The sequence below is a fragment of the Zea mays genome, chromosome 2 (genome assembly GCF_902167145.1).
Source record: "Zea mays cultivar B73 chromosome 2, Zm-B73-REFERENCE-NAM-5.0, whole genome shotgun sequence".
NCBI lineage: Eukaryota > Viridiplantae > Streptophyta > Magnoliopsida > Poales > Poaceae > Zea > Zea mays.
In genome coordinates, this window is record NC_050097.1 from 183,782,464 (window position 1) to 183,925,478 (window position 143,015).

Sequence of the window (143,015 nt, forward strand, 5' to 3'; positions counted from 1 at the left end):
CCTTGATGCGCCTTGTCTTCTTCTTTCCGTCTTTGCGCTTGTGGCTCGAGCCCGAGTCGGTAGGCTTGTCATCCTTCGGCTCATTGAAGATAGACTCCTTCTCGTTGTTGTTGACCACCATCCCCTTTCCCTTAGGATCCATCTCTTCGGGCGATTAGTCCCTCTTGAAGAGAATGGCTCCGATACCAATTGAGAGCACCTAGAGGGGGGTGAATAGGTGATCCTGTAAAAACTTAAACTTAAAGCCACAAAAACTTGATTAACGTTAACACAATAATTGCCAAGTGGCTAGAGAGTAGTCTCAACAAAACACAATAACCACAAGATATCAATCACAGAGATGGCACAGTGGTTTATCCCGTGGTTCGGCCTAGACCAACGCTTGCCTACTCCACGTTGTGGCGTCCCAACGGACGAGGGTTGCAATCAACCCCTCTCAAGTGGTCCAAAGACCCACTTGAATACCACGGTGTTTTGCTTTGCTTTTCTTAATCCCGTTCGCGAGGAATCTCCACAACTTGGAGTCTCTCGCCCTTACAATGATGTTCACCAAGAAGCACGGAGTAAGAGAGGGATTAGCAACTCACACAAGACACAAAGATCACAGCAAATACGCACACACAAGACCCAGACTTAAGCTCAAGAGACTAGCACACTAGAACGGAGCTCAAATCACTAGAATGTCGAACAAGTGCGCAGGAATGGAGTGTGAGTGATCAAGAGTGCTCAAGGAATGCTTCGTATTATCCTCCATGCGCCTAGGGGTCCCTTTTATAGCCCCAAGGCAGCTAGGAGTCGTTGAGAGCAATCTGGGAAGGCAATTCTTGCCTTCTGTCGTCTGGCGCACCGGACAGTCTGGTGCACACCGGACACTGTCCGGTGCCTGATTTCTTTCCTTCTATGGCGAAGCCGACCGTTGGCAGTCTTGGAGCCGTTGGCGCACCGGACATGTCCAGTGCACACCGGACAGTCCGGTGCACACCGGACAGTCCGGTGCCTTCTTCTAGCCGTTGGCTCGGCCACGTGTCCCGCGCAGATCGCGCGGCCGACCGTTGGCCCGGCAGACCGTTGGCCCACCGGACAGTCCGGTGAATTATAGTCGTACGTCGCCGGTGAATTCCCGAGAGCGGCAAGTTCACTCGAGCCAGCTTGGCGCACCGGACACTGTCCGGTGCACCACCGGACAGTCCGGTGCTCCCAGACTGAGCAGAGTCTTGGCTGCTCGAGCCAAGACAATTCCAATTCGATTTTTCCTGTTTCCAGCACTTAGACACAATACATTAGTCTCTAAAACAATGTACTAAGTCTGAGAAACATACATTTATCCTCGATTTGTACTTTGTCCACCATTTTACACTTAGGCACTTGTGTTGGACACTATATGTCACACCCGGTTTTAGAAGGCAAACCGAATGCGAACCATGTACGTGCCAGGATCAGTTATTCACGTACACAGCAGTTACATAACATGGACATCATCACACAGTGCTCAAAATAGTATTAAGAAGGGAAATAGTCGATTACATCATACGTCTGAGACGTCCATATAGTTCTTACAATAAATCAAAGTGCGGAAAAGAAACGTAGATAACCGCGGCCTTCACAGGCAGCCGACTGGGGGTTGCTGCTAACCCACACCTAGAACTCGTCGTAGTCTTGGAACTCCTGGAAGTCTCCTTCCACAGCTTCATCTTCGCCTGAGCAGTGGTTGCAATGCTAACAACCTGGGGATGGGGGGGGGTTTGGTGTGTAGAGCAAGGGTGAGTACACATCAACATACTCAGCAAGTATCCTATTTGGCTGTAGTGGACTAGCTTTATGTGGGGATAAGTCAAGCAGTTGCTTTTAGTTGGTCAGATTATTACTTACTAGTAGAAAGCCAAGTTTTAGCATTAACCCAAGTTATTAACCCGATGTACCCTTTCCAAACGGAAAGAATACCACTTACCAGCACCATAGTCATAACCAGAATCATCGATCTCATAACCACCTGTACCAAAGTATCTCTGATCAAGTACCACTAATCACTGGAGCTCCCTTGGCCGCTCATAACCGCGAGCACGGCTGATATATCAGTTTTCAAACACTCTGCAGAGGTTGTGCACTTTACCCACGAGCCGTGATTCCCATTCTGCCCGGAGATCATGACTCTCCATTGATCACTACCAAGGTGACCCAGCAGGGCATCACTACGTAGCCTTTACAAAGATTCCCCGGGACTGTAGCCACCCGTTAGGTTTCCTAAATGCACCGCACTCCTCCCCAAGGGGCGAACCCAAACTTGGCAGAGCGAGCCGCATACACCGAGCCCCATTGACGGCACGACGGCTAAGTGAACTACACCCCGGATCCTCTAATTATTCAGCTAAGGGCACCCCATTCCACCCTCATGGTTGCACTGTTTTCCCGGGCGGTCATCCATAGAACAGGTCCTTACGGAGAGGCACTCGAGAAACCGCTCGAGCCCCCTTGATGACCACAAGCATAACATCATAATAAGAGAAGGGAAAACAGCGTATCATAGATATTCTCATCATGTTCATTGATTAGAGTTTGAGCAATAGCATAAAGCTAAACAGTAATAATCCAACCCAAATAGGTAAACAAGGACATGGATAACAAAAGCTAGTCAATCCTTAGGCATAAATGTGTAAAGCGGGAGGTGAATTAAATAATGAATAGGACATAGATAGGTCAAGGGACACTTGCCTCCACCAACCGACTGCTGCTCAGGGGCTTCTCCTGCGAGTTCCTCGGGCTCTTCAACTGGATCGTTCTCTATGCGAGCACAAACATACATACATCCACACATTTAATACAAAAGAACAGTACACCATACAATAGAATGCAATAAGTAAACAGACGTTCCACGCGGGCTCGCGAGTACGGTTAAGAGAGAAAGAGGAAAAGACAGTCGAGAAACGATCACGTTGCATGATTATAAATTAGCCACTAGCTTAATGGAAGGAAATTTAATGTAGACACTATGTTTAGCGTAAAGTAAAGTCATGTTTCATGTCTAATTATTATAAGCAGGTGGAGATAAATAAAAGGATGGTCGCGTGGCGAGACGCGCGACAAGGCTCTCTAAAACAAATTAAGAAGTTAACGACTCGTCGCGCGACTGAGCACGCAGCGAGACACTTTGCCTTAGTTAAGAGGAGACGTTAAGCGTCGCGCGACGAAGCGCACGATGGCATACGTCGACTAAACTGAGTCTAAAGTGGAACGTCGCGCGAATACACACGCGACGTTACACCTTAAACAACCTGAAACAAAATGGATCGTCGCGCGACGAAGCGCACGACGCAACACAGGATAGAATCTGAATTTTAGACAAATCACCGCGAGCGCGACGATCCGCGAGCGCACGACGCTAATTAACAAATAATCACCGCGAGCGCGGGCGAGCGGGGACACGGTCGGGCGAGGCCGGGACGGGGAACGGGCGGCCGAGCTGGGGCCAGGGCGGTTGAACCGGCCAGGGGGCGGTTGAAACGGCCAGGGGCGGCCGAGCCGGGGGCGGGGGGGGGGGGGGGGGCGGGCGAGCGGGGCTCGCCGCGCCGCGGGAGGGCGTCGAGCCACCATGGTCGGCCGGGCGAGCGCCGCCGGGGAGGGAGGCCGGGCGGGGCCGAGCGCCGCGCGGGGAGGCCGGGCGGGGGCCGCGCCGCCGCGCCGAGGGGGCCGGGCGGGGGCCGCGCCGCCGCGCCGCCGCGCCGAGGGGCCGAGCGAGGGCCGCGCCGCCACGCCGAGGAGGCCGGGCGGGGGCCGCGCCGCCGCGTCGAGGGGCCGAGCGGGGGCCGCGCCGCCGGGGCGGGGTCGGGGTCGGGGTCGGGGTCGGGGTCGGGGAGCCGAGCGCCGCCGCGGGAGGGAGGCCGGGCGGGCGAGCCGGGGGCGGGCGCCGAGCGCCGCCGCGGGGAGGGCGAGCGGGCGGGCAGGGGCGCCGCCGCGGGGAGGGCCGAGCGGGCGGGCAGGGGCGCCGCCGCGCCGGGCAGGGACGGGGTCGGGCGCGGGCAGGGGGAAGAGGGAGGGTGCGCGCGCGGGGGAGAAGAGGAGGGAGAGAGAGAGAGAGGAGAAGGGGAGGGGAGGGGAGCTCACCTCGGGGTCCAAAATCCGGTGATCGCCGTCTCCAAACCCTAGGGCACCACGGGGAGAGAGAGGTGGAAGAGGGAGAGGAGAGGTTGTTGCGCGGGAGATCCAAATGAGAGAGAGAGGAGGGGGGGCGCATGGGGGGGTTTTGGGCGCCAGGGACGCGCAGGCCGGGGCGGGCCGGGCCACTTCGCGGGTCGAAAACCCACGACGAGCGCGACCACTAAACGGAATTAAATCGCGAACCTAAATCCGGAACAGAACGAGACGAACATTCAACATCAGACAAAGAAATGTGCTTCGGCATGATGCAACACCCATGACACTTAGGTTTTGGTTTATACATGACACGGACACCTGCCGCTATACTGGTTTGAAATTGGAAAGAAGGAGCAAACGAGGAAAGAGAAAAGAGAGTAACGCCCGAATTTGGTGAAAGAAAAGAAGAAAAAATTCTACCCCCAAATTCAGGGCATTACAAACCTATCCCCCTTAAAAGAATCTCGCCCTCGAGATTCAGGGTTGGCTAGCAAAGAGCTCAGGGTATTTAGCCATCAGATCATCTTCACGCTCCCAGGTTGCTTCTTCCTCAGAGTGGTGATCCCATCTGACTTTGCACATTCTGATGGTCTTCCTTCGGGTGACTCTGTCTGCAACCTCAAGGATTTGCACTGGCTTCTCAACGTAGGTCAAGTCCTCCTGGACTTCAAGACCTTCCACTGGCAACTGCTCTTCTGGCACACGCAAGCACTTCTTCAACTGAGACACATGAAAGACATCATGCACAGCTGACAAATTCTCGGGCAAACTGAGCTGATAGGCCACTTCTCCATGTCTTGCAAGAATCTGATACGGACCGATGTAGCGGGGTGCTAGCTTGCCTTTCACTCCGAATCTTCTGACTCCTCTGATCGGTGACACTTTCAGATAGACAAAATCTCCGACTTTGAAACTCAGCTCTCTTCTTCTTGTGTCTGCATAGCTTCGCTGCCTCGATTGCGCTATCTTCAGATTCTCTCGGACCATCTTGATGTTCTCTTCGGCTTCAAGCAAAATGTCTGGCCCAAACACTTGCTTTTCTCCAGGCTGATCCCATTGCAACGGAGTTCTACAACTCCTTCCATAAAGCGCCTGAAATGGTGACATCTTCAAACTGGCCTGGTAACTGTTGTTATAGGAAAACTCTGCATAAGGCAATCTCTTATCCCATCCGGACTGATCATGCAACGCACAGGCTCTCAGCATGTCTTCAAGAATTTGATTGGTCCTTTCGGTCTGGCCATCTGTCTGCGGGTGATAAGCTGAACTGAAATTCAGATGCGTGCCCAAAGCTTCATGCAACTGCTGCCAGAAATGAGAGGTGAACTGCGTTCCTCTGTCTGACACTATCTTCTTTGGCACACCATGAAGACAAACGATCCGAGACATATACAATTCTGCCAATACTGCACTGCTGTAGTTGGTCTTGACAGGTATGAAGTGGGCTGACTTGGTCAAGCGGTCCACTACTACCCAAATGGAATCGTAGCCGGCTCGAGTGCGAGGCAATCCGACTATGAAATCCATACCAATTTCATCCCATTTCCACTGAGGGATCTGCAACGGTTGCAACAATCCGGCAGGTCTCTGGTGCTCTGCCTTAATTCTTCGACAACTATCACACATAGCCACATGCTCTGCGATTTCCCTCTTCATTCCGTACCACCAGAATTTCTTCTTCAGATCCTGATACATCTTCTCACTGCCAGGGTGAATCGAATAGGCTGTCTCATGAGCTTCCTTGAGAATCAACTCCCGAATAGACTGGACATTGGGAACACACAAGCGGTCTTTGAACCATATCACGCCTTCTGCATCTTCTCGAAAATCTTTGCCTTTGCCTTCTAGAATCAGTCGCCGGATCTCACTGATTTTCTCATCATTCTTCTGCGCTTCTTTGATTTCGCGCTCCAAGGTAGGTTCCAATTCAACTGTAACTCCTCGCGAATTGTTCAGAAATCCGAGACTCAACCTGTCGAACTCTTTGGCCAACTCATAAGGCATCGGACGAGCGACCATCAGATTGACTTGACTCTTTCTGCTCAAAGCATCTGCCACTACGTTTGCTTTGCCTGGATGGTAATGAATCTCCAACTCATAATCTTTGATCAACTCTAACCATCTTCGCTGCCTCATGTTCAACTCTGACTGAGTGAATATGTACTTCAGACTCTTGTGATCTGTGTAGACATCGCATTTCTGTCCATACAGATAGTGCCTCCATGACTTCAGTGCATGAACCACTGCTGCCAACTCTAGATCATGGATTGGGTAATTCTTCTCATGAACCTTCAGCTGTCGGGACGAGTAAGCCACAACTCTTCCCTCTTGCATCAACACACATCCCAAACCTGTGTAACAAGCATCACAATACACCGAGAAGGGCTTGTGCACATCAGGCAAGACTAGGACAGGCGCTGTAGTCAACTTCTCTTTCAGCGCTTCAAAGGCCTCTTGACATTTCTGGGTCCACTTGAACTCAACTTTGTTGCCTAGCAACGCTGTCATTGGTTTCGCAATCTTCGAAAACCCTTCAATGAATCGCCGATAATATCCGGCCATTCCAATGAAGCTCTTGATTCCTCTAGCATCTGTTGGCGCTTTCCAGTTCAAAATGTCTGCCACTTTCTTCGGATCCACAACCAATCTTTCTTTGTTGATTATGTGACCCAAGAACAGGACTTCACTGATCCAGAACTCACACTTGCTCAACTTTGCATACAACTGGTGCTCTCGCAATCTCTGCAATACCATCCTCAAATGATCTGCGTGCTCTTCTTCGCTTTGAGAATAAACCAGAATGTCATCAATGAATACCACCACAAACTTATCAAGGTAATCCATGAATACACTTCATCAAGTTCATGAAGAACGCTGGCGCATTGGTCAAACCAAAAGACATCACTGTGAACTCGTACAAACCATACTTGGAAATGAATGCCGTCTTCGGAATGTCCGAAGGTCGGATCCTGAGCTGATGATAACCTGACCTCAGATCAATCTTGGAGAACACACTGGCTCCTCTCAACTGGTCGAACAGATCTTCTATTCTGGGCAAAGGATACTTGTTCTTGATCGTGACCTCATTCAAAGCTCGATAATCGATACACATCCTCTTGGTGCCATCTTTCTTTTCCACACTTATATTCAAACAAATGCTATCGCCTCGAATTCTACCACCGGCTGAGTCAATTTGAATGGGGGTTGACATGGTAGTAATTGGAAGATTATGTGCTTCTACCCATGATGCAGCAATGAAAGAATGCGTTGCTCCAGTATCAAATAACACTTCTGCAATATGGGAGTCGACTGGGAACATACCTACTATCATGCCGGGGGTCTCCTGAACTGCTTCAGCCTCCAAGTGGTTCAGCCTTCCATGATTATAGCGCGGCTGAGAGCGATTGCCTACTCCGGGCTGAGGCACATTCTGCTTTGCCGGGGCATTGGGGCCTGACTGCTGCTGGGCTGCCTTCTTCGGACATTGCATCACCCAGTGGCCTTGCTCTCCACAGTGGAAACATGCCCTGTTTCCAACCTGAGCTGGTGCTGCCTGATTGTTCTGCTGGCTTGCTGGGGCAGGAAGACGAGGTGCCTGCTGATTCTGCCTTTGAAACTGACCTCCTGACTGATTGCTCTGACGGTTCTGGTACTGGTGCTGAGGATACTGCCTTTGAAACTGCTGATGCTGCTGAGGTGGACGCTGGTTCTGCCTGAACTGCTGAGGTTGATTGCTTGAGAAACGAGGACGACTGCTGTTTCCAGGCTGGGGTCCACTGATCTTGCGTTTACGATCTTCCATCTCCTTACGCTTTCTCTCTGTCATGATTGCTCTGTCAATCAGGTGCTGGAATGTCGGGAAGGTGTGATTCATCAGCTGATACTGAAGAGGGTCAACCAAGCCTCTCAGGAAACGGTACTGTCGCTTGGCGTCGGTGTTGACATCTTCAGGAGCATAGCGAGACAATTGCAGAAACTTGTCCCGGTACTCGCTGACAGACGATGGCCCTTGCTTGAGAGCCAGGAACTCCTCCTTCTTCACTGTCATCAGACCTGCAGGAACATGGTACTGACGAAAGCTACCTCTAAACTCTTCCCAGGTGATGGCGTCAGGGTGGGCATGGGTGGCGAGGTAAGACTCCCACCATGATTGGGCTGCTCCTCTCAACAGACGGGGGCCATACAAGACTTTCTCCCTGTCATCGCACTGAGCGGTATGCAACTCCCGCTCCACAGTGCGCAGCCAGTCTTCAGCATCCATGGGGTCAGAGGAATGAGTGAACGTTGGTGGATGACCTCTCATGAATTCAGCACGCTTGTCTCTGGGCATCTGAGGCATCTGAGGTTGAGGTGGGGCCTGCTGCTGTTGCTGCTGCTGCTGCTGAATGGCGGCCAAAGTCTGACCAATGGCTTGAACTGCCTGAGTCTGCATCAGAAACATCTGCTCGATGGACATCGGGGGCGGGGGCGGCAGGTGCTGCTGCTGGGGCACCTCCTCCTGTTGAGCGGCTCGCTCCTACTGAGCACGCCTTCCTCCTCTGCGCCTGTTCTCTGACATCTGCAGAATGCAACCACACATCAGAACTGATCTGGCAAACCTTGCAGCATAAGGAAAGAGGATAGAATTCTTCAACAGCACTGAACAGATGAGCATCTTCACTGATCTCCAACACAGACCACACAGCTTCTCAGATAAAGAGGAAAGTGGAATAAAAGGTTTCCCAACTATATAACTAACTCCATTAACATAATAGGTAAACCAAAATGCAGGGGATACCCACACTCTGGTGACAGTCATTACAAAGATCCAAACCAAACATAGTTCATCATGACAAACATAGATGCACAGGATATAGCAAACTACCCTGTCTAACTAAGACTAACTAAGACCGAGACTAACGCTAAGACTGAAGCTTCTACGTATATATTTCGTATTAATTACAAGATCCAACTCTAACGATTTATGGTTCTAGAGTTATCTTGGTCTTGCAGTCGGGATTGCCATAAGACTGGTGTCCACGCTGAGGTGAGCGGTACAGGTGCTGAGTCCCAACGGGAGCGGGGGAACCACCATCCAAGTGACGACGTTCCGCGCGCTCAGCCCGCAGCAGGGCGATCTCAGCACGAGCCCTACCCAGCTCATCTAATGCATGGTCCAGCTCCGTGTTTAGCACGGCGGCTAGGTTGACTGTGCTGCTCAACCTAGGATTGCCCTCACCGACAGGTGAGACAATCACGCCTCCTGTGCTGCCAGATGGACGGCGGGGGTAATACTTCAGGTCAAGACCGTCAGCTGCCCCACCGAAAACCGAGCAGTAGTGCGAAAGCGCACGCCGTGCAGCATCTTGCATGGCTGCCTCAGCTGAGTCCCGCTCAGAGATAGAATAGTGCTCTGAACAGGCCTCCGCACCCTGGAGACTGTTCTCCGGGCAGCGCACCAAGCAGGTTGCCTCCCAGCGGTCCGGGTAGACCCCGCGACTATGCTGGTAGACCACACAGCGATACTCGACGGACCAAGTATGCCGGTTAAATGCCCGACGTAGCAGGGTGTCGAGCGCATCGTGGAAGTGACACCCGCGAGCAGCGTCGCGAGTGATGGGTCGAGCAACCCATCCTTCCGGCTCAAGGTTAGCAGAGAAGTCGGTGTCGTGGCTCGAGCTGTCGTCGCCATCTCCGTCGTCTGGGTCTCCTCCAGCAGCTACTCCAGAAGCTGGGGCGCCCAGTGGTGATGCAGGGGGCGCCTCCAGAGGAAGCACAGGGGAGCAGCTCCTCACAGACTCTATCTCCTGGTGGAGCGAGAAAGAAGAGCCCTGCTGCTCCTGTCGTCGACGTTCCTGCTCCTCATGCAGGCGGTGGTGTAGTCTCTCCAAGTGGCTGGACTGTCCGGCCACGGGACGGCGAAGCGGACGCTCAGCAAGGCGGGAGGGTAAGAAGGGGATGACTGACTTTCGTGCAGTGTGTCTAAGTCGAGCCATCTACAAAAGACATCGCAAGCAAAAGGGTAAGAACAGAATTAATATGACCAGCAAATAATGAATCATAAGTAAATGAAGGATTAGAATAAAACATGATTTTCAGCAAGGTATAATATATAGTAGAACATAGGTTTGGTCGGTATGACCAACTTTTGAAGAGATATCAAAGTCAAGGCAGAGACAGAGGTCTATAGTCCTTAGAGCGACCATTCTACTCTAGGTTAGCGGTCCTACAGTCAGCACGGCTTTGATACCACTTATGTCACACCCGGTTTTAGAAGGCAAACCGAATGCGAACCATGTACGTGCCAGGATCAGTTATTCACGTACACAGCAGTTACATAACATGGACATCATCACACAGTGCTCAAAATAGTATTAAGAAGGGAAATAGTCGATTACATCATACGTCTGAGACGTCCATATAGTTCTTACAATAAATCAAAGTGCGGAAAAGAAACGTAGATAACCGCGGCCTTCACAGGCAGCCGACTGGGGGTTGCTGCTAACCCACACCTAGAACTCGTCGTAGTCTTGGAACTCCTGGAAGTCTCCTTCCACAGCTTCATCTTCGCCTGAGCAGTGGTTGCAACGCTGACAACCTGGGGATGGGGGGGTTTGGTGTGTAGAGCAAGGGTGAGTACACATCAACATACTCAGCAAGTATCCTGTTTGGCTGTAGTGGACTAGCTTTATGTGGGGATAAGTCAAACAGTTGCTTTTAGTTGGTCAGATTATTACTTACTAGTAGAAAGCCAAGTTTTAGCATTAACCCAAGTTATTAACCCGATGTACCCTTTCCAAACGGAAAGAATACCACTTACCAGCACCATAGTCATAACCAGAATCATCGATCTCATAACCACCTGTACCAAAGTATCTCTGATCAAGTACCACTAATCACTGGAGCTCCCTTGGCCGCTCATAACCGCGAGCACGGCTGATATATCAGTTTTCAAACACTCTGCAGAGGTTGTGCACTTTACCCACGAGCCGTGATTCCCATTCTGCCCGGAGATCATGACTCTCCATTGATCACTACCAAGGTGACCCAGCAGGGCATCACTACGTAGCCTTTACAAAGATTCCCCGGGACTGTAGCCACCCGTTAGGTTTCCTAAATGCACCACACTCCTCCCCAAGGGGCGAACCCAAACTTGGCAGAGCGAGCCGCATACACCGAGCCCCATTGACGGCACGACGGCTAAGTGAACTACACCCCGGATCCTCTAATTATTCAGCTAAGGGCACCCCATTCCACCCTCATGGTTGCACTGTTTTTCCCGGGCGGTCATCCATAGAACAGGTCCTTACGGAGAGGCACTCGAGAAACCGATCGAGCCCCCTTGATGACCACAAGCATAACATCATAATAAGAGAAGGGAAAACAGCGTATCATAGATATTCTCATCATGTTCATTGATTAGAGTTTGAGCAATAGCATAAAGCTAAACAGTAATAATCCAACCCAAATAGGTAAACAAGGACATGGATAACAAAAGCTAGTCAATCCTTGGGCATAAATGTGTAAAGCGGGAGGTGAATTAAATAATGAATAGGACATAGATAGGTCAAGGGACACTTGCCTCCACCAACCGACTGCTGCTCAGGGGCTTCTCCTGCGAGTTCCTCGGGCTCTTCAACTGGATCGTTCTCTATGCGAGCACAAACATACATACATCCACACATTTAATACAAAAGAACAGTACACCATACAATAGAATGCAATAAGTAAACAGACGTTCCACGCGGGCTCGCGAGTACGGTTAAGAGAGAAAGAGGAAAAGACAGTCGAGAAACGATCACGTTGCATGATTATAAATTAGCCACTAGCTTAATGGAAGGAAATTTAATGTAGACACTATGTTTAGCGTAAAGTAAGTCATGTTTCATGTCTAATTATTATAAGCAGGTGGAGATAAATAAAAGGATGGTCGCGCGGCGAGACGCGCGACAAGGCTCTCTAAAACAAATTAAGAAGTTAACGACTCGTCGCGCGACTGAGCACGCAGCGAGACACTTTGCCTTAGTTAAGAGGAGACGTTAAGCGTCGCGCGACGAAGCGCACGACGGCATACGTCGACTAAACTGAGTCTAAAGTGGAACGTCGCGCGAATACACACGCGACGTTACACCTTAAACAACCTGAAACAAAATGGATCGTCGCGCGACGAAGCGCACGACGCAACACAGGATAGAATCTGAATTTTAGACAAATCCGTCGCGCGGCGAAGCGCGCGACGCAACACGCTAATTAACAAATAATCACCGCGAGCGCGGGCGAGCGGGGACACGGTCGGGCGAGGCCGGGACGGGGAACGGGCGGCCGAGCTGGGGCCAGGGCGGTTGAACCGGCCAGGGGGCGGTTGAACCGGCCAGGGGCGGCCGAGCCGGGGGCGGGGGGGGCGCGCGGGCGAGCGGGGCTCGCCGCGCCGCGGGAGGGCGCCGAGCCACCATGGTCGGCCGGGCCGAGGGGCGGGGCGGGCGAGCGCCGCCGGGGAGGGCAGCCGGGCGGGGCCGAGCGCCGCCGCGGGCGGGAGGCCGGGCGGGGGAGCGCCGCGCGGGGAGGCCGGGCGGGGGCCGCGCCGCCGCGCCGAGGGGCCGAGCGGGGGCCGCGCCGCCACGCCGAGGAGGCCGGGCGGGGGCCGCGCCGCCGCGCCGAGGGGCCGAGCGGGGGCCGCGCCGCCGGGGCGGGGTCGGGGTCGGGGTCGGGGTCGGGGAGCCGAGCGCCGCCGCGGGAGGGAGGCCGGGCGGGCGAGCCGGGGGCGGGCGCCGAGCGTCGCCGCGGGGAGGGCGAGCGGGCGGGCAGGGGCGCCGCCGCGGGGAGGGCCGAGCGGGCGGGCAGGGGCGCCGCCGCGCCGGGCAGGGACGGGGTCGGGCGCGGGCAGGGGGAAGAGGGAGGGTGCGCGCGCGGGGGAGAAGAGGAGGGAGAGAGAGAGAGAGAGGAGAAGGGGAGGGGAGGGGAGCTCACCTCGGGGTCCAAAATCCGGTGATCGCCGTCTCCAAACCCTAGGGCACCACGGGGAGAGAGAGGTGGAAGAGGGAGAGGAGAGGTTGTTGCGCGGGAGATCCAAATGAGAGAGAGAGGAGGGGGGGCGCATGGGGGGGTTTTGGGCGCCAGGGGCGCGCAGGCCGGGGCGGGCCGGGCCACTTCGCGGGTCGAAAACCCACGACGAGCGCGACCACTAAACGGAATTAAATCGCGAACCGAAATCCGGAACAGAACGAGACGAACATTCAACATCAGACAAAGAAATGTGCTTCGGCATGATGCAACACCCATGACACTTAGGTTTTGGTTTATACATGACACGGACACCTGCCGCTATACTGGTTTGAAATTGGAAAGAAGGAGCAAACGAGGAAAGAGAAAAGAGAGTAACGCCCGAATTTGGTGAAAGAAAAGAAGAAAAAATTCTACCCCCAAATTCAGGGCGTTACACTAAATCACCAAAATACTTAGAAATGGCCCAAGGGCACATTTCCCTTTCAGCAACACGACAAGCCATGTCGAGCCCCAAGCTACAAAGGCCAGGGGTCAGCATAGCCTACATGATGGCACCTAGGCCCATGCAGCCCGTGTTGTCTGCCATAATAAATACGAGACAACCAGGCGGCCCCGAGACCCACGAGTACGTGTGGCTTTAGCCTAGGTAGAATGTTTGGTTTGACCCTTGCCTTGTGGCTCTGTCCTAGGGAAGCCAATGCTGGCTGACCCCTCTCCCAGCCTATATAAGGGAGGGGTTGGCTCCTAGGCAAGGGGTTGAGTTCTTTCATATATGCACCTAGAAAGATGGACCCAGATGAATCGACGAACAGGAGGAGGAGCACCAACGAGGACCTAGAGGCCAAAACTCTGCCGCCCAAGCCAATACTTAGATAGGACTCCACTCTATAGCCTTTAGCTCCACTTCCACCCTGATAAGAGACTTGGGAGCCTCTCCTCCCTCTCTCGTCCGCTTATAACCCCTACTACGAGTTTTGTGTGATACCCTAGCCCAAGTGGATGTTGATATCTTGGCCCAAGGCTTAATATAATTAATAGAGTACTCATACCAACAAGGTGCATCTTCTTTTTCGTAAGACTATCTCAAAAGAACTTTTGGGTTAAGTGTGCTTGGCTTAGAGCAATTTTGGGATGGGTGACCGACCGGGAAGTTTTCTCAGGTGTGCATGAGTGAGGACAAAGTGCACAAAAAAGACTTGTGTTGGTCTGTGGGGATGATATATGATCCTAGAGGGCTACCAGGAGTAAGTAACGTCGGAACGGGAGTGGACGAGGTGTTACAAATGGCATCAGAGCGGACCTCACGGTTTCACGGGCGTGTGTGGGCTAGGGGTTCGGGTACATGGTGCATGTGGGCCCAGAGTGGTCACATGGCATGGCATATGACGACACTAGATATACAAACATGGCCAAGAGGGGAGGTTCCTGGCTTGGGGATGACCGATGAGGACGTCGGTCTTCTAAGGGGGTGGATTGTGATATCCTGGCCCTAGTGGATGTTGTTATCTAGGCCCAAGGCTTAATAGAATTAATAGAGTACTCATATAAACAAGTTGCGTCTTCTTTTTTAGAAGACTGTCTCGAAAGAACCTCTAGGTTAAGCGTGCTTGGCCTAGAGCAATTTTGGGATGGGTGACCGATTGAGAAGTTTTCTCGGGTGCGCATGAGTGAGGACAAAGTGCGCATAAAAGACTTGTGTTGGTCTGTGGGATGATATATGATCCTAGAGGGCTATCAGGAGTAAGTACTATCAGTCCCGGGGTGGATGTGGTATTACATTTTTATCATCAATGGTGTCGGTAGCACAAGCCGTTGATTAATGGAAGTAGGGACGTTCTGCCCGAACCAGTATAAATCTTGTGCCCACCACGCACACCCTCTAGAGCCCGGAACGCGCACAATAATTTACTTGTCAGGCCGAGGTTCGAAACACCGACAAGGTTTGTCAGCTCGGTCCCCCTAGACGCGTTCTGCTTAAGGCATGGTAGTTCAGTTGTTGTAAGGTTATTTGTTTTTATGTTGCCTATTTCATAATAAAATTGGGGTCACCCTTTTAAATAAGTGTGTTGCAACGACACACAAACATATTTGATATCCATAAAAATAAATTTAATATCAAAGCGAACATATAGTGCACATATCAGATATTAAACTGATAAGAACAAATATACACCTTACCTTAGCCAAAATGCAAAGAAAGGTTTAAGTTGAAAAGGAGCCCGACCCTTTTTATAGCTTGCTCGGTTGCTCATCCTCTTTTAGCTAACGAGGTGGTACTATGTGTGAGCACTGTGTTGTATGGCTTCATGTTCTATTGGGCTTGAGTGGTTTCTCAAAATCCACCATTATTAGGCAAGAACCGGGGAAGAGGAACATACATACGCGGTTCGCACGTGACGCACGACACACGACGCACGAACCTAGTGCTTGAAAGGGGTAGAGATGGATACACACTAAGGCTCTCCCCAGCAGCTCTCCTATCAAATTCCCTATCTCATCTCTTATTTCAAACTCCACTCTGCAAACAGTACTATTTACAGTGCAAAAACAGTGTATTGCACGACCATATACACGATCTACTGGACACATGTAGGAAATGGTGGCTTCTAAGAGGTGGGTGCATTAGGACTGCTATTTTTCACACTAATCTAGGCCAATAATTAATCTCTTAAACAAAACATATACGAATAACCAAACAAGCTAGTGCAACTAACGTTTTGTTTAAGTTTTGCTATCTCTACCGCCAAACTAGTTTTGCAACCTAAGTTCCAATCCTTCCAAGTAGCCTATTAGCTAAGCTAAGAATGGTAAATCAACAACTTAAGTAAACCATAAATGCGGGACCTTAAAGAGAGGTAGAGATGCAAACTCTCACTGATGCGTCGATATTTTTATACACTAAGTGAATTAATATGTGTTTATGTTGAGATACACATGTGATTAATCCACATATACACTAGTATGAGAAACATGAGACATGGTGGATAAATAGCTTAGATTATTGTAATTCTCAACTAGTGTGTTGAAGGAGCTCATTGCATATGATACATGACATGGTGTTATGTGGCTAGGTGGAGAAGAATAAGATACATGGCTTGGCCATGATGGACCGATTTACAAGTGGGAAGGGAAATCTAGAGGCTTGGGGAGATGGAATTCATGGTGGTGAGGCACGAATAGAGAGCTTGGTGTTGATGGACAAAGCTAATGATGAAGAACAAGTGAAGTTGTGATCAATGAACCAATAAAGCCACATGATGACATTGAAAGGATCACAATGCTCAAGGAGGGGGATCAATTAGATTTCACTATACTTTTTGTAATAATTAAATCCCAAGAATAAGCCCAACTTCACCTAAGTACCTAATGTGTTCACAAAGAGTTTTGCATACTAAGTCCAACCTTATGATATCCTTTTAATTCTATAAATGTAATTACTCAAAGTAAATTGCTCAAATATAATATCAGAAAGTAAAGCAGGGGTTTAGAAGACTCCTTAAGTTTTCAATGAGGTATCGAAGAGTTGACACTCTCCACTTATCCTTATTAGACACCCGCGCAAGGGTATCACTCTCCTTAGTCCGTCCAAAAATTAAATGTTATCTATAAGCTGGAACCACTCACAACCATGGACAACTCCTAAGTCGAGTCATTGACAAACTCTCTGGGTGAACATCGTACTCTCAATTGCCACCAAGTCATTTAGGTTATAGCGATCACCAAGAGTAAATTCACTACCGAAATACCTTTATCTTTTGATCTCACGACCTACATAATAGATTCACTTGCAAAAAATCCTTGATAGTTGGCACGCTCTATAGGAGAAGTCACACTAATTACCATAGAGATGATGGTATCCATGGTTTTCGCACAGGAAAGAAGTCATCTTCGGCACCCTCAGATTCATCGTCGACCTACTTAGAAACTCGGGCTCATCCTAAATCTTTTGGCGATTCTAGCGCCCCATGCTCAAGTTTCTAAAGATCCAATATACACTTTGCTAAACTAGGGTTGATCTGGCCTTACGACATCGACACGGACTTGGACTCAACTTCGACTTGGAACCGAAATCGATCTATGACCCAATTCGGACTCGAGCTCATATAGTACATATGAAGATTGCTTCATATTCATGGGAGGTTCTAGAGCACTGAGTAAATGAGGCATGGTCATCTAATTTAAAAGTCCCTACTCAAACACTTAGATTACTGAGTCCACGAGACAATAATCAATCAGAGTTTTGAGTCCTAAAACTCGTGCATCAATGAAAGGTTTTCCTATAAGGACTTCGAGATTACTAAGTGCATGGAACTTAGTCATCTCTATGGATGTCGATTTGAAGTTAAAAATGGGCTTAACTCTGAAGCTAATACTCAACTCGAGTGCATTCAATACGACCATATGGAAATAATGATGAGTCCATATATATGAGTAAGTTATCTATGAATTTCGGAAGCGTTGAGTTTGAGTTCATGTAATTCGATCATGTATACATTTTAGGAATATCGAGTTTATGGAACCCGATCATCTACAATTTTCAGGCGTACCTCAAAGTTTGAGAATATTCGAACTGTTTTTCTCATCATTTGACTACTTTAGGTATGATGTCACTTAGTGGCATATCCAGGAAGGGATGGAAGGAGTGGCTGATTTTCTAGTGACTAGTGGTGAAAGCAGCATAAGCTAGTAGGAGACTTATTTTTACTCTATTCTTCCTCCTCCTTCCTTTCTCTCTGACATCTATATCTTTCTCCAATTGAATATGGGGGTCATTTTTCTTCTTTCTTCTATATTTTTCTCTACTTGCGACCTCTATACCCTATGAAGCTTCATGTCGTAAGGGGGCTGGAGCCCCCATTCAGATCGGTCCCTGATGTCATTTAAAATCCACATACTCAGATCTAATAAGAGGACTCGACTACATATCACCTAACTCATCCGAGCTTACCTATTATGCAAGTTTGATGTCATTTAAAATCCACAAACTCAGATCTAATAAGAGGACTCGACTACATATCAACTAACTCATCCGAGCTTACCTATTATGCAAGTTCGGGATAAATCATATCATAGTTATAAGAACAATAAATTTTTTTATAAGAATGGTAAATATAAATATGTGTACCTAATATGATTACGCTAATTCATTAACACTATCCACGTTCATGATTTATTATCTAAATAATTTTAGAATTAAAATGTACATGTACCACATAACTGCCTAATAATAGTCTAACACGGACCATTCCTACAAGATATTACGCGGACTGTATGACATTGCACTTGAAAAAAAAACTTGCGAATGGACCAAAGTGCCTTTCTGAAAAAAAAAGTTAAATGGTGTGGACAATCTCTACGAAACTCTGTGTGAACTGTGTGCAGCTGATACGTGTGAGCCATACATCAGATGCCTCATGGACCATGTACGCATCATCCATACGTCAGCACGGTGTTTCCACGCGAATGGGCCTCACAATTTTATTTTCGGCATTTCCTGCACATTCCTGAAGCACACCAACAATAAGAAAACATATAGCCACTGTTTAGTTCAGCTTCTGGGCTGCTTCTGGCCGCCAGAAGCAGAAGTGGCTCCTAAACGCCTAGCTTTTGGGGCAGCTTTTCGGCGCCGCGCTTCGCTCAGAAGCCGCCCGCCTACAGGAAACCAAAAGCCGCCCGCAGTTAGTGTCCGCTGGAAGCCGGGGTCATTTCGCTAAGGTTCGACCGCGCGGCGCCGCAGCTCTCTCCCCTCGCAACTCCCGCCGTCGCCGCCGCCGCAGCGGGACGCGGGCCTCGTCCGCAGTCCCTCTGCTTCATCCGCCGCCTTCCTCGTCGTCTTCGCAGGTACGAGGTTCCTATCCTCCATGCCGTTACGATTCCACTCGTCGTCCTCCGCCGCCTGGGTCGTTTGGATAAGGTCCGTGACCATTGAGTTCGCCAGGGTTTTGACCGCGCCGCCGCAACTCCGTCGCCACATTCTGCAGGCATCGTCAAGGTTGGACTCCTCCCCCATCGCATCGTCGTCTTCGCAGGTATATTCGTCACCTCCATTTCGACCATGTCTATCCTCCGCCGTGCTGTTACGGATCCGTTCCTCCCCCATGTACTGATTAGGGTTTAGGTTGCATCCACGTCCGTGGTTAATACTTCCCCCCTCTATTCACGACTATTTCAGAACGGGTTACTAACGATTAGCGTGTGACATGTGATGTTCAGATTTCGGCGACTAATCTGGTAGTTCCTGTTGCGTCCGAAGATCCAGTGGTACCAAGGTGATGTTAATATCAACTTCTTGGTTATTTTTACTGCTTTTCTTGGTGTGTATGTATTCGAAGATCCAGTGCCAAATTTGTTCTCGGTTTAGGGAAATCCATTCAAAGTGTGTTTGCACTTTTATTAGTACACACTTTCCTAGTTTTTTGGTACTTCAACCCTAGTTTAGTTTGTTAGCAGGCGAGGCAATTCATGTCAATACGTGTCCCCATGTCTAGTATACTAACGACCTAAATCCACATCAGATGGATTCAGTAGACTCCATAGCCGACAAGGCAATTGGAAGGATGCAAGAGATTGCGGACAAGATATTTTCCGTGGCGAGGGAAACAATCCGTCCTGGACGCGGGTTGCCCTCATTTGACGCTACCAAACTTCGTGTAGCATTGGAGGACATTGCTTGCATGCTGGAGCAAGACTCTCTGGTGTTACAAGAGTATTTGGACAAGGTCAACAATGTTAACAACCAACCTGACACCAACTACGAACCCTCAGACTTGTCCTCACCACCCCCTGGTGAAGAAGACCTAAGTGAAGACTGGGACTTTGCCGAGCACTTCGAAAAGTTTTGGGGTGTTGAATATGACTCAGATCAGATGCCTTCCTTTAGTGACAACGAGGTTTGAGGTAGTACGTGGTAAACATGTTAGGGTACAGGGTTTAGGGTTAGTTCAATAGGAACAGACTTTTGGTTAGTGCGCAGGTGTAATCTGTTCCATGTGTTTTGTGTCCATGAACAAGTGGATTAATTTGCAGTGTGGTATGTCTATGTAATAAGTCCAACCTGAATGTTACCACTTGTGCTACTAGAAATGGTATTATGGTACCATAATTGTGTTCTTTTTATTTGGTTCTTATTTCGCCTTCAATTCGTAGTTCTATAACTGTATACTTGTTTTGCATTAGATAGACAAGTCTGGCAAAGTTATTGCAAAGTGGGACACAAGAGCAACTAAAATTTACACAGAAATTTGTGTAGAAGAGGTTAATGCACGCAACAGGCCACAACACTTTCTAAATGCAGAAGGGTATGCTAACCTCATTAGGAAGTTTAAGGAACGCACTGGACACACATACACGAGGGATCAAATGAAGAATAGGTGGGACTCTTTAAAGAGAATGTACACACAATGGAAAACACTGAATGAAAGGGCTACAGGTCTTGGTCGAGACCCTCATACTGGTTCAATCAGTGCACCAGATGAGTGGTGGGCTAAGCAAAATGAAGTAAGTAGACTGTTTTTTAGATTAGGAATAATGATCGGCATCTGAAAGTAGCAAATTCCATTTAATGCAGGCAATGCCAGGGTGTATCCAATTTAAAATAGCCCTGCTTGAGAATGAGGACGATCTTAAGATTATGTTTGGCCCCATTGTGTGCACCAATGAGACAACCCTTGTTCCTGGAGTTGAGGATGCTAATTCATCTTCTGATGGTCACGAAGAAGAAATTGTAGGTGGCGGTGAAAACAGTACACCTGACCCCGGCTCAATTGAGAAAGGTAAGCGCAAGGTGTTCCATGATTCTCCTACACCTAAGAAGAAAAGGGATGTCAAGGACGAATACATGAAACGCCTTGTCGAAGCTTATGAGTCTAGGTCCTTGTGCTCTAACATGTCCATAACTTCTTATGAGAACGACCCCGTTCGTAAAGAGGTTGCTGCTCAATTGCAACAAGTGATTGAAGATGGTGCACCGGAAGGAAGCGACTTACATTTCTTTGCGACTCATTTGTTAATGGAAAAACGTTACAGAGATGTGTTTGCAACCCTAAAGACCAAAGAAGGAAGGATCGCTTGGCTGCGTCGTGCATACGAGAAGAATGACAAATCCAGTTAGGTGTTGAGAGCACCTAGAGGGGGGTGAATAGGTGATCCTGTAAAACTTGAAACTTAATGCCACAAAAACTGATTAGGAGTTAGCACAAGAATGCCAAGTGGCTAGAGAAGAGTCTTTGCAAGACACGATAATCACAAGAAGATCAATCACAGATAGACACAGTGGTTTATCCCGTGGTTCGGCCAAGTCCAACACTTGCCTAGTCCACGTTGTGGCGTCCCAACGGACGAGGGTTGCAATCAACCCCTCTCAAGCGGTCCAAAAGACCCACTTGAATACCACGGTGTTTTGCTTTGCTTTTCTATATCCTGTTTGCGAGGAATCTCCACAACTTGGAGCCTCTCGCCCTTACACTTTGATGATCACAAAGAAGCACGGAGTAAGGGAGGGATGAGTAACACACTCAAGACAAGAAATCACAGCAACACCACGCACACAAGTCGCAACAAGAGCTCACAACACAACTCAATGAGTTCACAACTCAACTAGAGCTCTAATTGCTATCGCAAGGAATCAAAAGCGCGGAATTGATGTCTTAGTGCTTAGGAATGCTTAGTGAATGCTTGGTGTACTCCTCCATGCGCCTAGGGGTCCCTTTTATAACCCCAAGGCAGCTAGGAGCCGTTGAGAGCAATCTGGGAAGGCAATTCTTGCCTTCTGTCGCCTGGCGCACCGGACAGTCGGTGCACCACCGGACACTGTCCGGTGCGGATCTTCTTCCTTATTTGTCGAAGCCGACCGTTGCAAACTCCTAGCCGTTGGCGCACCAGACACTGTCCGGTGCACACCGGACAGTCCGGTGCCCCTCTCGACCGTTGGCTCTTGCCACGTGTCGCACGCGGATTCCGCGGCCGACCGTTGGCCCTGCCGACTGTTGGCTCACCGGACAGTTCGGTGCACCACCGGACAGTCCGGTGAATTTTAGCCGTGCGCCACCGATGAAATCCCGAGAGCAGTGAGTTCGCCAGAGCCAGCCTGGCGCACCGGACAGTCCGGTGCACCCAGACTGAGCAGACTTTGGCTGAACAAAGCCATCTCTTTTCCAGTTTGGTTTCTCCTGTTTCCAGCACTTAGACACAATACATTAGTCCATAAAACAATGTACTAAGTCTAGAAACATACCTTTTGACTTGATTTGCACTTTGTCCACCACTTTGCATAGATTAACACTTAAGCCCTTGTGTTGGACACTAAATCACCAAAATACTTAGAAATGGCCCAAGGGCACATTTCCCTTTCAATCTCCCCCTTTTTGGTGATTTATGCCAACACAATAAAAAGCAACTAAAAGAAGTGCAACATCAATACAAATGAGAACTCAAGATTGTTTTGATTCAAATTTGGCATATTTGGATCATTCTTTGCCACCACTTGGTTTTGTTTTTGCAAATCAACCTCAAATTCCTATCTCTAAGTCAAACACACTTGTAGAGACATAAAGAGAGTTGTTCCAATAGAAATTGATCAAAGATTTCAAAAACTCCCCCTTTTTCCCATAATCAACCATTTTCCCCACTAGAGGCCAACTTTTGATAAAAGAGACAACAAGAGAGTTTTGACAAATCAAAAAGCTCTGTTCTACTATTTTCAAGATTTCTCAAGTGGTAGCTGATCCATTTATTGCTTTGGCCTTATTTTCTCCCCCTTTGGCATTAAGCACCAAAACGGGATCAATCTTGGCCCTTTAACCCCATTGCCTCACCAAAATCTTCAACTAAGAGGAAGAAGGCAATAAGAGTATAAGAGATGAACTTGGAATAAGTTACCCTCTCATCGGAGTGCAGTGGAAGTCTTGCATGGTCCAAGTCCACCTTTTCCCTTTCAATCCTCCTTCGAGACTAAATCAAGCAAACTCAAGCACATGGTTAGTCTCAAAGGGTCAAGTTGTAACACATCTCCCCCTAAATGTGTGTGTCACTTGCACAAGGACTTGTGAGGTCCGAGGAGTGCTTGTACAACTTGAGCACCATAAATAAGCAACAAAATGTAGAAGGAACATGATCAAAGGCACAAACACATGTATGCTGTAAATCAATCCAGGTTCCGCGAATCTAAGACATTTAGCTCACTACGCAACTTGCAAAAGGTCTGCTCATCTAAAGGTTTGGTAAAGATATCGGCTAGCTGGTTCTCGGAGCTAACATGAAACACTTCGATATCCCCCTTTTGCTGGTGGTCTCTCAAAAAGTGATGTCGGATGTCTATGTGCTTTGTGCGGCTGTGTTCAACAGGATTATCCACCATGCGGATAGCACTCTCATTATCACATAGGAGTGGGACTTTGCTCAGATTGTAGCCAAAGTCCCTGAGGGTTTGCCTCATCCAAAGTAGTTGCGCGCAACACTGTCCTGCGACAACGTACTCGGCCTCAGCGGTGGATAGGGAAACGAAAGTTTGTTTCTTAGAGCTCCATGACACCTGGGACCTTCCTAAGAATTGGCACGTCCCCGATGTACTCTTCCTATCGACCTTACATCCAGCATAGTCGGAGTCTGAATATCTAATCAAGTCAAAGGTAGACCCCTTTGGATACCAGATCCCGAAGCAAGGCGTAGCGACTAAATATCTAAGAATTCGCTTCACGGCCACTATGAAAAGGAATTAGGCTTACACCTAGTTCCTAAATAATTTTGGTGGTTGAATTGCCCAACACAAATAATTGGACTAACTAGTTTGCTCTAGTGTATAAGTTATACAGGTGCCAAAGGTCCACAACAAGCCAATTAAAAAGACCAATGTTGGGTTCAAAATAGAGAGCTAAAGGCATCCCGAAAGGCTCCCTGGTCTGGCGCACCGGACTGTCCGGTGGCGCACCGGACAGTGTCCGGTGCACCAGGGGACTTCGTGCTGAACTCCTCAGCCTCGGGAATTTTCAGAGCCAGCGCGCTATAATTCACCGGACTGTCCGGTGTACACCGGACAGTGTCCGGTGCTCCAAGAAGACGCGGCTCTAGAACTTGGCAGCCTCGGGAATTTACAACGGCTGCTCCGCTATAATTCACTGGACATGTCCGGTGTACACCGGACTGTCCGGTGTAACTGCGGGGCAACGGCTATTTCGGCGCCAACGGCTACCTGCAGTGCATTAAATGCGCACCAGCGCGCACAGAAGTCAGGCGCGCCCATACTGGCGCACCGGACACTCTACAGTACATGTCCGGTGCGCCACCAGACATCCAGGCGGGCCCAGAAGTCAGAGCTCCAACAGTCGAATCCCAACGGCTTTGGTGACGTGGCTGGCGCACCGGACATGTCCGGTGTACACCGGACTGTCCGGTGCACCATACGACAGTCAGCCCCACCAAACGGCTAGTTTGGTGGTTGGGGCTATAAATACCCCCAACCACCCACCATTCATTGCATCCAAGTTTTCCACTTCTCAACCACTTACAAGAGCTAGGCATTCAATTCTAGACACACCAAAGAGATCAAATCATCTCCAATTCCACACAAGACTTTAGTGATTAGCGAGAGAGATTTGCCGTGTTCTTTTGAGCTCTTGCGCTTGGATTGCTTCTTTTCTTTCTCACTTGTTCTTGTGATCAAAACTCCATTGTAATCAAGGCAAGAGGAACCAATTGTGTGGTGACCCTTGCGGGGAAGTTTTGTTCCCGGTTTTGATTTGAGAAGAGAAGCTCACTCGGTCGGAAGGACCGTTTGAGAGAGGGAAAGGGTTGAAAGAGACCTGGTCTTTGTGACCACCTCAACGGGGAGTAGGTTTGCAAGAACCGAACCTCGGTAAAACAAATCTGTGTGTCACACCTCTTATTTGCTTGTCATTTGTTTTGCACCCTCTCTCCCGGACTCGATTATATTACTAACGCTAACCCGGCTTGTAGTTGTGTTTATATTTGTAAATTTCAGTTTCGCCCTATTCACCCCCCCTCTAGGCGACTATCAATTGGTATCAAAGCCCGGTGCTTCATTAGAGCCTAACCGCTCGAAGTGATGTCGGGAGATCACGCCAAGAAGGAGATGGAGACTGGCGAAAAGCCCACTACAAGCCACGGGAGCACTTCATCGGAAGAGTCCCGCACCAAGAGGAAGGAGAAGAAGGACTCCTCCAAAAGGAAGGAGAAGAGATCTTCTTCACACCACAAAGAGAAGAAGGAGAAATCCTCTTCCCACAAGCCGCATCGGAGTGGGGACAAGTAGGGATGAAAACGGTCGAAAACGGTATTTATTCGGTAATCAGTTTTTGGTCGTTTTTCTTTGATTGCGAATAAATAGGGTATATAATGCACTATACAAATTTGTATTCTTGTTTATAACATTGAGCTTATAAAGATTCATAAAAGTTAATCTACAAATTCATCATATATTTTCTTAAATGATAGATATAAAATTCGGTATGGATTCGAAAACAAATTCGGTAATTTTTTCAACTTTTTTTGTTGTAGGGAGCAAATAATACATAAAACAATTTATGTAATATTTTATTCTTATTTGTAATAATGTGTTTGAGAACATAACATAAGATCACCATCAAATTCTATACATATCTATTTTAAAATATTAAATTTGTCCTAACAGTTCAGATTACCACTTTCATCCCTAGGGACAAGAAAAAGAGGATGAGGAAGGTGGTCTACTACGAGACCGATTCTTCATCGGCATCCACCTTCGGCTCCGACGCGGCGTCCGTCACTTCTAAGCGCCAAGAGCGTAAGAAGTATAGTAAGATTCCCCTACGCTACCCTCGCATTTCTAAACATACACCTTTACTTTTCGTCCCATTAGGCAAACCACCAACTTTTGATGGTGAAGATAACGCTAGGTGGAGTGATTTAATGCAATTTTATCTAACCTCACTCCACAAAAGTATATGGGATGTTGTTGAGTTTGGTGCACAGGTACCATCCGTAGGGGATGAAAACTATGATGAGGACGAAGTAGCCCAAATCGAGCACTTCAACTCCCAAGCCACAACCATACTCCTCGCCTCTCTAAGTAGAGAGGAATATAACAAGGTACAAGGGTTGAAAAATGCGAAGGAGATTTGGGATCTACTCAAGACCGCACACGAGGGTGATGAACTCACCAAGATCACCAAGCGGGAAACGATCGAGGGGGAGCTCGGTCGCTTTCGTCTTCGCCAAGGGGAGGAGCCACAAGATATGTACAACCGGCTCAAAACCTTGGTGAACCAAGTGTGCAACCTCGGGAGCAAGAAGTGGGATGACCACGAGGTGGTTAAGGTTATTCTTAGATCACTCATCTTCCTTAACCCCACTCAAGTTCAATTAATTCGTGGTAATCCTAGATACACACTAATGACTCCCGAGGAAGTTATCGGGAATTTTGTGAGCTTTGAATGTATGATCAAGGGCTCAAAGAAAATCAACGAGCTTGATGATCCCTCCACATCCGAAGCACAACCGGTGGCATTCAAGGCGACGGAGGAGAAGAAGGAGGAGTCTACACCAAGTAGACAACCAATCGACGCTTCAAAGCTCGACAACGAGGAGAAAAGAAGAGGTACCACAAGAAGAGGGGCGGCGATGCCCACGTGTGCCGCGAGTGGGACTCCGACGAGAGCTCCACCGACTCCTCCGACGACGAGGATAGTTGAATGTGTGTACCAAAACTTAAATGAAAACATAAAGTCGAGTTATAATTGAATGTTTATGAAACCTGTTGGATTTTATTATTGAATGTCACTAGAAATATAAGGTTGATATATTTATTTATATATCATATAAATAATTTTTAATATCTGAAATGATATGTATCATTTTTCTAGTATATTATTAATCTTAAAATCAATTTTAATTAGTAATTAGTGATAAAGTTAAGTTTTAAATGGTTTCATGAAACATATTTTTTCACGGATACGGATAGTATCGAATGTTTCATGGTTTTTTCGAATACGAATATGGAATCGGATAGAGAAAAGTACTATAAATCGAATTCAAATACATCCATTTGACATCTATATTGAAATCGAATACGGATACGGATATCCATATTAGCAGTTTTAGCGAATACGAATACGGATAATTCGAATCTCCAGACATCCATTTCCAGCCCTAGCCGTGAGGACCTGGACGCCGGCGTACTTGACGTCCCAGCTGAACTCGGTCATGGCCCACAACAGCTCGTCGCGGTAGCCGGTCACGGACGCGTAGTAGCTGCGCGCCTCCGCGATGCTGCTGTCGTACGTGCCGCGGTACCGGTCGCCGAATTCGAACAGCTGCCGCATGTACGTATTGATCAGACATACAGGAGAGGGTAGCTAGCTAGGGTGATGAGCTAGCTAGCTAGCGATGCAATGCAACGATGAGGTAGTGAGGTACCCACCCACCTGCTGCGCGTGGTGCAGGAGTAGTGCTGGGAATTTGGGCCGGGCTTTTCGGGCCAGCATGAGCACGGTCCGAAAATAAGAGTCAAAGCACGGTCCGACACGAAATAATATGGGCCGAGCGAGCACGGCCCGAAGTCGGGCCTGGGTCGGGCCTCAAATTCCGACCCGTCGGACCCCCAGCACGGCCCGCATAGATGGACCGGGCTTGGGCCGGCACGGCCCAATTGAGCACAATCTGTTTAATTTCTTTAATTTAGTAAAATATCGACTGTATATTGTTGTTATATTTGGAGTTTATGTGGTTAAATGATGTTATAATTGTTTAATATCTTTAATTTAGTAAGCTATGAACTTTATATGATTATAATATTTTGATTTTATGTGGTCAAATATACGGGCCGGGCTTGGACCGGCACGGCCCAACGAAGGCACGACGTGGTTTAGGGCCGGGCTGTGCCACTGTTTTTACACTTCGGGCTGGCACGGCACGGCCCAAAAATTGTTTGGACTTTTCTGGCCCGAACCCGTTTGGCACGAAGCACAATGGACTTGAGCCGGGCTGGTCCGGCCCGGCCCAATTCCCAGCACTAAGGAGGAGGTGGGAGTAGTGCGGGTCGGAGCGGCGGAAGACGATGGAGGCCGCAGCGAGGGCGGCCGCGGTCTCGCCGGCGAGGTTGGACCCCGGGTTGTCCTTGTCGATGCGGTACGCCTGCCGCGACGTCGTCATGTCCTCCGGCCGCTGCCAGCAGTAGTGGTCCGTGTCGCCGTCCCCCACCTGTCAGTCAGACACGCGCGGAGCTAGTATTCCACTATGGCCTGGGCCTGGCTGGATGATCCCGTCGGTCCTAGCAGCAGCAGTAGTAAAATTTCAGTACTACTGATTAATGTACTGCCACTGCGTATCCTCTCCATTGCAGGAGTCGTCGCATATGCGGCCGGCCGGGGCATGCACGCGGATGCGCAGAAGCTGACGGACGAACGAAAGGGGAAAAGCTAATGTACGCGCGTGTGTTTCTTTGGCTGTCACCGTCCGATTCTTCAGATTCACTGTTTGATTTTGGGATTCTCGCGCCTCTTCAGTGTCTCGTTTCCGTCGCTCTACTGCTCCGCCTCTTCACTTTCTCGCGCTGTCGTCGTCTCCCAGTGCGGTTGCCGCGCTCGCCCCAGCCTCCTGCCGCGCGCCCCAGCCTCCTGCCGCGCGCCGCGCTGAGCCTCCTGCCGCGCGGGCCTCCAGTGCGGCTGCCGCGTGTGCCCTCCAGTGTTGTTGCCGCGCACGCCATGAGTTGCCGCGGGCGAGGTGGATCCGACGAGATCCATGGCGGAGGCTGAGGAGCCCCCGACTGGATCTATGGCGGGGGACGAGGTAGCTCCAACGAGGTACATGGCGCGGGTGGAGGCAGCTGCGATTCCGACGAGGTCCACGTCGGAGGGCGAGGAGGCCGCGACTGGATCTATGGCGGGGGGCGAGTTGGCTGCAGCAGGATCCATGTTGGAGGAGGGGAAGGTCCGACGGGATCCATGGCCGGGGGTGGTGGAGCTGGCTGCGACGGTATCTACGACAGAGGGCGAGGGTGTCCCGACGGGATCCATTTTCGCTGTCCGGCGGCAGCAACATGTGGTGAAGCAGGCGGGTCTGGAGTTCCACTGCGTGAAGGTTGTGTCCCGCCATCTGGTGGCACTGTCGATCCGGTGAGGGTGCTCTTCGTTTTACTTCATATTTTCCTGTGCTCGAGTATATTTTCCTAGTTCTACTGTTTTTTGGGATGTTTAGTATGCAATGTGTGTTCTTCTGTTTCTATTAGCAAAGGAACAAATTATGCAATTCTTAGTTAAAATTTGTCCCAGTATATTTGAGGATAGCATAGGTATTGTTGAAATTTATATATAGTTAATGCATGCAATTTTGAAGTTGTAATTTAGCATTGAAATGTATGTGCGATGTCTGTGCCTTGACGGAGATGAATGAGTGTGAGATGTCTGTGCGAACTGTGATGTGGTTCTTTTAAAGGAAATCTAGGTTGCTGCCTGGATTCTCTCTTGGGTCCATCAGCCTGAGACTTACATATATATAATGCAACTATGTCTGGTACTATATAAATAGGCAAATGAAAAAAAAGATTATGTATAGCCGTATATATAGGAACAACACTGTAACTGAAGAACAGTGGCAAGTGTTGTGATCTTTTATTGTGAAGCAGCAGACAGCTCCTACTTTTTTTGTGGTGATGGTGCATACTAATGCAGAGAGGGACGGAGAGAACCAAGAGCTGATACAGATTGAAGAACTGAATTGGGTGTATCCTAGCTTGTTGTTTAGGGATTTGGAATAAAGGGAGCTTGATGGAGGAAGCTTGAACATTTTTTAGGCTCATCTGCTCCTGGAACTGGACAAGATGATGTCCTGGTCAATTATTAACTCCATTAACTTGCTGCTACTGTTGGGTTATTCCTGTCCTGGTTCATTAAATTGCCACTGTTGATTATACACTAGCTACTAGCTGCATCTTTCTGATTCATGCGAGCATTTTGAGGCCTGTCTTGTCTCTTGGTCTGCAAGCCAGGAGGCAAAGTGGCTTCAGAGCTACAAAAAATGATTTTATATGGGATGGAGCTGCAGAGTTTAATTATAGCCGTGGAGCAGCTCATTCTTGTTTTTTCAGTTTTTTGTTTGATTTTTTCCTTATGTTATCTCATGTTAATGTCCCTTAGGAGTTTTTTTGTTTGGAGTAGGTTCCATTATATCCAGGATTTGCATCATTGATAATCTGTTTTTGTGTTTATTATTTAGGTAAATAATCTAAGTTAGCTAAGTATAGTTGTGTGGAGTTATAAAATGTATTTTCTCAGTATATTTAGTTCTTAGAAATTGTTTATTTATATTTAGTTTTTATTTACATTTTTTTTGTTATTTTTGCAGGGCATCATTTCCTCTCCTATGGTTAAGTTGATTGAAACTTTTGCTGTTTTTTGCAAGTCTCAGGTAGTTTGTTCTTTTTTATCTTCTTTTTTCTGTACAAGTTCTCAATTGTATATTTTTTATATGCAGTTTTTTTCATGTGGTTTTTGTTTATTTTTTTGTTACTTAATTTTGTTTTTTATTTTTTTATCTCTAGAGAGCTGCTTATAGGGAGAAGGTGTTAATTGAAGCAGAGAAACAATTTCTGCATGATTTCACTTTTTTCAAGGAAAAGTTATTAGTTGATTTTGGCCAAATAGTGGATGTCGAATGCATTGATAGTACTTGCCAAGTTCTGTGTGACAAGGTCAGGGGTTGTTGTTCAATTTGCAAGTCAAGGTGTACTGAAGCTATCATCGATTCTCTAAAAAATTTGGCTGAAGCAATGACTATTAAGCATCAGAAGTTTTTGAATTCCAACAACCTTCTGGCGAAAGATATGGATATTAAGTCAGATGAGAAAGCTACCAAAATTGATACTAATGTGCAGCCAGTTGATGTTAAGTCGAATGAGAAAGGGGCTGGTGTGGGCATTGTTGAGGCTTCTCATGGAAAAGCTCATGTGGTTATTACAAATCCCCTGATAACAGTGCCCATACAGTTGGAGATACAAATCGTTAATAGGCTGGATGGAAATAATGGAACATCTTTGAATCCACCAGTGGGTTAGTGCTTTTTAAAATCTGTTTTTAATGTTTTTTTGTTTTCCTTTTTTTGCATTTTGTACTTCATTGTGTTTGCTCAATGCATTTTTTTATTCTATGTGCTACCTATGTGGGCATGTCTGGGGAAAGCGAAAATTGTAGGTGATGGAGGAGATGTCTATGTCAGAGTATGGAACTGTACTGTGTTCCATGCCTTATCATGTATATGTTCGTCGTTGTCTTGCCTCTCTCGGGGGCAAAAGCAACAGCCAGGATTGCACTTGGTGGGGAGAAAAGGAGGGTATAAATCATCATCTTTCATCAAGGGGGGCAGCGCTGTGACTTGCTTATTGTGCCTACACTAGGTGGTTTTTTGTTGTGTTTTGCATTGGCATTTTTTGTTTCGAAGCTCCTTCGCATGTGACATGTGCGAGTTGTTTGATTGATCTTGCGTTAAACTCAGTCTCAGGACCTTAGTCCACCTTTTTGCACCTTGGTTGGATAATACAATAACCTTTTTTGTTGCGACCCCTTGGCATGTGATTAATTATGTTAAATATGAAACTCTATTTATTTTTCAAGCAGTCACTGCCCTTGAACGCATACTTTTTTTTCTTGCGTGATTTTGGTAGGTGCCACTGAACTCCTTTTTTTGGTTTCTTGCTTTAGCATCATTTTTTAGGTTATTATTGCTCTATTTTTTTGGTCGTCGTGTAAACCTAATACGAATCTGATGTATGTCTATTTTTTCTTTATTTTTTATCGCAGAGTGTGCTCATCCTCTCAACAAGCGATTCCAATACTCAAAAACTGATAAGTTGGGTCTCTTTCCACGTACAAAGCTTTTCTCACCTGTGGGTCTTTTTGACCTTCAAATTACAGATGATGAAAGTGATCACAATGGAAGGGGCAGAAATACTGCAGCTGCTATATGTCCACACGAGCCAGCTGGTGTTCCAATTGGGCTAGGCCAACTTGCTCCTCCTATAGCCACCCATGTTGTTTATGGTATATTTCTCTCAATTGCGTACTATCATTAAGACCATTTACTTAAGTCACATGCAAATCCTAATAGAAGGCCTATTAATCCAGGTGCAACATCAGCAGCGGCAACAGGTTGTGTTAACAATGATGTATATAGTGGTGTTGCTTCTGTGGTGTTGTCTCAGAATCCAATGGTATAGTTTGCGGTTATTTTTGTTTGTTTATTATATTTGTTTAGTTTATAATTTAATATTTTTTTGTATATCTGTTTTTGTGTGTGTTTGCCTTATGTTAGGCACATGCTGCTGGTGCATTTTTAGCAGGGAATGATAATATATATGAGCCTACACTAGCATTGAATTATTCAAAGTTAAACTCAACTGAAAGACATAGGAACTCCGGAGGAATAAGTGGCAAAAAGGAAGAAGTTATTGTCATTGCTGATGATGTAGGGGCTGATCAGGAGGTGATTTTTTCGGTTTATTCTCTCATGTAGTCTGTTGTATATTTGTTATCTTTTTCAATCTTTTTTAATTTATCGTATAAACATACATTATGTTATATTTTTCTAGGTTCAAACTGCTGCTGTTAATATGGTTGGCGCTAATTTACATGGTAGTAGTAGATCCAAATCAGCAGCTGCAGTTGATCAGATGTACAATGATATGAACATATTCAACGTAGAGTCAGAAGCTGGGGGATTCTTTTTGGGAAATCAACTAGAAGTTGGAAATGTAGTCAGGAATGATGTTGGTGAAAATTGGTTACAAGTTCAAAATGCTCACACCCGTTTTCCATGTTCTAATGTGCTATTGCGATATTATAATATTCTTTGTGGCATGGGGCGGAGCCAATGGAAAGAGTAAGTGTAGCTTTTATTTTTATTTCAATTTTTTTCTTTATTATGTTTATTTTCTGTTCCTATACACCAATTTTCATAATAGTCTATTTTTTTTACTTTTTTTTGTTCAGTTTGGTCGCAGTTCGGTTTTCCAAAACCACCACTGTAAATTGGGAATCTTTTGGATTGTCAATAGAACCCAATGGTCACTGTGACAACTTTTTTATTGCTGGATTTTGCCGGAAACATTTTGAAGATATTCATCCTAGGTTGTCAAAGAAACATTTCTTTTATCCAAAAGTGGGGGTAATTATTCTTCAACTTTTTATTTGGTTTTGTTTTGCTTTTTTTGTAATTTTGTTTATTGTTTTTCATTTTTTTTTAAATTTATATTGTTATTACAGCATTCGATGATGGAATACAATAGCCAATATGAAGTTGAAGATCTAAGGAAATCGTTTCTAGGGGCTAATTCTGCTTTGAAGTTGCATCGCTCTAACAAGGTTTTTTGTTTGCTTAGTTTGTTGTAATTTTTTTTGGTCCAAGCAGCAGCCTTAATGTGCCATACATTTATGCCTTGTTCTTATTTTACCTCAATCTGTTTTTTCAGCTGTATTTTCCAGTGTGCCATGCGAACCATTGGTTTTTGTTCATTGTTGATTTGAAGAATAAGCGTTTTGTTTTTATGGATTCATATTTTGATGAGGAAGATCCTTTTCAATGCTTTGTTAGAGACAAGCTTGTAAGTGCCTTTTTTCTTCTTCATGTATTTTTTGTTTTCTTGTGTATATTATATATTTTATTGATATTTATCCTTTTTCATTTTTTTTATAATGTTGTGTGTTTTTTTCTAGATTCGGGTGTTTAAAGTCCTATGGTTATTATATTCTGATTCAAACATAGATGTATTATCATTCAAAATTTTATATCCCGCGGTACCAAAACAAGAAAATACGTAAGTTTTATTTCTATCCTTTTTTTTCTTTTTTTATTAGAATCCAAATTCAGTTGCTATCTTAAATTTTTTATATATTTTATATGGTTTAAAATCTCACTCAATATATTATTTATTTGTAGATATTTTGTAGTTGTTTTTACTATTAGTAGAATACAAATTCAGATACTATCATGTTTTAGTTGTTAATTGCCCATGTCTCTGATCTTCATTGGGTGTAGTGTTGTGCTGCTGTGATGTCAGTCTGAGGCTCTATTTTTTTGTATACTGTTATGGATGGTGGCAGATAAGACATAGTTGGTATATGTAGTCTTTTTTCCTAAGTTGTTTGTATTCTTATTCCCAGTGTGTTGCTCACTTCTACTGTCTTATAAATGCTCTTGCCTGATCTGTCCGAGATTTTCAGCAATTTTGTTGGTTTGTTTTCATTGCCTTTTTCATGTGTAGTGTATCATCATTTTTAGCCTAGTTTAGACCTTAGTTAGAGTTGCTCTTCCTAGTTTAGTTGGTCATGCTTATGTATCATCATTCAAAATTTTATATCCTGCAGTACCAAAGTAGGAAAATACGTAAGTTTCAACTCTATCATTTCTTTTTATTAGAATCCAAATTCAGTTGCTATCTTAATTTTTTCTACATATTTTATATGGTTTAAAAACACCCACAACAAATTATTTCTTGTAGTAATTTTCCCTTCTTTAATTATCATAGGCATGACTGCGGTATTTTCACACTTCAATACATGGAATATTGGGATATATCTGTTGATATGATGCTCAAGTTCCGCACTGAGGACATCCCTCAAATTCGAATCACCTTGGCCAACGATCTCTATTTTAGTGAGAAGAACGCTAAAGACAAGTCTCTAGTTCGCAACATGTTTCTTCAGGTTTTTTGTGATTCAATTTGTGTTGTTTTTTTGGGCGCTCTTATTATTTTGTTTTTCTAGTTTTTTCCTTTTTCGTGGGTGGTGCGTGCAGTGCTGATGGTGGTATGGAGTTTTTTTGTTTTTTGTGCATCATTTTTTTGGTCTGATTTGCTTTTTTTATACCAGAATATTGATCCTCGAATTGTCAACTAGCATATTTGAACCGTTGGGAAGTAGCTATTCGTGTTTTCTATGGATGTTGGAGCAGCAATGGCAGAGATTTCTGATTCATCATCGTCAAGTTTTGATCCATAGCTTCTTTTTCCAATAAAAAAAAGACATGTTATATCTCATGTTCATTTCTATGTTCATTTTTCCCCAGTGTATGTAATAAAAGTGTGATTTCGTACTATTATTGAATTAAAGAGTTTGTTTTTTACTGTTTAGTAAGTTCTTTTTTTTTGTCTAGAGTTTTTTTTGTTCAAGCGATTTTATGACTCATCTGATTTAAAAACAAAACCATTTTTTCTGCTTTTTGTACTATCTCTATTAATATATTATAAATGCAGAGCTCATCCCATCATCCCACCCCCTAAAATTTTCTTCATTTCTTTTCTCCATTTTTTCTGCAATTTTTTGCTCATGTTTCTTGAAGAGAAAACGCATATTGAACTTTTGGTTAAACAAAAAAAATTTGTTATAATAGGAACTTTTTTATCATCTTGTCCTTTACGGCTCTACTTAGATAATAGGAACTTCTTTATCTTCTCCATAAACTCAAGTAGATTGGAATCTGTGGCAGCTAAATAATGTTTTTGCGGTATAAAGTGTGTAAATCATTGCTGGTGGGCCTAGCCAATGGAGCATGACCCAATACCAGATAAGCTAGCTATGCGGTACATGGATGGGCTGATGCGATGGATCTAATCAGGCAAGCATGATCTGTTTTTCAACACTTTGTTTTTGCAAGCGATTACATGACTCAACTGAAATAAAAACAAACTTTTTTGCTGTTTGCACCAACTATATGAATATATCATAATTGCACAGTCCATCCCTTCCCCTTTCTCCACTAAGTGTTCTTCATTTTTCTCTCTATTTTTTCTGCATCTTTTTCAGTGTGAGTGTTCGTGGTTCTGTTAGGAGGGGGGAGCAGTAATTCTTCAAGGTGCTGTTCTTTTCATCTTCTTCTTCTCCTTTCCTTGTGGGCCTATAAACACAAATTATGGATTATAAGTCAATGTAATTATAAAAAAACAAAAGCAGGTTTTTTTAGATAGACATACTTGCTGTTGCATTGCTTGTTTTCTTGTTTTTCTTTTGCTCTGCCTTCTTCATCTTGATGCGGATTTCCTCCACTAGTGGCTTTAACCTTGTAGGTTTTTTTGGCCTTCCTTTCTGTTTAACTGCTTCAGGGTTATGCAGATTTTCAACTACTGGTCCTGTATGTTTTGCAGCATTGTCTTCCTTCTCTTGTCCTGTCTTAGGTCCTGCTATTACATCTTCTTCTGATGATAGCATTTGGCAAACCTTTTCTTGTAGTTTGTCTAATTCTTCACATATAAACTCCATAGTTTTCTCTGTTTTTGCTACTGCTGATGTGAGTAATGCTGCTTTCCGACTCAATAGGTTGTGTCTTAGCACTGGGTGGGTTGGCATTGATGCACGCAGCAGTGGTCCATCTATTTGTTTCTGTTTTTTCTTCCACCTGTTCAGTATGTATTGCTCTGGGATTTTTGTGAGCCCTTCTTCAATGATCACTTTAAGTATATGGGAGCATAAAATGCCATCCTTGTCAAACTTGCCACATACACAAGTGAACTCTTCCATTCCATATGTTAGGTTAGCCATAACAAGGTACCTCCTTATTTTATGTGGCTTTTCTTCTTGGTTTGATTTTGGATACACCTCGAAAGTATGCGGATTAGATGTTCTGTTGTAACTTAGCCTTGGTGTTGATTGCAACTGGAACTGGAATTTCTTGAATATGTTTCTATTGTAGACTTCTTGTGCTTGCCTCTCTATTGTATATCCAAACATTAGTTCTTTTGGACGTTTACGATTGCTTTCATTATCCTCATACTCCTCTAACACATTCACTTGCTCCACAATCCTTTGGTACTCACGCAAGAAGCTGATCACACTATAAGTCGAAGTCACATTGTCTTTAAACCTTGAGTTTGTCCCCTTGCTTCTACATGTGCTTTGCAAGAATGGGAAGAAGTCATTTTTGAAATATACTGGTATGAACCTGGCTCTTGTTTCCCACATTTTGCTGAAATACTTGTTGTTTTCTAGGTGGTAGTCCTCAACCATTTGCTTCCAGTCCCTCTCAAATTCAGATACAGTTAGTGAAAAGTTAACTATGTCCTCAAAGTCCTCTGGCATTCCTATATTTCTTGCAAAGCAATTTCCATTTTTCTGGTAGCATTTGCTTTTTATGTGGAAGAAGCAATTCATATGCACTGTTTCAGGGAAAACCTCTGTCGGGGACCATAATTAGGGGTACCCTCAAGACGCCTAATTCTCAGCTGGTAACCCCCATCAGCATAAAGCTGCAAAGGCCTGATGGGCACGATTAAGTCAGGGATCAGTCCACACGAGTGACTCGATCACGCTTCGCCCGAGCCTAGCCTCGGCCAAAGGCAGCCGACCTCGAGAGACTTCCGTCTCGCCCGAGGCCCCCTTTTTATGGCGGACACATCACCGGCTCGCCCGAGGCCTTGGCTTCGCTCAGAAGCAACCTTGACTAAATCGCCACACCGACTGACCAAATTGCAGGGGCATTAAACGCAAAGGTGGCCTGACACCTCTATCCTGACACGCGCCCCCGGCAGGGCCGAAGTGACCGCCGTCACTCCACCGCTCCACTGGCCAGTCTGACAGAAGGACAGCGCCGCCTGCGCCACTCCGACTGCAGTGCCGCTCGACAGAGTGAGTCTGACAGGCAGTCAGGCCTTGCCACGGCGAACTACGCTCCGCCCGACCCCAGGGCTCGGACTCGGGCTAAGACCCGGAAGACGGCGAACTCCGCTCCGCCCGACCCCAGGGCTCGGACTCGGGCTAAGACCCGGAAGACGGCAAACTCCGCTCCGCTCGACCCTAGGGCTCGGACTCGGGCTAAGACCCGGAAGACGGCGAACTCCGCTCCGCCCGACCCCAGGGCTCGGACTCGGGCTAAGACCCGGAAGACGGCGAACTCCGCTCCGCCCGACCCCAGGGCTCGGACTCGGGCTAAGACCCGGAAGACGGCGAACTCCGCTCCGCCCGACCCCAGGGCTCGGACTCGGGCTAAGACCCGGAAGACGGCGAACTCCGCTCCGCCCGACCCCAGGGCTCGGACTCAGGCTAAGACCCGGAAGACGACGAAACTCCGCCTCGCCCGACCCCAGGGCTCGGACTCCGCCGTGGCCTCGGCCGAACGACTTCCGCCTCGCCCGACCCCCTGGCTCGGGCTCGGCCGCGGCAACAAAAGGCAGACTCAACCTCGGCTTCGGAGGAACCCCCACGTCGCCCTGCCTAGGGCACAGACCGCCACGTCAACAGGAGGCGCCATCATCATCCTACCCCGAATCGACTCGGGTCACGGAGAACAAGACCGGCGTCTCATCCGGCCAGCTCCGCCAGAGGGGCAATGATGGCGCTCCACAAGCTCTATGACGACGGCGGCCCTCGGCTCTCTTACGGAAGCAGGACAACGTCAGCAGGGACTCGACCGCTCCAACAGCTGTCCCTCCATCAGGCTCCGCCGCACCTCCGACAGCCACGACATCACGCCAGCAGGGTGCCCAGATCTCTCCGGCTGCCACATTGGCATGTACCTAGGGCGCTAGCTCTCCCTCCGCTAGACACGTAGCACTCTGCTACACCCCCCATTGTACACCTGGATCCTCTCCTTACGACTATAAAAGGAAGGACCAGGGCCTTCTCAGAGAAGGTTGGCCGCGCGGGACCGAGGACGGGACAGGCGCTCTCTTGGGGCCACTCGCTTCCCTCACCCGCGTGGATGCTTGTAACCCCCCTACTGCAAGCGCACCTGACCTGGGCGCGGGACGAACACGAAGGCCGCGGGACTTACACCTCTCTCACGCTCGACTCCGGCCACCTCGCCTCTCCCCCCTTCACGCTCGCCCACGCGCTCGACCCATCTGGGCTGGGGCACGCAGCACACTCACTCGTCGGCTTAGGGACCCCCCTGTCTCGAAACGCCGACAGTTGGCGCGCCGGGTAGGGGCCTGCTGCGTGCTGACGAACAGCTCCCCGTCAAGCTCCAGATGGGCAGTCTCCAGCAACCTCTCCGGCCCGGGACGGTGCTTCGTTTCGGGACTCTTGAGTTCATGTCCTTCGACGGCAGCTACGACATGATACTTCTTCCACCGCCGCGCGACTACGACAATGGCGGCCGACAACCCGCCCGCCGGCGGCGGAATCGACGACGTCTTCCCCGCATGGTGGAAGAGCAACATTCGGGCTTGCTCCGTTCCCTCCCCCGCCAACGGAGGAGGAGGCGGGGCCGTCAAAGCCAGACGGGAGGCCGCGCTTCGTCGGCCGTCGAGCGAATCGACGCCCCCGACGCCCCGACGGAAGGCACGCCGGACGTCGACCTCGCGTTCAAGACGGAGGCAAGCGCCGTCCCCCCGCGGCGCGCTGACCCCGAGCAAGAAGACGACGCCGGCGCGCTCGCGGAAAGCCTGCAAGACGTCGCCCTCGAACCAGAGATGACGGCGCAACCAGTCCCCGATGTGACTACGTCGCTCCTCGTCGACCAAAAGGTAACGACTAACTCCCATCTTGCGTCATTTCGACTCGGCCTCAACCCGCCAAACGACCTCGCTTTGGCGGGCGCTCTCATTGAGGCGAGTGCAACCCCACTGAGGTTCCGTATGCGGTCGCCTTGGGACCGACTGACGGACGTCTCGACCTACGGGCCCTCTGGGTCCGAGGAAGATGACGATCCCGGCATCGGTTGGGATTTCTCTGGACTTGGCAACCCCAGTGCCGTGCGGGACTTCATGACCGCATGTGACTACTGCCTATCCGACTGTTCCGATGGAAGCCGCAGCCTCGGCGACGAGAGCTGTGGCCCAAGCCGCGAATGTTTCCACATCGAGCTAGGGGATCCCACCGAAGGCAACCATCTTGGCATGCCGGAGGATGGTGATCTCCCTAGGCCGGTGCCTCGCGCCGACATCCCACGGGAGCTAGCTGTGGTCCCCGCTCCGGCGGGGGGTTACGACCCACAACTCGAGCAAGTCCGCGAGGCGCAGGCCAGGCTCAACGAGGGAACAGGAGCGCTTGAGCCGATCCATCGGGACGTCGGACAGGCATGGGTGGGCCAACCCCTGGCCGGAGAAATACGTCATCTGCCCCAAGGTCTCCAGCACCGCGTCGCCAACGATGTCAGGATCAGACCGCCGCCCGCATCCAGCGGGGTTGGTCAGAACCTGGCAACCGCAGCAATGCTCATCCGCGCGATGCCGGAGCCGTCAACCACCGAGGGTCGGCGAATCCAGGGAGAACTCAAGAATCTCCTAGAAGGCGCTGCGGCCCGGCGGGCCGAGAGCACTGCATCCCGAAGGCAAGGATATCCCTCGGAACCTCATGCCGCGACTTCCCGATTCATGCGGGAAGCCTCGGTCTACACCGGGCGCACGCGCAACACCGCGCCTGCGGCCCCGGGCCACCTCGGCAACGAGCACCATCGACGCGACCGTCGGGCTCACCTCGACGAAAGGGTGCGCCGAGGCTACCACCCCAGGCGTGGGGGGCGCTACGACAGCGGGGAGGATCGGAGTCCCTCGCCCGAGCCACCCGGTCCGCAGGCCTTCAGTCGGGCCATCCGACGGGCGCCATTCCCGACCCGGTTCCGACCCCCGACTACTATCACGAAGTACTCGGGGGAAACGAGACCGGAACTGTGGCTCGCGGACTACCGCCTTGCCTGCCAACTGGGTGGAACGGACGACGACAACCTCATCATCCGTAACCTCCCCCTGTTCCTCTCCGACACTGCTCGCGCCTGGTTGGAGCACCTGCCTCCGGGGCAGATTTCCAACTGGGACGACTTGGTCCAAGCCTTCGCTGGCAATTTCCAGGGCACATACGTGCGCCCCGGGAATTCCTGGGACCTTCGAAGCTGCCGGCAACAGCCGGGGGAGTCGCTCCGGGACTACATCCGGCGATTCTCGAAGCAGCGCACCGAGCTGCCCAACATCACCGACTCGGATGTCATCAGCGCGTTCCTCGCCGGCACCACTTGCCGCGACCTGGTGAGCAAGCTGGGTCGCAAAACCCCCACCAGGGCGAGCGAGCTGATGGACATCGCCACGAAGTTCGCCTCTGGCCAGGAGGCGGTCGAGGCTATCTTCCGAAAGGACAAGCAGCCCCAGGGCCGCCCGTCGGAAGAAGCTCCCGAGGCGTCTGCTCTGCGCGGCGCCAAGAAGAAAGGCAAGAAGAAGTCGCAATCGAAACGCGACGCCGCCGACGCGGACCTTGTCGCCGCCGCCGAATATAAGAACCCTCGGAAGCCCCCCGGAGGTGCAAACCTTTTCGACAAGATGCTCAAGGAGCCGTGCCCCTACCATCAGGGGCCCGTCAAGCACACCCTCGAGGAGTGCGTTATGCTTCGGCGTCATTTCCACAGGGCCGGGCCACCCGCCGAGGGTGGCAGGGCCCGCGACGACGACAAGAACGGAGATCGCCCAGCAGGAGAGTTCCCCGAGGTCCGCGACTGCTTCATGATCTATGGAGGGCATGCGGCGAATACCTCGGCTCGGCACCGCAAGCAAGAGCGCCGGGAGGTCTGCTCGGTGAAGGTGGCGGCGCCAGTCTACCTAGACTGGTCCGACAAGCCCATCACTTTCGACCGGGCCGACCACCCCGACCATGTGCCGAGCCCGGGGAAATACCCGCTCGTCGTCGACCCCGTTGTCGGCGATGTCAGGCTCACCAAGGTCCTGATGGACGGGGGCAGCTGCCTCAACATCATCTACGCCGAGACCCTCAAGCTCCTGCGCGTTGATCCGTCCTCCGTCCGGGCAGGCGCTGCGCCCTTCCACGGGATCATCCCTGGGAAGCGCGTCCAGCCCCTCGGGCGACTCGACCTCCCAGTCTGCTTCGGGACACCCTCCAACTTCCGAAGGGAGACCCTGACGTTCGAAGTGGTCGGGTTCCGAGGAACCTACCACGCCGTGCTAGGGAGGCCATGCTACGCGAAGTTCATGGCCGTCCCCAACTACACCTACCTGAAGCTCAAGATGCCGGGCCCCAACGGGGTCATCACCGTCGGCCCCACGTACAAACACGCGTTCGAATGCGACGTGGAGTGCGTGGAGTACGCCGAGGCCCTCGCCGAGTCCGAGGCCCTCATCGCCGACCTGGAGAACCTCTCCAAGGAGGTGCCAGACGTGAAGCGCCATGCCGGCAACTTCGAGCCAGCGGAGACGGTCAAGGCCGTCCCCCTCGACCCCAGTGGCGACACCACCAAGCAGATCCAGATCGGTTCCGGGCTCGACCCCAAATAGGAAGCAGTGCTCGTCGACTTTCTCCGCGCAAACGCCGACGTCTTTGCGTGGAGTCCCTCGGACATGCCCGGCGTACCGAGGGATGTCGCCGAGCACTCGCTGGATATTCGGGCCGGAGCCCGACCCGTCAGGCAGCCTCTGCGCCGATTCGACGAGGAGAAGCGCAGAGTGATTGGCGAAGAGATCCACAAGCTAATGGCAGCAGGGTTCATCAAAGAGGTATTCCATCCCGAATGGCTTGCCAACCCTGTGCTTGTGAGGAAGAAAGGGGGGAAATGGCGGATGTGTGTAGACTACACTGGTCTCAACAAAGCATGTCCGAAGGTTCCCTACCCTCTGCCTCGCATCAACCAAATCGTGGATTCCACTGCTGGGTGCGAAACCCTGTCCTTCCTCGATGCCTACTCAGGGTATCACCAGATCCGGATGAGAGAGTCCGACCAGCTCGCGACTTCTTTCATCACGCCGTTCGGCATGTACTGCTATGTCATCATGCCGTTCGGTTTGAGGAATGCGGGCGCGACGTACCAGCGGTGCATGAACCATGTGTTCGGCGAACACATCGGTCGCACAGTCGAGGCCTACGTCGATGACATCGTAGTCAAGACGCGGAAGGCTTCCGACCTCCTCTCCGACCTTGAAGTGACATTCCGGTGTATCAAGGCGAAAGGAGTCAAGCTTAATCCTGAGAAGTGTGTCTTCGGGGTGCCCCGAGGCATGCTCCTAGGGTTCATCGTCTCCGAGCGAGGCATCGAAGCCAACCCGGAGAAGATTGCGGCCGTCACCAGCATGGGACCCATCAAGGACTTAAAAGGGGTACAGAGGGTCATGGGATGCCTCGCGGCCCTGAGCCGCTTCATCTCACGCCTCGGCGAAAGAGGTCTGCCTCTGTACCGCCTCTTAAGGAAGGCCGAATGTTTCGCTTGGACCCCTGAGGCCGAGGAAGCCCTCGGCAACCTGAAGGTGCTCCTTACAAAGGCGCCTGTCTTGGTGCCGCCGGCGGACGGAGAAGCCCTCTTGGTCTACGTCGCCGCGACCACTCAGGTGGTTAGCGCCGCGATTGTGGTCGAAAGGCAAGAGGAAGGGCATACATTGCCCGTTCAGAGGCCGGTCTACTTCATCAGCGAAGTGCTGTCCGAGACTAAGATCCGCTACCCACAAGTTCAAAAGCTGCTGTATGCTGTGATCCTGACAAGGCGGAAGCTGCGACACTACTTCGAGTCCCATCCGGTAACTGTGGCGTCATCATTCCCCCTGGGGGAGATCATCCAGTGCCGAGAGGCCTCGGGCAGGATCGCGAAGTGGGCGGTGGAAATCATGGGCGAAACGATCTCGTTCGCCCCTCGGAAGGCCATCAAGTCCCAAGTGTTGGCGGATTTCGTGGCCGAATGGGTCGACACCCAACTGCCAACGACCCCGATCCAACCGGAGCTCTGGACCATGTTTTTCGACGGGTTGCTGATGAAGACGGGGGCCGGTGCGGGCCTGCTCTTCATCTCGCCCCTCGGAAAGCACTTGCGCTACGTACTGCGCCTCCACTTCCCGGCGTCCAACAATGTGGCCGAGTACGAAGCTCTGGTCAACGGATTGCGGATCGCCATCGAGCTAGGGGTCAGACGCCTCGACGCTCGCGGTGATTCGCAGCTCGTCATCGACCAAGTCATGAAGAACTCCCACTGCCGCGACCCGAAGATGGAGGCCTACTGCGACGAGGTTCGGCGCCTGGAAGACAAGTTCTTCGGGCTCGAGCTCAACCACATCGCTCGACGCTACAACGAAACCGCAGACGAGCTGGCTAAGATAGCCTCGGGGCGAACGACAGTCCCCCCGGACGTCTTCTCCCGGGATCTGCATCAACCCTCCGTCAAGCTCGACGACACGCCCGAGCCCGAGGTACCCTCGGCCCCCGAGGGCAGAGCACTGAACGTCGAGGAAGGGCAGAGCGGGGCCACACCAGATCAAGATTGGCAGGCCCCGTACCTGCAATATCTCCGTCGAGGAGAGCTACCCCTCGACCAAGTCGAGGCTCGGCGGGTAGCGCGACGCGCCAAGTCATTCGTCTTGCTGGGCGACGAAGAGGAGCTCTACCATCGCAGCCCCTCGGGCATCCTCCAGCGGTGCATCTCCATCGCCGAAGGTCGGGAACTGCTGCAAGAAGTACACTCGGGGGCTTGCGGCCACCACGCAGCGCCCCGAGCCCTTGTCGGAAATGCTTTCCGGCAAGGCTTCTACTGGCCAACGGCGGTGGCTGACGCCACTAGAATTGTCCGCACCTGCGAAGGGTGCCAATTCTATGCGAAGCGGACACACCTGCCCGCTCAGGCCCTGCAGACAATACCCATCACCTGGCCCTTCGCTGTATGGGGTCTGGACCTCGTCGGTCCCTTGCAGAAGGCGCCCGGGGGCTACACGCACCTGCTGGTCGCCATCGACAAATTCTCCAAGTGGATCGAGGTCCGACCTCTGAACAGCATCAGGTCCGAGCAGGCGGTGGCATTCTTCACCAACATCATCCATCGCTTCGGGGTCCCGAACTCCATCATCACCGACAACGGCACCCAGTTCACCGGCAAAAAATTCTTGGATTTTTGCGAGGATCATCATATTCGGGTGGACTGGGCCGCCGTGGCTCATCCCATGTCGAATGGGCAAGTAGAGCGTGCCAATGGCATGATTCTACAGGGGCTCAAGCCTCGGATCTACAACGACCTCAACAAGTTCGGCAAGCGATGGATGAAGGAACTCCCCTCGGTGGTCTGGAGCCTAAGGACGACGCCGAGTCGTGCCACGGGCTTCACGCCGTTTTTCCTGGTCTACGGGGCTGAAGCTATCTTACCCACTGACCTGGAATACGGCTCCCCGAGGGCGAGGGCCTACACCGAACAAAGTAACCAAGCTAGTCGAGAGGAATCGCTGGACCAGCTGGAGGAAGCTCGGGACAGGGCCTTACTACACTCAGCGCGGTACCAACAGTCCCTGCGACGCTACCACGCCCGAGGGGTCCGGTCCCGAGAACTCCAGGTGGGCGACCTGGCGCTTCAGCTGCGGCAAGACGCCCGAGGGAGGCACAAGCTCACGCCCCCCTGGGAAGGGCCATTCGTCATCGCCAAAGTTCTGAAGCCCGGAACATACAAGCTGGCCAACAATCAAGGCGAGATCTACGGCAACGCTTGGAACATCAAACAGCTACGTCGCTTCTACCCTTAAGATGTTTTCAAGTTGTTCATATACCTCGCACCTACGCAAAGTTTAGTCGTCAAGGAAGGGTCGGCCTAGCCTCGGCAAAGCCCGACCCTCCCTCGGGGGCTAAAAGGGGGGAGACCCCCTCTGCGTCGAATTTTTTCCTCGAAAAAGGATCTCTTTTTAGCAGGATTTCTTTCGTGCTTCTTGACTACTTCGGAAAGCGGATCCTGGAAACGACGAGGTACACGTAAGCAGCCAAGGCTGACCGAGCCGAGGGACTCCTACGCCTCCGGGATACGGATACCTCACTCATCACCTTCTGCGATAAGTAACTTGCGCTCGGATAAAGCGACTCCGTGGACCGAACGAGTCATCACGCTCGGAAGCTCTCCTGCCGAAGCAGTCCTTCAAGCTTTCTCGACTAAGTCGGGGACAGGGCCTCATGGACGAGTGAAAGTACGCGTAAGCCGCAAGGCCGACCGAGCCGAGGGATTCCCACGCCTCCGGGATACGGATACCTCACTCGTCCCTTCCGCGAAAAGCAGCTTTCGCTCACACAAACATCCCTGTTACCGACAAAGTCCAGACGCTCGAAACAAGAGGAAAAAAGACGCAGCTTCGCAAGCGCGGCGAGGGTGTGTTCTTCTGGCCTCGGCGGCCGCAGAAAGCACACGCTACAAGATGATCTGATCCTGCAGGCTCGGGTCTTCACGCTGAAGGGAGCCGTAGCACCCTCGGCATCGACGACGTCTTCAGCAAAGCCCGACCCAGCCTCGGGCGGCGCCGCGGTCCAGGGACTCCTCCGGGAATCCGGCCCGAGCAGGCGGCTCAACCGGTTACCCCTAGGGCCTCGGTCAACCGGCTTCCAAGGGCACCAGTCCAACCCGAGGCATCGACTGATCGACTTTGGCGTCGGCTCCGCTGACGGACAACACGGCTAGGCTCCGGCCAACCAGGCGCCGCGGGCTGAGTCTTCTCCAACACGCTCCAAGGCCCTCCCCTGCGACTCGGGGGCTGGGTCCCGCATGTCATGCAAGCCGGCACAGGGCAGAAGAAGCCAAACCGCCGCGCGTGGTGCGCACGACCGACCGGCGATTACAGGCGACCCCCCATTTCCGCCCAGACCAACGGGCAGAAGGGGCGGGCAGCCATGCAGGCGGCATGCAACCGCGCCAGATGGACGCGCTTCTCCAACTTCTGACACGCCAGCTTGGGAACCCAGGCCCACGCGTCGAGCAACCGGCGCGCCAGTTGCTGCATGCAAGCAACCGCACCGCCACTTGTGCCACCATCGCGCCTCTTCGGTTGCAAAGCCTATGCCACGACTCGAGGCGACTCAACAGCGCCAGCCTGGCGCGTCGAAGCGACCGAAAGTGGGCCGGCAGTAATAGCGGTGGCAGGCGGGCGGGCGCAGCGGTCACGTCGTCAGCCAGGCTCACGTCCCATCCTGAGACAGCAAGAGAGCCTCCACTCACGGCGTGGAAACGGTGCACCCGTGACCCGTTCCTCGAACGGATCGCACGCGCGCAACGGCCGCCCCGCCAACCACTCGCCCCGTCGCATTAACTCCGCGGCGGGACACGCGGCGCCTCTGGCAGGCGGAGCGCGCGACGCTTCACCTTCGCCGAAATAAACGCGTCAGAAAAGGTACGCCACGTCGTCCGATTTCGTATCCTTTTCCGTTTTCCTCTTTCTCTATCTCTTGCAACAGGGACCGGGAAAGGGGGACACCCCGAAAGGGATCCTTCTCCGCGAAGGAACCGGGCCCCGAGCCCCCCATTACTGATCAGGGGTTCGAAGGCTGGCCCCCCGAAGGGTTCAACAGTCGCCTCAGATCGCGTGGGCCCGACACCCACTACTGGTCAGGGGTTCGAAGGCCAGCCCCCCGAAGGGCTCCATGGCCGCCTCAGGCTACTCGGGCTCCGTGCCCATTACTGATCAGGGGTTCGAAGGCTGGCCCCCGAAGGGTTCACAGTCGCCTCAGACACCGAGCGAGGGATGACCAGGGGTACGTTCGATACATAACCAAGGCTCGGGCTGCGCTCCCGAGGTACCCTAGGACATTTCCGAGACCAGCGGGAACGATCTTGTAACGGAATCCCATCGGAGGGAGGCATCGAGCCCTCGGACCCCGTCGCCAGGGGACCGGGTCCGGCAAATCACCCGCAGGTACTTTTGGGCGTGCCTCTGGGCCCCTAGCCGACCCCCAACGAACGGGGCACGGACGTCCACTCGGATTACCCGCTCGTAGCTCACCGGAGACACCATGTTCGGTGCCCATCGAGGGTAACATGGCGCACTCCCCCCCTCCTCCTTGCGGAAAGGCGACGTAGGGGCGTATGTAAAAAGTCGAGTCTGTCCCTGATCGTCCTCTCGCCCTGTGCAGAGGCTCGGGGGCTGCTCTCGCAAAAACTGGCTCCGGCCAAATCGTTGACAGCGTCAACATACCAGCCCGAGAGCTTGGGCCCCGACCGTGCACCCGGGCTACGGCCAGTTCGCATGAGGGAACGACCAGACCAGCCGAAGCGTTAAGCGAAGTATTAAGACCTCGAAGGAGTGTAACCACTCCTCCGAGGCCTCGGGGGCTACACCCGGCGGGTGCGCTCGCGCGCACCCACCGGAACGAAATGCAACCGAGAAAGGCTGGTCCCCTTGCAAAAAAGTGCGACAAAAGCCTCCAAGCGAGTGCTGACACTCCCTTCGAGGCTCGGGGGCTACTGTCGGGGACCATAATTAGGGGTACCCTCAAGACGCCTAATTCTCAGCTGGTAACCCCCATCAGCATAAAGCTGCAAAGGCCTGATGGGCACGATTAAGTCAGGGATCAGTCCACACGAGTGACTCGATCACGCTTCGCCCGAGCCTAGCCTCGGCCAAAGGCAGCCGACCTCGAGAGACTTCCGTCTCGCCCGAGGCCCCCTTTTTATGGCGGACACATCACCGGCTCGCCCGAGGCCTTGGCTTCGCTCAGAAGCAACCTTGACTAAATCGCCACACCGACTGACCAAATTGCAGGGGCATTAAACGCAAAGGTGGCCTGACACCTCTATCCTGACACGCGCCCCCGGCAGGGCCGAAGTGACCGCCGTCACTCCACCGCTCCACTGGCCAGTCTGACAGAAGGACAGCGCCGCCTGCGCCACTCCGACTGCAGTGCCGCTCGACAGAGTGAGTCTGACAGGCAGTCAGGCCTTGCCACGGCGAACTACGCTCCGCCCGACCCTAGGGCTCGGACTCGGGCTAAGACCCGGAAGACGGCGAACTCCGCTCCGCCCGACCCCAGGGCTCGGACTCGGGCTAAGACCCGGAAGACGGCGAACTCCGCTCCGCCCGACCCCAGGGCTCGGACTCGGGCTAAGACCCGGAAGACGGCAAACTCCGCTCCGCCCGACCCCAGGGCTCGGACTCGGGCTAAGACCCGGAAGACGGCGAACTCCGCTCCGCCCGACCCCAGGGCTCGGACTCGGGCTAAGACCCGGAAGACGGCGAACTCCGCTCCGCCCGACCCCAGGGCTCGGACTCGGGCTAAGACCCGGAAGACGGCGAACTCCGCTCCGCCCGACCCCAGGGCTCGGACTCGGGCTAAGACCCGGAAGACGACGAAACTCCGCCTCGCCCGACCCCAGGGCTCGGACTCCGCCCTGGCCTCGGCCGAACGACTTCCGCCTCGCCCGACCCCCTGGCTCGGGCTCGGCCGCGGCAACAAAAGGCAGACTCAACCTCGGCTTCGGAGGAACCCCCACGTCGCCCTGCCTAGGGCACAGACCGCCACGTCAACAGGAGGCGCCATCATCATCCTACCCCGAATCGACTCGGGTCACGGAGAACAAGACCGGCGTCTCATCCGGCCAGCTCCGCCAGAGGGGCAATGATGGCGCTCCACAAGCTCTATGACGACGGCGGCCCCCGGCTCTCTTACGGAAGCAGGACAACGTCAGTAGGGACTCGACCGCTCCAACAGCTGTCCCTCCATCAGGCTCCGCCGCACCTCCGACAGCCACGACATCACACCAGCAGGGTGCCCAGATCTCTCCGGCTGCCACATTGGCATGTACCTAGGGCGCTAGCTCTCCCTCCGCTAGACACGTAGCACTCTGCTACACCCCCCATTGTACACCTGGATCCTCTCCTTACGACTATAAAAGGAAGGACCAGGGCCTTCTCAGAGAAGGTTGGCCGCGCGGGACCGAGGACGGGACAGGCGCTCTCTTGGGGCCACTCGCTTCCCTCACCCGCGTGGACGCTTGTAACCCCCCTACTGCAAGCGCACCTGACCTGGGCGCGGGACGAACACGAAGGCCGCGGGACTTACACCTCTCTCACGCTCGACTCCGGCCACCTCGCCTCTCCCCCCTTCGCGCTCGCCCACGCGCTCGACCCATCTGGGCTGGGGCACGCAGCACACTCACTCGTCGGCTTAGGGACCCCCCTGTCTCGAAACGCCGACAACCTCTTTGATCGCAGGTCTCATTGCCATATCTTGATCTGTTATTATTGTGCGGGGATGTTTGCCTCCCATGGCCTCAAGGAATGTCTTGAATATCCACTTGAATGTTTCTATTGTTTCATCAGAAATGAATGCACATGCGAACAAGCATGTATGTGCATGCCCTGTAACACCCACAAATGGAGCAAATGGCATGTTGTACTTGTTAGTCATGTATGTGGTGTCGAAACTGATGCAATCTCCATACATCTCGTAGTATTTCAAAGATGTCCCATCTGCCCAAAACATGTGCTTCACCTTTTTATCTTCATCAATGACAATTCTGTAGAAGAAATTTGGATCTTCCTTCTGTTTTTCCTGAAAAAACTGCAGTGCTTGTGTCATATCATTCCCTGTTACTTCCTTGTTTATTTTAGTTCTGTAGTTGCTAACATCTTTTTTTTGTACGGCAATGCTATCATACCTCCTCTCAGATAAGACAATATAGCTATCATCTTCCGTGTAGGTATGTTGCTGTGGTTCAATGTTCTTATAATTCCTTTTTCCATATCTGTCATGTACTTATGCCCACTAAACATGTTGTTGTTGTCTGCTGGTCTGAGCTCAGGATTGTGTTCCAAGTCTAACTTATCGATCACCCATTTTTGTCCATGTTCCTTTATAACCATGAATACTCTGCAATCTGTTTTAACTTGGACATTTGTATTCCTTTTTGGGCCTTTCTCGCAGCGCTTTTTTCTATGCAAATATCTTGTTCCTGCTGGTATGTCTTTTTTGTTTTGCCATGTTTGTTACATTTCAGCTCCACCTTTGTTACTTCATTGCTTCTTTTTTTGTTGGAAGTCCTGAAGGTGTGGGTGATTGCTGGTTTAAAACCAGCCAAAAAACCATAGAAGAATAAGAAGTGCTCTGCATCTCCCCTGGTCTTAAATTCCATCCCAACTTGAGGTGTGTATTTGCTGTCTATTGATGCATTGTTCCCTTCTGTTGCAGCTATCTGCTCACTCATAATGAAGGCATCAATCTGATCCTCTGTTAACTCTTCATCTCCTGTATTTGTTGTTTCAGCTTCTGCATCATCAAAGTTTGCACTAGCACTCGATGTTTTAGTTTCTTTTCCATCATCATTTTGTGCACATTCAGTTAGTTGTTGTACATGCATTATCTCAAAGAGATCCCTGTTGTATACTGCTTCCCCATATTTAGATGTATCAGCTTCATTGCATTCCCCAAATGTCTCCTACAAAAAAATTCAGTTTTTTCGTTAGTTTTCTATTTTTTATTTATGTTATGAAATGTATATTAATATTATTTTTCCCACAGAACCCCCCACTTACCTTGGATATGTATGCATTTGCAAGCGGGGAGTCCTCCTCAAGAATCATCTGTGTGTATGTCTCACATGGTGCTCCTATTAGGTTGTTGTTCATTGTTTCATTTTGTGTGCATAGGCCACTTTGCATTTCATTGCCTACTTCACTCACTGATTCTCCTTGCGAGTTATATATCAGTTCCATCATCAGATCCATGTATCCAAACTGCATAATCATCAAGGATCAATTAAATTCCCATATATAATTTAGTAGGTGTTGTTCATGTTTTTTTTTCATTTTATTACCTGGTTTGAAACATATCAACACATCCTATTGCCGCTATAAACATCATTGTTAACATCATTATTTATGTTATGAAATGTATATTACTATTATTTTTCCCACACACCCCCACACTTACCTTGGATATGTCTGCATTTGCAAGCGTTGAGTCCTCCTCAAGAATCATCTGTGTGTATGTCTCACATGGGGCCACTAGTAGGTTTTTGTTCATGGTTTCATTTTGTGTGCATAGGGCACTTTGCATTTCATTGCCTAGTTCACTCACTGATTCTCCTTGCGAGTTACGTATCTGTTCCATCATCAGATCCATGTATCCACCCTGCATAATCATCAAGGATCAATTAATTTCCCATATATAATTTAGTAGGTGTTGTTCATGTTTTTTTGCATTTTATTACCTGGTTTGAAACATATGGCAGTGTCATTTGTGCGTATATCTGAGTACTGCTTGATCCATTTTGAGTAAAACGCCTTCCAGCCATCTGTTTTTTGCACATTCATAAAAAATCACAAAAAGTTTTTTAGTCTTCAAAACATGTGGATAGAATTTTTTCATCATATTCAACTGTAATTACGGGAATTCTCATATACTTTTTACCTGAGTACTTCCAATTATCTCCAATATATGCTGCTGAAAATTGGTAATTTCATCTTCTGAGAATATGTTGTCTTCAGTGACAAACTTGTTAGTACCATCAACATGAATCTGCTATGATGTTGTCATTTATGTTAGTCTTGTCAATTCTGTTTGCTTGTTCTTTTTGGATCAATCAACTGTGTTGTAATTTTTGTATGCTTATTTAGGTGCTACTGAATTGCCCTCTCAGGATATCTATTGTGCTTACAGCTGGTAACTTTTGTTTCTTTTTTTGTTCTATAGATCTGTGAGAGATCACTGACACAATCGACTGGAGCTCCATCAGGACCCAACACTCCAAATTTTGTACATGTTTTTCAGTGTTTCCCACTGTTTTTTGTTATTTAGTGGTAACAGCATGGAGGGGGCCGACAGCCAGCAGTTTTGAGAACATTTAGCCAGAGGCTTAGCAGGTTTGTGGTCGTGTTCATGTGTTCTCATTTACCATTTGTGCTGTTTGAATTTATTGCCAGGACCCATCACATGGCACTTCTAACTTCTTTAATGTAATTTACAGGGGTTTCAATGATGCTGTCAATGGGTTTCCAGATGACGGTTGGTCACTGATGAGCAGTGACGGTGCTGAGGTTGTTACTATTGCTATCAACTCTACTAGTGGTAAATGTATTGTTGATTGTTTTTGCTCTGGTCGTTTTCAGCTTAGTCAGAGGATGTTCAGATCATGCAGATATAGTTCTTGGAGGCGGAGGGCAGAGGGAAGTTCACGTGTAGCATTTTTTTGTGTTTTTGCTTGTTCTGTTTCGATCAAACAGTTGTGCTGTAATTTTTGTATGCTTATTTAGGTGCTACTGGATTGCCCTCTCAGGATATCTATTGTGAATAGAGGATGGGTTCCTCGTGGATGGCATGATAAAAAAGTTAAGGATCTCCAGATCCTGGATGAAGCTTCAGAGTCCCCAGAAGTTGTTAAGCCATACGAAAAAGGTTCGTGGTGGAAGTTTTGGTCTAACAAGCCTAAATCGTCTCCTGAGGTGATGTTTGTTCCCTATCTTTTTGCATAGTTTACAAAATATGTTACCTGAATTTGTGAATGTATGAAACTGTCAAAAGCTTGCTATTTTTCTCATCAAATTCAATCGCCACATGTTTCTGTGTGTTATAATGTAATTATCTTTTGTGTTCCATGTTATGTGAACTCTTTGTACATGATAGTGTTGTGTCAACCTTTTTATACTGAATAAATTATATTTATTATTGCTTTTACGATAATGATATGGATAGTATAGGCTGGTTGTCGGGTGTTTGTGACAACTGAATCAAATTATTATTATTATGATGCCATAAGTTTTGCTTACGACCATTCAAAGTATCCATATCCCTCTAGTTGTATTTGTATGACACTATTGATTCATTTAGGCGCAAAATTTATGCAAGTTACCTTTTGCAGTTTGAAAAACCTAGGATGCCACCTGTAAGGGTTGTTGGAGTAATCCGTGGAAGTGAGAAGCCAAGCATATTTGTTCCAGCTAATGAGCCCAATAGTGGCCAGTGGTTTTATGTGGATGTTCCCATGATTGCTCGTGCTTGTGGACTTCCTGAGAATACTATTTATATAGAAGATATAAATGAAGATGTATCTCCAACAAACCCTTATCCTGTTCCACAAGATGTCAACACCTTGATTCGTCACTCGGTGATGCCAGATGACCATCTTAAATACACTTTTACATGGTATACATTTAACCCCAAGCTCATCGCTAATTTGCAGGTTTATTATATCCTCATTTGTTAGTTTTATTTTTTGTCTGTTGTTACTAGTAGTTTCACTCATCCTGATGGGAACTACGAACTAGTCATTACTGCTCTCATCTGGATGTTTGTAGCTCGGACAGCAATCTGTGACTTTATCTGACATGCACAGTTGATAATCAGTTCATGTGCTCTATGAATGTGAATTTATATAACTGACTTTGAGTTTAGCAGTTCAACACCAGCAAACCATGATAATCGACATCTTCTCAGCAAGATATACTTGTTTTGAACATAGAAAACTCCTTTTTGATGTGTGTTATGTGCAAATCAGATACTGGAATGATCAATATATTCAAGAAAAATAGCTTCACTGTGGGTTCACCATGTATCATTGTTCAACTAGACTTTCCCTGTTGAACCATTGCTTGTTGGCTGTTGCACACTCATACTGAGAACTACAGTAGTATACTGTTGTGCTGACTTACATATTCAGTGATGTATGTGCATTATGTAACCGAAGTGATGGGATCTTAGGATAAGGCCATGTATAAATTGAGTTGTAGAAATCGAGAAAAAAGCTAGGGGTAAGACTCTGTTGAAGAGAATCCCCAACATATTATGGGGTTCTTGTCAATTCTGTTTGCTTGTTCTTTTTGGATCAAACAGTTGTGCTGTAATTTTTGTATGCTTATTTAGGTGCTACTGGATTGCCCTCTCAGGATATCTATTGTGCTTACAGCTGGTAACTTTTGTTTCTTTTCTTGTTCTATAGATCTGTGAGAGATCACTGACACAATCGACTAGAGGTCCATCAAGACCCAACACTCCAAATTTTGTAAGAGCTGAAGTGCTTCCTAGTGGCTATCTAATTCGACCCTGTGAGGGAGGTGGCTCCATGATTCACATTGTGGATCATGTTGATTTAAACCATTGGAAACATGAGATGGGGGGAAAGCCATGGGAGCTCTGACTTTTTGGTTGGGGTGAAGAGTGGGCAGAGATGATGTGTTGTTTATTTCGAGCATGGGAATTTTTTTTCTTCTGCAAAAATCCAGGGGGCCTCAACTTTTTTGAACAGAGAAGCATCAATCAAAATGAGATGGGGGGCACAGATGAGTATACCTTTTCAATTTCTTTGCCTTTTTCATCTTCCTCTGTCATCATCATGTACTTTGTATCCCCATAGACATTGAATGTTCTGTTCTTTTTTCTGGAGAGGGGGGGGGAGGATTTTGTGCTGGGCGCTGGCGGCTGGGGTGGAGGGCTGGGGGCTGGGGTTTTGTGGTTTTGTGTTGGGGGCTGCTGGTGGCTGGCTGGAGGGCTGGCGACTGGGGGGGTTGTGTACTGCACTGGGCTTTTTTTGTCCTTTTTTGTTGCCTTTTTTCATGTGTACTACATTTGGGCTGGTAGGCGGTACATGTGGAGGGTTGGCCCAATGCGTGAGATACCTGTAGCTTTTCCCTTTATCTGCAGTGCTGGGTTGGACGCCTTTTTTCCTTTTGTGGAGTTTTCCATGTGCCATGCTATTCTGTCTATTGGTACGATATGTTTCTGTTCCCCTATGCTGGGTTTTCCTTGTGTTATACTGCTATGTAATTCTGCCCAAATGTTTGTACATGTTTTTCAGTGTTTCCCACTGTTTTTTTTTGTTATTTAGTGGTAACAGCATAGGAGTTCCCTTTTTTTGTAGGGCAGACCTAGTATAGTGTGAAAGCATTTTGCGGTTGAAGAATTGCCTCAGTTTATTCCTTTCCCAGACTTATATGAGTTGGGAGCCTCCGGCACTAGGTCTACATTTTTTTATTCTGCTATATTTGGGCATGCTAAGAGCCTAAGGTTAATTCATTTTGCAACAATTTGATATGCTTTTCTTTGTTCTTGTTTGTTCTTTTTTTATTTCTCTCTTAATTGTTGTACTCTCTGTCTTTTGCTATTCTCCTAGTCGACCTATAGTCCTGAGTCTTGACGCTTCAGGTTCAAGAAAAGGAGCTTTATGATGGAAAAATGGAGTTCAGTCTGCTCAACCCTTACTGTTATTGTGCCGGCCGAGATGTGCTAGGGTCGCTGGTGGTTGAGATTTCAGATCAGGAGCTCTGGAGTCTAGACTCTGGACTGCAGCGAGCCAAAGAATTCAAATCAGTCACCGGTTTGTTTCCTAGATCGCGGACAGCGGCAACCTGCAGTCGCTTGCTTTCGTCCTTGAATTGCCAGCGTCATTGCCATCATCGCAAAGTAGTGTAGAAAGGCTGTTTGGCTTCAGGCGGTCTCCAGTAGCAGCATGTCTATCCCACTTCATATTCACTGCTAGTTTTACACTCTACTATATAAATAGTATATTTACAATGTAAAACAGTATTATGTACGTTTATATGCACACTCTTACTAGAGATGGCCTCATAGAGAAAGAACTCCAAACTTATACAACCCCTGATTTGAAAAAGTGGGGCTTAGCAGGTTTGTGCTATTGTATTTGCATGAACTTTTTGTATGATGTTTTTTGATGTAATATGTTTTAATGTAAAGTATTGTATGGTACTATGCTTTTTGTTCCATGTATGATAATGTAAAACTTTTTTTTGTGTTGTAAGATGTTATTATCATGTTGTTTTTTTGTGTTGTAAGATGTTTCTTTGTAGTTTTTTGTTTTCTATTATGCGGCTACCATGTTAGTGTGATGTACTTTATTGTTAGATGTATGATTATGTAAAGTATTGTATGGTACTATGTTTTTTGATGTAATATGTTGTAATGTACTTTTTTGTTAGATGTTTCCATGTTTTTTGTTTTGTTTTGCTCTTGATATTTTGGTGTTGCTTACTTTCATGTTTTTTGTATCGAGATTTTTGACTTTATGATTTGTTATAGTTTTGTTCCATGTATGCTTAGTTATTATGTTATGTTTTGCTCTTGATGTTTGGGTGTTGCTTACTTTCATGTTTTTTGTATGATGTTTTTTTGATGTAATATGTTGTAATGTAAAGTATTGTATGGTACTATGTTTTTTGTTCCATGTATGATTATGTTTTAGTTTGATGTTTATTTGATGTAATATGTTGTAATGTAAAGTATTGTGTATGATTATGTTTTAGTTTGTTTTTCTAGGTTCTTAAGGAATCAAGTGACGAGGAAAGGGAGCAAGCTGAAGAGATGATGAAGTACTAGGCATCACTTCCCCTGCTCCTTTGATTTTCGTTCGCATCATTGTAATGTCTATCATGTTTTTTGACTTTATGATTTGTTTTAGTTGTTTTTAATGTTATATTTTTTTTGTCTTTGCTAGGTGGAGAAAAGCCTAGGGATCATGAAGCTGAAAAGTTGAAGTGGCAAGTATCCACTTCCCTTGCAATGTACGTTATTTTCGTGTGATGTATGATCTGTTTTGTGAGTTTTTGCTTCATCATTTTTTTCTAGATTTGTGTCTGAGTAGCAAATTTTTCAGAAGTGTTTGGCCTCATGCAGACAACTACTGTTATCTGAGCACATAACAGTGTTTTCTGTGTTAGAGGTCATTTTTGTTGTTCTACATCTATTTTTGTTGAACAACAAAAAAGTACAAGACAACATGAGGATATGAGATGTGTGTCTGAGTAACAAAAACAACTTGTATTGTTTTTTTGTATATTAGGTTTTTTTCTCTATTTTTAGATAAAAAAATCTGTGTGTTTATTATGACTATTAGATCTTGATCTAGTGGATATGAGATGTGTGTGTTTTGTGTTTGCAAAACACACAGATTTTCATTAAAAAAATCTGCGTGTTTTTTCAGCTAAAAACACGCGTGTTTTTTAGGCAAAAATTGCCCATGTGTTGTATAGACAGTCCCGACGAAAGAGGGATATGTAAAGAATTTTTTTCCACGAAAGAGAGTGATGGAAGGAATAGCTACTACTATCGTTCGATCCATCTCCAGGGACGTCCGCGCATGGCCCGTCATATTTTATGTTACTGCAGATTGCTGAAAACTGTCGAATTGCATTGCGCCAGGTGTTGAGTTGGGACATCATCAACTGTCAACGCGACATGACGGTCGTGGTCGGTCTCCTCTCCCGGTGGATGATTCAGCCGCGGCGATCGAGCGTGCGCGGTACGCGGGAGGACGCTACACGCCTACACGTACGCGTGCACACGGCGAGTCGTCGCCGGCAATCGACCGTCACGCGTACGTCCCGATCCGGCTCCACTCACACGACAGCTAGCTACTACTCCGTCGGGGCCGTCACACTGCCGGCCGGGCGCGCGGCAGTGCACGATCGCCGAGATCGACCCATGTAGAGCCCAAAGTAGGAGAAAAAAATAGTAATAATGATGAAATAAATAAATATATATATATATATATTTAAGATAGTGTTTTAGGATTTTTTTGAAGCCTTTTTGTTTAGATAAAATACTAATTCAATTAATTAATTAATCAAAGTATGTTTTGCATTCATGCTGAAATTTTGAGTGTGCATCTAATTGAATTTGAAATCTTAAACTAAATTTGAGTTTGAACTTGAAACTAGAGGATAGTTTGAAACCTCAAAGAATAAATTGAGGAAAAGATTATCGCCTTCATGAACTATATATTTCTAAAACATTCTTTAGAAATATTTGAATTAAGGTAGCCCTTGATGAATATTATACTTTACTTTCTCCTAAAATAATTAGGTTATTTATATAAACCTCTAAAACTAGCCGCACCTTTAAAATATATGCTTGAGAGGAAATATATGTATGTTGCATTTGCCTAAACAAATGAATAAATAATATAAATAGAATGAATAACCTCAAGCCATGATGGAATTTATTGACTATGCATTCTAATTGAATTGAGAATTCAAATTATATTTGAATTTGTTTTGAATTAGCAAACAAAATAGAAAACAGGAAAAGGGAAAAGATGAAACCTGTTAGCTTCTTGGGCCAAATCTGCACTCCTCGGCCCAATCCCTCGCCCACCTAACTCCATGCGCCGACAGGAGGACCCCACCAGGTCAGCCACTGTCTACCCGCGCGGACTTCGTCCCAGTCACCTACAGGTGGGCCCGGATCGTCAGGACCGTCTCTTCCCCCTCGCGTGGACTCTGTTAGAACTGAACGCGGAGCTGGCGCAACAACCTCCGCACGCGCGCGATTTCCGCAGATCGAGCGCAACCAACCCCGGACCCGCCTCCTATAAGACCTATGCCTTTCCTCGGTACCCAAGCCATAGCCTCGCGTCGCCATCACGATTCCACCCACGGAGCGCTCGCGAACTTCGGTGGTGGCGAATCCGCACCTAGTCGACCGCGCCGCCGCAGGTGAAATCCACCGTGCCTGCGTCCGGTGCCGAGCAGTGGCGCGCTTGGGCTTCACGGGTCTGGTTGGGTGCTAATCGGTGCCACGACGCCCGGAATAGCTCTTCTGCGCCCCGGGAATTGCTCGCCGTACTTCTCCATCCGCCGCGGAGCCGCAACACGTCGTGGATTGGCCCCCTGCGCCGCGTAATACTCGGTATGGATCCCTGCACCGTGCTCGCCAAGTCCTCCTTTACGTGTAGCTCGGTCCAATTTGGATTTGGCGCTCGGATTCAACCGATTGGAAGCCTCGCCGGCGTGCTCCGCCGAGCGTGCGGGGCAGCGCCGCCGCATTATCCTGGGGGTTGGGGACGACCTGGCTGCCGTTGGTTTCGTAGTGAACGGCTGAGATTAGGTCCAGCGTACCCCTTCGCTCGGATAAATCCACACCGTTGATTTTGCATCGTGCGGCAGGAACTAGATCTAGGGTTAATTAAATCCGAGCCTTTGATTATGAATCCAAGGACCATCTCAGCATACCGGTTCGGGCAACCCTAAGTCTAATCCATGCCGTTCATACTATATCGTGCGGTCGAGAACTCAAGATACCCCTTCGGCCGCTCATTTACCAAAAGAACCCCTACGCTTATCAGAAAACAACCCGCCGTCCAGGGACCCTGTTCTCTGTGTCTGGGATATCTTGCGCATAGCCCCCTGCCTTCTCTGGAAATTGAGGCCCAGTCCAGTGATGTGATAAATTGAATAAATGGATTAGAAAAATAGTTTTTATTATATAAATGAGTGCTAGAATTTGAATAATTCATAGAAAATTCATATGAGCTCCAAATGACTTCATTCCAGTTCCTAAAATTTTGTAATATTATTCTCTATCACTTAGAGGCCCTGTTGAGACATGAAAACAGTAAGAAAATTAATTTCCGCTTTAATCCTATTTTAAACACATGAAACCTTTGGAAACTCATCTAAAAATCTATAACTCCTTAATCGTAACTTCGATCTTAGTATTTCTCGATCTCGCGATCTCGTAGCAACGTGTAGATCATTATTATTCAGTTTGTTCTTATGTTTGGTGTGATGTTAATTTTATCTATACCATGTTTGTTTGTATTGCTACGACTAGCACGAGGACACGTGTCATCTGAAAAGCAAGTTGGTACCTGGAATCTCAAGTGCCAGGCAAGTTGTGCCGTTGACCACTTTTTACCCAATAATGTTCTTTAATATCATTTATTCATGCATAGGTTAATTTTGATGGGACCCAATATGTTACCCTAGATTGTTTATCTCATTACCTTGTTTACCCCTGAATCACTTGGGTAGTTTGCTATTGCTTTACATGGATTTGGGATAATTATTTATCATATCTATGTTCAAGTTATTTTGTTATTCTATTTATGTTCATGTCAAGATCATTAATGTTAATTGGAACATAGAGCTTAACTTGAGAAACACGTGCCACCACAAGGGTTTATGGACGCCCTTGGCTGATTAATTATGAAAGCTAGTGGAGGACTACCTTACCTGAAAGGGGCAAGGGCAGTAGGGGAGTGGTCAGTGTAGGGAGGTCCTTGGTTGATTTTGCTGCGATGGCGGTCAGGCAAGAACCCTGCATTGGAGCTTCCTATAAACTATAGCGGGTTTTCTGAAGCTAGTGGAACTTTGTAAAGGCCTCGTATTGTTACCCTGCCTCGCCTCCTCGGTAGAGGTGTATGGGAAGTCGCGATCCCTTGGCAGATGGGTAACATGACTTGTGGGTAAAGGGTACCACCTCTGCAGAGTGTAAAACTGGTATACTAGCCGAGCTCACGGTCATGAGCAGCTCAGGACTCTCTGATGATTAAATTATGGAACTAAATTCAATTTGTCATATGCATTGCATCGCAGGTGATGTTGTTACTTTTATTCTACTACTTAATTGGGTTGGTATTTACTTATACTTAGTAATTGCTAATAAAATTTTGACCAACTTTAAAAGCAATGTTCAGCTCTAACCATCCTCTTTGGTAAGCCTTACACTTCACGTGAGCTCCCACCTTTGGCGAGTTCATGCACATTATTCCCCACAACTTGTTGAGCGATGAACGTATGTGAGCTCACTCTTGCTGTCTCACACCCCCCATAGGTCAAGAACAGGTACCACAGGATAAGGCGCATGGAGGATGTTGTGATGAATTCGTGAGAGGTCTAGGTCGTCGTCTCCCAGTCAACTTTGGGTTGCTGGACCGTTGTCTCCTTATAATATAATTATTTATTTATTTTATATAGAACTCCTATTATGTAGTAAAGATGTGACATTCGATCATGTGTCATGATTCATCATATGTGTGAGACTTAATTTCAGCACACTTAGTGATTATGTTCGCGTCCGGGCTTTGGACCCCTAAAACCCGGGTGTGACAACCCGGTCCGGCGTGTACGTGTCCCCTTGCACGCGCTGACGCGAAGAAATGAAAGTGGTGGCGATGGCGATCGATCATGTGCGCGTCTTCTGTCCATCTCCTCCGACCATGACACACATGCATGAACTGGCATGCGCACGTCCCTCCACGCGCCATTTGCAGCCGCCGCGCCGGCCGGTACGTCTACCTAGCTAGTGCGGCACGCCGGAACCAGTCGCGACCACGCTTTAGATTTGCCCGGCCAGCTAGCTGCCGGGCCTGGCCTGGCCTCCGCCTGACACGTTGGCGGACGACAAATCATATATGCCTGGTTAACGCGATGAGGACAAGCGCAAAAGAGGGGCCATAGTATATTACCGCATGGCTGTAACCCATTAGTTTCCAATGCTAACCGTCCTGAATTTTTTTATGTGTCTGTGTTCTAAGGCTTGACATTTTATTTAAACTTTTCATTAAATACCTCACCAAATAAACAACAAGAATGATGATAGGACAAAATAATAATAATAATAATAATAATAATAATAATAATAATAATAATAATAATAATAATAATAATAATAATGGTGTCTCAAAATAGTTTACCCTAAAAATTAAAGTACTATATCATTTAAAGTGTTTAGTGTACTATAAAAACAAAGTGAACTCTAACAATTAAGTCATAAATCATGTATTTTAGAAAGTAAATTACATTATTATGAAATAAAATGTTAACAATGATATAGAAGACAAGGATATGTCACTAATATTGGTGTAATATATTTAGGTCACTTTATGGTGTGTCCTATATTTTTTAAAAACTTTTGTAAAACAAGGTACTGTTAGAGCATTTTTTTATGGTAGATCTCTATATTTCAAGATACTGTTGAAGATACTCTAAGAAGAGAGATAGAAAGTTTCATTGGAGGTGAGAGGGTTTTATCTAGATAAAACTCTAGAATGTACGGTTTCATAGGTAGAAGTTGTGGTATTATTGAAAACAGTGCAATGGAACTATGCACCGGAAATAGCCTAATAAAACCAAAATAATCCTCAACCACCTCGGTGAGTATACGTAGACCAATATCTCTCGCCCATTGCGACGAATCGGGGCATATTGCCATGTTGGAATTCAACAACCATGAAATTGGGATGTATTAGGCCGTCCGCAATGATTTTCTCTAAATTTCTCCACTTATATCACAATCACTCAGCAAGATTCCCCCCCTTATCAGCTCTCCCCCCCCCAAATCATTCATCTAAATCCTAATATCCACATATAAAACTATATGTCCTTTCTATCTGTCGTACCTTCCTCCAAACATTTTTTAATCTCTTTGCTAATTATTCCATCAGAGCTTCCTCGGGCAGATTTCGACATCATATAGAGAACGTGTCACACCCGGATTTAAGGAGCAAAGCCGGGTGCATTTCATATATGCGCCAGAGAAGACAACACATATAATAACAGAGTGCATAGAGATAAATGTCATAAATATCATAAATGTACTTATTACATAGCGGAAATCTTACAAAAATAAATGATAAAATAAAGCGAACTAAATATTATTCCCTGGCACCACAAAGCTGACTGGGAGACGCCACCTAGATCAAGTCGAAAGCCTCAGTGTTAGGCGGCTCCTCTTCTACCACCTGTTCTTCTCCTGTAGGGGGTGTGAGACAGCAATGGTGAGCTCACACATGTTCATCGCTCAACAAGTTGTAGGGAATAATGTGCATGAACTCACCAAAGGTGGGAGTTCATGTGAAGTGTAAGACAAATCAATGTAATAAAGGCTGAAGCTGAGCATTGCTTTTATAAGTTGGTCAAAATTTTATTAGCAGTTACTAAGGGCCCGTTTGGCAAAGCTCCAGCTCCTGCTTCTTTAGCTCCAGATCCTGATTCTCGAGAGGAGTTGATCCTCCTAATTCTCCTAGAAAATCAGAATCATTTTTAAACCGTTTGGCAAGTAAACTGATTCTTGTCTTCTGAGAGTTGGTCGTCTGTGGCAATTGTTTGTTTTACCCTTTGCAGTTCAACTTTGTTACAAACCAATAAGTAGGATGCATATACGGAAAAAAATATGAAACAATAACATATAAAATATTCTCATCATAGTAGTGCATAAAATGGTCTCAAATGTTTAATCCATAAATTGGCTCGTTATGTTTTTGTCCATTGGCAATTGCGGGTAATTTCGATCAAACTTTAAAGGGAGGTCCATATTTGGTTGGTTGAGGAGCTGTTTTAAGGGAGGGTGGAGCAGGTTTTTTTAGATCCCACCTTTCTTCACAAAAACGACTCCCGATCTTTCGGCTCCACACGAGAATCAGTTTAAAAAATACCCGTTTGGCACGGCTCCTCCAGATCCTCGCTTAGAATCAGGAGCTGGAGCTGTGCCAAACGGGCCCTAAGTGTAAGTAAATACCAAACCTTAGTAATAATAAGTAGAAGTAATAATAAAATAATCTCAATGCAATGAAATGACGAATTGAATTTAATTCCATAAATTAATCATGTGAGTGTTCGAGCCACTCATGACCGTGAGCACGGCTAGTATACCAGTTTTACACTCTGCAGAGGTTACACATCTTTACCCACAAGTCGTGTTACCATTTGCCACGGAGTTGATCAGACCTCATACACCTCTACCAAGGAAGCGAGGCAGGGTACCACTACGAGGCCTTTACAAAGTTCCACTAGCTTCAGAAAACCCGCTACAGTTTATAGGAAGCTCTAGTGCAGGAATCCCTCGCCTGACCGCCATCGCAGCAAAATCAACCCAAGGACCTCCCTACACTCACCACTCCCCTACTTCCCTTGCCCCTTTTAGGTAAGGTAGTCATCCACTAGCTTTCCTAGTTAATCAGCCAAGGGCGTCCCATTAAACTCTTGTGGTAGCACTGTTTTCCCGGGTGATTCTCCATGTTCCCATTAACATAATGATCTTATCATGAACAGTAAACTATAAACAGATAATAAAAAGTGTAATCATGAGTAATGAATATCTCTATACCCAAATCCACATAAAGCAATAGCATGTACTACCCAAAAAATTAGTAGTAAAACCAGTGGTGAAACAAGGTATAAAGTTAGTCAAAATCTAGGGTAACCTATTGGATCCCATCAAAATTAACCTATGCAGATCGTTATGATTAACAAGAACATGACTGGGTAAAAAGGAAGTGATCAAGGGCACAACTTGCCTGAGACTTGAGATTCCAGGTACCAACTTGCTCTTCAAGTGACTCGTAACCTAGCTGCTAGTCGTAGCAATACAAACAAACATAGTATAGGCAAAATTAACATCACACCATACATAAAAACAAACTGAATAATAATAATCTACGTGTTTCTATGAGATCGCGGAATCGAGAACTACTAAGATCGGAGTTACGGTTAGGGAGCTATGATTTTATAGAAGATCTGTGTGATTAAAATATTAAACTATATTATAAATTGGTTAATATAAATCATATGAGAGATTATTCTATAAATAATTATCTCAACTTCATTCTAAGTCATTATTTGATTAAAGATCATCTAGTCAAATTATAATCCATAAATCAAAAGTTAATCCAATAGACATAGGTTAATCCAATTAACATAGGATAAATAAATGTCTACTTATGAAAGTATGAGACATGCTATAATAAATGTTCTTATTGCATATTAAATATTCATACGAGACTAACGCAACTTGAACGGATCAAATCAGAGTTAAAACGGAGGAGTTATGAATTTACTAAGGTTTTATGTACTTGATATAAGATTAATTAGGAAACAAATTTTAAAGTGGCTCTCATGTCAAATCAGTGGCACTATTTGATAAACAATAATATTATAAAATTATAGGAATTGGAATGGATTAATTTGGACTCCATATGAATTTTGTATGAATTACACAAGTTCTAGGAATTATTTTTGTGTTAAAAATCAATTTCAGACATTATTTAAATGGTTTTCCTTAGTCTCTGGACTGCGCAACAAATGCAGGAAAGTACAGGGTCTTCTGCGCAAGAATGCCTATGACTCATAAGTCCTCTGTTTTGGACTGCGGGTCAATTCCATTTAAACTAGGGGTCTCTTTTGCAAAGATGCACAACCGAAGAGGTAAGGATGGATTCTGGCCATTGGATCTCATTCCGAGGGCCACGATTAGATGACGCGGTTTACGAATCGGTGTGAGATGCTATACGTTGGATTGGGAATCGATGGCTCTGATTTAATTAAATGAAGCGATGTTATCCACCACTGATCCGGGGCGTACGTTGACAGATCAATGGCCCAGGGCTCTCCCCTAACCCCCGACATTGGGCACGGCGGTGCCCACCTCCGTTCACGGCGAAGACCACGCCGGTGAGCAAACCCAACCCAATAACAATCCCCCAACCACCCTGCCGAAGCGTGCAACGTGAGCAGAGGGACAACGCGAGCATGGGGGAAGCGTTTATACCTAGGTTTATGTCGAGTCGCGCCATGGCTCTTGAGCAGTGCGGTACGCGGCGAACCGCAAATCGACGACGAGAAATCCAAAGGTGCTGGGCCCCGATTCGCCCAGAAGCGTCGCTGGCCACCTTCACCGCGACCGGGCGAATCCAATTGAACTCTCACCTAAAGCTTTGGTTAGTCACGGCCCGAGATTCTACGGCGGCGGCGATTTCTGCCCTTAACGACGCTGGCACGGCCGAGAAAAGAAAAGGTGAGCTATGGGGCGGCGCTTGGATGGGATGCAGAGGAAAGGCCACGGTGCTTCGGTTCTTAAACCTCGCTTCGGTGGGAACGACGATTTAGTCGGAGGCGTGGACTCGGATTAGCCGGCGGCGCACATGGCGCGGCGTGAAGCTCGCGGACGGTTTTTTTGGAAGCCTTTGATCGAGGTGTCACACGCCAGTCGCCCAAGCGCGAGAGACGGAAGTGCTGACCATGTAAGGAATACGAGAGAGCTGGTGATATCCGAAGGCTACGGAAGATCCCGGCGAAACGGACCGCAGAGAAATCGCTGCGTCTGTTACGGTGGAGAAGATACTCCTGACGAAGGGGGTCCACAAACAGAGAAACGTGAGTCCGCACGCGTGGAAGGGACTTGCTGGCGAGCGGGTCCGCGTGGCGGTGACAGAAGTCGTCCGCGGCTCCCAGGAGAAGGGGCAGTGACTGGCTTGCGGGTCCCATGTGGCAGCGAGTGCGGCATCCGCGAGCAGAACGCGCGCACGGCCACTGTCCACGCGGGCCCACATGCCAGTGGAATGATGAGAGGGGCGCGCGGTGGGAGCAGCAGTCTGCGTGGGCTGGCTGGGTGCGCACATAGGTGGCCAACGCTAGAGTTTCGGCCCAGGTAGGGTATTCTCTTTTTATTTATTTATTTATTTATTTATTATTATTATTATTATTATTTTCTCTTTTTAGATGTTTTGCAACTTTCAAATTCAAATTTGATCCTGGGTCGAAATTTAAACTTCAGAATAAATTCACAATCAAAATCCGGAATGAGATGGCGTGTGACAAGCGCTTGCATGCTCTCCCCTTCGACGTTGTCGTCGCGCTGGTCGATGGACGCAAAGAAAACTGGTGTGTTAAGCCTCGCCTCGATGTTCCAGCTCAGCTAGGTCATGTCTAGGGGCTAACGAGGAGACATGAGGCGCTTGATCTGCTACGGCTCGACTTAAGTGGTGTCCAGCGGTTCGGTGCAAGGCGCTTCACTGCTTGCGCGGGAACACGAAGTTGCTTCTGCTTGGATTTAGGGGAGAGCGAATGTTGCTATAGGATAAGGGGACCGGAAGAGTGCACTATTTCATCGTATATGGGATCCTATTGCTTGGTTTGATGAGGGATCCAAGGAAGAAAATCCTTGGCTATTCAATTTTGAATAGCAAATGATTTACTCCCCTGTGGATTCCCTCTAATTCTTTTGTCACCAAACCAACCCTAAATGAGGGAAGGGGAAGGAGAGCGGCAAGATAAAACCATGATGTTGTATGGATTAGTCATATACACACACATGTGGACACTATTCATTATACATGGTTGTCGGTACCCTGGATTAGGGGTACCCCTTGCGGCTACCCTTAGCCGCACGGAGAACAGCCCCAGGAGTATCTCGTGAGCAGTTAAGGTGGTGTTCTCGGAGACAACGCCATTGGGCCCAGAAGGCACAGGACCCCTGTACGCACAATCCGGACCCCCGAAGTAAATCAGCCCGGAACCATTGGATAGGGTTCGGACCCCACCAAGTGAGCTCCGGACCACCCATAACAAGGTCCCGGGAGAGGAAGTGTCGTGACCTAGGCATGGGTCCGGTATTGACGTGTGTCCAGGCTCTATCCAGAGCGCCTCCGCTCCCCACTCGGTCGAGGGTCTAATGCTACCACATGGCTTATTATCTGTGACGTTGGCCAGCGGGCAGAGCATGGCGTAAGGGCTCTGGGCCGCACGGCCTCCACATTTATTGCGGAAAGGACACACCGCCTGTCCACCCTTCAGACAAGCGATGTGCCCTCACGACATTTATTGTGTCTTGTCCATTCCGCTGGCAGGCGGCGCCAGGGCCACCCTGCATACGGCGCACCTGTCCAGTCCGTTGCCGAAACAGTGCGCCCGTGCTGCGCGGTGCACTGTACTCATCCCTTATACAAGAAGCTTCCCCCTGCACGCCGAGGCTATATAGATCTTGGGTGTCAGGGCACAAGAAGATCGCTCCAGCAGCAAGTATTAGTAGCTACATCCGCTATGTTCCTGGGCCCACATGTAGGGGCTCAGTACTCTTGTACATGTCCCCCTTTAGCTATAAAAGGGGAGGCATGCGACATTACAACACAAGCTTAATCTTTAGGCTTAGACCCAAGTCATCCAAGACAACTCAAGCTCTCAAGCAATACAACACACAGTGGAGTAGGGTATTACGCTCCGGCGGCCCGAACCACTCTAAACTCTTGCGTGTTCTTGTGTTCATTCCTTCTTCTCGCAACAAGCAGAACGCTTAAGCCCCCTCCACATCTTAGGACTTAGGGCAGGTGCACTCCGCCACCCGGCCGGAGAATTTCCTCTCTGACATTTGGCGCGCCAGGTAGGGGCCTAGGCTTTAGGTTTTTGCTTGTTTTCTCGCTCAGATGATGGTGCAAATCGTTGAGCACCGCGCCGAGACTTCGGTGGATTTCGTGGTGGAGGAAGAAGCTGCTTCTTCCACACCACAGGTTCACAACCACCCTGTGCCGGGCACTGCTGCTGTGCACGCCGCACAGACATCCCGGACTCTGTCGAGGGCGACTCCGGGAGCATTGTCAGCAGCCAGGGAGTTGCTGTGACACCCTCCAAGCTCCACGACCTCACCAGGGGCTATGAAGCAATGGCGGGACGACATCGACCGACTGCTCGGCATGGCACATTCTACCTCGACCAGGTCGAGGCCACTGTCATCCCGGCGCCAACATGAGGCGTCGGCGTCTGTGCGCTCACCCTCAGTGAGGGCGCACAGACCAACGACCTTCGGGCAAAACTCGACCGCAGGCGTGCGGGAGAGGACGCCCAGGTCTCTTTGGAAAGGGCACGCGAGCGCCGCCAAAACATCGAGGGCCGCAACCTCGATCAAGACTTCGCTGTGGTAGCACAGCAGACACCGATGGGCACCCGGTCCCAAGCGGGTGTCCCCTTGGCCGGCGTGGGCTGCGCCGCTCTCGCGGATCATCTCCGCGCGGCGTCATGGCCGCCCAAGTTCCGGCCGCACCTGCTGGAAAAGTACGACGGAACGTCAAACCCATCGGAGTTCCTGCAGGTGTACATCACCGCCATCACGGCAGCAGGTGGAAACACCGCTGTGATGGCGACATATTTTCATGTCGCCTTGTCTGGACCAGCCCGGACTTGGCTCATGAACCTCGCCCCAGGGTCAATCTACTCCTGGGAAGAGCTCTGCACGTGGTTCATTGCGAACTTCGCCAGTGCTTACCAGCAACACGGCGTTGAGGCCCACCTGCACGCAGTAAGGCAAGAGCCCGGAGAAACTCTCTAGACATTTATCTTTCGCTTCACCAAGGTGCGAGGTACTATACCTCGCATCTCCGATGCTTCTATCATCACGGCCTTCCGTCAGGGGGTACGTTATAAAAAGATGTTGGAGAAGTTGGCCACGCATGACGTGGAAACGGTCCCCACTCTCTTTGCTCTGGCCGACAAGTGCGCCAGGGCTGCTGAGGGCCGTGCGTGGCACTCAGCCCCACAGACCGGGGCTGCCCAAGCGGGCGGCTTAGGTGCCGTCGCCCAGGACGACAAGAAAAAGAAGAAAAAGAACCGTGGCAACGAGAAGCCGCACTCCGCCGCTCTGGTCGTGGCAGCTGCGACTAGGGGCCGGGGCGACCGCAGCAAACGCCTACAACCACCAAGGGGTAACGGTGGCACATGCCCCGTGCACCCCAACGGTCGCCACAGCGCCGCAGAATGTCGCGAGATCATCGACCTCGCGAAACGTGTCAGCGCGCGGTGCGAGCAGTCTTTTGGGGATGGCTCCCTACCTCGTCGCCGACCCGGCAAGGAAAAGGCCGACGACGAAGAGGTGGCCGCGGTCGAACCGGACCTCGGGTATCAGTCACTCGAGGGGGTCCTGAAGGATGTCTTCACTGGAGACTCTAATTCCGGTGAAGGCAACTAGACGGACCACCAGGGGCCCCGTGCTACGTGGCCTATGGGGGCCAAAGCCTGCCTTCCCCCGGAAACCCTTCTGGACTCTCCACGGGTCCAACCTTTCAATGGGTTTGTGTAGGGGCCACTACAACGCGAGGACGTGGACTCAAGCGACGAACTCAGGTGTCAAGTTGCAACCCAAAATGCACATCGTAACCAGGCGCCCAAGAACTATGACCGACGGTTCATGCATAGTAGGGAACCCAGGGTCGGGACCTAATCCTGCGGCAAAGTACTGAACCAAGAGGGGATCCGCAACCTCTCCCCCAGCAGGGAGGAACCCCTCAAGGCGATGGAAATATGCCACCCCGAGGGATGCCAACTTTGCTATAGCTAAAGAAGTACCCCTTCCTATCTCTGTAAGTTCAATCCATAGAAGCAACTCTGAGGGGTTAAATTTTTCTCCTTTCATAATTAAATTTCGCATATGTGTACACCAGCCCGGTGAGGTCTGCCCACATAAACCCGGCCTGATGGTTTACACCCATGCATATCAAGTTATAAAGAGAAAATTCACCCCCTCGGACGCGTTTCTATGACAACTTTATCTTCCTGCTCCATGGATTTGGCCTACAGTTTTCAGATAATACCTTTTTATCTAACCCACCCGCACGGTTCCCATCTGTCCTGACATGACGACATCCGAATTGAGCAGCCAGGCTTGCAGTTTAGGACCTCCCTTACGAAAGCAGGGAGGTCCGACAACCTGGGGGCTGGTTCCAAAGAACGGGAGCTCGTTCCATGGAATGGTCCGGAGCAGTGTAGCCGCTTAGCCTGGTCCCGTACCGTAAGCCTGCACAGCCCACCATTTTGTGACGGGTACCTTAGTATTTGGAACTATAGTTCTGTGGGTCCGACAACCTGGGGTCCGGCTTAGGGAAATGGGCACTTGTCTCCTGGGGTGGTCCGGAGCCGTGTAACTGCTTAGCCTGGTCCCATACCGTAAGCCTACACACTCCACCACCCTACGGCGGGAGTCCTAGTATCTAGAGTCGCGACCCAAGGGGGTCCGGATACGCAACTTGGCCACCCGGGCTAAACCCTGCGAGTCCCGAGCATGTATCAAAGGATGGCTAATATCAGACAGGGGACCCTATGGGTGTACTACTAACGCTCCTTAGTTGAAGTTGTGTATAGATCCAGATCCCGGCCGAGGCTGCCTCCCGAGAGTTGTTGACAACCCTTTCAGATACGCTGGTATCCAACCTCGACACATCAAGCCTGCATCCCAGGCGGGGGTGAAAGGGAATTAGGCTTACACCTATTTCCTAAATGATTTTGGTGGTTGAATTGCCCAACACAAATAATTGGACTAACTAGTTTGCTCTAGTCTATAAGTTATACAGGTGCCAAAGGTTCACACTAAGCCAATAAAAAGACCAAGAAATGGGTTCGAACAAAGAGGGCAAGGGACAACCAAAGTGTGCCCTGGTCTGGCGCACCGGACTGTCCGGTGTGCCACCGGACAGTGTCCGGTGCACCAGGGAACTCCAAGCTGAACACTTCACCTTCGGGAATTTTCAGAGGCGCTTCGCTATAATTCACCGGACTGTCCGGTGCACCACCGGACAGTGTCCGGTGCCCCAAGGGAGAGCGACTCTGAACTCGCCAGCTTCGGGAATCCGCTCCGCTATAATTCACCGGACATGTCCGGTGCACACCGGACTGTCCGGTGAGCCAGCAGAGCAACGACTACTTCGCGCGCAACGGTTGACTGCAACGCATTAAATGCGCGCCTACGCGCGCAGAGGAGCAGTGCACGCGCGGGTGGCACACCGGACAGTCTACAGGACTTGTCCGGTGCGCCACCGGACAGCCAGGCGGGCCCACAAGACAGAGCTCCAACGGTCGGAACCCAACGACCAGGTGACGTGGCTGGCGCACCGGACTGTCCGGTGCGCCCGTCGACAGCAGCCTTCACCAAACGGCTAGTTTGGTGGTTGGGGTTATAAATACCCCCAACCACCCCACATTCAAGTCATCCAAGTTTTCCACCTTCCAACTACTTACAAGAGCTCTAGCATTCAATTCTAGACACACCCAAGTGATCAAATCATCTCCAAATTCCATACAAAGCATTAGTGATTAGTGAGAGAGATTTGTTGTGTTCTTTTGAGCTCTTGCGCTTGGATTGCTTCTTTCTTTCATTCTTTCTTGCGAACAACTCAATTGTAACCAAGGCAAGAGACACCAATTGTGTGGTGGTCCTTGCGGGGAAGTTTTGTTCCCGTTTGATTGAGAAGAGAAGCTCACTCGGTCCAAGGGACCGTTTGAGAGAGGGAAAGGGTTGAAAGAGACCCGGTCTTTGTGACCACCTCAACGGGGAGTAGGTTTGCAAAAACCGAACCTCGGTAAAACAAATCCGCGTGTCACACTCTTTTTTCGCTTGCGATTTGTTTTGCACCCTCTCTCTCGGACTCAATTATATTTCTAACGCTAACCCGGCTTGTAGTTGTGATTAAGTTTGTAAATTTCAGATTCGCCCTATTCACCCCCCTCTAGGCGACTTTCAATTGGTATCAGAGCCTGATGCTTCATTAGAGCCTAACCGCTCGAAGTGATGTCGGGAGATCACACTAAGAAGGAGATGGAGACCGGCGACAAGCCCACTACAAGCCACGGGAAAGCTTCATCGGAAGAGTCCCGCAACAAGGGGAAAGGGAAGGAGAAGAAATCCTCTTCCCACAAGTCGCATCGGAGTGGAGACAAGAAAAAGAAGATGAGGAAGGTGGTCTACTACGAGACCGATACTTCATCACCTTCTACCTCCGGCTCCGACGCGCCATCCATTACTTCTAAGCGCCATGAGCGCAAGAAGTTTAGTAAGATCCCCCTACGCTATCCTCGCATTCCTAAACGTACGCCTTTACTTTCCGTCCCATTAGGCAAACCACCAACGTTTGATGGTGAAGATTATGCTAGGTGGAGTGATTTAATGCGATTTCACCTAACCTCACTCCACAAAAGTATATGGGATGTTGTTGAGTTTGGTGTACAGGTACCATCCGTAGGGGATGAAGATTATGATGAGGACGAAGTGGCCCAAATTCAACACTTCAACTCCAAAGCCTCAACTATACTCGTCGCCTCTCTAAGTCGAGAGGAGTATAATAAGGTGCAAGGGTTGAAAGGTGCTAAAGAAATTTGGGACACGCTAAAGACCGCGCACGAAGGAGACGAGGTGACCAAAATCACCAAGCGAGAAACGATCGAGGGGGAGCTCGGTCACTTCCGGCTTCGCCAAGGGGAGGAGCCACAAGACATGTACAACCGGCTCAAAACCTTGGTGAACCAAGTGCGCAACCTCGGGAGCAAAAAATGGGATGACCACGAAATGGTTAAGGTTATTTTAAGATCACTTGTTTTCCTTAACCCTACTCAAGTTCAATTAATTCGTGGCAATCCTAGATATACACTAATGACTCCCGAGGAAGTATTCGGAAATTTTGTGAGCTTTGAATTGATGATCAAAGGCTCAAAGAAGATCAACGAGCTTGATGGCTGTGAATAATCTAGGCCCCTTTGGTGATGTTTTGGTAATTAATGACAACTGCTTGTGGACTAACAATTCTTCGAGAAATAAGAATGCAGGGTTGGACCACATAAAACAGGAAATGTTGGAGAATCATAAACATTGGTTGTGGATCAGATAAAGGCAAAGGTATAATATAGGTTTTGTTTTTTGCCGGTCTTGAGGAGTTTAGAGAAGATACCTGACCGGATTAGTAGGCTAGATAGCCGTACTATTAAGAGGGGTCAATGACTTTGATCTGTGTGAAACTTAGTGCCTCATAGAGCATCAAGTAGTTGCATTTGCATGAGGACTAACAGCGCTTCAAATCTCGTGAGTTAAAAGTTCTTTCAAAAACAAGTTTGAAAATTGCAAAGTCTTGGATGCACGGACCGTCCGGGCCTTGAGGGCGGACTGTCCGCGATCCACCAGAGGGTCCGAAGAACTGACTACTTCAGGGGCCACCTTGTTACTTTGCACTGCGGACCGTCCGGGCCTTAGGGCCGGACCGTCCGCAGTCCTGACCAGAGAAGGCTGGTTTCGGGTCAGTCCCTGAATTATAGTGCGGACCATCCGGCCATGCAGGGCGGACAGTCCGCAGGTGTCAAAATGTTTTTTGGTCAGGGACTGTGCGATTTCTTTGAGTTGTACTACGGACTGTCCGGGGGACTAGTCCGGACAGTACTATCTCAGGTCGCGGACCGTCCGGATTTATAGGCGGACGGTCCGCACGTGTTAACTGTTCTTGGTCCGAGGCTCGGGTGCCTCATGCTGCCAGGTCGCGGACGGTCCGGCCTTGGAGGGCGGACTGTCCGGACCTACCTTTTCTGACAGTTCTGACAGTTTTCAAACGGGAATTTTAGCCGTTATGTGTACGGCGGACCGTCTGACCCTAGGGCGCGGACCGTCCGCGTGTGCGCAGAACATGTGCTTTTTGCACATAACGGTTGGATTTTGATGGAGGGGTATAAATAAAAGGGTAGCTCGTGTGAGAGACCTCCCTTGACCATTCCTTGCACACATTGAGCTCATTTGTGATCCTCCAACTCACTCTCTCACACTCTTTGCTTGAGATTGCATTCTAGTGAGAGATTGAGGGTTCCTAGCGCATTTGCATCATTTGGTGATTCTTGAGGCACTAGGTGATACACCAAGCAAGCGTCATTGGCTTGTTACTCTTGGAGGTTGCCGCCTCCTAGACGACTCGGGTGATTGTCTTCGTCGAGCTCTCCAAGAAGATTGTGGAGAAGCCGCGGTGTTGATTGTGAGGGGTTTGCGCCTACCTCGCCGGAGCGGCAAAGGTGACATTAGTGGAATCGAGGTATTGAGTGATTTCTTGTCCACTTGGCTCAAAGATCAAGCCGTGACTTGATAGAGGAGCAAGTGAGAGCTTGAAGTCCACCTCAACGTGGATTAGGGGTGATCGGCAAATCACCGATACCACGGGATAAATTTCGGTGTCTCTACCTTCTTGCATTACTTATTGCTTTGCAAGTAATTAGTGTTTTGCACATTATTTCTCAAGTATTCAATCACCATAGTTGTTTCTCATACATTGTTTACTTATTGTCACTAGAGAATTTATTCCTCTTGTTATATTGATTAAATTTACCTAGTGTTTTTGATTTTAGTCAAAACCGCCTATTCACCCCCCTCTAGCCGGTGTCCTAGATCCTACAAGTGGTATCGGAGCCGAGGACTCCATTGTTTGTGGATCTAATCATCCCGGAGTGGAACAAAATGGCTAGTAACAACAATGTGCACATTGGGAAGCCACCGCATTTTGATGGGAATAATTATGACTATTGGAAAATAAGAATGTCAATGCATCTTAGAGTAATGGGTGGAAAAATTTGGCCAATTGTCAGGGATGGATTTGTTGTGTTGAAAGAAGATGAACCATCCGTTAGTGATAATGAGAATATCCTCACAAATGATCAAGCCATGAATGTCTTTTATGATGCTCTTGATATAAATGAGTTCAATCGTATCAAGAATCTCACAACCGCTCATGAGATTTGGATTAAGTTAATGGAAATTCATGAAGGAACTACAATTGTGAAGAGTGCCAAACTATATGTGTGCAAAGGGAAGTTTGAGCAATTTATTATGAAAGAAGATGAGAGTGTATCCGATATGTTCAATCGGTTAAATGAGATAGTAAATAACTCAAGGGACTTGGTTTTAATGTACCGGATGTGGATTTCACTCACAAGTTCCTTAGATCACTTCCGGAGAAATATGAGACCATTGTGACAATGTTTGTAAGGAGTGATCTATCTACAACTTCTCCAACCGAAGTATTGGGAGAAATTCTCACTCAAGATATATTTAAGAAGTCACAAGCCGATGCTTTAAGTTTGGCAAAGAAGGTGAAAAATGAATCAATTGCTCTAAAAGCTAAAGCCTCAAAGGCAATTGAAAAGGAAGAGAGTAATGATGAAGAAAATGAAAGTGAGAGTGATGGTGACATGGCTCTATTTGTAAGGAAATTCAATAAATTCATGAAGATGAAGAGAGGTCAACCTAGAAGAGGTCAAACATCTAGAAGAAGTGCTTTCAATGATAGAAAGTGTTTTGAGTGTGGGGAACCCGGTCACATTGCCATGAATTGCCCAAGCAAGAAGAAGAAGGGCAAGGATGAAAGTGACAAGAAGAAAAAGAAATACTTTAACAAGAAGAAAGATGACAAAGCCTACTTAGTTGAATGGGACTCGGATGATAGCTCGGATGATGATGATGATGACACCTCATCCAAGCTTAATGCCGGAATTGCCATAAAGGAAGCTCCCTCACTTTTCTCATCCCCCCATTGTCTTATGGCAAAGGGAGATGCTAAGGTAAAAATCATCACCGATTTAAATGATATAAAAGATGATGATGATATCGATGATGTTGATGATGATGGCTATTCATATGATGATCTTGTTAGAATGTTAGGTGAGGTCGATGACTACATGCACAAAGAAAAAGAAAAATTTAAGACCTTGAAGGAATTGTATAAAAACCTTCAAGTGTCTTTTGAGGAGCTCAAGACCTCTCACAATGACCTAAAAGAAAATTGTGAGAAGCTGGCGGATGCTCAAAAATCATCTATTGTGCATGAAGTTAAGGTGGTCACTAAGGATATTGGAGTCACTTGTGACTTACTTGATAGTATTACAAGTGAATCACTATCTACTAACTCTATTTGTGATAAATGCAAAATTTCTCTCAATAATAACATTGCTCTTGATGAATCAAAAATTATTGTTGAGAATGAAGTGTTAGTAGATAGAGTAAACACTCTAACTCATGACCTAGAAAAGGCATATGGTGGTAAGGCCAAATTGAATTTCATATTGGGAAGTCAACGATGCTCTCTTAACCGTGAAGGTCTTGGATATGTTCCCAAGAAAGGAAAGAATGCTTTTGTAAAGCAAAAGACATTGTTTGTGAAAGAATGTGACAAAGTGTGTCACAAGTGTCACAAAAAGGGACATGTTAAGAAAAATTGTCCCAAGTTCAAAAATGTATCCTCTACTTGTTTTGAGCATTGTTATGTTCTTTCTCATAATGCTAAAGGTGTTCATGCTAAATTTGTTGGTACTTCAATTGTTGGAAACAAAAAGAAAGCTATTTGGGTGCCAAAGACCTTGGTCACTAACATCCAAGGACCCAAGCAAGTTTGGGTACCTAAAAGAGATTGATTTCCTTTTGTAGGTAAACTACAAGGCAGGAGGGAATCATTGGGTGTTAGATAGTGGATGCACTCAACACATGACCGGAGATATGAAAATGTTTACCCAAATGAGTGAGGAAGATTGCTCAAATTATGATAGTATCACATTTGGAGATAATCGCAAAGGAAAGGTTAATGGTTTGGGTAAAATTGCTATTTCAAATGATCATTCTATATCAAATGTGCTCTTGGTTGAGTCCTTGAATTTTAATTTATTTTCCGTAGCTCAATTATGTGATTTAGGATTTTGTTGCAATTTCACGGTTGAAGATGTTATTATCTCTAGTGTTGATGGTAGCAATCTTAAGTTTAAAGGTTTTAGACATGAAAATCTTTATCTTGTTGATTTCTCTTCTAATGAGGCAAAGCTCACAACTTGCCTTTCTCAAAAGCTTCACTAGGTTGGTTGTGGCATAGAAGACTTGGTCATGTTGGAATGAAGCAACTCAATCGGTTAAAATAGCATGACTTAGTTCGTGGCTTAAAAGATGTGAAGTTTGAGAAGAACAAATTGTGTAGCTCTTGTCAAGCCAGGAAGCAAGTGGCAAACACTCATCCAAATAAAAGTCAAATGTCCACTCATCGACCTTTGGAATTACTTCACATGGATTTATTTGGGCCCACATCTTTTGTAAGTATTGGTGGTAATTCTTATTGTCTTGTGATTGTGGATGACTATTCAAGATTTACTTGGGTTTACTTTCTTCGAGGCAAATCTAATGTGTTTGAAACATTCAAGTCATTTGCTATATTGGCTCAAAATCAATTTGATTTCGACATCAAAAAGGTTAGAAGTGATAATGGGTTGGAATTCAAAAATGCGAGAATTGATGAATATTGTGATGACAAGGGTATTAAACATGAATTCTCTTCCAAATATACCCCGGAACAAAACGGTATTGTTGAAAGAAAAAATAGAACTCTCATTGATATGGCTAGGTCTATGTTAGCGGAATATAGTATATCAGATTCTTATTGGGCCGAGGCAATAAATACCGCTTGTCATTCATCAAATAGACTATATTGTCACAAGCTCTTGAAGAAAACTCCATATGAATTGCTCATTGGTAGAAAGCCAAATATCTCATATTTTAGGGTATTCGGTTGCAAATGTTATATTTTGAGAAAGGGAAGCCGACTTTCTAAATTTGAGAAGAAATGTGATGAGGGTTTTCTTCTTGGATATTCATCAAATAGTAAAGCTTATAGAGTCTTCAACAAAACTCATGGTATTATTGAGGAGGCATATGATGTTGAATTCGATGAAACAAATGGGTCTCAAGATGAGAGTGATAATCTCGATGATGTTGGGGGAACTCAATTGATAAATGCAATGAAAACAATGGCCATTGGTGAAATAAAACCAAAGGAAGATGATGATGAAAATAGTGTGGTTGTCATTCCTTCATCCTCAACTCTAAATGAGGAAGATCACCAAAGCCAACAACATAATGAAACCATGGATACTCATGATCAAGGTACTTCAAGACCTTCGGTTCCTCCTAATGCTTCAACTAGCAATTATCAAACGGTATCAAGAATTCATCATTCCATTGTGAAGGATCACCCGGTTGATCAAATTGTGGGTGATATTAGTAAGGGTGTTCAAACTCGCTCTCGCATAACTTCGTTTTGTGAACATTTCTCTTTTGTATCTTGTATGGAACCTAACCGTGTAGATGAAGCTCTACTTGATGTTGATTGGGTGAATGCAATGCATGAAGAATTAAATAACTTCGCTCGAAATGAAGTTTGGCCGGGAGCTTGTTGAGAGACTAAAGAACCACAATGTTATTGGTACAAAATGGGTGTTTCGCAACAAGCACAATGAAGATGGTGTGGTAGTAAGAAACAAGGCAAGATTAGTTGCACAAGGATATACTCAAATTGAGGGATTGGATTTTGGGGAGACATTTGCTCCCGTGGCAAGATTAGAAGCAATCCAGATTCTACTTGCTTATGCTTGTGCACATAATATCAAGCTCTACCAAATGGATGTAAAGAGTGTCTTTCTAAATGGTAAGATTAGTGAACTAGTGTATGTTGAACAACCTCCCGGTTTTGAGGACCTCACAAGACCTAACCATGTGTTCAAGCTTTCTAAAGCTCTTTATGGGCTTAAGCAAGCTCCACGCGCGTGGTATGAAAGGCTTAGGGATTTCTTGCTTTCCAAAGACTTCAAAATTGGGAAGGTTGATACCACTCTATTCACTAAAAGAATTGGCAAAGACTTATTTGTTTGTCAAATCTATGTTGATGATATCATTTTTGGATCTACTAATGAATTATTTTGTGAGGAATTCGGAAAAATGATGTCAAAAGAATTTGAAATGTCTATGATAGGAGAATTGAGCTTCTTTCTTGGCCTTCAAATTAAACAATTGAAAGATGGAATTTTTATAAGTCAATCAAAATATTTGAAGGACATGCTCAAGAAGTTTGGTTTAGAGAATGCAAAGCCTATCAAGACTCCAATGGCAACAAATGGTCATCTAGACTTAGATGAACGAGGTACTATGGTTGATCAAAAACTTTATCGTTCAATAATTGGTAGTTTGCTTTATATTACCGCATCTAGGCCCGATGTTATGTTTAGTGTATGCATGTGTGCTCGATTTCAAGCTTCACCTAGAGAGATTCACTTGAAAGCCGCTAAAAGAATTCTAAGATATTTGAAGTACACTCCCAATATTGGTCTATGGTATCCCAAAGGTGCTCAATTTGAATTAATTGGATATTCAGATTCGGACTATGCGGGGTGCAAAGTTGATAGAAAAAGCACCTCCGGTTGTTGTCAATTTCTTGGTAGATCTCTTGTTTCATGGTCTTCTAAGAAACAAAATTCGGTTGCTCTCTCTACCGCCAAAGCGGAATATATATCGGCCGGAAATTGTTGTGCTCAACTATTATGGATGAAACAAACCTTATTGGATTATGGAATCATTTTCAAAAATGTGCCTCTCATGTGTGATAATGAGAGTGCGGTAAAATTGGCTACCAATCCGGTCCAACACTCAAGAACTAAGCACATTGATATACGACATCACTTCTTAAGAGATCATGTTGGCAAGGGAGATATCTCTATTTATTCCATAGGCACGGATGATCAATTAGCAGACATTTTTACAAAGCCTTTGGATGAAACAAGATTTTGTTCTCTAAGAAGTGAAATGAATGTGATCGATCTCTCAAATGTGGCTTGAAGTTGACTACGCATGTGTCGTGCTGCATCTTGGTTCTACATATGCTATTTATGCTTTTTATTTGATATTATTGATGTATTTTTCATTCTAAATTGCTCTAGATAGTTTAATGCAAAAATTTGCATAACTCAATTACATAATATGAATATGCATGCATACTAACTCTTGGATTGGTCGAAATGTCCATTTATGAGCACAAATTCGGATTTGAAATTCAAAATCAGAAAGTGGACAGACATTGGAAAACTGAGTATCAGGCCGCGGACCGTCCGCCCATGGACCACGGACCGTCCGCGGAATCAGGAACTGGACAGTCCGATCAGCAATGCAGACAGTCTGAACTCATCAGGGCGCGGACCGTCCGTCGCCCCTGCGCGGACCGTCCGCGACAGCCAGTAAAAGCAGGCAGAGACCGTAGTCTTGTCATTTGTGTTACTTGTTCCTTCTCTCTTGCTCTCCTCTCGCCAAATAATCTCCTTTGTCGATTGTGCGCGGACGGAGAAGTGACGTTGCGCACGGACAGTCCGACAGCTTGTGGCAACGTTCGATCAACATGTCTTCATCACGGTATTTCATAAATCTTGTGGATTTCATCAAATTTCTTCAAGTTTTGAGATTATTTGGGTTTCCTCTCTGATCTGAAATTAAGCAGTGGTTTTACATATCTGATTGGTGGGATTGATGGTATTACTCACTATGAATGCTGTGCAAAATTTTGAACTCAGTTGGATGGGTATTCTCTGCACAATCCTCACTTCAACATTTGTGGCGGCTAGGGTTCCTTGAGTCGCCACTGGTCGGTCGCGGACCGTCCGCCTAGCGGGCGCGGACCGTCCAGGCCTCTGGCGCGGACTGTCCGGCCCCCTAGCGCGGACCGGCCGGACCCTGGCAGAGCATTGCAAGTTCTATTCCTTTCTATTGTGGTGATTTGTATCAACTATTTATCTATGGATGTCTGTCACATTATTGCAGTAGTTTTGGTGGTCTCCGCAAGAAACTTGCAGGTCGCTTTAAGTCAAAGCGTCCTCGTGGAGGTGATGATGACTATACACCGACCACTGATTCAGAGGCCCAATCCTCAGCTGGGGGCACTGAATCTATGGATACTGAGGACTTTCCCCATATCCATCCTGATTATCCTATTGACACCTCTGGATGGACCTTTCCAAAGCGAAGGTTTTCTATGGCTGAGTACTGCTCAAGACGGACTGTGAACCAGTACACTCTGCCATCTGACACCAATATTCAATTTTTCCACACTCAGCTGCAGTTTGATGTCTTTTGGGGCACCTTGGTGGATACAAATTTTCATAAGCATCAGGTGATTGATTGGTCCTTCTTGCTAAGTCAATCAGTCATGGAGGGTCTAATCCCTAAGTTTGAAACGTGTGGACTGTATCAGTTTATGGGGCAACGCACAGATTTCAATGAAATGGCTGTTAAGCAATTCCTGGCTACCTCGGAGATTGATATCGAAGAAGAATCTATCACCTGGATGACTGGCTTCAAGCGCTATTCTGCTTCTTTTGCTGACTTTGCCACTGCCAACAGTCTGGATTATGGCACCATTTCTGCTGGGCTGGATCTTTATACTGAGGATAATTTTGAGGATTTCGTGCAATTTTATGAGCCAGCCAGGCTAGGAATACCCAGGAGGTTTGGAGAGACAGCAGGACTCAGACATCATCCTGCTGTAATCAACAAGATTGCCAGAGTCACCATTCTTCCCAAGAGTGGTGATAAGAGTAAAATACGAGATAAGTTCTGGAACATCATCCAGCACATCATGAATGGTGAAGTCATGAATATTGTTCTTTTCATGATGAGACAGCTTAATGATTTGAAAATGGACAAGAATCAAAATTTAGCATATGCTCCTTACATTATGGCTCTAATCAAATCCAAGACAAGATTTGAGGGCCCATGCGAGATTGTTCACACACCATTCAGACCTTTTAAGAATGAGATAGGGTTTCTCACCAGGCCACTCACTCCCTTCCCAGATGATGAGGAAGACCCTGGCTATGAGGGTGGAGCAGCTCCTAATGTTGAGGGCGAGCAGATGCCTCCTCCTCCACCTCCTCCTCAGCCTCAGCAATATTGGGAGCCTGGTCCAGGGTACTTTGATCCTTATTTTCACAATATGCAGCAGGGGCTTGAGACTCATATTGATACTCGCTTTGAGGGCATGATGACACATGTGGATCACCGCCTCGATGACATGCAGTCTCGCTTTGACAGTAACTGGGATGCGCTCAACTCTGAGTTTTCTGAGTTTCGTGATCAAATTCACACTAATGTCACTGATCCTATCATGACCAGGCTGAATAATATGCAACAGAGTTTTCAAGATAACATGGGTGCTCTCTCCAGTCAATTTGACAATCTTTCTACAAATGACAGCATGCATGATATAAGTCAGAGGCAGCAGCAGCTCCAGCAGGATTTTGGCCAGTTCTCCTCCCTGTTTGACACTTTCAGCACTCACTACTACAACATGCATCCTCCGCCTAGTGATCAGTGAGGCCTCTCCTTTATGGCAATTGATGCCAAAGGGGGAGAGAAGTGATGAGAAGAGAAGTTGTCTGGCGTCTCCTTCAGGAGGAGTTGGTGGTCTATGTGGACATTAAGACCATGCATATGCATTTTACCTTTTCATGCCGCTTGCATTAGTTTATGTCTTACGCATTTGGAACTGGTTTGAACTGTTAACTCTATGTCGTATGTCTGTGGACTATTATCTGTAATATTCTGTGGGATGAACTATGTTTTAGTTCAAATTACTCTGTGTGTGGTTAATCGAGGAGTGATTATAATTGCTGCGCTTACTCTACGGATCATCTCTTGTATGCCTCGATAACCATGATTGTAGGAAAGTCTCCATCAAACTCCAATATATTATGTGTGTTATATCTTCAGCTTCAAATAATCCTGCACACACTTAGGGGGAGCCTTTCTTACATACTGAGTTTTTATTGGGATTTATCTATCTCTCGGACAGAACTTCAAATCAAGATAAGTCCTATGAAACTCATCTCCAAGATCTATCTTATACCTTAGGTATGAGGGAGATTTGGAAAAACTAAACTTCTCTTTAATATACTATGTAGTGTTGTCATCAATTACCAAAAAGGGGGAGATTGTGAATCATCTAGGCCCCTTTGGTGATGTTTTGGTAATTAATGACAACTACTTGTGGACTAACGATTCTTCGAGAAATAAGAATGCAGGGTTGGACCACATAAAACAGGAAATGTTGGAGAATCATAAACATTGGTTGTGGATCAGATAAAGGCAAAGGTATAATATAGGTTTTGTTTTTTGCCGGTCTTGAGGAGTTTAGAGAAGATACTTGACCGGATTAGTAGGCTAGATAGCCGTACTATTAAGAGGGGTCAACGACTTTGATCTGTGTGAAACTCAGTGCCTCATAGAGCATCAAGTAGTTGCATTTGCATGAGGACTAACATCGCTTCAAATCTCGTGAGTTAAAAGTTCTTTCAAAAACAAGTTTGAAAATTGCAAAGTCTTGGATGCGTGGACCGTCCGGGCCTTGAGGGCAGACTGTCCGCGATCCACCAGAGGGTCCGAAGAACTGACTACTTCAGGGGCCACCTTGTTACTTTGCACTGCGGACCGTCCGGGCCTTAGGGCCGGACCGTCCGCAGTCCTGACCAGAGAAGGCTGGTTTCGGGTCAGTCCCTGAATTATAGTGCGGACCGTCCGGCCATGCAGGGCGGACAGTCCGCAGGTGTCAAAATGTTTTTTGGTCAGGGACTGTGCGATTTCTTTGAGTTGTACTACGGACTGTCCGGGGGACTAGTCCGGACAGTACTATCTCAGGTCGCGGACCGTCCGGATTTATAGGCGGACGGTCCGCGCGTGTTAACTGTTCTTGGTCCGAGGCTCGGGTGCCTCATGCTGCCAGGTCGCGGACGGTCCGGCCTTGGAGGGCGGACTGTCCGGACCTACCTTTTCTGACAGTTCTGACAGTTTTCAAACGGGAATTATAGCCGTTATGTGTACGACGGACCGTCCGGCCCTAGGGCGCGGACCGTCCGCGTGTGCGTAGAACATGTGCTTTTTGCACATAACGGTTGGATTTTGATGGAGGGGTATAAATAGAAGGGTAGCTCGTGTGAGAGACCTCCCTTGGCCATTCCTTGCACACATTAAGTTCATTTGTGATCCTCCAACTCACTCTCTCACACTCTTTGCTTGAGATTGCATTCTAGTGAGAGATTGAGGGTTCCTAGCGCATTTGCATCATTTGGTGATTCTTGAGGCACTAGGTGATACACCGAGCAAGCGTCATTGGCTTGTTACTCTTGGAGGTTGCCGCCTCCTAGACGGCTCGGGTGATTGTCTCCGTCGAGCTCTCCAAGAAGATTGTGGAGAAGCCGCGGTGTTGATTGTGAGGGGTTTGCGCCTACCTCGCCGGAGCGGCAAAGGTGACATTAGTGGAATCGAGGTATTGAGTGATTTCTTGTCCACTTGGCTCAAAGATCAAGCCGTGACTTGATAGAGGAGCAAGTGAGAGCTTGAAGTCCACCTCAACGTGGATTAGGGGTGATCGGCAAATCACCGATACCACGGGATAAATTTCGGTGTCTCTACCTTCTTGCATTACTTATTGCTTTGCAAGTAATTAGTGTTTTGCACATTATTTCTCAAGTATTCAATCACCGTAGTTGTTTCTCATACATTGTTTACTTATTGTCACTAGAGAATTTATTCCTCTTGTTATATTGATTAAATTTACCTAGTGTTTTTTATTTTAGTCAAAACCGCCTATTCACCCCCCTCTAGCCGGTGTCCTAGATCCTACAATGGCCCCTCCACGTCCGAAGCACAACCGGTCGCATTTAAGGCGACGGAGGAGAAGAAGGAGGAGTCTACATCGAGTAGAACACCCATCGACGCCTCATAGCTCGACAACGAGGAAATGACGCTCATCATCAAGAGCTTCCGCCAAATCCTCAAGCAAAGGAGGGGGAAAGATTACAAGCCCCGCTCCAAGAAAGTTTGCTACAAGTGTGGTAAGCCCGGTCATTTTATTGCAAAATATCCATTATCTAGTGATAGTGACAGGGGCGACGACAAGAAGGGGAGAAGAAAGGAGAAGAAGAGGTACTACAAGAAGAAGGGCGGCGATGCCCATGTTTGCCGGGAGTGGGACTCCGACGAGATCTCCACCGACTCCTCCTCAGACGAGGACGCCGCAAACATCGCCGTCACCAAGGGTCTTCTCTTCCCCAACGTCGGCCACAAGTGCCTCATGGCAAAGGACGGCAAAAGGAAGAAGGTAAAATCAAGATCCTCCACTAAATATGAAACCTCTAGTGATGAGGATGATGCTAGCAATGAGGAGGATAACTTACACATTCTTTTTGCCAACCTAAACATGCAACAAAAGTAAAAATTAAATGAATTGATTAGTGCTATTCATGAGAAGGATGATCTCTTGGACACCCAAGAGGACTTCCTTATTAAAGAGAACAAAAGGCATGTTAAGGTTAAAAATGCTTACGCTCTAGAAGTAGAAAAATGTGAAAAACTATCTAGTGAGCTAAGCACATGCCATGAGACTATTGACAACCTTAGAAATGAGAATGCTAATTTGTTAGCTAAGGTTGATTCAAATGTTTGTGATGTTTCAATTCCCAATCTTAGAAATGATAATGATGATTTGCTTGCTAAGATTGAAGAATTAAACATTTCTCTTGCTAGCCTTAGGATTGAGAATGAAAAATTGCTTGCTAAGGCTAAAGAACTTGATGTTTGCAATATTACAATTTCCGATCTTAGAGATAAAAATGATATATTACGTGCTAAGATTGTTGAACTTAATTCTTGCAAACCCTCTACATCTACCACTGAGCATGTCACTATTTGTACTAGATGTAGAGATGTTGCAGTCGACCGTTGCACCACCGGACAGTGTCCGGTGCCCCAAGGGAGAGCGACTCTGAACTCGCCAGCTTCGGGAATCCGCTCCGCTATAATTCACCGGACATGTCCGGTGCACACCGGACTGTCCGGTGAGCCAGCGGAGCAACGACTACTTCGCGTGCAACGGTCGACTGCAACGCATTAAATGCGCGCCTGTCATTTGGTTCCATGTCCTAATCAAAATGTTGTAGGAACCAAGTGGGTTTTCCGCAACAAGCAAGACGAGCATGGTGTGGTGACAAGGAACAAAGCCCGACTTGTGGCCAAGAGATACTCCCAAGTCGAAGGTTTGGATTTCGGTGAAACCTATGCACTCGTAGCTAGGCTTGAGTCAATTCGTATATTATTAGCCTATGCTACTTACCATGGCTTCAAGGTTTATCAAATGGACGTGAAAAGTGCTTTCCTCAATGGACCAATCAAGGAAGAGGTCTATGTTGAGCAACCTCCCGGCTTTGAAGATAGTGAGTATCCTAACCATGTTTATAAACTCTCTAAGGCGCTCTATGGGCTCAAGCAAGCCCCAAGAGCATGGTATGAATGCCTAAGAGATTTTCTTATCACTAATGGCTTCAAAGTTGGAAAGGCGGATCCTACTCTATTTACTAAAACTCTTGACAATGATTTGTTTGTATGCCAAATTTATGTTGATGATATCATATTTGGGTTTACTAACGAATCTACATGTAAAGAATTTAGTAGGATCATGACACAAAAATTCGAGATGTCGATGATGGGGGAGTTGAAGTACTTCTTGGGATTTCAAGTGAAGCAACTCCAGGAGGGCATCTTCATTAGCCAAACGAAGTATACTCAAGATATTTTAAGCAAGTTTGGGATGAAGGATGCCAAACCCATCAAGACACCCATGGGAACAAATGGGCATCTCGACCTCGACACGAAAGGTAAGTCCGTGGATCAAAAGGTATACCGGTCGATGATAGGATCTTTACTCTATTTCTGTGCATCTCGACTGGATATTATGCTTTCCGTATGCATGTGTGCAATATTCCAAGCCGACCCTAAGGAAGCTCACCTTACGGCCGTAAAACGAATCTTGAGATATTTAGTTTATACTCCTAAGTTTGGGCTTTGGTATCCTAGGGGATCCACATTTGATTTAATTGGTTATTCCGATGCCGATTGGGCGGGGTGTATAATTAATAGAAAGAGCACATCGGGGACTTGCCAGTTCTTGGGAAGATCCTTGGTGTCTTGGGCTTCAAAGAAGCAAAATTCCGTAGCTCTTTCTACCACCGAAGCCGAGTACATTGCCGCAGGCCATTGTTGCATGCAACTCCTTTGGATGAGGCAAACCCTTAGGGACTACGGTTACAAATTAACCAAAGTTCCTCTTCTATGTGATAATGAGAGTGCAATCCGCATGGCGGATAATCCCGTTGAGCATAGCCGCACTAAACACAACCATTCGGTATCATTTTCTAAGGGATCACCAACAAAAGGGAGATATCGAGATTGCATATATTAACACTAAAGATCAATTAGCCGATATCTTTACCAAGCCACTTGATGAACAAACTTTTAACAAACTTAGGCATGAGCTAAATATTCTTGATTCTAGGAACTTCTTTTGTTGATTTGCACACATAGCTCATTCATATATCTTTGATCATGTCTCTTTCATACGCTATGACTAATGTGTTTTCAAGTCTATTTCAAACCAAGTCATAGGTATATTGAAAGGGAATTGGAGTCTTCGGCGAAGACAAAGGCTTCCACTCCGTCACTCATCCTTCGCTGTCGCTGCGAGCAACTCTCCATCTTTGGGGGAGAAAAGGACTCCGGCTTTGGTATAATCTTCACTCATATCTTATTTTGCCAAAGGGGAGAAAGTAGTGTTACAAGGGCTCTAATGACTCCGTTTTTGGCGATTCATGCCAAAGGGGGAGAGAGTATTAGCCCAAAGCAAAAGGACCGCACCACCACCTCTTTTTAAAATGATTTTCAATTGGAAATTTCAAATTGGTATCTTACTATGTTCCCAAGGAGGAGACAGTAGTATTTCAAAATTGATATATCAAAACCCTCTTGAACACTAAGAGGAAAATTTCATTTAGGGGGAGTTTTGTTTAGTCAAAGGAAAAGCATTTGAAACAAGGGGAGAAAATTTCAAATCTTGAAAATGCTTTGCAAAATCTTATTTGTTTACCTTTGACTATTTGCAAAAGAACTTTGAAAAGGATTTACAAAAGAATTTGCAAAAACAAAACAAGTGGTGCAAGCGTGGTCCAAAATGTCAAAAATTGAAGAAACAATCCATGTGTATCTTATAAGTATTTATATTGGCTCAATTCCAAGAAACCTTTGCACTTACATTATGCAAGCTAGTTCAATTATGCACTTCCATATTTGCTTTGGTTTGTGTTGGCATCAATCACCAAAAAGGGGGAGATTGAAAGGGAATTAGGCTTACACCTATTTTCCTAATTGATTTTGGTGGTTGAATTGCCCAACACAAATAATTGGACTAACTAGTTTGCTCTAGTGTATAAGTTATACATGTGCCAAAGGTTCACACTTAGCCAATAAAAAGACCAAGAATTGGGTTCAACAAAGAGAGCAAGGGATAACCGAAGGCAGCCCTGGTCTGGCGCACCGGACTGTCCGGTGCACCAGGGGACTTCACGCTGAACTCTTCGCCTTCGGGAAAATCCAGAGGCGCTCCGCAATAATTCACCGGACTGTCCGGTGTACACCGGACAGTGTCCGGTGCCCCAGGGGAGAGCAACTCTGGAACTCGCCAGCTTCGGGAATTTGCTCCGCTATAATTCACCGGACGTGTCCGGTGTACACCGGACTGTCCGGTGAGCCAGCGGAGCAACGACTACTTCGCGCCAACGGTCACCTGTAGAAGCATTAAATGCGCGCCAGAGCGCGCAGAAGTCAGGCACGCGCGAAGTGGCGCACCGGACACTCTATAGTACATGTCCGGTGTGCCACCGGACATCCAGGCGGGCCCAGCAGTCAGAGCTCCAACGGTCGGAACCCAATGGCCTGGTGACGTGGCTGGCGCACCAGACACTGTCCGGTGTGCACCGGACTGTTTGGTGCACCATGCGACAGACAGCCTCCACCAAACGGCTAGTTTGGTGGTTGGGGTTATAAATACCCCCAACCACCCCACATTCAAGACATCCAAGTTTTCCACATTCCAACCACTTACAAGAGCTAGGCATTCAATACAAGACACACCCAAGTGATCAAATCCTCTCCCAATTCCACAAAAGCATTAGTGACTAGTAAGAGTGATTTGTCGTGTTCTTTTGAGCTCTTGCGCTTGGATCGCTTTCTTCTTTCTCATTCTTTCTTGAGATCAATACTCACTTGTAACCGAGGCAAGAGACACCAATTGTGTGGTGGTCCTTGCGGGGAAGTTTTGTTCCCGGTTGATTTGAGAAGAGAAAGCTCACTCGGTCCGAGGGACCGTTTGAGAGAGGGAAGGGGTTGAAAAAGACCCGACCTTTGTGGCCTCCTCAACGGGGAGTAGGTTTGCGAGAACCGAACCACGGTAAAACAAATCCGCGTGTCTCACTTCTTATTTGCTTGCGATTTGTTTTCCACCCTCTCTCACGGACTCGATTATATTTCTAACGCTAACCCGGCTTGTAGTTGTGATTAACTTTGTAAATTTCAGTTTCGCCCTACTCACCCCCCCTCTAGGCGACTTTAATGTTCATTCCTTCATCTCGCAACAAGCAGAACGCTTAAGCCCCCTCCACATCTTAGGACTTAGGGCGGGTGCACTCCGCCACCCGGCCGGAGAATTTCCTCTCCAACAATGGCGATGGACCATAGGTCCATCATTTGAACCAACACATCCAATCAAATCCATCGAGCCACTACTGCGCGCTAGCCCATTGTTGTGGTTTCAGAAACCGGGGACAACAAGATTTTGTGTTCGGTGGGGGATGCTAGCGCAGACTCGCTAGCCCATTGTGATGGTTTCGGAAACCAGGGAAAACATGGGGCATGAGGTTTATACTGGTTCAGGCTGAAGCCCTAGTCCAGTGTAGTGCTAATCGTAATATTGCGATAGAAGGTGTTATAGCTTATGTGCTTGTGTCCTGAGAAGAAAAGGGGTTTGCCCTTTTATAGCTCAAGGGCTAGACCTTACAGGGGAGATTGATTTTCTACAAGAGAGAGAGATTTGCTCCTCTAGGTCTCGTAGTGGGCCATCCTCTGTAGAACCGTGCGTAGCCGTACTCCTGGTATGGTGTACCGTATTGTTCGTTCGTCATATGGACTCCTATAGCGAGTCCCATGCTGACATCTCCATGGTAGTGCGTGGTGGGTCCTGTGGGTCAGCCCCATGGTGCGGTCGTGAGTGGCGTGGCTTCGTTTCTCGCCACGGGCCTGCGTCACCCGCCGTCGTGCGTAGGCATACACCCGGTATGGCGTATCCGTCGCGTTCTTTTTGCGTATGGGGTCACTATAGAGACTCCAACGACGAGGTCCCTAAAACTTGGGGTTGACTAGCCTCATACGTCAGTGGGGACTTGTTTGAGGTGGTGCGCGATGATGTGCTGTCGGCGTTTTGACAAGGACCTTTCGATGTCGTACCCGAAGCCCAAACATGGCATGGTCACGTCTTGTCCTGCTGACGCGGTGCAACATCATTGGATCGTAGACTTGCTCAGCAGGGGACCTGGTCGTCTGCTCCGCCTCGCGAACTTGTTCGACGAGGGATTTGGTCGTCCGCACCGCCTCGCATATTTGCTCGGCGGGGGTCTTGGTCGTCTGCTCCGCCTCGCGGACTTGCTTGGCGGGGATTTGGTCATCCCCTCCGCCTCGTATACTTTCTCGACGGGGAACTTGGTCGTCCGCTCGGCCTTGCGGAGTTGCTCGGCATGGGACTTGGTCGTAGGGGCGGAGCTAGAATTATGGTATAGGAGGGGTCGAGCAAATTTATCAAATACTATAAGGTAAAAAATATCATAGGATATATACACATGTATATAATAATTTGCGTATACCGATAAATTATTAAAAAAATACTTACACCAAATAATTGTAAATTAATTAACTCCAACAGAGATCAAAATAATTAGCCTCTACGATGATGATCGACCAAATTAAAGGCTTCGATTATATCATGAGAGTCATAGTTGTCAATTCTATAGCAATATAGATCGATGATCAAGTAGCTTTACATAAAATCATCTCCTATTTTATTTCATAGATGTGCATTGATAAGTTTTGTAGTTAAAAGGCTCTCTCAATGGTTGTAGTTGAGATTGGAAGGGTGACCGTTAATCTTAATAATCCGTAAACCATTTGATACATGGAACTATTACACAATTTAACATGTTTTTTTACTAAATTGGCAAGTGATCGTTATATATTTGGCTCTAGATGGTTGTATAACAAGGTGAAACATCAAAATTGTCACGCACACAACAACTATTTGGTGACAACTTTGGACCGAGTGATATTTTATTCCGTTTTAGAAGTTAAAGTTTATATATTGTCTGTTACAGAGAAAGGGAGCTCGTTTCACTAACACTGCAGCAAGCTAGCCAGCAACCCGAGTAATAAAATGCCGCATCGTCATATCTGTGTGCGTTGTGTGGGCCGGTAGAGGAGGACGAGTAATAAATAGGGTGTTTGGTTTGAGGAATGAGCTAGTCTATTATCTTCTCACTACTCACTATTTTTGTTTGGTTTGTGGAATGGAATGAGTTGATCCATCACCACCTCATTCCTTATAGTTAGTTAGTACTAATATGAGAAATAAGGTCATCCCACTAAATTTAAGGACTCATGATGCATCACCTCAATTTGGATATAGTGCTTAAACCAAACACTCCCTTTGCTTGGCGCAGCGAAGTAGCGAGAGAGCGATGTGACCATGAAGGTTGGCGATGAGACGTGTACGTACGTGGGCATGGTGACAGAGATCGAGCTCAATGTTTGGTGCCACGTACGTACGTTCGTGCTGCTAGCTAGCCTAGTAGCCTGTGCACCGATCTGTACCCGGCCGACCCTTCCGTCGAAATGATAACGACGCCTCTTGATGAATCTGAATGATACACAGTTCTCAGTCGTCGTCGACGGCAATCATCTGTTGGACTAGTCGACAACAATGGCCCTTCGGATCGCCCCAATCCGGTGGAGCCATTGAATTTGAGAGTCAGGGGCATACACTGACTGAACATTGGGTGGATCATCGAGTTGGGAGCCACGGCACGACGGCGACGGATGATGTACTTTATGTGGCAGGCCACTCGTACTCGAGTCGAGCAGCAGCAGTGTGGCTACTGGCTAGGTGCCGAGCTGGCGCATTGGCCGGCCACGTGGTGCCGTCCCGCGTCGTCGCGGCCGAGGGGCCCGTGGGTTCACGTTGAATGGGCCGGCCGGGCACATGCTCCAACTCGAAGCAAAAGTCTACGAGGGCATCATCACGCGTATCAACCGATCGGTGACAAAGTCAAACCAACCACAACGAAAGATTCATCAACTAGCAACACATCCTATGTGTTTGGTTGCCTATATTTACTGATGCTTGCATCGCGGGATACAATGAGCTGATGTTTGTTGTTGTCAACCAGGCTCTACACATGTGAGGTGTGCGTTTGGTTACCTGCATGCAGATGTGGAGTCAGGCTCACACGATACTTAAAGCACTCTGGGCCAGGCTCTACAGGCGCGAGCAAATTGGTCGTATCTCTGGAGTCAGGCTCCCGCCGGCCTGGCTCATACAGCCTGGCTACCGGGAGAAGCCAACCAAACAGGCAAGATCATGTCTCGGATCATGCACGCTACAAAATCACGATCATCCAGACCCAAACGGCTAATCACAGTAAAAGTTGTGTCTCCGCTAAGGATTTATTCGGTTATTACCAATACACATGAATTAGATGAGGTTGAAAAAAATTAAGAAAAAGTTTGACTTTTTAGGATTCAAACTCATCCAATTTTAGGGGGTGTTTGGTTTATAGAGACTAAACATTAGTCCCTCTATTTTATTCTATTTTAGTTCATAAATTGTTAAATAGGGAAACTAAAATAGAGTTTTAGTTTCTATATTTAGTAATTTAGGGACTAAAATGGAATAAAATTGAGAGACTAAAAATTAGTCCCCAGAAACCAAACACCCCCTTACTTAATCCACATGTGTTGAGAGCTAACCCAACAAGCGCGTTGAACGCGGCAACCAGGTAGGTGGGCCGCCGGTCCGTTGAAGAAGGCCGAGCACGTAATGACGTCCCGGACGGCTAGACCCGGTCCACGAAGGCTCCTTGCTACGCTACCTCCGTCGTTATCATCATCCATCCCTCTTAACGCAAAGCGCGCACCAAATCGCACCTAACCATTTTCGCTAATCTCCCTCCACCGAGGAGAAAATTGGAATTCTGCCATTATCAAACTACGGATTCGCTCGAATGCCATTATGAGAACACGCTTCGTTATTACGCCATTTTTAAACACTGGCTTACAGATAAAATGCCATTTAGGGGGTTATTTGATAAAGTATCAACTGTTTGGACTGTTTTACCCCTAAAGTAAACTGCAGTCGCTCGTTCTCTGTCTCCAGTCGCGCAAAACACTTCATTCTCTCTGTTCTCCTCCTCTCGCTCCTTCTCTCTGTTCTGGACCGCGCCTGGGCAAGACGCACGCACGCCTGGGCTGCAGCACGCAGCAGCGGCGAGCTCCAGCACGCCGGCCGGGACCTCCTCTCTGCTCTCTGCATCGCACAGCACGCCGCCCGGGCTCCAGCGAGATCTCGGCTCCAGCACGCCGCCCACGGCGAGCTCCAGCACGCCGGCCGGGCTCCCCACGGCGAGCTCCAGCACGCCATCCGGACTCCCCACGGCGACCCTCGGCGGCCTGTTCCCCTCGGCGAGCTCCAGGTATGCATACGAGTTTTAGGCTTTAGGATTTAGGCTTTACACTTTAGGGTTTCTTCTGATTTGAGTTAGCATCAGCGGAGATCTCATATTATTGGTCACCAACAGTTGGCTAGATGGATTACAGCTGGAATGATTCTATGTACGGGTATGATTCTACATTTAATAACTTTTATAGAAATCGAATGAAGTAGTATGATTGTACATTTTTATTTTTTATTTTCAGTTTTGACGATGAGCTTCCGCCTAGCTTAGCATTGGTAGTACATCCTAGTGGTCGCCCAAAGGTTGGTATTGACTGGGACGCACTTCAAATTGTTGAGAGGCAAGATGAGGAAGGTAGGATAGAAATTGTTGATGATGACAGAATGTATGAGTTGATCGGTTTGAGAGCTGAGGATGAGGAAGGCTGGTGAAGCTTTAAAGATGCAAGAGGGTGATGATAATTGGGTATGGTTCATGAGCCAACTGAAAAAGGCAATAGGAGATCTTCCATTGCTTGCTGTATGTACAGATGCATGCAAAGGGTTAGAAAATGCAGTAAAACTTGTTTTCCCTCAGGCTGACCAAAGAGAATGCTTTAGGCATCTAATGCAGAATTTTGTTAAGAGGTTTGGAGGTGACATATTCTCTAAGATGTACCCTACAGCTAGGGCATATAGGTCAGAAGTTTCACAATTCTTTTACAATCAAGTTGTGGAAGCTTCCCCAGATGTAAAGAAATGGCTAGATACTTACCACAAGCTGAAATGGAGGAGGAGTCAGTTTAATCCTGCCATCAAGTGTGATTATGTCACCAACAATCTAGCTGAAGTCTTCAACAACTGGATTAAAGATTGGAAGGACCTTCCAGTTGTTGAGCTTGCAGACAAGTGTAGGGAGATGATAATGGTGTTGTGGGAGAAAAGGAGAAGAATTGGAGATAAACTTAATGGGAAGATCTTACCTGCTGTTTTACAACAATTGAAGGCAAGGACCAGAGGCCTAGGGCATCTATCAGTGACAAAGGCTGGTTTTTTCTCTGCACAGGTTGAGGACAACACAAACACTCACAACAGACATGTAGTGAAGTCATACTTGCATGAGTGTACATGCCTAGAGTGGCAGCACACCGGCAAACCTTGTCCACATGCATTGGCTTTGATTACAGCACAGGAGAGTGTGGATGTCGAATTGGAAGATTTTGTGCATGAATTCTACTCTGTACAAAGGTTCAAAAATGCATATAAGAGAATAATTGAACCACTACCTGATAAGTCTCAATGGCCAACAGTGGATCTGCCCTATGCGGTTGCTGCACCACTTGACAAGAGAGGTAAAGGAAGGTATAAGAAACTAAGAATTAAGAGTTGTTTGGAAGGTGGGAATAGCAAAGGGAAAAAAGTAGCTACAGAGAAAGGCAAGGAAGCTGACAAGAATGCAGTACTAGAAGCTGACATGGAGGGTTCAAACCAATCTGAGAAGGGGAAAAGGAAGATGATTAGAGGCAAAAGAAAGTGCAAAAGATGTGGAGAATTAGGTCACAGTGAAACTAGCTACAAGTGCCCATTGAACGGAACAAAGAAAAGGTAAGTGATGAAATGTCTAATTTGAACGTGTGCACTGTTATATTTGTATCTAACTGTGCTGTCCAACTTGTAGGAAGAGAAAGCCTCGCATGAATAGAACAAAGTATGGGGATAATGCCAAAATCCCCAAAACTCGACTTCAACGAAGTGTCCAAGGTCAAGGTGCTGTCCAAGGTGAAGCTAATGTCGAACTTGAAAGTGTTCAAGATCATGGTGTTGTCCAAACTGAAGCTGATGTCCAACTCGAAGTTTCTCTTCCGGTTACACCAACAAGGGAGTCTATTTTACAGGACAGCCCAATCAGAGTCACTAGGAGGTAAACATATCATTACGATTATGTTGCATCAAGTCATTGTTGTCTCATTAAATTACTGGTCTTTATTTTTTTCAGTCGGCTTGCTATGCTACTGGGAGATGGACAGATTGATATCCAGTCACCTCCCAAGACTACAACTCCTAAGAAGATGCTAGTGAAGAAGCTCACACCAAGGAAGCTGAAGAAAATGTGACAAGATTGTAATAACCTGCTGATTTCTATGTTATCTAAGATTTTAGTAAGCTAGTGTTAGAAGTGAACCTTGTTATGCTATCAGATGAACTATATTTGGATGGATATCGTAGTTATTTTGAACCTTGTTATGCTATCAGATAAATTGTGTTCTTTCTGAAACTGTGTTCATTCAGTTAAGAATGGGAAACTGTGTTCTGAATTTCTTAAACTGTGTTCATTCAGTTAAGATCGACTACTTTTTCACTTTGATGTTTCCCTGCCCCTCGCTGTTCATTCAGTTCTGAATTTCTGGAGCTTGCCCTGGTGCGTGCGTGCTGGAGCTTGCCTGGTGCGTGCAGGAGCTTGCCTTGTGCTTGTCGTGGGAGAGGATGAGAGGAGGAGATAATGGCTGAGAGAACAGAGAGGAGCCTGGTTTGGTGTGGTGCGGTACAGAGAGGAGGAGAAAACGCGAGAGACAGAGAACAGAGAGGAGCTGTTTTAGTTTAGGGGTAAAATAGTCCAATTAGTTGATACTTTATCAAATAACCCCCTAAATGGCATTTTATCTGTAATCCAGTGTTTGAAAATGGCGTAATAACGAAGCGTGTTCTCATAATGGCATTCGAGCGAATCCGTAGTTTGATAATGGCATAAATCCAATTTTCTCCTCCACCGAGCCGGCCGAATCAAATCGAACCGCGGGCAGCGCGCACGCGCAGCGACTGCCGGCGATGGCGAGCCTCACCCTGCCGCCGGCGCCCCCCAACCCACGCCAGGACGCCATCGACCTCCACAAGGCCTTCAAAGGTGCGCGCTACTTTCCCCTCGGGTTCCAGCTCAAATTTCCGTCTGCCCCACGTTTCGTCGGGGTCCGCCACGGCTCTGTTGTTCGGTTTTCGTTTTCGGTCACATATCGTGGCTGAATGAACAGGGGATTATGCTAATTGATACGGGGGCGGAAAGCGCCGTTGTTATTTGGTTGCGTGGCGGTTGCCTTCCGCGCATGCGATTTCGGGGATGTGTCCGGGAGCTGGACGAAGCTAGAGTAGCAGAGTTCGCTGTTCCAGGGGGCTGGCTGGACTGAGTTCAGATGGCAGATGGGCAGGTGGTCGAGGAGGGTTCTGGTTATTAGAGGCTTTACATAGGCTACTCCCTATTTCACCTCTTTATCTCACTCCCTACTTCAAACAGCCTTCCCATTCCACCTCTTCTTATCTCACCCCTACTCCAAACTCAACTGTGCAGTCTACAGTGTTTTACACGGCCACACGCTACGCTGAGTACGGATGAAGTTATTGCGGTGATCAAGACATTTTTTTTGTTTTATCTGCCTACAACTACAATTTGAGGTCAAGTGTGTAGTGGATTAATATAAGGGCAATCCACGTGTGAGTTCCAGCCTTGAATAGTCTGTTCTTGGGTCAACTAGCACAATTCTGTTAGTGTAGGCGCCATAGACCATATGTCTATTAGTATACAGTGGCTGAGTGAAATGCATAGTAACTATAAGGCTCACATATAAGTTTCACATATATTAGAATTTCTTTTTAAAGAAAGCATGGTGTTGTTTTACATGCTCTAATATTTATGACTAAACAATATCTTAAGAGTGCACCGCACCAACTGCCCAAACAAAAGACAAAAAACCAGTTCAACTGCTTCTAGACTTGGAGGAATTTATTTGTTACTGACATGTATAACCCCTCTGCTCTTTTCTGTTTAGGGCTTATTTTGATTCTTGGCTAGTTGCGCCATAATTTGTCTTAGATTAGTCGGCCAAATTAAAGAACTAACCTTAGGGAAAAAAAGTTAGGCAAACTAGGACAAACTAGGGAGGGCGCGAACCAAACAGACCCTTAGTATTTTTGACATTTTATGGCTTAGAGATGTGAATTTTACCATTATTGTAACTTTATATAAAAATGTGATTATGTGATCTCTTATATTTTTATCAACAAGATTCAAAATTGTTGTTTACAGTGAGTTTGGTTTGATATGCTTGAATGGCGACAACTGCTGTCTACAAGTTAGCATGAATTGTTGAACTTAGACATGTAATTGATTTCCAGTAATTGAGTGTTGTGCATGCTTTTATGCTTTTACTTAAATATCAAAGCCTTTTCCCATTACTGACTTGCAGGAGGTGGTCACTAAACACACTGACTTTCTTTATATTGTGCCTTGGTTGATGGTTGTCCAGGGTTTGGATGTGACAGTACAACAGTGATAAACATACTTACTCATCGCGATTCGGTGCAGCGTGGACTCATTCAACAGGAATACAGGGCTATGTATCATGAGGAACTCTCCCACCGTATTTCATCTGAACTCAGTGGAAACCACAAGGCATGAAAAGTTCTTGAAGGATTGTTCTCTTTATTAAATAATCAAATCGATAACCTAGCTGTAACAATATGTTTATTCAACTGTACCACATATTCACCAATGAGAACTGATGATTTGAATCAATTAGCTAAAAATGTGAACTTGTGCTGCTTCAATCATGAGTTTATGTTTAATTTATCAAAATCAGTATTTTAATATTTTAACTTCGTTTCATGTCGCTCTAGAAAGCTATGTCGCTGTGGATTCTTGATCCTGCTGGACGTGATGCAACTGTTTTGAGAGAAGCTCTAAATGGTGACACTATGGATCTGAGAGCAGCCACTGAGATTATATGTTCCAGGACACCATCACAGTTGCAAATAATGAAACAGACTTATTATGCTAGATTCGGTACTTATCTTGAGCATGACATTGCTCACCACACATCCGGTGATCACCAGAAGGTCCTGATCCTTATTACATAGAGTATCTGCCTTACATTCGTTCTACTTGATCTCATGCATCGTGATACATGAAAGATGTTTAAATTAATCACTTTTTATTCAACTTTTAGTATTACACTGTCCGGCATTAGGAAGGTGAATATTTGGCTATAATTCCTTTGGAACAACTTCCATGTGCTGCAAAATGACTGCATAATCTGCCATTATGAGTAATGTCTGAGATATCCTCACATCTAATCTGATGTCTGTATTGTATAAGACTAAGGGAATGCCCATTCTTCATTAACATATTGCAATTACTGATGTGAAGTTGCTTCAATTGCTTTTCTGTAGTCATTTATGCCTTTTACCGAATGCACACAGATATCTGTAGCATGAACTTCATGTGATGTGTGCCAATCAGTACTTTTTATAAGTTCGTAGTTAATATATTTTCAAATTTAAATTGCACTTTTTTCTGCCAGAAGAAATTAATGATATAATGTATATTTCAGCTTTTACTTGCATATATGGGGATTCCACGCTATGAAGGTCCCGAGGTTGATCCTACAATTGTGACACATGATGCAAAGGATTTGTACAAAGCTGGTGAGAAAAGGCTGGGTACGGACGAGAAGATTTTTATCCGTGTTTTCACTGAACGCAGTTGGGCACACTTGGCATCTGTTTCTTCTGCTTACCATCATATGTATGACCGGAAATTAGAGAAGGTGACACTTCTGTTCAGCACACTTCTGGAATGAACTTTTTTTATTCTCTGGAATTTTCAGTGACCTTTATATATGATAGGTTATCAAGAGCGAAACTTCTGGAAACTTTGAATTTGCACTTTTGACTATCCTCAGATGCGCGGAAAACCCAGCAAAGTATTTTGCTAAGGTATTGCACCCACGTCTTTTTCAGTAAAGAAGTATTGTAGCTTTTGAAATTCTGTGTAGGCACTGTAAAAAGGGTAGACCTAGTGTCGGCTTCCACATGAGTGGGGTCTGGTTTTTAAGGGATAAACTGAGGCAGGCCTTTTCTCTGCAAATGTTGAAAGGCTGCCTTGATCCCACGATCTGGTGACTCAGTGAGACAGCTCTCATCACTGCACCAGACATGCGTGGATATATAAAATCACCAATTGATTTAGGGTCAAGTTACATCTTGCTGATAGATTTAGCCATAGCCAACAGCTGTTCTTCTTTCTTATGAAATTGTAATTTAACATTTGGTGAAGCAAAGATCACTTGCTGAATACGACACTGATATTATACCACCCAGAGTTGATATTTGTATATTTTATTTCTTATTTTCAATTATATGTAACTTGCCACTATTCTAAAGTGTTATTTTCTGCTAATGCTGCGAAATGAGCATATTCTGTATTGCTCTCGTATATTCGGTGCCCATGACTCCTCTCCCCTCCTAGACTGTTCTATCCGTCTTCTTCATTTGGCCTACCCTAGTACTCCCCCCTTCCAATTTATATGTCGTTTGGCTTTTCTGGATATATAATGTTTATTGTGTATCTAGACATATAGAATATCTAGGTAGACATGTAGTATATCTATGTGTATATCAAAAGTTATGTATCTAGAAACCCCAAAACGGACAGAGGGTGGGTATCTTAAATATGGGAATGCTGCTGACCTGATGGAATATGCTATTAACATGAGATCACATGGCGCTATGTTAAAGCTATGTATGCAGTTTACTATGTATACAGAGGTTAGGATAGCATATTCGATCAACTCTTACTTTTTAACAAATATCTACGCATTTTGTTATCTTTGTCAAACCTCTTATGTTTACCACTGGTTTAAGACCTCTGTTTTCTCAGTTTGATACTTAAGTGACCAGTTTTCTTTTAATGACATGAATACAGCTCTTACGAAAGGCCATGAAAGGTTTAGGCACTGATGACATGACACTTATAAGGGTGGTGGTGACGAGGACCGAGATTGACATGCAATATATCAAGGCAGAGTACTTGAAGAAGTACAAGAAGCCATTAGCTGAGGCTATCAACTCCGAGACATCAGGAAACTATCGGACGTTCCTTCTTTCACTTGTTGGTCATGGCCATTAGGTTCGCCCTCTGGAGGCTGGAGCTACTGTGAGTATAGCATTTTTCAAACTGATCTCATATTCACTCTTGTGTTTTCCTCTTGTCAGGCTATGTTTCGACCATGGGACATGATATTTCTATCGATCCACCCTAAATGCAGCGACCTACCTGGAAAACTTATGATGTTGCCATTTATCTGTCGTGACTCCTGGATCTAACTGCCACATATCACATATGCGGTTCCTAGTATGCTTGTTTAAAGTATTCGTGTATATATTTCCATCCGGGTTTCTTGTTGGAAGATTCTGGATGGGATACCAGATCAGCTGTTGCTGGTCACAGTGGGCTTGACTGGTGTCTCTATGACGCCAATATTATTATGTCATGTTCTTGTGGTATTTCCTTCATTTGTTATTCTGTTTTTCGCTGCTTATCCCATATCCCTGTTTTCTCCGTCCTTCACGGAGACCAACGTCTTAGGACATAACCCAGAGATATAGGGGTACGTTTCTTGGAGTATAAAAGATAGGTTTTGTATCTTATTGTAAGATATGACTCATACGAGGGTTGTATATATGAAGCTGTTTGTTGGACTTAAAAGAACCGTGTTAAAGATATGTCATTGTTAGAACAACTACTCCCTCCGTTTCTTTTTATTTGTTGCTGGATAGTGTAATTTTACACTATACACCGACAAATAAAAAGAAACAGAGGGAGTACAAGAGCTTCCTAAAAAGTTGTTCCCCAAAACATCATATTAGGGGCTGCTGAAAAACAAACTCCTCTAAAAAAAATCTAAACCCACATCAGAATGCTAATAACTTGTACCTAAAACTTTTCAAAGGGGTAGGCCCACGGTATGGTAGCAGGTAGATTATTTGACAATTCAGTCCGCAGACTGCTAGGTATTGGAGTTCATAGTGTCAAGTGTAATTGGAAAGTAGGCTAAACCTGAACCATGGTCTTCTTTAGAATGAGAAAGAATACTCGTAGCCATGGTGTTCTTTAGAATGACAATGCTCGTAGCCTGAACATGAATCTGAGCTGGAGCATTTGGAATGCAGGAATTTCACGGTATAGGAATTTCACGGTAATTAGTTCAAAAACACAAGAAAAACGCAGGATTCAGAAAAATTTTCTTTGTTCCAAAGTGGGCCTAAACTGTCGGCAGTGTTCAGCTTCAGGTTCTAAACTGGGGCAAGTTTCAGGTTCAGGTCACTGTTCACGAACTGGAAGAAGATAAGCATCAGGGTGGCATCTCCTCAATCCTCAGTCCGTGGTGGTGGAGAGAGATTAAAAAAAATCAGTGCAAATTCTTGCAGCGATCTCATTTCATGGACACCATTCGGGCATACAGAAACAAATGAATTCGTCATTTCGTCTGCTGCCTTGTTGCTGCAGCAGTAGCACGCGTTGTGGGCTAACAAGTGTGGGCCTGTACGTGCTATAGAGGAAGAGGAGAGAGCGTGGAACTCATTCATGGCTAGGCTCAACTCGAATAAGGCCCAACGCAACTAAAAGCTTTGCTGGCCTTCTCCAAACACGTCAACATGGAGTAGAGTACATTTCCCTGTTACCTGCTAGCTGCTACGACCCAGAAACTGGCTCAGATCATGGACTTGTGGTGCCGGTTCTTCGCTTAGTCGTCAGGCTCAGGCATTCTCTGGCGGTAAACCAAACAAACCAGAAGAATGCAACCCAACCTGAAACGCATACGAAGCACAGTTGAAAGAGACAGTAGTATCGATAATGACAGTAACTGGTACAGGCAGATTTGAGACTTGGAGAGGCATTTCGAGGACTGAAGATGGCAACTCGCAAGCAGCAGCAGCGGAGGCAGAAGTTAATGACTGAAGATTGCATTGCAAAAAAAAAGGCGAGTAACGGTATTACCGGTGGCGATCGTGATGGCAACGACTGTCGCGATCGTGGTGGCCAAGATAACAAACACGGCGACGGACACTGCGCCGACGTACATCGCGGCCAGGAAAGCCAGCAGCACGGCCAGGAACCCCCCGGCGCCGGCCAAGGACACGACGACGGAAAAGGCGATGGCGTTCGTCGCCGCCGCCACCACGAAGAAGACGAGGATCAGGAGGCCGCTTAGCGCCACGAGCGCCACGGATCCAACCTGCGGGTTACGGATCACGGCTCGCAACCGATTAGCGATTAGGTAGAATAGAACGAACCTGCAAGTTACGGATCACAGCGTCCGTGTCGTCGTCCGGAGTTCCCTTCCCTGGCCCGTGCAGTGCAGCTGGTGGCAGCGACTCACCGACACGACGAGGAGGCAACGAGGCGCGCCGCCCCGCCTTGTCCACGCCACGAGTCCCCGCGCCGCGGTTCCGCACGCCTCGTGCAGCCTGGGCGCGGCGGCGCGCGCGGTGAGGGTGGCCCACGCCCAGAACCGCCGCCGCGGTGGTACTGGCTGGGCGGCGTCGACGGCTGGTGGCGCGAACGCTCCGTGCCCGCCGAGCTGGTCCTGGATCGACGCGTCCTCCTCGGCGCTCGACACTGAGGCGGAGGAGGTAGAGGAAGCCACGGCGCAGGCGTCGGGGCGCTCGTCCATCTCCTTGGCGCGGGGGGGAGTGCAGTGATCGAGTCAAGCGCGCGCTGTGGATGTCAGATGGATGGACGCGTGTCGGAGACTCGGACCGGTGGAGAAGGAGCTGATCCAATGGTCCGCTGTTTCGCTGCTCGTGCTGACCTGTCCTTTACGCGAAATAATTCTCTACAGCCGGATTCATAAAAACGGTGATATGATATGCTATAGAATTTGGTTTCAAGATGAGTAATAGCCAATGGCGTAATTGTTAAGTAAATCTCTAAGTTACATGTTGTCCAAATAATCAGTCTATAAGTTGTACACCTCGTGGCAACTCTCGGAGAGTCTTTCTATATATATATATATATATATATATATATATATATATATATATATATATATATATATATATATATATATATATATATATATATATATATATATATATATATATATATATATATATATATATATATATATATATACTAGCTGAGTACTCGTGCGTTGCAACGAGAATATATAATAACAGTATACTACGATAACTTATATACAAAATATATGTTATACCGTTATGAAAAAATGTTTTATAATCAATTTGTGATTCTGGCCATACATAATTTTTGTTATTTTAATCTACCTGTTTCACCACTACATTGCAACCATCAGTATCATGCAGACTTCGATATATGTCACGATTTACATGGTCTCATCATTGGAGAGCACGTTCCACACATGTAGGAAGAAATTCCCCCGTACATCGTTAGTCATTAGACACGTACCACCATACGCTTTTGCTTAAATAAAAAGGCAAGTGTGTGTGTTTGCTAAGAGAATTAAAGGCAAGTCGGCATAAAAGCTATCCCAATGGTGGTGAGGATGACGAACTGGTCATTATTGTCGGTCCTCCTCTGCGTCACCTCCTGCGTCATCAAGATGACGCCACGGTCCTCGATATAGTAGTCGTCGAACACGCGCGACATACCGAGTACTGATGACTCTTGGTTGGGCTGTAAAACGAAGTGCACCCTGCGCTCATCAGCAAGGTAGTACCCCTGGCCGTTGCACCACCAGATGCGCTACTCCTCTACATACATCATGTTCAACGACACACACAACGTAGGCAATGGTCATCGTCCCAACACACAAGAATTCATGGCCGGTCAGTAGAGACTTACGTGGCAGGTTGGGCTTCAGGTGGACGATGAGCTGGACGACGTGATGGCGTCGTCGTCAAATGCGATGCCCAGAACAACCCGAGAGTCACCGACGTTGGCGATGACCATGAGGTCTCCCTGCTTGACGATGGACAGCGCGGAGCAGCCGCTCTGCACCGCGTCCAAGCGGCGGCTGCGCCGGAGCTTGTAGTACATAGCGACACATGCGACCACGTAGGACTATTTCTAGAGGTTGAACTGGCAGTCGCCAAGTTTCTTCTCGTCGTCGATGAGCGACCTCAACGCGAGTGCCTCCTGCTAATGGTGTTTGTTCGGGGTTTTCAAGTAAGAAACATGGATTCATGTTTGGCATTGGTTTATAAAAATGACACACAAGTCAGACCCATGGAAAAAAATATTATGAAGAATAAATGTTACGCATGCAAAAAATAAATTTAAGTTGAAAACATTATTCAAACAAAAGAAATTGCATGCAAGGCTCTTTTTTAAATACTACTCCCTCCATCCAAAAATATAATTCAAGAATTTCGGTGATACTTATCTACTACTACACATTGTGTAAGGGTAGCAGGTGAGCTTGGAGAGAGATGTAGTAGATGTGTTTCCTGTTATAGGTGTAGACATAAACACGCATGTGGTGTAGTAGTAACTATTGCTGGTATTTGCTTGAGAGGTTGTGAGTTCGAATCCCCTTAGGACTATGTGTATTTTTTTTAATTTTAGCTAGACGTCGGCTGTATGGGGGAATGGGAATGAGCTTTGCGGGGAGGGAGAATGAAAATGATAGATATATAATGGTGGCAGAACATAGGAATGGACTATGCGCGGGGAGAAGGGAATCGGAAAGGCAGAACAGGAATGGTGGCAGAACACGGAATAGGCAGAACAGGGAATGACCGACTACTATTGCAGCCTTAATAAGTAGTGTATATATATATATATATATATATATATATATATTGTTGCACTCTAGAGAGCCATTCAAGTAATCTAATTCCGGTAGTGAGAAACCCGAAATAGAAGATTGTCAACACTACTATACATGTGTTTCCTGGTTTGGTGACAGAGGAAAACAAGAGATGGGTAAGCAAGAAATGAGGGAGAGGAGGCCCAACACCAAGTATATTGGCGGCCAATGGAAGAACTAAAGCCCAAGACCAGAGATAACTGCTAGGCCCAGTTGGGTAGAGTATAAGTACTGAATTGTAATAAGGTATATGTAGACTTTGGCAAACCTGAAGATGGCTGGCATTGTTGCCTGTCCGAAACCCTAACGAGTGTTCTCGCTCGCTAGTTGAAAGGGAATTAGGCTTACACCTATTTTCTAATAGATTTTGGTGGTTGAATTGCCCAACACAAATAATTGGACTAACTAGTTTGCTCTAGTCTATAAGTTATACAGGTGCCAAAGGTTCACACTTAGCCAATAAAAAGACCAAGAAATGGGTTCAACAAAAAGAGCAAGGGATAACTGAAGGCAGCCCTGGTCTGGCGCACCGGACTGTCCGGTGTGCCACCGGACAGTGTCCGGTGCACCAGGGGACTTCAAGCCAAACTTCGCACCTTCGGAAATTTTCAGAGCCGCTTCGCTATAATTCACCGGACAGTGTCCGGTGCTCCAGAGGAGAGCTACTCTGAACTAGCCAGCTTCGGATTTCCGCTTCGCTATAATTCATCGGACATGTCCGGTACACACCGGACTGTCCGGTGAGCCAGCAGAGCAACGACTACTTCGCGCCAACGGTCACCTGCAGAAGCATTAAATGTGCGCCAGAGCGCGCAGAAGTCAGGCACGCGCGAAGTTGCGCACCAGACACTCTACAGTACATGTCCGGTGTGCCACCGGACATCCAAGCGGGCCCAGCAGTCAGAGCTCCAACGGTCGGAACCCAACGGCCTGGTGACGTGGCTGGCGCACCGGACACTGTCCGGTGTGCACCGGACTGTCCGGTGCACCATGCGACAGACAGCCTCCACCAAACGGCTAGTTTGGTGATTGGGGTTATAAATACCCCCAACCACCCCACATTCAAGTCATCCAAGTTTTCAACCTTCCAACCACTTACAAGAGCTAGGCATTCAATACAAGACACATCCAAGTGATCAAATCCTCTCCCAATTCCACAAAAGCTTTAGTGTCAAGTGAGAGAGATTTGTTGTGTTCCTTTGAGCTCTTGCGCTTGGATCGCTTTCTTCTTTCTCATTCTTTCTTGTGATCAATACTCAATTGTAACCAAGGCAAGAGACACCAATTGTGTGGTGGTCCTTGCGGGGAAGTTTTGTTCCCGGTTGATTTGAGAAGAGAAAGCTCACTCGGTCTGAGGGACCGTTTGAGAGAGGGAAGGGGTTGAAAAGGACCCGGACTTTGTGGCCTCCTCAACGGGGAGTAGGTTTGCAAGAACCGAACCTCGGTAAAACAAATCCTTGTGTTTCACTTCTTTATTCACTTGTGATTTGTTTTGCACTCTCTCTCGCGGACTTGATTATATTTCTAACGCTAACCCGGCTTGTAGTTGTGATTAACTTTGTAAATTTTAGTTTTGCCCTATTCACCCCCCTCTAGGCGACTTTCAATTGGTATCAGAGCCCGGTGCTTCATTAGAGCCTAACCGCTCAAAGTGATGTCGGGAGAACACGCCAAGAAGGAGATGGAGACCGGCGACAAGCCCACTACAAGCCACAGGAAGGCTTCATCGGAAGAGTCCCGCAACAAAGGGAAGGGGAAGGAGAAGAAATCCTCTTCCCACAAGATGCGTCGGAGTGGCGACAAAACAAAGAAGATGAGGAAGGTGGTCTACTACGAGACCGACACACCATCGCCATCTACCTCCGGCTCCGACGCGCCGTCCGTAACTTCTAAGCGCCATGAGCGCAAGAAGTATAGTAAGATCCCCTTACGCTATCCTCGCACTCCTAGACATACACCTTTACTTTCTGTCCCATTAGGCAAACCACCAACATTTCATGGTGAAGATTATGCAAGGTGGAGTGATTTAATGCGATTTCATCTAACCTCACTCCACAAAAGTATATGGGATGTTGTTGAGTTTGGTGTACAGGTACCATCCGTAGGGGATGAAGTTTATGATGTGGATGAAGTAGCCCAAATCGAGCACTTCAACTCCCAAGCCACAACTATACTCCTCGCTTCTCTAAGTCGAGAGGAGTATAACAAGGTGCAAGGATTAAAGAGCGCCAAGGAAGTTTGGGACGTGCTCAAAACCGCGCACGAGGGAGATGAGCTAACCAAGATCACCAAGCGGGAGACGATCGAGGGGGAGCTCGGTCGCTTCCGACTTCGCAAAGAAGAGCCACAAGACATGTACAACCGGCTCAAAACCTTGGTGAACCAAGTGCGCAACCTCGGGAGCAAAAAGTGGGATGACCACGAGATGGTTAAGGTTATTCTTAGATCGCTTATTTTCCTTAACCCTACTCAAGTTCAATTAATTCGTGGTAATCCTAGATATACACTAATGACTCCCGAGGAAGTAATCGGGAATTTTGTGAGCTTTGAGTACATGATCAAGGGGTCAAAGAAAATCAATGAGCTAGATGATCCCTCCACATCCGAAGCATAACCGGTTGCATTCAAGGCGACGGAGGAGAAGGAGGAGTCTACATCAAATAGACAACCAATCGACGCCTCAAAGCTCGACAATGAGGAAATGACGCTCGTCATCAAGAGCTTCCGCCAAATCCTCAAGCAAAGGAGGGAGAAAGATTACAAGCCCCGCTCCAAGAAGGTTTGCTACAAGTGTGGTAAGCCCGGTCACTTTATAGCAAAATGTCCTATTTCTAGTGACAGTGACAGGGGCGACGACAAGAAGGGGAGAAGAAAGGAGAAGAAGAAATACTACAAGAAGAAGGGTGGCGACGCCCATGTATGCCGTGAGTGGGACTCGGACGAGAGCTCCTCCGACTCCTCCTCCGACGAGGACGCCGCCAACATCGCCATCAACAAGGGCCTTCTCTTCCCCAACGTCGGCCACAAGTGCCTCATGGCAAAGGACGGCAAAAAGAAGAAGGTTAAATCTAAATCCTCCACTAGATATGAATCCTCTAGTGATGAAGAAAATGCTAGTGATGAGGAAGATAATTTGCGTACTCTTTTTGCCAACCTAAACATGCAACAAAAAGAAAAGTTAAATGAATTGATTAGTGCCATCCATGAGAAGGATGACCTCTTGGACACCCAAGAGGACTTCCTAATCAAGGAAAACAAAAAGCATGTTAAGGTTAAAAATGCCTATGCTCTAGAAGTTGAAAAATGTGAGAAATTAACTAGTGAGCTAAGCACTTGCCATGATGTTATCAACAACCTTAGAAATGAAAATGCTAGTTTAATTGCTAAGGTTGATTCAAATGCTTGTAATGTTCCAATTCCCAATCTTAGAAATGATAATGATGATTTGCTTGCTAAGATTGAAGAATTGAACATATCTCTTGCTAGCCTTAGAAATGAAAATGAAAAATTAATTGCTAAGGCTAAAGATTTTGATGTTTGCAATGCTAGCATTTCCGACCTTAGAAGTAAAAATGATATATTGCATGCTAAGGTTGTAGAATTAAAATCTTGCAAACCCTCTACTTCTACCGTTGAACATACTTCTATTTGCACTAGATGTAGAGATGTTGATATTAATGCTATTCATGATCACATGGCTTTAATTAAACAACAAAATGATCATATAGCAAAATTAGATGCTAAAATTGCCGAGCATGAACTTGAAAATGAAAAATTTAAATTTGCTCGTAGTATGCTTTATAGTGGGAGACGCCCTGGCATTAAGGATGGCATTGGCTTCCAAAAGGGGGACAATGTCAAACTCAATGCCCCTCCTAAGAAATTGTCCAACTTTGTTAAGGGTAAGGCTCCCATGCCTCAAGATAACGAGGGTTACATTTTGTACCCTGCCGGTTATCCTGAGAGCAAAATTAGGAGAATTCATTCTAGGAAGTCTCACTCTGGCCCTAACCATGCATTTATGTATAAGGGTGACACATCTAGTTCTAGGCAACCAACCCATGCTAAGTTGCCTAAGAAGAAAACTCCTAGTGCATCAAATGATCATGACATTTCATTTAAAACTTTTGATGCATCATATGTCTTAACTAACAAATCTGGCAAGGTAGTTGCCAAATATGTTGGGGCAAGCACAAGGGGTCAAAGACTTGTGTTTGGGTACCCAAAGTTCTTGTGTCTAATGCCAAAGGATCCAAAACCATTTGGGTACCTAAAGTCAAGAACTAAACTTGTTTTGTAGGTTTATGCATCCGGGGGCTCAAGTTGGATCATCGACAGCGGGTGCACAAACCACATGACAGGGGAGAAGAAAATGTTCTCCTCCTATGAGAAAAACCAAGATCCCCAACGAGCTATCACATTCGGGGATGGAAACCAAGGTTTGGTCAAAGGATTGGGTAAAATGGCTATATCACCTGACCATTCCATTTCCAATGTTTTTCTTGTAGACTCTTTAGATTACAATTTGTTTTCCGTTTCTCAATTATGTCAAATGGGCTACAACTGTCTTTTTACTGATATATGTGTCACTGTCTTTAGAAGAAGTGATGATTCAGTAGCATTTATGGGAGTGTTAGAGGGTTAGCTATACTTGGTAGATTTTGATAGAGCTAAACTCGACACTTGCTTAATTGCTAAGACTAACATGGGTTGGCTCTAGCACCGCCGACTAGCCCATGTTGGGATGAAGAATCTTCATAAGCTTCTAAAGGGAGAGCACATTTTAGGATTAACAAATGTTCATTTTGAGAAAGACAGGGTTTGTAGCGCATGCCAAGCAGGGAAGCAAGTTGGTGCTCATCATCCACACAAGAACATCATGACGACTAACAGGCCACTGGAACTCCTACACATGGATCTATTCAACCCGATTGCTTACATAAGCATCGGCAGGAGTAAGTACTGTCTAGTTATTGTGGATGATTATTCTCGCTTCACTTGGGTATTCTTTTTGCAGGAAAAATCTCATACCCAAGAGACCTTAAAGGGATTCTTGAGACGGGCTCAAAATGAGTTCGGCTTAAGAATCAAGAAAATTAGAAGCGACAACGGGACGGAGTTCAAGAACTCACAAATTGAAGGCTTCCTTGAGGAGGAGAGCATCAAGCATGAGTTCTCTTCTCCCTACACGCCACAACAAAATGGTGTAGTGGAGAGGAAGAATAGAACTCTCTTGGACATGGCAAGAACCATGCTTGATGAGTACAAGACTTCGGATCGGTTTTGGGCCGAGGCGGTCAACACCGCCTGCTACGCCATCAACCGGTTGTATCTACACCGAATCCTCAAGAAGACATCATACGAACTCCTAACCGGTAAAAAGCCCAATATTTCATATTTTAGAGTCTTTGGTAGCAAATGCTTTATACTTGTTAAAAGAGGTAGAAAATCTAAATTTGCTCCTAAGACTGTAGAAGGCTTTTTACTAGGATATGATTCAAACACAAGGGCATATAGAGTCTTTAACAAGTCCTCCGGACAAGTTGAAGTTTCTTGTGACGTTGTGTTTGATGAGACTAACGGCTCACAAGCAGAGCAAGTTGATCTTGATGAGATAGGTGATGTAGAGGCTCTGTGCATCGCGCTAAGGAACATGTCTATTGGGGATGTGTGTCCTAAGGAATCCGAAGAGCCTTCAAATGCACAAGATCAACCATCCTCCTCCACGCAAGCATCTCCACCAACTCAAAATGAGGATGAGGCTCAAGTTGATGAAGGAGAAGATCAAGCAAATGAGCCACCTCAAGATGACAGCAATGATCAAGGGGGAGATGCAAATGATCAAGACAAGGAGGATGAAGAACCAAGGCCGCCACACCCAAGAGTCCACCAAGCAATCCAACGAGATCACCCCGTCGACACCATCCTCGGCGACATCCATAAGGGGGTAACCACTAGATCTCGTGTTGCACATTTTTGTGAGCATTACTCTTTTGTTTCCTCTATTGAGCCACACAGGGTAGAGGAAGCACTTCAAGATTCGGATTGGGTGGTGGCGATGCAAGAGGAGCTCAACAACTTCATGAGGAATGAGGTATGGCATTTAGTTCCATGTCCTAATCAAAATGTTGTAGGAACCAAATGGGTGTTCCGCAACAAGCAAGACGAGCATGGTGTGGTGACAAGGAACAAAGCCCGACTTGTGGCCAAGGGATTCTCCCAAGTCGAAGGTTTGGATTTCGGTGAAACCTATGCAGCCGTAGCTAGGCTTGAGTCAATTCGTATATTATTAGCCTATGCTACTTACCATGGCTTCAAGCTTTATCAAATGGACGTGAAAAGTGCCTTCCTCAGTGGACCAATCAAGGAATAGGTCTATGTTGAGCAACCTCCCGGCTTTGAAGATAGTGAGTACCCTAACCATGTTTACAAACTCTCTAAGGCGCTTTATGGGCTCAAGCAAGCCCCAAGAGCATGGTGTGAATGCCTAAGAGATTTTCTTATCACTAATGGCTTCAAAGTCGGAAGGGCTGATCCTACTTTATTTACTAAAACTCTTGACAATGATTTGTTTGTATGCCAAATATATGTTGATGATATCATATTTGGGTCTACTAATAAATCTACATGTGAAGAATTTAGTAGGATCATGACACAAAAATTCGAGATGTCAATGATGGGGGAGTTGAAGTATTTCTTAGGATTTCAAGTGAAGCAACTCCAAGAGGGCACCTTCATTAGCCAAACGAAGTATACTCAAGACATTCTAAACAAGTTTGGGATGAAGGATGCCAAGCCCATCAAGACACCCATGGAAACCAATGGGCATCTCGACCTCGACACGGAAGGTAAATCCGTAGATCAAAAGGTATACCGGTCGATGATAGGCTCTCTACTCTATTTATGTGCATCTCGACCGGATATTATGCTTTCCGTATGCATGTGTGCAAGATTCCAAGTCGACCCTAAGGAAGCTCACCTTACGGCCGTAAAACGAATCTTGAGATATTTAGTTTATACTCCTAAGTTTGGGCTTTGGTATCCTAGGGGATCCACATTTGATTTAATTGGTTATTCGGATGCCGATTGGGCGGGGTGTAAAATCAATAGAAAGAGCACATCGGGGACTTGCCAGTTCTTGGGAAGGTCCTTGGTGTCTTGGGCTTCAAAGAAGCAAAATTCCGTAGCTGTTTCTACCGCCGAAGCCGAGTATATTGCCGCAGGCCATTGTTGCGCGCAATTGCTTTGGATGAGGCAAACCCTTAGGGACTACGGTTACAAATTAACCAAAGTCCCTCTTCTATGTGATAATGAGAGTGCAATCCGCATGGCGGATAATCCCGTTGAGCATAGCCGCACTAAACACATAGCCATTCGGTATCATTTCTTAAGGGATCACCAACAAAAGGGAGATATCGAGATTGCGTACATTAATACTAAAGATCAATTAGCCGATATCTTTACCAAGCCTCTTGATGAACAAACTTTTAACAAACTTAGGCATGAGCTAAATATCCTTGATTCTAGGAATTTCTTTTGTTGATTTACCACATAGTTCATTCATATACCTTTGATCATATCTCTTTCATATGCTATGACTAATGTGTTTTCAAGTGAATTTCAAATCAAGTCATAGGTATATTGAGAGGGAATTGGAGTCTTCGGCGAAGACAAAGGCTTCCACAACGTAACTCATCCTTCGCCGTCGCTCCGAGCCACTCTCCATCTTTGGGGGAGAGAGCATGAGTCCAAAGCAAAAAGGACTCCATCTTTAGTATAATCTTCACTCATTTATTTATGACCAAAGGGGGAGAAAGTAATTCTAAGGGCTCTAATGACTCCGTTTTTGGCGATTCATGCCAAAGGGGGAGAGAGTATTAGCCCAAAGCAAAAGGACCGCACCACCACCTACTTTTAAAAAGATTTTTAATTGGTAAATTTCAAATTGATACCTTTTTGTGTTTAAAAGAGGAAGAAGTTAGTATTCTCAAAAATGATATCTCAAAACCCTCTTGAACACTAAGAGGAGGATTTCATTTAGGGGGAGTTTTGTTTAGTCAAAGGAAAAGCATTTGAAACAAGGGGAGAAAATTTCAAATCTTGAAAATGCTTTGCAAAATCTTATTCATCTACCTTTGACTATTTGCAAAAGAACTTTGAAAAGGATTTGCAAAAGAATTTGCAAAAACAAAACATGTGGTACAAGCGTGGTCCAAAATATCAAAAAATGAAGAAACAATCCATGCGTATCTTATAAGTATTTATATTGGCTCAATTCCAAGCAACCTTTGCACTTACATTATGCAAGCTAGTTCAATTATGCACTTCTATACTTGCTTTGGTTTGTGTTGGCATCAATCACCAAAAAGGGGGAGATTGAAAGGGAATTAGACTTACACCTATTTCCTAATAGATTTTGGTGGTTGAATTGCCCAACACAAATAATTGGACTAACTAGTTTGCTCTAGTCTATAAGTTATACAGGTGCCAAAGGTTCACACTTAGCCAATAAAAAGACCAAGAAATGGGTTCAACAAAAAGAGCAAGGGATAACCGAAGGTAGCCCTGGTCTGGCGCACCGGACTGTCCGGTGTGCCACCGGACAGTGTCCGGTGCACCAGGGGACTTCAAGCCAAACTTCGCACCTTCGGGAATTTTCAGAGCCGCTTCGCTATAATTCACCAGACATGTCCGGTGCACCAGAGGAGAGCTACTCTGAACTCGCCAGCTTCGGATTTCCGCTCCGCTATAATTCACCGAACATGTCCGGTGCACACCTGAAAGGGAAATGTGCTCTTGGGCCATTTCTAAGTATTTTGGTGATTAAGTGTCAACACAAGTGCTTAGATGTGAACCAATGCCCATGAATGAACAAGGTGTAAATCTACAACAAAGGTATGTTTCTAAGTTTTAGTACATTGGTTTTGTGTACTAATATACTTGTCTAAGTATTAGAAACAGGAAAAAGAAGAAGAGAAGAAAGTTGGCTGTGTACAGCCAACAGGCTGTTTCGGTCTGGGGCACCGGACTGTCCGGTGGTGCACCGGACAGTGTCCGGTGGTGCACCGGACAGTGTCCGGTGCGCCAGGCTATCTCGGCCGAACAGGCCGCTCTCGGGAATTCGTCGACGGCGTACGGCTAAAATTCACCGGACTGTCCGGTGTGCACCGGACTGTCCGGTGAGCCAACGGTCGGTCGGACCAACGGTCGGCCGCACGATCAGCGCAGGACACGTGGCCGAGCCAACGGTCGGAAGGGGGCACCGGACTGTCCGGTGTGCACCGGACATGTCCGGTGCGCCAACGGCGCCCGGATCTGCAACCGACTGCAACGGTCGGATGCGCTGTTTATGGAAATAAATCGGGCACCGGACAGTGTCCGGTGTGCACCGGACTGTCCGGTGCGCCCGACGACAGAAGGCAAGGATAGCCTTCCAGATGTGTTCTCAACGGCTCCTAGCTGCCTTGGGGCTATAAAAGGGACCCCTAGGCGCATGGAGGAGGACATCAAGCATTCCTACAACACTCCTAAGCACCAAGACATCGATCTCGCGCATTTGTTTCATTGTGATAGCATATAGAGCTCTTGTGGAGTTGTGAACTCTTTGAGTTGTGTTGCGAGCTCTTGTTGCGACTTGTGTGCGTGCTGTTGCTCTGATCTTTTGAAGTCTTGTGTGTGTTGCTCATCCCCTTCCTTACTCCGTGATTCTTTGTGAACATCAAAAGTGTAAGGGCGAGAGGCTCCAAGTTGTGGAGATTCCTCGCAAGTGGGATAAAGATAAGCAAGGCAAAATACTGTGGTATTCAAGTGGGTCTTTGGACCGCTTGAGAGGGGTTGATTGCAACCCTCGTCCGTTGGGACGCCACAACGTGGAGTAGGCAAGTTTTGTACTTGGCCGAACCACGGGATAAATCACCGTGTCTCCTCTATGTTGAATTCTCTGTGATTGTCGTATTGTGCAAGATCTTCTCTTTAGCCACTTGGCAATTATTGTGCTAACCCCTAACAAGTTTTTGTGGCTATAAGTTAAGTTTTTACAGGATCACCTATTCACCCCCCCTCTAGGTGCTCTCAATTGGTATCGGAGCCGTTCTCTTCAAGAAAGGGACTAACCGCCCGAAGAGATGGATCCTAAAGGGAAGGGAATCGTGATCAACGACAAGGAAAAGGAGTCCTTCGTCAACGAGCCAAAAGATGATAAATCCAACGACTCTGGCTCGGGCCACAGACGTAAAGATGGGAAGAAAAAGAAGACAAGGCGCATCAAGGAGATCGTCTACTACGACAGCGATGAATCCTCTTCTTCCCAAAAGGACGACGACAACGACTACAGGAAGACGGTCAACTCGAACTTTTCATTTGATTATTCTCGTATTCCACATAGTTCGAATTCGCATTTGCTTTCCATTCCTCTCGGCAAACCTCCACACTTTGATGGGGAGGACTACGGATTTTGGAGTCACAAAATGCGTAGTCACTTATTCTCTCTTCATCCAAGCATATGGGAGATTGTAGAGAATGGAATGAAATTTGATAGCTCGGATAGTCCTATGCTTATAAATGAACAAATCCATAGAAATGCACAAGCTACTACTGTTCTTTTAGCATCTTTGTGCAGGGAAGAATACAATAAGGTGAGCGGCTTGGACAATGCCAAGCAGATATGGGACACCCTCAAGATCTCTCACGAGGGCAACGACGTCACCATGCTCACCAAGATGGAATTGGTAGAGGGCGAACTTGGAAGATTTGCTATGATAAGGGGGGAGGAGCCAACCCAAACATACAACCGGCTCAAAACCCTTGTCAACAAGATAAGGAGCTATGGAAGCACGCGATGGACGGACCACGACGTCGTCCGCCTAATGCTAAGGTCCTTTACCGTTCTTGATCCTCATTTGGTGAATAATATTCGTGAGAATCCCAGGTACACCAAAATGTCGCCCGAAGAAATTCTTGGAAAATTTGTAAGCGGGCGGATGATGATCAAGGAGGCAAGGTACGTCGATGACCCGTTGAACGGTCCAATCCACGAGCCTCAACCCATTGCTCTCAAGGCATCGAGAAGCAAGGAGGCACTACCAAGCAAGGTGGCGCAAATTGAGGCGGCCGGGCTTAATGATGAAGAAATGGCTCTCATCATTAAGCGCTTCAAGACGGCGTTAAGGGGTCGCAAGGAGCATCCCAACAAGACCAAGACAAAGGGGAAGCGCTCATGCTTCAAGTGTGGTAAGATTGGTCACTTTATTGCTAATTGTCCCGATAATGATAGTGACCAGGAAAAGAAGAGTGGGAAATGGGAAAAGAAGAAGAATTACAAGAAGGCAAAGGGCGAGGCTCATATTGGAAAGGAGTGGGATTCGGATTGCTCCTCGTCCGACTCCGACAACGAAGGACTCGCCGCCACCGCCTTCAACAAGTCATCCCTCTTCCCCAACGAGCATCACACGTGCCTCATGGCTAAGGAGAAGAAAGTAAGTACTCGAAACTCTACTTATGCTTCTTCTAGTGAGGATGAGTCTAGTGATGATGAAATAGACTATTCATGCTTATTTAAGGGATTAGATAGATCTAAGATTGACAAAATTAATGAATTGATTGATGCTTTAAATGAGAAGAATAGGCTACTAGAAAAGCAAGAGGATCTCTTGTACGAAGAACATGATAAGTTTGTAGAGGCTCAAAAATCCCTTGCATTAGAAATTAAGAGAAATGAAATGCTTACTTGTGAATTGTCTACATGCCATGATTCAATTTCAAAATTAAAGAGCATCAATGATGACTTAAATGCTAAACTAGTAAAAGCACAAAAATCCAACTCTTGTGTTGAACTTGTTGAAATTTGCACTAAGTGTAAGGATGTTGATATTAATGCTTGTAGTGAACACTTAGTTTCCATTTCAAAATTGAGTGATGAAGTGGCTAGTCTTAATGCTCAACTTAAGACTAGCAAAAGTGATTTTGAAAAACTAAAATTTGCTAGGGATGCCTACACGGTTGGTAGACACCCCTCAATCAAGGATGGACTTGGCTTCAAGAGGGAAGCCAAGAACTTAACAAGCCATAAGGCTCCCATTCCCGCCAAGGAGAAAGGGAAGGCCCCTATGGCTACTAGTGCTAAAAGGAACCATGCCTTTTTGTATCATGATAAAAGACAAACTAGAAATAGAAGTTATGATGCTTTTGATTCATATGTTTATGATTCTCATGCCATGTTTGCTCCTAGTTCTTCTTATGTGTATGATAGAAATGTTACTAGGAGAAATGTTGTTCCTAAAAGAAATGTTGCAAATGTTCATAGAAAAGTAGTGAATGAACCCTCTACAATTTATTGTGCTTTGAATGCTTCATTTGCAATTTGTAGAAAGGATAGAAAAGTAATTGCTAGGAAGTTAGGGGCAAAATGCAAAGGTGATAAAACTTGCATTTGGGTCCCTAAGGAAATTGTGACTAACCTTGTAGGACCCAACAAGAGTTGGGTACCTAAGTCCCAAGCCTAAATTTGCCTTGCAGGTTTATGCATCCGGGGGTTCAAGCTGGATTATCGACAGCGGATGCACAAACCATATGACGGGGGAGAAGAAGATGTTCACCTACTACGTCAAGAATAAAGATTCCCAAGATTCAATTATATTCGGTGATGGGAATCAAGGCAAGGTAAAAGGTTTAGGTAAAATTGCAATTTCTAATGAGCACTCCATATCTAATGTGTTTTTAGTTGAGTCTCTTGGATATAATCTGCTATCTGTGAGTCAATTATGCAATATGGGATATAACTGTCTATTTACAAATGTAGATGTGTCTGTCTTTAGAAGAAGTGATGGTTCACTAGCTTTTAAGGGTGTATTAGACGGCAAACTTTATTTAGTAGATTTTGCAAAAGAAGAGGCCGGTCTAGATGCATGCTTAATAGCTAAGACTAGCATGGGCTGGCTGTGGCATCGCCGCTTAGCACATGTGGGGATGAAGAACCTTCACAAGCTTCTAAAGGGAGAACACGTGATAGGTCTAACTAATGTTCAATTCGAAAAAGATAGACCTTGTGCAGCTTGTCAAGCAGGGAAACAGGTGGGAGGCTCTCATCACACCAAAAATGTGATGACGACATCAAGACCCTTGGAGATGCTGCATATGGACCTTTTTGGACCCGTCGCCTATCTGAGCATAGGAGGAAGTAAGTATGGTTTAGTTATTGTTGATGACTTTTCCCGCTTCACTTGGGTGTTCTTTTTGCAGGAAAAGTCCGAAACCCAAGGGACCCTCAAGCGCTTCCTCAGGAGAGCTCAAAATGAGTTTGAGCTCAAGGTGAAGAAGATAAGGAGCGACAACGGGTCCGAATTCAAGAACCTTCAAGTGGAGGAATTCCTTGAGGAGGAAGGGATCAAGCACGAGTTCTCCGCTCCCTACACACCACAGCAAAATGGTGTGGTAGAGAGGAAGAACAGGACGCTAATCGATATGGCGAGGACAATGCTTGGAGAATTCAAGACCCCCGAGTGTTTCTGGTCGGAAGCCGTGAACACGGCTTGCCACGCCATCAACAGGGTCTACCTTCATCGCCTCCTCAAGAAGACTTCGTATGAGCTTCTAACCGGTAACAAACCCAATGTATCTTACTTTCGTGTATTTGGGAGCAAGTGCTACATTCTAGTGAAGAAAGGTAGAAATTCTAAGTTTGCTCCCAAAGCTGTAGAAGGGTTTTTGTTAGGTTATGACTCAAATACAAAGGCGTATAGAGTCTTCAACAAATCATCGGGTTTGGTTGAAGTCTCTAGCGACGTTGTATTTGATGAGACTAATGGCTCTCCAAGAGAGCAAGTTGTTGATTGTAATGATGTAGATGAAGAAGATGTTCCGACGGCCGCTGTACGGACCATGGCGATTGGAGAAGTACGGCCACAGGAACAAGATGAACGAGATCAACCTTCTTCCTCAACTATGGTGCATCCCCCAACCGAAGATGACGAACAGGTACCTCAAGTGGAGGCGCTTGATCAAGGGGGAGCACAAGATGATCAAGTGATGGAGGAAGAAGCGCAACCGGCACCTCCAACCCAAGTTCGAGCGATGATTCAAAGGGATCATCCCGTCGATCAAATTCTGGGTGACATTAGCAAGGGAGTAACTACTCGATCTCGATTAGTTAATTTTTGTGAGCATTACTCCTTTGTCTCTTCTATTGAGCCTTTCAGGGTAGAGGAGGCCTTGCTAGATCCGGATTGGGTATTGGCCATGCAGGAGGAGCTCAACAACTTCAAGCGCAATGAAGTTTGGACACTGGTGCCTCGTCCGAAGCAAAATGTTGTGGGAACCAAGTGGGTGTTCCGCAACAAACAGGACGAGCACGGGGTGGTGACGAGGAACAAGGCTCGACTTGTGGCAAAAGGTTATGCCCAAGTCGCAGGTTTGGACTTTGAGGAGACTTTCGCTCCTGTAGCTAGGCTAGAGTCCATTCGTATCCTGCTAGCATATGCCGCTCACCATTCTTTCAGGTTGTACCAAATGGATGTGAAGAGCGCCTTCCTCAACAGGCCAATCAAGGAGGAAGTGTACGTGGAGCAACCCCCTGGCTTCGAGGATGAACGGTACCCCGACCACGTGTGTAAGCTCTCTAAGGCGCTCTATGGACTTAAGCAAGCCCCAAGAGCATGGTATGAATGCCTTAGAGACTTTTTAATTGCTAATGCTTTCAAGGTTGGGAAAGCCGATCCAACTCTTTTTACAAAGACATGTGATGGTGATTTGTTTGTGTGCCAAATTTATGTCGATGACATAATATTTGGTTCTACTAACCAAAAGTCTTGTGAAGAGTTTAGCAGGGTGATGATGCAGAAATTCGAGATGTCGATGATGGGCGAGTTGAACTACTTCCTTGGGTTCCAAGTGAAGCAACTCAAGGACGGCACCTTCATCTCCCAAACGAAGTACACGCAAGATCCGCTAAAGCGGTTTGGGATGAAGGACGCCAAGCCCGCAAAGACTCCGATGGGGACCGACGGACACACCGACCTCAACAAAGGAGGTAAGTCCGTTGATCAAAAAGCATACCGGTCAATGATAGGTTCTTTGCTTTACTTATGTGCTAGTAGACCGGACATTATGCTTAGCGTATGCATGTGTGCTAGATTTCAATCCGATCCGAAGGAATGTCACTTAGTGGCGGTGAAGCGAATTCTTAGATATTTGGTTGCTACGCCTTGCTTCGGGCTCTGGTATCCAAAGGGGTCTACCTTTGACTTAGTTGGATACTCAGACTCCGACTATGCTGGATGTAAGGTCGATAGGAAGAGTACATCGGGGACGTGCCAATTCTTAGGAAGGTCCCTGGTGTCATGGAACTCTAAGAAACAAACATCCGTTGCCCTATCCACCGCTGAGGCCGAGTATGTTGTCGCAGGACAGTGTTGCGCGCAACTACTTTGGATGAGGCAAACCCTCAGGGACTTTGGCTACAATCTGAGCAAAGTCCCACTCCTATGTGATAATGAGAGTGCTATCCGCATGGCGGAAAATCCTGTTGAACACAGCCGCACAAAGCACATAGACATCCGGCATCACTTTTTGAGAGACCACCAGCAAAAGGGAGATATCGAAGTGTTTCATGTTAGCACCGAGAACCAGCTAGCCGATATCTTTACCAAGCCTCTAGATGAGAAGACCTTTTGCAGGCTGCGTAGTGAGCTAAATGTCTTAGATTCGCGGAACCTGGATTGAATTGTAGCATACATGTACTTATGCTTTTGATCATGTTACTTTTTGCATTTTGTTGCTTATTATGGTGCTCAAGTTGTACAAACACTCCCTGGACCTCACAAGTCCGTTGCAAAGTGATGCACATGTTTAGGGGGAGATGTGTTACAACTTGACCCTTTGAGACTAACCATGTGCTTGAGTTTGATAATTTAGTCTCGAAGGAGGATTGAAAGGGAAAAGGTGGACTTGGACCATGAAAGACTTCCACTGCACTCCGATGAGAGGGTAACCAATTCCAAGTTCATCTCATGAAATCTTATTGCCATTTGCTCTTAATTGAAGACTTTGGTGAGGCAATGGGGTTAAAAGGCCAAGATTGATCCCGTTTTGGTGCTTCATGCCAAAGGGGGAGAAAATAAAGGCCAAAGTGATAAATGGATCAGCTACCACTTGAGAGATTTTGAAAATAGTAGAATAGAGTTTTTGTGAGTTTTTGTTTTGTCAAAAGCTTTTATTGTCTCTATTGTCAAAAGTGGGCTTCTTGTGGGGAGAAGTGTTGATTATGGGAAATAGAGGGAGTTTTTGAAATCCTCGATCAATCTCTTTTAGAATGACTCTCTTTATGCCTCAACATGTGTGTTTGACATAGAAATAGAGATTCGAGTTTGATTTGCAAAAAACAAACCAAGTGGTGGCAAAGGATGATCCATATATGCCAAAATTGAATCAAAACCAATTTGAGTTTTTATTTGAAGTGATTTTGCACTTGTTCTATCTACTTTATGTTGTGTTGGCATAAATCACCAAAAAGGGGGAGATTGAAAGGGAAATGTGCTCTTGGGCCATTTCTAAGTATTTTGGTGATTAAGTGTCAACACAAGTGCTTAGATGTGAACCAATGCCCATGAATGAACAAGGTGTAAATCTACAACAAAGGTATGTTTCTAAGTTTTAGTACATTGGTTTTGTGTACTAATATACTTGTCTAAGTATTAGAAACAGGAAAAAGAAGAAGAGAAGAAAGTTGGCTGTGTACAGCCAACAGGCTGTTTCGGTCTGGGGCACCGGACTGTCCGGTGGTGCACCGGACAGTGTCCGGTGCGCCAGGCTATCTCGGCCGAACAGGCCGCTCTCGGGAATTCGTCGACGGCGTACGGCTAAAATTCACCGGACTGTCCGGTGTGCACCGGACTGTCCGGTGAGCCAACGGTCGGTCGGACCAACGGTCGGCCGCACGATCAGCGCAGGACACGTGGCCGAGCCAACGGTCGGAAGGGGGCACCGGACTGTCCGGTGTGCACCGGACATGTCCGGTGCGCCAACGGCGCCCGGATCTGCAACCGACTGCAACGGTCGGATGCGCTGTTTATGGAAATAAATCGGGCACCGGACAGTGTCCGGTGTGCACCGGACTGTCCGGTGCGCCCGACGACAGAAGGCAAGGATAGCCTTCCAGATGTGTTCTCAACGGCTCCTAGCTGCCTTGGGGCTATAAAAGGGACCCCTAGGCGCATGGAGGAGGACATCAAGCATTCCTACAACACTCCTAAGCACCAAGACATCGATCTCGCGCATTTGTTTCATTGTGATAGCATATAGAGCTCTTGTGGAGTTGTGAACTCTTTGAGTTGTGTTGCGAGCTCTTGTTGCGACTTGTGTGCGTGCTGTTGCTCTGATCTTTTGAAGTCTTGTGTGTGTTGCTCATCCCCTTCCTTACTCCGTGATTCTTTGTGAACATCAAAAGTGTAAGGGCAAGAGGCTCCAAGTTGTGGAGATTCCTCGCAAGTGGGATAAAGATAAGCAAGGCAAAATACTGTGGTATTCAAGTGGGTCTTTGGACCGCTTGAGAGGGGTTGATTGCAACCCTCGTCCGTTGGGACGCCACAACGTGGAGTAGGCAAGTTTTGTACTTGGCCGAACCACGGGATAAATCACCGTGTCTCCTCTGTGTTGAATTCTCTGTGATTGTCGTATTGTGCAAGATCTTCTCTTTAGCCACTTGGCAATTATTGTGCTAACCCCTAACAAGTTTTTGTGGCTATAAGTTAAGTTTTTACAGGATCACCTATTCACCCCCCCTCTAGGTGCTCTCAACACCGGACTGTCCGGTGAGCCAGCGGAGCAACGGCTACTTCGCGCCAACGGTCACCTGCAGAAGCATTAAATGCGCGCCCAGCAGTCAGAGCTCCAACGGTCGGAACCCAACGACCTGGTGACGTGGCTGGCGCACCGGACACTGTCCGGTGTGCACCGGACAGTCCGGTGCACCATGCGACAGACAGCCTCCACCAAACGACTAGTTTGGTGGTTGGGGTTATAAATACCCCCAACCACCCCATATTCAAGTCATCCAAGTTTTCAACCTTCCAACCACTTACAAGAGCTAGGCATTCAATACAAGACACACCCAAGTGATCAAATCCTCTCCCAATTCCACAAAAGCTTTAGTGTCAAATGAGAGAGATTTGTTGTGTTCCTTTGAGCTCTTGCGCTTGGATCACTTTCTTCTTTGTCATTCTTTCTTGTGATCAATACTCAATTGTAACCAAGGCAAGAGACACCAATTGTGTGGTGGTCCTTGCGGGGAAGTTTTGTTCCCGGTTGATTTGAGAAGAGAAAGCTCACTCGGTCCGAGGGACCGTTTGAGAGAGGGAAGGGGTTGAAAAAGACCCGGCCTTTGTGGCCTCCTCAACGGGGAGTAGGTTTGCAAGAACCGAACCTCGGTAAAACAAATCCTTGTGTCTCACTTCTTTATTCACTTGTGATTTGTTTTGCACTCTCTCTCGCGGACTTGATTATATTTCTAACGCTAACCCGGCTTGTAGTTGTGATTAACTTTGTAAATTTCAGTTTCGCCCTATTCACCCCTCTAGGCGACTTTCACTAGTTCACGACTATTTTGTGGCGGCTGTGTGATCAGAGTATAACAACGGGTATTAGAGCAAGTCAGGATCCTCACGAGTACCGGACGATGTGGCAGACGAAGATCAGAGGTATGGCACTGGAGAAGGGGACGATATGATGGCGCAGATCCTGGCTAAAATCGAAGAAGGCAACAACAAGACCCATCGAAGGATGGAAGCAAATAATATGGAAGAGGATCTTTAATTATTTAAAGGTGTGAATTATTGAGTTATGATGCATTTACTTGAACGGGTAGATTAATTAAATATATATATCTTTGTTGCATTCGTGGTGGACTTTTTTTATTGTGCATCTAGTTTGATTTGAAAGTCCAACAATTATCTGAAATGAATTCAAATTTGAATGAAGATGAAATAGAATAGAAAAGGAAAGGATTAGGACAGAAAAAGACAACCAATCGGCCCATTCGCCTTGAAAACTCAAACCAGTCAGCCCATGTTTTACTTTTCTTTATTTCTCTTGTCGCAAATGATGTCATCGTGACACATGCGTGAAGTCATCCATTTTCCAAGCCCCAGCCGCACATTGCCAACTTTTTTGCATTTTAGCCCTTTTAGGGTTTTTTTGCACAATTATGGCCTTTGCAGTTTTATTTCAAAAAATAGACCCTTAGCTCGGCGCCATCATTATTGGCGCCTAGGTTCTGTGTGTCGGCGCCAATTTTTTTGGCGTGCATATGTCAGACTAAGGGCTACGGTGGAACTGACGTGGCGCGTACCTCGGCGCCGAGATCAATGGCGCCGACCTCGACGCCAAGATCTACGGCGCCGAGGTACACACCTATAAATAAACCCCTTCGACCGTATGTTTTTGTGCTCATTTCTATTCTTCGAAATGAGAGACATCAACCTAAATTGTAGGATGTCTAGACATGGTAAACCTGCTAAACAAAGGTAATCGTTGTATTAAATCATATTTTGTGAGTCTATTATATTTGTGATTGTTATAGATCTTATCAAAATATAGGAAGGGTCCTTTGACCGGAACTGCCTTCGACCCACTGCCTTTGCCAACTGGTGTTCTAGTGCCTATGTGTTTTTGTGGTGATCCTTGCAAGGTTGAGAAGTCTGAGAATCATGACACCTATCGATAGAGGTATTGGATGTGTGCTAACTATGCATTTGAGCCAACGATTGTTCAGCGCCGGATGAATTTAATGGTGAGAATAGTCTTTTAATATGTTAAAAATTTGAAGAGTCGAAGTGTGCATGTTTTCTTTGCCTACTAATCATTGCATGTTTTGTAGACTCCTCCACCGCTTTGTGATTTTGAGCAGTGGATTGACACAGAAATCTCACAGAAAGACAAGAAGTGGTTGGAGAATCTTAAAAAGTGGGATGGATAGGACAAAGAGAGGATGGAGAAAAGACGAGAGGAGCTTGCTGCCGAGCAACAACGGGAAGACGAGCAGGAAATGAGGCGTGTTGCTGAATGCAGGGAAGAGAAGGAGAAGAAACTTGAGCGTGCATGTCGTGCAAAGAAAGCAATGGAGGAGAACCCTGGTGCATTTAGCAAGGGCAAATGGCCCCATTGCACTCAGTAGTCTATGTGCTTATTTGTTATTATGTAGTAATGAACTTATTATTCAGTATTATGTAGTGTCGAACAATGTTATTTGATAATGAACTACTTTAAAATTGATGAAGACGACTTAAAAAAGCAATTGGTGAACAATTAGGGATTCAAATTGGACTTTAAAAGCAATTGTTGAAGACGACTTAAAGCAATTGATAAAGAAAATCAACACGCTTAAAGCAATTGATACAAAAGAGAGGAGCTTGCTGCCGAGCAACAACGGGAAGACGAGCAGGAAATGAGGCGTGTTGCTGAATGCAGGGAAGAGAAGGAGAAGAAGCTTGAGCGTGCACGTCGTGCAAAGGAAGCAATGGAGAACCCTGGTGCATTTAGCAAGGGCAAATGGCCTCATTGCACTGAGTAGTCTATGTGCTTATTTGTTATTATGTAGTAATGAACTTATTATTCGGTATTATGTAGTGTCGAACAATGTTATTTGGTAACGAACTACTTTAAAATTGATGAAGACGACTTAAAAAAGCAATTGGTGAACAATTAGGGATTCAAATTGGACTTTAAAAGCAATTGTTGAAGACGACTTAAAGCAATTGATAAAGAAAATCAACACCCTTAAAGCAATTGATACAAAAGAGTTCTCTAGTAGTGCTTCCACATTCCAAATTGTGTGGACCCTTCTCCATAGTATCCTCCCATTGTTGTTGTCTGTTGTGGCTGCGGTGGAGACGTTGGAGGACCAACATTCTTGTTGTGACAACGGCAACAATAATATGGATCTGAGCATACTTGCACCTATGAACCACCTCCATTGTTGTTGTCTCTTTCTTCCTCGTCATTTATGTTGCTTACTTCACTTTCTAGATCAAATATCCTATTCTGTAGGTAGGATATGTATTTCGCATGCGGAAAAATCGGACAAGGATCTACCCAACGAGTGAACCCATAATTCTTCTTGACCAATGAATGCTGCATAAATGTTTATAGTTAGTTTCACTCAACAACAAAATTATATAGAACAAAGGATTAGAATTAATTTTTACATATACATAAGGACATCTGAAGAAACGCCGGCTTCCATCAATTCCCCCATCGACGAACATCAGCACCAAGCAATCCTCACCGTGCATGCACTTCGGCCAATCTTCTCTCCTGTTATCGTAGGACCTAAGTCTAACCTCTTTGTTGAAATATTTTTTACTTTGAACTAGAAAGTTAAAAACCGCCTCTTCAAAAAAATCTGGACCAAGAGGGCCATCGAAACACATTGGAGGTAACTTCCCTCCATCCTTTCGTCTATCATTTCCCACACCCTTGCCCCTAGGAGACCCTGAAGCCATTTGTATTGCACAATGAAGCAAATGTACAAAGGATCGTGTATATATATGCGAAAGGATAGGTAGTGTAATGGATTATGAAAAAGGTTATGTACAGGCTATGAATAGGCTACAAGTCACACTCTGAAAAGGCTATGTTCAGGTTCTGAAAAGGCTAGATGTAACAACGACAACGTACGATATTATTGCTCCTGAGATGGCTACGGAATGGATCTGAAAAGGCTACATGTGATACTCATAATATAGGATATTGTTGCTTCTGAAAAGGCTATGTAATAGCTCTGAAAAGGCTATATGTAACAGTGACATTGTAGGATACTATTGCTCCTGAAAAGGCTACGAAATGGATCTGAAAAGGCTAGATGCCATACTCATAATATAGGATATTGATGCTTCTGAAAAGGCTATGTAATAGTTCTGAAAAGGCTACATGACATATTCACAGTTTTCATAACATTTTGGCAGAGTTTTCCCTGTTTTATATCAATCCAACATATACACATACATAAGCATATAACATACAAGTGCATATAAGTTTAAAAAATTCCAAACAAGCTCATAAAAGTCCAAACAAGTGCATAATAGTCCATAGAGTTCATACAAGTCCATAAAAAGGCCATACAAGTCCGTAGAGGCCAAACAAGTCCATTACAATTCTTGTCCAGTGCATACGCTACATAACAACTCTATAGAGTCCATACCAGCCCAAACCAAGTCAACGTCTCCTAGTCTTACCCTTGCCTAAAGCGTCGGTGCCTGGAGTGTAACGTTGTGGAGAGCGGTGTCGCCTATGATGTTCTGGTTGTAAGGGTTGTGTCGAAGGAGCCCCCTGAAGCTGTGAAGGTCCGATCTCGTCCTGATCGTAGTCGAAGCCAATGCCCAGTTCTGTGGACGGCGTTGCTGTGTGGCTATACGACGGTACATGAACGTCATGTGCAACATTGGTCCTACAGCCACAGCGAGCAGTAGCTCCACGTAGGCGCCTAGATAAACACTGCACACCAAAGACATATTAGTTTACAACATATCAAAGCTATAATCATAACAAGCTAAAGGCTATAAAAGTTGCAAGTAGGCTTACCTCTAAGAAGCTACGCATGCTGTTGTCGCCCACAGTCAAAAGTTGGCGATCAATGTCCTGTACCGAGCGTCTCAATGTGTTACCCTGTACAACACAATTTGTATCAAACATACAATTGATACATGTCTAGTATTAAAATTGAGTAAAACTTACCACTCGATCCAAGATGGGTGTCACCTCCACTTGGGTTCCTAGTCTAGTGGACTGGTCGTACTCCGTGTCTTCATCGTCGGAAGAATCAATGTCGGTGTAATCATCCGCTGTCCACTACTGGCGAAGCTTACAACGAGTCGCACCCTAGTACCAAGCTTAGTACCACCTGTAATCACTGTTGTTGTGCAACTCATCGTTGTTATCCACATTCTCCGCAGCCAAATCCCACTCTTCAATAAATGCCACATGATGTTGACGAAAGTCTGTTATCTTCTTTTGCTTCCGCCAGTCAAATCTACACACAAACCATATCATATAAAGAACACAAAATTTTTACAAATGATTGATGTTATGAAGTCAACTGGAATAATTGAATTTGTAGATTGCAAACTTACTTGTGTAGCTCCTTAGAAATTGGAATATCTTCAACCGACCATATCTGGTTCCTACCAAACTGCCTCTGAACCCTGTGCGGTAGGTGCCACTCAACACACCAGAAACAAATCATAGGACATTACATCCATAGAGTTCATCTTCGTTGTTGCAGACTGAACTAAAGATCATCCCATCCAACTCAGGTGCGTTGTATGTTTGCCATGTGACCTAAAATAAATGAAGAAATCTATGTTAAGTATAATGAAACAAATTTCATAATGATAAGATATAAATGTTGAGTACTTACGCTAGAGGCCGAGAGCGTGTCAAACTCGTTCACATACTCCATATATGCCCTCTTAGCTCTCGCAAAAGGAGTTGCCACTTGGTCCCAAACATAAGCATACGTCGGTCGAAGATGGTCATTTCCAACAATGTTCCATGGCCATGGTCTAGGCTGGAAAACACGTGGCCGACCAACTGGTATGCGAAACCACATCCATATCTGCAGGAGGTAGACGCAACCGCCTATAGACGAAGAGGAGGATGTACGACGGCAAGCCTCACAAAGCTGCCGGTACAAAAAAGGAAGCACGGCGGAGGCCCAACTGTAGTGTCCAGCTGTATCCTAGTCAGTTAGACATTGGATGTACATCCATGACGTGCAGTCTCCTGTTGCGTCTGGGAAAAGGACACAACCAAACATGTGCAGGATCCAAGCCCGACAGTAGAACTGGACTGTATCCTCATCAGCATTAGCAGGGCACACACCAAACGACTGACAGAGCCATGTGATGCGTACTCCAGTAGTCCTGTCAATGCCCTTAGCATGAAGCTCTCTACCAAGAAAGGCCTCAACTCTAGCCCTCCAACCTTCAGAGTCACATTGGCCTGTCACTGCTTTGCCAGAAACATCGAGTCCAAGTATCTTCTGTGTATCCTCTAATATGACTGTCATCTCACCAAAAAGAAGATGAAAACTATGTGTCTCGGGCCGCCACCTACATAATTTAAAAAACAATTTAGTGTAAATGAGCTCAATGATTCAAGAATAATTTGACAAAATCCTAAAACAATACCTGTCCACAAGTGCAGTAATGGCCGCCGAGTCAATAGTAGGCAACCCTCGGCTTAACTGGTTCGATATTACATCTAGACCTGCTCGTCTGAGGTAAGGAGTGTACCTCTCATCGAACACCATGTCTAGGAACCCATTGTGTGTCCTAGAACGAAGGCTTGCTAGGTCCTACACGAAAAATGTTATATTAGCAACAATATATGTACAACAACAATTGTACCAAAGTAGTTACAATTGAATACTTGGCCTTCCGCCAGAAGGCGCCCCCGGTGGTTCTCGTCGTTGAACGGGTCGAGCAGGTGGAACTGTGCCATCCTACAAAATTAAATTAATGTTAGTAAGTAATATGTCCTTATTAAATAAAAATAAGGTACTCCCTCCGTTTCTTTTTATTTGTCGCTGGATAGTGTAAAAAATTGCACTATCCAGCGACAAATAAAAAGAAACGGAGGGAGTAATATAAAAATACTAAATAATACAAACCTCGCTAATCTGCTAACGATAAGTGCGTGAATTATGACTAAATCTACCGCACTTACCACACTCATACTGTTCGGGGTCAATAAGAAATGGTGTTCTTCTTCCCCTCCTACTCCTACCACCAACCTGATCCATAACCATCTTGTGCCTCGTCCTCTTCCTAGATCCACGCTTGGTCCAACGACTGCTTGGATCGGCGACATACTTTGGGCCATCGTACGGAGGCCACTCACCCAGGTCACGGTAAGGAATAAATCTTGGATTCCAAGTCAACACAAGCTTGTCAATAGTAAACTCTTAGGGTATCCTCCTCTCTAAGTCAAAGTTGCGAGCTCGAGCAGCTGCGATAAGATGAGAACATGGAAAATGGTACTGCCTCGGTGCGCCACAAGTACATGACAAGTCATTAAGGACAACCACATGCTTCCTGGACTCTTGTGATTCACCATCGAAAGTAGTACCAGCTTGAAGGAATACCTCATATGTCCCTGACTGTAAGTCAAAACAATCAACAGTGTGTGTGTTCGCCCTTTCCTTTGCCTTCTCTAGAAAAGTCCTTGGTTTTGGAGCCCATCACTCTCCCTCATTCTCTAATCCAACTGCATGGGTGTGTCTATCATTAAACCATTCCAAAAGCTTGTAAAAGGTAAAGAATACTATAGCAGTGACCGGCATACCATGTATGCCCAACAATAATTTGTTGAATGACTCTGCCATGTTACTACACTGGAACTCATATCTCCATCCACCTAAGTCGTGAGCTCTCGTCCACTTCTCCAAATCCGGTATCAATCCAGTCAACCAATCTCTGCATTCGGCATTTGTTGCGACTTTGAGCTTTTCTAACTTTTCTCTAAAGAACTTGTCTTCCAGCTGGCGACATGTCTCCTGGAAAAGCTCAAAGTTATCCTTGACACCATCCTTGCACAGAAGATTCTCAGCAAGGTGTCGAGTACACCACCTGTGATGCAAAGGAGGGTACCCATCGATCTGCTCATGGACCGCGTTGAGTATTTCCTGGTGCCGATCTGACATTACACCAACTTCCCGTCCTAGGCCAACCACATGTATCCGGACCAGTTGCAAAAACCACCCCAACTGTCTTTGTTCTCTTCCTCAACCAGAGAAAATGCCAGGGGAACTAGCTTGTTGTTTGCATCAACGGATATGGCAATTAGAAGAGTGCCCTGGTACTTACCGAGAAGAAACGTGCCGTCAATTGAAAAGACAGGACGACAATGCCGAAAGACATCCACAGACTGGGGAAAGCACCAGAACGCACGGAAGAATATCTGCCTCCCATCAATCCATGCATTTGGTTTAGGGATGTACTCATAATGCATGTCTGGATTGACCGCCTTCATTGCATTTAAAAGAACAGGTACCTGCTGGTACCCAGACTTCCAGTCCCCATATATCATCTTCCACGCACACTACTTAGCCCTCCAAGCTTTACCATATGTTATCTTATACCCATCAAACACATTCTCCACAATCCTCATGATTGTCCTAACCTTCATATTTGGTTCTGACTGCAATATTCCCATAAGCCGCTTCGCAATGAGGGTGAATGTCAATTGGCGATGTTTCATCGTTAACTCATGTTCAGCACATGCGTGTGGCCCCACTACTTTTGTTATCTTCCACTTTGTGGTGATCTTTTGTATCCTAGCACAGACCCTCCATGCACAATTATCCTTGTCGCATACAACCGTGTAACGACATTTCTCGTACGAATGAAGTACTCTATACGACCTCTTACGTAAGACTGCATAATGCTACAACCACCTCTTCAAGGCAGTCAGGTCCTTGAAGACCCTACCCTTTTCAATCATCATGCTAGAACCGGCCTCAGGAGCATCTAGCAGCTCATCATCCCTTCCTTCTGTATTTGCCTGATGAGAAAGACTAAGATCGCTAAACTCATGCACTCTTGGATCCCGGCCGTCTAGAAAAAACATGTTGCAACATCTCAATGTCACTCTCTGTGAGTTCACCAACCGGACGATCATCATCTGAATCAGCAGCCATAGCAAAGACGTATGGCTCCTCTTCATTCCTAAACTCAGGACTGTTCAAGGCAATAAATCCATCACCGAAGCAGCCATGTGCCACGGTTTGAGGATCAACCACAAGAGCAGCGGTCTCTCCTGCAACATTTACCGATGTACAAGATCATTAGTCCCACGACAATGGAATGAGCAAAGTGCTCGTGGTCCAAATAGAAGATGTGATGGCAATGAAACTTATTGCAATTGGTCTGTGCCAAAGGGATATACGCATGTGAATCTATTTGCAGGTCATCTCCTGGCTGACTTAATGGGGTCAAATTGGGGCCAGATTGAGCATCAGGCACAATTGGCACATCATCCACAACACGATCATGGTCTTCAGGGGGGAGGTCTACTACAACCCGCCGCACAACAACCTCCATGAGTTGCAACTTGGCCTTCATAGCCGAAGTAACATAATTCTCCCAATCTAGTTGAGAATCAATTGGAATGACTCGTCTTATGACATTTGGTGGATGACAAATGTTAAGCACTCTGTCAACCGCAATGTCATCATCTTCATGGTAATCTAGCTTTTGTTTAGCCTTTGTAAACACATCACTCAAGGATGGTCTACCAACGAATAGCAAGGGCATGTGTCGCATGTCAATGAACTTAGCATTTCCATAGGGATCTTCTTCCACATTGCCTCCATGATATAAGCTCAAAAAATTGTCCATCTATTTGAAACACGAATTAAACATGCAATGTCCACTGTAGATGGTTATTGCCTAACCACAACCCACTAATAACTACTTGCTAACTAACCAATAACCAAGTACTAACTAATAACTAAAAACTAACCACATAATAACATAATATTATGTATACAATCTAGACGGCACCTCCCCTATACGGGGATGTTACTAAAACCTAACAATTCAAATCACTCTAACTAGGTACACAATTATCTACATTAGTAATAGCATAATTTAATACCTTGTTCAACAATGTGGGGTCGGAGATCGTCGACGAGCGCGAGGAGAAGGGCGACGTCGGACGGCGGAGGAGAAGGGCTTGGGCGCCCGGCCGGAGGATGTCGTCGACGATGACGGGCGGCGGAGGGCGCGACCGAGGACGGCGGGGCGGCTGGGTGGCGGGCCGTGCGGGCAGCGGGGAGCCAGGCTACTGGGACGACGCGGGGGCCGGGGGCGGCAGGGAGCCTGGTGGGCGGCGGGGCGCGGCTAGGCGGTGGGGCACGGCTGGACGACATGGGGGTCGGGGGCTGCGGGGCAGCGTGGGGGCGGGGCGGCTGGGCGGGGCTGGCGCGGAGCGGCGTCGGGCAGGACGGCTGGCGTCGGGTGTTTGAAAATGGAGAATAAAATTGAGGAAGAAAGGATCCTGCGGTATGAAAGGGGGTCGGCACCAAGATCTATGGCACCGACCCCCTGACACGTGTACGCCGGCCAGGGGTCGGTGTAACACCCCAGGATCCACAAACACCCTGAAATGCTACTAAACTACACAACTAACATTCATATATAAAATTTCGACAGCATCTCCTTTGGAAATTTGCATAAACGTGGAAGCAACAGAGTATAAACAGATATCATGATAAGAAAACATACTAGGCATTAATAATCTGCTAGCAATGGGAAGATAACCATAACGACATAAACTAAATTAACTAGTGTGCACGACTAGTTAAAAACAAACATCCTTGACAAGAAGTTTCTAATTAAATCATGGTTGTGCCTGGGCAGCGTTATTATGAGAGTGAAGGTAGACGTGCTGCTACTTCCCTCATTCCCAACATGAATTAAGTACCTGCATTGAGTAATGCAAAAGTGAGATGAAACATCTCAGCAAGTAAATTATTTTGACGAGATATTTAAACCAAAAGAATTGAATTAATCAACATTTTAAAAGGGATCACAATTGAGATCAGAAATACTTGTAGATATAGAACTCAATAGTCCCCAAAATAACCAATGCCATCTCATTTCCTCGAACGACCACAATAGGTTGTATAACACTTCCCTGCGTCAACAATACCTGCAAATATCACTTCAATGTATGCATAGGAATGCAATGTGTAAGTCATCTGCCTTCATATCTCTTAGAGTATAAAACCACACCATCTGCAAATATCACTTCAATGAATGCATATGAATGCAATGCATATGTCCTCTGCCTTCATACCTCTAAGGGTATGAAGCTGCATCGTACCCCTCCTCGGGCAACGTACGATGCTAAGTTGTACCGGTACGGTCGGACCATAGGTCACGACAAAACTTCAGATGCAAGTGAATCATGCAATGTATATGGCATGCTGCATTTATCAATATACTTCACTTCCTTCAAATACAATACAAACCTCAAACAATACTTCGTTTACCTTCAGATACAATACAAACCTCAAATAATACTTCATTCACCTTCAGGAGTGTGAATTAATCTCGTGGGTCATACTCGAATCATCATCATCATCAATATATGATTAAGCATCAATATAATACAATCAAGTAAAGCATCCCATAGAGTTCAATTACGAAAGAATTCGATGATTCTGAATATTAGAGTGTAGGCGATGAAACAACAAGTCAAAACGGTAGCAACCACCGCTACATTCACTTGCCTTCATCGAAGCAGAAAATGTACTAAGCATGATCCGGAGCATAAACACCTGTTGCGGGGCATAAAACTTAGTACAAATATTTCATAAACATTTGCCAACAATCAACAAATCGTTCCTACGCTTGAAACCAAGACCTGGTGAAAAGACTCCCACCGTGAACCACATGTCAAACAGCAGCAGCGCTGTTTGTTAATTTTGTATCTTTAAAATTATAACAGTGGTGATATCAAACAAATACTCTAGAAGTATCTACACAAAATACTCTACAACTTCGGTATTCAATGGATAATTAAATTCTGCCATCTATAAGTTCTAAAACATATTACAAGATAACTGGCTGAATCTGTTTTAGACAGCCGCATAGTTAACTTTCAAAATTCGATATCTCACAAACTACTCAACCAAAAATCATGAAATTCTGCTGGAAGTAAGAACTTTTATCCCTCTACAAAAGTCTCCATAGCTGGGAGAGCCAATTCGGCCATTTACTTGATGAAACCTACCAGTGAACAGACCCGCTCATTTCTGTCAGGCCAACAGAAACAGCCACTGTAAAACAAACATAACTAGAGTTTCATAATTCATATGAATGCACTCTTTAACAATCTGGAAAGCTTATGAAATTATCTACAACTTTTCTTACAAACCCAAGGTTGAATTCTATTGATAAAATTGCCTAAATCTTAATAGAACAGATTCTGCACAGAATTATGTGACTGAAAAACTGCTATAATAAAACTGCAATAACTTTCTGATCTGATGTCCGATTGAGGTGTTCTTCGCGGCCACAGAAAGATATCTAAATTATCTACAACTCATAAATGTACTTTTTATTTTTTTGAGGCCTCTAAGACCACGGAAAACTGGCATGAACAAAAACTATCGAATCTGTTATTCTGTAGAGACTAATTTGGAGATCAAAAATCTAATCTCCCATCTAATCCAACATAAAAGGGCTAATTGCAGGGCCTAAAACTCATCCAAAACAAGGTAAAACATCCATCAAGTGAGGACAATGGAGAGAGGAAAAGAAATCCAACCAATTCTTGAAGAGGAACGATGACGACGACAGGCGACTGTGTGCCCTAATCTTCCCTCTCTTCTCTCCCTTGTTCTTCCTTTCTTCTCTTGGGGCAAGGCACAAAAGGGGATGGCTGCTAGGGTGGGAGGACGTGGCTGCTAGGGTTAGGGAGGTATAAATATAAGAAAACTCCCTCAATCCTAATATCCAATGGCTCAGATCGACCGACACTTGAAAAAACTCATTCAGACTCCAAACAAGGCAAACTAGTAGTCGATCGGAATCGTCTCGACGATATCTATGCATCTACGGTCTCCGATCATCAGTAGGACACACCATATTAGGATTATAAACATGGTTTAGTTTTTAGGGTATTATATTCTACCCCCCTTAAAAGAATTCGTCCTCGAATTCAGCCACTTCTACAAATCAAGACATTCACCAACGGTAAAACTCGGCCAAACACCCTAAATAGACTCATATAGTAGACTAGTAGCCTTGACGAGATCATGAAAAGAGTTTTTCTTGAAATAACCTCTAAGTCGAACTAATTTACCAAAGAAAATGACACACCTTGACAACAATCATAAAACAATATAAAACGAATTCCCAAGGCATTGTCATAGGTGCAATCAACACTAGGATTCACTATCATTGAATTTGGATGCAACTATACATCAAGATCAATGTCTTAAAACAACACTCTTTTTATGAAGAGGTAATATGCACTAAGAACAACTCTTACCAACTTCAACAATTCATTTTAATTCAATTGTCAAACATCCACACCAGATGAATGTATAAGAAGATCAAACACCTCACATCAAAGCACCACGAAACAAGTCGTTCTATTGAAACAAAACTCCTAATCTTCCTAAACCTTGTTCTTGACGTCATGAAAAAGATAATCATGTAATCTAACGTTCTTTACACCCCACAAAAGGGAGAAAGTCTACATAACTAATGGAGCAATAAAGCCAACAAGAAGCCAATAACATTCTGTGCGGCACAGTTCATCGAACAAATGCCAAAAACTCCACAAAGAGCACTGACAGCACAGCAACAACACAATACTTTGCTTAACTAATGTCACTATACTTCATCCAACAACTCAACTAAAAAAATATCCAAACTAGTAAGGTTAACCTACTCATAATATAAGTCTTCATCTACTGTAGTTCAGAAACTTACATTTCATTCCATCATACGATGCACTCAAAGTACCAGACATACAGGGTCAATAATAACCCTGTAATCCTTCACACACATGACAAACATCTCAATCTGATGTAAGAACCACATCATTTAGAAATAGGTGACTAACCACACCCAACCAACTCTAGGCTAGGCAATGACTTCATTCAAACCAATAGATAAGTGGTCCAACAATGGCTCCACAAGCATGCATCAGGGAGATAACCATCAAATCCTCAACGTATTAATATATAATCAATGGATCAAGAAAATAAAAGATTTATTCTACAATTAGCATGACTAACATGCAACCACTTTAAACCACATCTAGGCTTTGTGGCTACTAAAACACAAGATAGAAGGGAGACATGCAATCCACTCTGGCTAGCTATGTAAAGACTTTTCCCCCAAAATCCATATAAAAGTACCAATATTCATTTCTTTCAGAACTGGTTTCTCGGCATAAACAATCATTCCTTGCAAAGATAGTTGGAGCTATCCACCAACCGCCCAACAACTTAAATCCAAATCGATGGTTACCTTGTAACCCAAAACATGCAATTCACACTCCTCTTGGAAACATCCTCGATCAAACATATATAACAATATTATTGTAATAAAACTCAACCATGAAAAACATGTTGAAAACAACATAGGCATACACGTATATCACAAGCATAATAACGACTTCAATCTCACAAAAGAACAGCGATATCAATCGTATTAATAAACAATATCAAAATTTAGAAATGAATTATATCAGGCATTAAGTCATAAACAACTTACCACATCACCGTAAAGGATTAGGGAAGGTGAAATTATTTCATCTGCACTTCAAAGACATTAACATATATCAAAGATATTTGTACCCACAACCTTCCTATATGTGCAAGTGTGTCAAATTTATCTTCAAATTGCCAAGAATCTAAAGCCTATGCTTTGATACCAACTGTAACACCCCAGGATCCACAAACACCCTGAAATGCTACTAAACTACACAACTAACATTCATATATAAAATTTCGACAGCATCTCCTTTGGAAATTTGCATAAACGTGGAAGCAACAGAGTATAAACAGATATCATGATAAGAAAACATACTAGGCATTAATAATCTGCTAGCAATGGGAAGATAACCATAACGACATAAACTAAATTAACTAGTGTGCACGACTAGTTAAAAACAAACATCCTTGACAAGAAGTTTCTAATTAAATCATGGTTGTGCCTGGGCAGCATTATTATGAGAGTGAAGGTAGACGTGCTGCTACTTCCCTCATTCCCAACATGAATTAAGTACCTGCATTGAGTAATGCAAAAGTGAGATGAAACATCTCAGCAAGTAAATTATTTTGACGAGATATTTAAACCAAAAGAATTGAATTAATCAACATTTTAAAAGGGATCACAATTGAGATCAGAAATACTTGTAGATATAGAACTCAATAGTCCCCAAAATAACCAATGCCATCTCATTTCCTCGAACGACCACAATAGGTTGTATAACACTTCCCTGCGTCAACAATACCTGCAAATATCACTTCAATGTATGCATAGGAATGCAATGTGTAAGTCATCTGCCTTCATATCTCTTAGAGTATAAAACCACACCATCTGCAAATATCACTTCAATGAATGCATATGAATGCAATGCATATGTCCTCTGCCTTCATACCTCTAAGGGTATGAAGCTGCATCGTACCCCTCCTCGGGCAACGTACGATGCTAAGTTGTACCGGTACGGTCGGACCATAGGTCACGACAAAACTTCAGATGCAAGTGAATCATGCAATGTATATGGCATGCTGCATTTATCAATATACTTCACTTCCTTCAAATACAATACAAACCTCAAACAATACTTCGTTTACCTTCAGATACAATACAAACCTCAAATAATACTTCATTCACCTTCAGGAGTGTGAATTAATCTCGTGGGTCATACTCGAATCATCATCATCATCAATATATGATTAAGCATCAATATAATACAATCAAGTAAAGCATCCCATAGAGTTCAATTACGAAAGAATTCGATGATTCTGAATATTAGAGTGTAGGCGATGAAACAACAAGTCAAAACGGTAGCAACCACCGCTACATTCACTTGCCTTCATCGAAGCAGAAAATGTACTAAGCATGATCCGGAGCATAAACACCGGTTGCGGGGCATAAAACTTAGTACAAATATTTCATAAACATTTGCCAACAATCAACAAATCGTTCCTACGCTTGAAACCAAGACCTGGTGAAAAGACTCCCACCGTGAACCACATGTCAAACAGCAGCAGCGCTGTTTGTTAATTTTGTATCTTTAAAATTATAACAGTGGTGATATCAAACAAATACTCTAGAAGTATCTACACAAAATACTCTACAACTTCGGTATTCAATGGATAATTAAATTCTGCCATCTATAAGTTCTAAAACATATTACAAGATAACTGGCTGAATCTGTTTTAGACAGCCGCATAGTTAACTTTCAAAATTCGATATCTCACAAACTACTCAACCAAAAATCATGAAATTCTGCTGGAAGTAAGAACTTTTATCCCTCTACAAAAGTCTCCATAGCTGGGAGAGCCAATTCGGCCATTTACTTGATGAAACCTACCAGTGAACAGACCCGCTCATTTCTGTCAGGCCAACAGAAACAGCCACTGTAAAACAAACATAACTAGAGTTTCATAATTCATATGAATGCACTCTTTAACAATCTGGAAAGCTTATGAAATTATCTACAACTTTTCTTACAAACCCAAGGTTGAATTCTATTGATAAAATTGCCTAAATCTTAATAGAACAGATTCTGCACAGAATTATGTGACTGAAAAACTGCTATAATAAAACTGCAATAACTTTCTGATCTGATGTCCGATTGAGGTGTTCTTCGCGGCCACAGAAAGATATCTAAATTATCTACAACTCATAAATATACTTTTTATTTTTTTGAGGCCTCTAAGACCACGGAAAACTGGCATGAACAAAAACTATCGAATCTGTTATTCTGTAGAGACTAATTTGGATATCAAAAATCTAATCTCCCATCTAATCCAACATAAAAGGGCTAATTGCAGGGCCTAAAACTCATCCAAAACAAGGTAAAACATCCATCAAGTGAGGACAATGGAGAGAGGAAAAGAAATCCAACCAATTCTTGAAGAGGAACGATGACGACGACAGGCGACTGTGTGCCCTAATCTTCCCTCTCTTCTCTCCCTTGTTCTTCCTTTCTTCTCTTGGGGCAAGGCACAAAAGGGGATGGCTGCTAGGGTGGGAGGACGTGGCTGCTAGGGTTAGGGAGGTATAAATATAAGAAAACTCCCTCAATCCTAATATCCAATGGCTCAGATCGACCGACACTTGAAAAAACTCATTCAGACTCCAAACAAGGCAAACTAGTAGTCGATCGGAATCGTCTCGACGATATCTATGCATCTACGGTCTCCGATCATCAGTAGGACACACCATATTAGGATTATAAACATGGTTTAGTTTTTAGGGTATTATAGTCGGCGCCAAGATCTATGGCGCCGACCCCTTGGCCACGTCGCCATCCACGTCAGCGAAGCAGACACCATTAATTTTGGTGCTGTAACGTGTTGGCTCGACGCCAATGATGACGGTGCCGAGCCCAGCGTCCATTTTTTGAAGTGAAACTGTAAAGGGCATAATTGTGCAAAAAACCCTAAAAGGGTCAAATTGCAAAAAAGTTGGCCGCACGTTGCCTCGTTCTGTCACTGAAAGTGGGACCCTATCTCAGTTCTTGGTACCGCTCCATTGCGTGGGCTCTCTCACGGGTAGGCGGGTCCCCTCATGCAGGATCGTTGGGTCTCTTCCTCCTCAAGTCCATTGCAAAGTTAGTACTGAGGTCGTCGTATTTCGCATAACGAATTCCATTGAGATGAGATCGCCCGACCGACCCTTTCCACCTGGATTCTCCTTGCATCTGGTATAAAAATATACGAGACTCCTTGTCCCCTCGAACCGAAAGCATCGCCTCTGCCAAGACGAGATCGAGAACCTTCTTCCTCGCCAACTGAATCCCTGCGAGCGCATGTACCGACCGAAACAAACTCGCATAGCAAACTCGGCCGCCTCCAACTGTTTCCTTTCCCTTCCCTGCATCGTGTGTATCCATCTGATTGGTTGTCTGGACGCGCCAACGCAGGCTCTTCCCGTGCGTTGACCAAGCGGTGGACGTTGTTTGGTTCCCTGCATATTTCCAAACCAGTACTGCATCCTCAGCTGCAAGACAATTACAAAACACTACCTGGTCGCATGTATGGGTACGAAGGGAACGTACAGTTTCCGATGGACCAAGCTCCAATGAGACAGCCCAAACTCTCTCATCCAACCAATCAGACCCTATACTACGTGATTGGTTGGTTGGCCGGCTGCATCCAGACCCGTGGCGTCCCGTTGACCTTGCGCAGCACCTGTTTGGTTAACCGGAGAGGAGGGTGACAGCCTGTACCCGCACATGCAGCATAGGCTTTTTTTGGCTTGATTGCCTGCATGCGCGGAAACGCGCATATCCTGCATATCCCGCGGTCCGGGCTAGCCAGAGATTGGCGCTGCGCACCCAGTCAACCAATCACAAGGTATATGTACGGCCGCCTGCAACCCCTAAGCCATGGGCGAGTAGGGATAATCGAGAGCTCATGACGTAATCAGAGAGCACAGAGAAGAGAGAGTGACGCCATCGTTGAATCATACGAACACCGTCAGCGAGGACTTAGGGTATGGACATGGAGCTTCACAGGGCCGCCCGGGAGGACATCAAAAATTGAACAACAGTAGTCACTAACGTAGGAGGCACAAGCATTGCTTGCAAAATTTTGGGCACACACCAATTCACCATCTTAAATCAAAGAACTATGGAATTTATATTTTTTTCTACCAATTGGCTAATTGAGCAATCATCCCCTTAACCTCAGTAATGCCAGCATATTGCAGAATGAGAAAACTTAGGTGTAAAATGACAAAACGATCACACTTGAGAATAAGAATTGAGAGAATCAAATTGTTGGTAGTGAGGAAGAATATAATTGTAAGGGCTAGTTTGGCACTCCCATTTTTCCATGGGATTTTCAATTTTCCAAGGGAAAATGAACTAATTTCCCTTGAGAAAATGAAAAACCCTTGGAAAAATGGGGTTCCCAAACTAGCCCTAAAAGAATAAAATCCCTATTTACTCAGCAAACTCTGGTGGGCACCGCATGCACGCGCTGATTTCTGAGTCCGCGTGCGCACGCGTGATGGTGTTCGCGGTCACGCCGAACGCTTAGGTGTGCGACATCGAGTCCATGATGTGCGTCGTGCGGCCACGCTTCTATGTTAGCAACTCTAATCTCACAAACTCAAACCAATAGAGAGAGGAACACCGATCATATAATTATGGACCAATTCACAGTAACAGTAGCTAGCGTATTTTAGAAGGTACTAGAAGAGAGAGAGA

At 46.2% G+C, this 143,015-nt stretch overlaps 7 protein-coding genes, 3 long non-coding RNA genes and 1 pseudogene across 13 annotated transcripts; 7 read left to right on the forward strand and 4 right to left on the reverse strand.

Moving 5' to 3' along the window:
* Positions 1-15,149: 15,149 nt before the first annotated feature.
* On the reverse strand, positions 15,150-15,313 carry LOC111590961 (uncharacterized; annotated as a pseudogene).
* A 3,303-nt stretch (positions 15,314-18,616) lies between these two features.
* LOC103649131 (uncharacterized) lies at positions 18,617-20,235 on the forward strand. The gene is made up of 4 exons (XR_002267678.3): positions 18,617-18,951; positions 19,049-19,139; positions 19,324-19,379; positions 19,626-20,235. It is a non-coding gene; the product is annotated as an uncharacterized lncRNA (long non-coding RNA).
* Positions 20,236-20,286: 51 nt separating this feature from the next.
* Positions 20,287-21,280, forward strand: LOC109944348 (L10-interacting MYB domain-containing protein-like; the record flags this gene model as incomplete). The annotated part of the gene is made up of 2 exons (XM_020549079.1): positions 20,287-20,607; positions 20,678-21,280. Coding segments are annotated over 2 exons (864 nt in total), but the record flags the coding sequence as incomplete, so codon positions are not given.
* Positions 21,281-27,197: 5,917 nt separating this feature from the next.
* LOC109944349 (endoglucanase 22-like) lies at positions 27,198-28,453 on the reverse strand. Its single transcript, XM_023301754.1, has 4 exons — positions 28,415-28,453; positions 28,113-28,299; positions 27,525-27,550; positions 27,198-27,413 (listed from the first exon to the last, which is right to left on the reverse strand). The coding sequence occupies exons 1-4, from the start codon at positions 28,451-28,453 to the stop codon at positions 27,198-27,200; spliced, it is 468 nt and encodes a 155-aa protein (XP_023157522.1).
* Positions 28,454-28,831: 378 nt separating this feature from the next.
* Positions 28,832-34,985, forward strand: LOC109944350 (uncharacterized). The gene is made up of 13 exons (XM_020549081.3): positions 28,832-29,213; positions 30,442-30,504; positions 30,638-31,145; positions 32,007-32,132; positions 32,217-32,302; positions 32,404-32,574; positions 32,681-32,970; positions 33,081-33,255; positions 33,354-33,452; positions 33,560-33,691; positions 33,804-33,904; positions 34,616-34,793; positions 34,959-34,985. The coding sequence occupies exons 1-13, from the start codon at positions 29,043-29,045 to the stop codon at positions 34,983-34,985; spliced, it is 2,127 nt and encodes a 708-aa protein (XP_020404670.1). The 5' UTR covers positions 28,832-29,042.
* Positions 34,986-49,996: 15,011 nt separating this feature from the next.
* On the reverse strand, positions 49,997-55,180 carry LOC103632911 (uncharacterized). Of its 2 annotated transcripts, XM_020548496.3 has the most exons (6): positions 55,014-55,180; positions 52,140-52,247; positions 51,940-52,023; positions 51,660-51,860; positions 51,263-51,463; positions 49,997-51,165 (listed from the first exon to the last, which is right to left on the reverse strand). In XM_020548496.3, exons 1-6 carry the CDS (start codon positions 55,056-55,058, stop codon positions 50,584-50,586), a joined length of 1,221 nt encoding a protein of 406 aa, XP_020404085.1. In that variant the 5' UTR covers positions 55,059-55,180; the 3' UTR covers positions 49,997-50,583. The 2 variants fall into 2 exon arrangements, with proteins under 2 accessions (XP_020404085.1, XP_020404086.1); XM_020548497.3 differs by lacking the exon at positions 52,140-52,247 and having other exon boundaries at positions 55,014-55,138.
* Positions 50,783-55,020, forward strand: LOC103634968 (uncharacterized). 2 transcript variants are annotated; one of them, XR_002267308.3, is made up of 6 exons: positions 50,783-50,873; positions 51,249-51,343; positions 52,422-52,591; positions 52,696-53,170; positions 53,587-53,870; positions 54,664-55,020. It is a non-coding gene; the product is annotated as an uncharacterized lncRNA (long non-coding RNA). The 2 variants fall into 2 exon arrangements; XR_002267309.3 differs by having other exon boundaries at positions 51,249-51,316.
* A 773-nt stretch (positions 55,181-55,953) lies between the features above and the next one.
* Positions 55,954-58,246, forward strand: LOC118476399 (uncharacterized). Of its 2 annotated transcripts, none has more exons than XR_004856392.1 (4): positions 55,954-56,037; positions 56,994-57,094; positions 57,172-57,238; positions 57,876-58,246. It is a non-coding gene; the product is annotated as an uncharacterized lncRNA (long non-coding RNA). The 2 variants fall into 2 exon arrangements; XR_004856391.1 differs by having other exon boundaries at positions 56,994-57,046.
* Positions 58,247-94,546: 36,300 nt separating this feature from the next.
* Positions 94,547-96,761, forward strand: LOC103647399 (uncharacterized). Its single transcript, XM_008671942.2, has 4 exons — positions 94,547-94,622; positions 94,701-96,042; positions 96,116-96,358; positions 96,434-96,761. Exons 2-4 carry the CDS (start codon positions 94,874-94,876, stop codon positions 96,549-96,551), a joined length of 1,530 nt encoding a protein of 509 aa, XP_008670164.2. The 5' UTR covers positions 94,547-94,622; positions 94,701-94,873; the 3' UTR covers positions 96,552-96,761.
* A 282-nt stretch (positions 96,762-97,043) lies between these two features.
* LOC100283225 (uncharacterized) lies at positions 97,044-101,965 on the forward strand. Its single transcript, NM_001156127.2, has 7 exons — positions 97,044-97,339; positions 98,733-98,878; positions 99,103-99,321; positions 99,816-100,031; positions 100,111-100,200; positions 101,189-101,392; positions 101,479-101,965. The coding sequence occupies exons 1-6, from the start codon at positions 97,264-97,266 to the stop codon at positions 101,390-101,392; spliced, it is 951 nt and encodes a 316-aa protein (NP_001149599.1). The 5' UTR covers positions 97,044-97,263; the 3' UTR covers positions 101,479-101,965.
* A 530-nt stretch (positions 101,966-102,495) lies between these two features.
* LOC103647400 (uncharacterized) lies at positions 102,496-104,161 on the reverse strand. Its single transcript, XM_008671943.4, has 3 exons — positions 103,647-104,161; positions 103,265-103,502; positions 102,496-103,074 (listed from the first exon to the last, which is right to left on the reverse strand). Exons 1-3 carry the CDS (start codon positions 103,938-103,940, stop codon positions 102,983-102,985), a joined length of 624 nt encoding a protein of 207 aa, XP_008670165.1. The 5' UTR covers positions 103,941-104,161; the 3' UTR covers positions 102,496-102,982.
* Positions 104,162-143,015: the final 38,854 nt, after the last annotated feature.

Coding starts and splice junctions, on each gene's coding strand:
- LOC109944349 (XM_023301754.1), bottom strand. CDS start 28,453: ATGCGACGACTCCTGCAATGGAGAGGATACGCAGTGGCA. Junction 27,551..28,112: donor CTACTCCCACCTCCTCCTTA/GTGCTGGGAATT, acceptor CCAAATTCCCAG/CACTACTCCTGCACCACGCG. Junction 27,414..27,524: donor TCCTGCACCACGCGCAGCAG/GTGGGTGGGTAC, acceptor TACATGCGGCAG/CTGTTCGAATTCGGCGACCG.
- LOC103632911 (XM_020548496.3), bottom strand. CDS start 55,058: ATGATGATGACAGAGGAAGATGAAAAAGGCAAAGAAATTGAAAAG. Junction 52,248..55,013: donor AAGGCAAAGAAATTGAAAAG/GTATACTCATCT, acceptor ACATCATAGCAG/ATTCATGTTGATGGTACTAA. Junction 51,166..51,262: donor CAAATGCATACATATCCAAG/GTAAGTGGGGGG, acceptor ATTTTTTTGTAG/GAGACATTTGGGGAATGCAA.
- LOC103647399 (XM_008671942.2), top strand. CDS start 94,874: ATGAGGAAGGCTGGTGAAGCTTTAAAGATGCAAGAGGGTGATGATAAT. Junction 96,043..96,115: donor TTGAACGGAACAAAGAAAAG/GTAAGTGATGAA, acceptor TCCAACTTGTAG/GAAGAGAAAGCCTCGCATGA. Junction 96,359..96,433: donor CCAATCAGAGTCACTAGGAG/GTAAACATATCA, acceptor TATTTTTTTCAG/TCGGCTTGCTATGCTACTGG.
- LOC103647400 (XM_008671943.4), bottom strand. CDS start 103,940: ATGGACGAGCGCCCCGACGCCTGCGCCGTGGCTTCCTCTACCTCCTCC. Junction 103,503..103,646: donor GTTGCCTCCTCGTCGTGTCG/GTGAGTCGCTGC, acceptor CGTAACCCGCAG/GTTGGATCCGTGGCGCTCGT. Junction 103,075..103,264: donor TGCCATCACGATCGCCACCG/GTAATACCGTTA, acceptor TATGCGTTTCAG/GTTGGGTTGCATTCTTCTGG.
- LOC100283225 (NM_001156127.2), top strand. CDS start 97,264: ATGGCGAGCCTCACCCTGCCGCCGGCGCCCCCCAACCCACGCCAGGAC. Junction 97,340..98,732: donor CCTCCACAAGGCCTTCAAAG/GTGCGCGCTACT, acceptor ATGGTTGTCCAG/GGTTTGGATGTGACAGTACA. Junction 100,032..100,110: donor ATGACCGGAAATTAGAGAAG/GTGACACTTCTG, acceptor TATATATGATAG/GTTATCAAGAGCGAAACTTC.
- LOC109944350 (XM_020549081.3), top strand. CDS start 29,043: ATGGCCGGGGGTGGTGGAGCTGGCTGCGACGGTATCTACGACAGAGGG. Junction 33,453..33,559: donor AGTTGCATCGCTCTAACAAG/GTTTTTTGTTTG, acceptor CTGTTTTTTCAG/CTGTATTTTCCAGTGTGCCA. Junction 33,692..33,803: donor GCTTTGTTAGAGACAAGCTT/GTAAGTGCCTTT, acceptor GTTTTTTTCTAG/ATTCGGGTGTTTAAAGTCCT.